Below are 144,179 nucleotides of genomic sequence, written 5' to 3' on the forward strand. Positions count from 1 at the left end.
AATTGGTGAAAGTCCACGATTATGAAGCTTCTCTGAGAGAATTTCCATGGAAACTGAATCAAATGCCCCTTTGATATCGAGGAAAACGGAAGACATTTGTTCTTTGCGAGCAAATGCGATTTGGATTTCAGAAGATAGCAGCGCGAGACAATCATTCGTCCCTTTACCTCGGCGGAAGCCAAACTGCGTATTTAACAGCAAATTGTTCGTTTCGACCCACTTGTCCAAACGAAGTAGAATCATTGTCTCTAACAATTTGCGAATACAGGATAACATTGCAATCGGCCTATACGAGTTGTGATCGCAAGCCGGCTTGTTGGGTTTCCGTATGGCTATCACTCTCACTTGTCTCCAGTCATGCGGGACAATATTCAGCTCCAGAAACTTGTTGAGCAAGTTCAGCAAACGCTGTTTTGCCAAGTCGGGATGATTCTTCAACAAGTTGAATTTAATCTTGTCCGACCCCGGAGCTGAATTGTTACTTGAGAGGAGGGCAATTGAGAATTCTACCATCGAAAAATTCTCATAATCGCATTGGAGCGGAATATCGCGTACGACGCTTTGTGCAGGAACAGAATCGGGACAAACCTTCCTTGCAAATTTGAAAATCCAACGGTCAGAGTATTCCTCAGTTTCATTGGTATGGTTCCAGCCACGCATTCTCCTAGCCGTATTCCAAAGAGTACTCATAGCGGTCTCCCTTGACAAACCATTGACGAATTTCCGCCAATATCCACGCTTTTTTGCTTTAATCAGACCTTTTAGTTTGGCTTCTAGAGCTTGGTACTTCCGAAACCATTCCACTAATCCAGTTTTCCTGAATTCTTTGAAAGCGGATGATTTTTCAAGGAAGACCTTTGAACACTCCCTGTCCCACCAGGTATGACAGATGACTTTCGATAAAAGAAATAGGGATTTACACTGGAAGCTTCGAAAAGAATCTATTTTGAAAATATTTAGTTTTCATATGCATTTTTTCAACTTGTCCGTAGAGCGGTGTAAGTTGAAACGCGAAACGATCATGACTTTAATGTGCGGTTTTGCTTCTCGAACTATCTACAACTGATTTATGATACACTAAATTGAAGAAATTACATTTGTAAAAAAAAGGTTTTGGTACACGTGAGATGTGGGGGAGTAGTCTAATTCACACAAAATGGACACTACATACTAGGAATTAATATACGAAACAATAACATAAAGAATACTATTTTGGACGCTTTCATGTCAGAGTGGAGCCAAAAATTCAAATATTCAAATATTCAAATATTACCTAACGCACTCAGAAAGGGAGAAGGAGATGCCTTGTGGAAACTTATTTAGAAATAAATCCAACTAAATCGAAACATTTTTATGCAAAATTTTACTTGTAGCATGTCTGTGTATTCATAAATTATGTAGAACATACTGAGGAGCGAAATATGAATGATTCTTATGTTTTTAAATTTATCATCATTCATTCATACATTCATACAAAATAAAGTCCGGAATTTGCAGCATTGTTAAAATATAGTCGATTTTCAGGATTGAAAAAACATGTGGAGAGGTAAAATGCCCAAAGATATACGGAAAAAGATTTTTCAGTTTAGTTTTCAAAACCACTACACTTGATGATCCCTATTTGATTACTAGACGTGCGATTCTGATGATATTTTTGAAAAAATCAGTGTTTTCAGACCGATTGAGTCAGCGCGCAAAAATGTTTGTTTTAATTTTACGTAACATGGAAAAGTAAACAAAGGCGCGGATTGCGTTAATGCATTCCAATATTCCTGGTAATGGCTGTCATAAGGTGGGTTGAAGGTTGATGATTACTATATATATTTCTATCACGTCAATCCATTATTCCTAGTAAAAGTTATGATTTCCGTTTTAACTTACCCCGAATTTCAGCTTGCCCCGGTGTACCTTATTTTCAGTGCGAAAAAAGCACATTTGCGTCTTAATTATCCACAAATCATTCCCATTCTTCCATCAAATGTATTCCCATCACAAAGGAGGAAAACAAAAGGAAATCGAACGGTGAACGGCGTTGATTTGAGTTCTTTTCTTGAGGAAACTTTTTTTATTTTTCCCTATCTACCGCACAAAAAAAAGTTTATTTCGAATTGTACACCGAACACGATTTTTTAAAGCTACTGGCAAAGTTTTGTACGATTTTTAATGCGATTTTTTTGTGTGATAAACAAAAAAGGCCGTAATTTTGATTTAAATCTCGTAATCTTTCCACTCCATCTGAGCAGTGCCATGCAGTCGACATTACACTTGCACACAACATCACCGAACAGTAATGACCCATGACCCATAAGGTTATGCATCAAAGAACCAAATTTCAAATCTAGTTTTAGGAGAAAATTGAAAACGTTATTTGAATAAGCACTGCTTACATATAATGAGAATTCTTTAAAACGAATTTGATTTTTATGCACCAACCTTCGAGAGGGGCGAGTTTAAAAAACAACATAATTATTTTTAAAATATTTTAGGTTTCCACTATGTTTATGTTTCTTAAGATAACTCTGTACTTGCTTAACCAAACTTCAATGCCTATATGTTAGGTGTACCGTTAAGTTTCTTCGGTTTTAAAACAGGTGGCGTAACTTGATTATTATTCCAGTGAATCAAATTTCCAGACATTCGTTGGAAAGCTACTGTCATTGCGTTTCTTTTTCAGTATATGTCAAAAAGTTGAAGCGTAAACAACATAGTTTTTGCCACTTCGAATATGTCGAATTTCGTACCAAGTGTGTTTTTGCGAGGAGTGTTACTTCATTATTCCAATATGAAGAAAATATTCAAGAGGTTGTATCCGAGACACGACCGCTTAGGACGCAATCTTTTTTTTTTTTTAATTTGTTGATTTATCATTTCAGATATTACTATGAATATGCCGGAATTTCATAAATAACTCTATAGTAAAAAGTTCCGGGGACCTTGATTTTTCAATTATCTTTTTTTTTTTTGTTTTTTAACGATTTTCCTCAAAGAGGAATTATAATCATGGTTTGACCACCTTTGATGTTGGTTTGTACAGAAAATTATCATGGGTTGTCTGGCTTTAGAAATCACCATTTTTGAATGAAAACATTCGAATTCTCAAATAGATTTGTCATTGCTTTATCATTGCTTAAGTTTACTGTCATCATATTGATCCATTCATAAATTAAGCTTTCTTCAGAATATTGCATTTTCTTGGGCATTTTAAAAGTGTCCACCTCAAGACACTTAACATAGAGAAACTTTATTTCTGCTATGCGCGAACGACACAATAAACAAACTACAGCGCGCCAAGCGGTTGCCATAGAAATCATGTGGACAAAACAACATTATTGAATTGGACAACTCATGATCAGAATTGAGTTCATCAAAATGCGTTAATTTAATGGTTTAGCTATGTATATCTTATACAAATGATGTGCAAGAATGATGTTTACAATATTTGGGAGTGTTATAATCCAGAAAAAGGTCTGAATATGTGCGAAATAATCATTCAGTGATCGATTAAAAGTTACCTCGAATGAGGGGCGCATTGACACCGATAGATGGAATAAGACTTTATCTATAGTGATAAATCAAATCCTTCACCTACAGTGTTAACAATTTTAAAAGAAAGAGTCTGGAAACCAGAACTGGAAAATAGTGATTAGGAATATTGTAGAAAAGGAGAAATGATAGAATCCAACGAGCATTCAGATTAGCCAACACAGAGCCCAAGGTATGACGCGGGAAGCTCGAAAATAGTTACGCAAAGGTGTCATAGGTGAATAACGACTTACAATGTTCTGTTTACTAATGCTGATGTACCTCATCACATTCTAGGAAAATGTGCCACTCCTAAATAAAGCCTCATTATCGGAACGTTATGTTTTTGTCACTACGTTTTTGTACGCATGAGAAAATTTAAATTGGGACTATAGGTGAATAGGTCAAGCTTATTTCCTACATGTACCTACTATATCAAATATGATTTGAACAAATTTGGAAAACACATAACTCTATCCCGTTTAGCTTGATATGTAAGAGTGACCACTGTGGCCCCACTAGGTGGACACTTTACCTCCGAGCAAAATAAATGTTCGAATTTTCACCTTTTTTTCTAATGATGAAAAATGTGCGATTTTGAGTTTTTATAGTAAAAGCCGTTTGTTATCTTGAATAACAATGAGTTGAACTATAACATTCCTCAAAAAACGCGAATTGAAGCAATATGTGGGCATATTCCTTAGGGTGACCACTATGCCCCCACCTATACGAACTCAACTTTAACGGCTTAACATTTTTACCCAACGATTTGATCTTCTTACAAAACTATTTTTTTTTAATTTCCTATTCATCTATCAATCTTCTATCTATCCATCTATCTATCTATCTCTCTATCTTCTTCTTCTATCTTCTATACATATAAAAATGGATTTCTGTATGTCTGTCTGTCTGTCTGTCTGATTCTTATACTGAACTGATCAACATGAAAATTGGTATCTAGGGGTTTTTGGGGCCGGGGAAGGTTTTCGTGATAGTTTGAGACTCCAAGAGGGGGCTGCCATACAAATGAAATACAAATTTCTGCATTACACGAGATTTAATCAAGCAAATGTAACCAAATTAGACATATAGAGGTTTTAGGGTGCAATAAATGTTCCTATGATGGTTAGACTTTCCACCCCCCTCTCTAAGGGGGGGGGGCTGCCAAAAAAATGAAACACAAATTTCTGCTTTACTAGAGAATTAATCAAGCAAATGAAACCAAATTTGGCATGTGGAGGTTTTAGGGGGTAAGAAACATTTCTAAAGTGGTTCTACACTCTTCCCACGTTTCTGAGTGGAAAAATTGTCCGATTTAGGTCTACATTCTATCATATTTTCTGTATCAAACAATTATTTCATGTAACGGAGAAGCATGTTTTTTGCAAGTGGTTGAAAAATCTTGAACGAGAATTGTGTCTGAAAATAATCTGATATTATAATGATGAGTTTTGTTAGAAATACTAGGAATTTTATAGTAAAAGGTTAATTCAACGGGGTCGATTAGAAGATCAATCAATGAACAGTTCTGCGATTGGACCCATGAACTTGCTCATAGTAAGAAAACGTGAATGTTTAAAGGTATTGATAACAAAAAACAAATTTTGGGCGGAACGATGTTTGCCGGGTCAGCTAGTAAAATTATAAAAGAGGTTTGTAGTATAATTATTTTCAAAATTCTTCAAGACTAGATTTACTACACCAGTCAAGTCTTTTTTTTTTGTTTTTCCAGTAGCTTTTATTGCATTATCCTTGCTAATTTTTATATATAGAGTCAAATATAAACCTCTAATGTTCTGTGAGTTTTTCCAAGTCAATTTGGAAATAACCTGAATAATCCCAGAGAATATTCCGACTAACTGAAAACACTTCCCATTTCACATTCATTTCAAAAACGAAACAAATCACAACAACAAACGTTGAATCACCGCCTCTAACCTAACATCCCCGCTCAATCTCACGATCGATCAACGCCATCCTGCAATTACTAGTTCCTCGTCGTTGTTCATCCCCTAAACGCCACCCCCTGTCGCGCTATAAAGTTGCTACGGCAAGGATGATAACTTTTTATGGCCCTCCAATAGCACTGATGACATTCTACAGCCCCCTGGGGAGTAGTGCTGGCAAGTGTAGCACATCTCTGGCTGTCACTAATTTCCGAAGATCCACACACCGATAGCCTCTCGCCGGGGTTCACAGAGGCACACGAGACAATGAGCTGATAACCATAAAAGTGAATTTGTGTGTCTGTTTGTGGGTATATTCTCTCCCACTGGGAGTTAAGCTGACGGAAAGAAAATCAGACAAAAAAAAATCCACTAAAGCTCTTTTTCCGCCAGACGTCTTGTGACGCGTCCTGTGGAAAGAGAAACCAATATCCAAAATTACCAGCATGGAAAGTGTGCCCAATACAATGGATGGTTTACATTCGATGGGGGGGGGATGAAGGAGGCGATTCCGGAAGAGTGAAACAATAAATTTGAGCTGGACGACCAAATTTTGCTGTCCCCACATTGCCCTGCTCGTACTCTGGACTATAGTCACGAGATCCAGGTCATATTTTTTCCCAAAGAGGGAATTTTTTGTCGCGTGCAAATCCAAATAAAACACACAACGAGAACGACTTCTTCGTAAAGTTCTTGGAGCAGGGTTATTAGAACACTTTGCGAGTGACCTTCCGCTTCGGGAAAGCGGGGAGGTATGGTGTCAAAAAACTTTGGTCCGTTTCCATCGAGCGAAGTAGTTTTTTTGTTATTGCGCCGGTTTAATGAAATATTAGCCATTTTAGGATTGTTGTTTGTTTCATGGAACCAACAAATGTAGCTGAGATTCTGCAGATGATTCGAATTGGCATATCAATTCGAGCAAACATAAATGATGGGCACTGTATTCCGCGGTCCAAATTTGTATTTGTAATCATTTTACCAAAAATAAGTTTCATCTAGCCAATTTGCAGTCGTTGTTTAGGTGTGTAAGTATTCATGTTGGATTGGCAAATCGAACTAAACACAAAACAAGTGACATCAAAAGTGTTGTCAAATCAAAATTCCTTTCTTAGAAACACCATTACTTACGATCTCTATTTCCTCTTCATGTTCCAGATTGAAACCATCCCCAGACATTAACGAAATAGGATACAAACAGGAACACTTACACACCGTTTGTAGCGTGGAAAGGTGTCCGAAGTTAAGGCTGAAGGGCATTCAATCCATCAAATAAAACTGCTGTCGGTTCAGAACCGTTAACATTGTGTTTTCCCTCTCTTATTATCCTACACCAACCCTCTCTGAAAGTGAGGTAGAACCGTCACTGGCAACAGAATCGTGATAAGTTTCGATAAGGTTCAATGAAGCGATACAAAATAGCTAAAAACAATAGCTAAAAAGTACACGGCATTGAGCCTAAACACATAAATGAGTTAATTAAATTACTTCACATTTATTTAAAAAAAAGTATTTTTTATTATTCACTTTTCCCTACTACACAGTTTGAACTTAGAATTATAACTAACTGATGAACCGCTGCTCCCTGGTTTTATATTGTCAATTTGGAATGCGCCAGTTGGTTTCCCCGAAACGCAAGTGGCACGCGTTGTCGCTTCGTCGGTAGTGTTTTGTGTTTAATTTCTCCGGTATTGGCAGGTGTTTCTGGAACTGGTGCTGCATGTTTTGGCTGGCATCGCTGGGTGCATCGGTGGATTTTCTAGAATTAGATGTTGCGGCTGGAACTGGTGCTAGCTCTTGTTAACTAATGAAAACGAGGCAGCTAGAGTTCGATGTTTGGGACTCAAAACACCCTAATCAAACCGATGATTTTAAACCAGCATTGTGCAGATTACTAAAAATAAACCCTCCAGGAAATTGAAAGACGCAACATTTTAACTGAGGTCAAGTTTCACGCCTAATAAATTTCCACATCGCGAAGGTCTCGCGCGAATATACAACAGTAAATTTTCCTGTGTCGCGATCCCAAAAACACCATCGAAATGCCGGAAGGATAACATAGAAGCAAAGAAAAAAAGAGTTTTCACTTACTCAAGTCACACCGTGCGCGCAACCAAAGAGTCACGCCAATTGGCTCTTTCATTTCCTTCCAACGCGTGTCCACCTTGTCCTTCCGAGAGACTAATTGTTAATATATCATATTCTCACGCCTTTTCCGTTTCACTTCGCGCCCCCCCCTCACTTTTTCCCAGCCCAAGCCGATTTCCACGCCACTCCGTCTTGATCGTATTACCGGAAGCGATTGCATGACAGCTTAAAAGCTTGTAAACAAAAGGAGTTTTTCGTTCTTCATTTCGTATTTCTCGCATTTTTATTTCCCCATAAAAGGTATGATGGAAAACAGAAAAATAAAGTGGACAAAAAAAGTACGGCAGCGAATGAAGAATAAGGTGTTAAAATGCAATTGGGTCGCAAATTGAGTTATGTAAGTTAAAAAGAGAAGAGGAAAGAAGCAAGGATTGGCTCTCAATATCCTTTCGCTCGCGATAAGAGTAGAGTGTGGATATGAGTGACCGATAACAAACCGATGAGCACTCGAATCATGGGAACATATTATTCGCGGAAAACAGTAAAAAATCTGGAAGATTGTTCGTGTGCACGGTGGAAAAATGATTCCATATTTGCCTTTTTCATGTTAATTGAATCCAACAGTGGCTTATAATTAGGCTGACCAAATAGTTCATGATTGAGAACGGGACACGTAAGCCAAAAAAATTATACTAATTGACTAGGCGAACTTCGTCCCAGCTTGTTCCCAGTGTCCCAACTTGTTTTTCTATATGGATACATTTTAACATTCACGTTTCTAACTAAGCGGTCGTTCGTGGGTAAATTCCGAGAACTATTTGATGATTGATCATCTAATTGGTCTTTTTCAAGGCTAAAGACGAATGAACTTTGTAGTTCAAAGTCTCTATAATAATAAATGAGAGAAATGTGTTATTCCACTTGAGGATGCTATTTTCGATTCATAGCAACGGAACACGAATTTGAATTCCGCCAACGCGAATCTCAATTGAACTAAAAACATCACTGTAGAACATTAGAAATTTTTTTTCAAGGTTTTTTTCCATTTTCCTTCAAAATTTTCCAATCTTCTCGCCTTAGATGCTAGTAGATGGGCAGAGACGAACACAACAAAATGAAAAAAACATAAATCGAACGAACTGTTCTCGAGTTTTGAACTTGGTGATTCATTTCAATGTATATATATATGATTAGTTTCCCAAAAATTGCCAGTGAGACGTAAACGCTTGCCTTTTCGTTTTGGTCATAGCTTTCATATTATCTGACCACTGGTGAACATGACTTTGCAGATGGATAGTTTAATGTTTTCTGTATTGATAAAACATAGTTTTCATGTTGAAATATCTTTATTCTGTGTTTACATCTCATGTTTTGTAGTATATCGCGTTATCCGCGATTTTCGTTATTCGCGGTGACCTAGCCAGACTATTCCGCGGATAATCGGGGTTCTACTGTATATACTTAATATATAGATACATATACTTAATACCCAAAATATGACACAGATTGATAAGAAGATGAGAAGATTGATCGGTATGTTTGGTCAGCCTACTTTTAATGAAGTAGAATTTTCAATTCGAGATCTGGCATTTGGATTCTTCGTTTAAAATTTGAGTCCAAAAGTAATTGTGGACTTCGAACCTGCAATCTGTTCCTGAGATTATAATTTAATAAAAGTAGAAGGGTCTGAGCCTAGGGGCACGGACGTAAGTTTGATGTAGGGCTGTGTTCGGAACAATTGTTTTTTTTAATGTAATTATTTTCATTGTTCAATAATCTGTTATTTCAACTCTTTTGAAACTTCAAATGGTAACCTTGAAAAGGGTCGTTTGTTATATGTACTTATAACCATCAAACGAATTGTAACGAACAAAAAACAAAATTAGCTTCTGATAGGAGGTTCAACTGAAACTGAAACTGAAAAAGATCAATGAATATCAGTGTGACACATAACAGAGTGGAATGGTAGACGAAGTATATGCTCGGTGTTAAGTCAGAGGGGATTGCATTAGGTCAAGCATTTTGTTAGCTAGGCACCACATTAATCAGATTTGGAAAATCAAGCGTGTTTAATCGCTGAAATAACATTCATTTGCAGACTATATTTCATGTCACACACACTGATACTGTGGGCCGTGACCAGTGTTGCCACATGAAAAACTGTACCAGAGTGGTAAAAAATCTTACTCATCTGACCTTTTTTTCCAAAAATCTATACCATTGAAAACATTATTTGAAGAGAAAAAATAACCAATTAGCATTAAAAAATACTCATTTATTTACTACAAATACTACATTTACATTTGCTTCTCGTGAAGGAACTTTTCAAGGACTCCACACCTTCAAAGTAACCTTAGGACTCCGATGAGTCATTCGTGTGTTTGATGATGCTTATACATAGTTTTTGAAGTAGAACTACGTCTTTCATTAAGGTTGCCGAATCAGAAAACAGGTCACGTTTTTATGAAATAAAGTTAACGTTAATAACTACTTTTGCCGTGAATGGATTTTGGCGATTTACATACTAAACGAATCGGAAATTCCCTAAGATTTGTTTGATATGGTATACATTACAATCCCAAAGTCTGTATATGGTTTAAATTGATGAAAATTAGAAGTTTTTTTTTTTTTTTTTTTTTTTCTCTGTATTATAGTGACCTTCAACGCTTCTGGCTGGTTCGTCACTTTTACCTTCCATTTTGGAAGAATGTCGGGAGTGAGAATTGAACTCGTGATCTTGAGCGTGAGAAGTATGGATGTTACCTCCACGCCAGATCGGCTCCGAAAATTAGAAGTATTCCCATTTCCCGATACATTTGTTCTATCCATTTGTTTGCTTTCCCGAACAGAGCTGTCAATAACGAGCAACTTATCAACGAGCAACGAAGGGGAAATCGTAAGATGTAAAGTCTCCGTGAACAAAAGAAAAAAAGAAGAACGAAGGGGAATATTCACCTAGAGTATAAACAGTGGATCTCGCTGAGGCAAACTTTAGAGGCGAATGAACTGCAAAGTTTAAAGCCTCTTAAAAACAAAGAAAGAAAGAAAGGCAAACTTTCATTCTTCGTGGGGAAGTCGACTGAACAATCTCGTTGTTGGACGAGCTGGACGGCGAGGGATCGAATGCCTTTCTCAAGGTAAAGTTTTCCAAGGACCTTTTTGAAGGTTAGAGACGAATGAACTGAAGAAGTTTAAAGTTAAAGGAAGGAAAGCAAACTTTCATTATCGTTCTGTATTCAAAGCAATGAATGTCGCTTGTTCTTCCTTATTTTGCGTCATCATATGTCTTCGTTTCGTATTGAGCTGTGACCACGACCAAATTACTCACTCGCTGATGTATCAGATGTAATTGCAATCATTGCATCAAACTGACACCATTGCATTAAGGTTCTGAGCTACACAATTGTGTGGGGAATCATCAAGCAAGGCATGACGGTAGCAAAACTCCCTCCACAAAGGATGGCAGCTAAGCTAATCTGTGTGTCAATGTGTGAAACAGCGCTTCACACATTGATTTCAAAAATAGAGAAGTCTTTTGATGCTAAAGAAATCTCACTTACAGCTTTTCTTGATATTGAGGGAGCATTTGACAATGCATCCTACAACTCTATAAATAAAGCTAAAAAAAAGTAGTTTTGACATGTGCATCTCCAACTGGATACATGCCATTCTAACCAACCGACTAATAACAGCTAAATTAGGAGGATCTACTCTAACAACGAAACCAACTAGAGGTTGTCCTCAAGGAGGAGTTCTGTCTCCTCTGTTGTGGTCCCTAGTTGTCGATGATCTTCTTAATAACCTAGCTAATTTAGGATACGAAGTCATTGGTTTTGCTGATGACATAATCATCTTAGTGAGGGGTAAGTGTGAGTATACTATTTCCAATAGAACGCAAACAGCCCCTAACTACACACTCAAATGGTGCAACTTGGAAGGACTTAGTGTTAATCCTTCAAAAACAGTCATAATACCATTTACCAGAAAAAGAAAGTATAAGATTCCACCTCTTAGATTGGGAGGTGTACAATTGAAGCTTTCAAAACGAACCAAATATTTAGGTGTCATGCTTGATCAAAAACTAAATTGGAACGACCAACTCGAGTATGCAATATCTAAAGCCCAGATTGCTCTCTGGAGTTGTAGTAGTATATTCGGGAAAAAGTGGGGACTAAAACCGAGAATGATTCACTGGATTTACTTGGCAATTGTGGGACACAGACTAACATATGCTTCGCTAGTGTGGTGGCCTAAAACTACACAAATATCAGCTCAGAAAAAGCTCGATAAACTACAACGTCTGGCATGCTTATCTATAACTGGAGCGATGTCCAGCACAGCTTCCAAAACCCTAGATGCTCTTTTTTACCAATACCACCAATATGCACCAATATGTGCAACTTGAAGCGGAAAAAGGTGCTCTTAGGCTGAAACGTATAAAACATTTTCCAGAAGGAGATCTCACAGAGCATTTACAAATCCTGAAAGATTTTCAACTGAACACTATAGTAAGCATGAATGAAGACTGGATGGAAACAAAGACTAACTTCAGTGTTCCCTTCAAAGTGATTGAATTCAATCGCAACGAATGGGAAGAAGGTGGTCCCAAAACTCGTCCAGGATCACTAGTGTTTTATACCAATGGATCTAAAATCGGTAAATCTACGGGAGCTGGGATTACTGGACCAGGAATCGACATGTCAATTCCAATGGGACAGTGGCCTACAGTTTTTCAAGCAGAAATACAAGCTATCCTAACATTTACAAATATTGGTTTGACTAGAAAATACAGGTATGCCAATATCTGTATCTTCTCAGATAACCAAGCAGCTCTTAATGCAGTAAAAGCATATATATGTCAGTCAAAGCTAGTTTGGGAATGTAGTTTATCCTTAAAACAACTAGCTGCTACTAACGAAGTTAACCTATACTGGGTGCTTGGTCACTGCGGTATAGAAGGTAATGAAAAAGCCGATTTCTTAGCAAGATTAGGATCTTCAACTAAATTCGTCGAGTCTGAGCCATTTTGTGGATTATCTACATCATGCATGAAATCGGAGCTCAAAACCTGGGAAATATCAATGATTGAAGCCAACTGGAGGGCTCTATAAACACCAAGACAGTCCAAATTATTCATTACACCTTGTGACAGAATAACACGCAATCTACTCAGCTTGAATGTGGCAGATTTGAGTACATTAACCGGTCTATTCACCGGACACTGTCCGAGCAGGTATCACCTTAAAAAAATCGGACACTGGCAGATGATAACTGCCGATCTTGCAATTTCAAAGCTGAGACTTCAGAACATTTACTGTGTCAATGCAGTACACTAATTCAGCGAAGACTGCGCATTTATGGAAAGGGCATTCTTATGCCTAACGACATTTGGCCTGCTGAACCAAAACAGGTAAAGAACATCATAAAGAAAGTCATACCTTCGTGGGGAGATATGCAAGTCCTGGTGCGACTATCACTTTTTCCCTGAGTGATAGAACGAACTGACACTGCATACATAGCTAACTGGAGTGCACTACAATAGATCAAACTAATGGTCGCAGTGGTATAATGCTCCTACAGAAGAAGAAAGCTAATCTAGACCGGTAATATTAACAGAAAGGACTTCTGTTGAGAAGAGCGCAAAACGGAGATAAGTGTGTGTATATTTAGTTGCTTCAAGCCATCGATATATGGATATTTGAATGCGTACGTGCGTGCTTCATAACCCGTACGTGAAAATAGTGCATCTTCGCTACGCTGAAACCCCATTTATGTCTGCTCCCCTGTGCATTGGTCCTGTAACGATGCCACAATTGCCTAGTTTTTTTTTATACCATGATTGACTACTGTTTGGTGTTGCAAATTGTGCAGTCGTAATGATAAATATAAACAAGGAGGGGAGATAGCGGGAGGGAAATATTTACGCTAGGATAATGGTAATGAATCTCTGCTGAGGTAAATATTCAGCCTTTTTCTGACGCTATGGTGAAGCAGGTGTTAAGGTTGTGCACCAAAAAATTATTTGGGGAATACCAAGTTATTCGATAAGTTATATAAAAATATTAATTTAATCGGGCCCGCGTGCCAGTCGCAAAATTGCTTTCAACTAGGATTGCATTTGCGCTAATCTTGATCATAATGAAGCAGTGCTACTCTTTTGGAGGTTTTTGAGATTAACAGAAAGAGTATATTTCGTTTATTTAGTCACCAAGAAAGTAACTGACGTTCTGAAATTTGGTATGTGATTTGATTTCGCTTGCCAGTAGCAAAACTTTCTCCACTAAAGATGACAGCTGCGCTTATCTCGAGCATGTATTGTTCTGCAAGCACAAGAATAAATCATCAAACAATTATCGTCAATTGATTCTACAATTAAAAAAAACATTTTGGGGCGACCAAACTGGTAGAATAGTTATTTTAAAATTTTCGTAGCTTGAACACAACCTCCTATATTTTTTTCTACAAAGCTTCCACAAGCAAACGATGAGCTTCGACCGCTTGTTTCTTCAAATCAATTATTTGCGGTGCGAATGCCGCAAATGCTGATTTTCAATACACTGAACATCCAAGTTCTTGAAGTTTAATGTCAAATGAAATAAATTACATGTATGTTACATGTATGATTAAATGCACAAAAGCCTGCTAGCAACGACTGAAATATACGCCGGAAATTTTAAATTGCACGCCTGGTGTAAGAGCTATTCTTTGGCACACCCATATTCATATTCGATTGTCATAAACTACGGTTGACCTTCGCGTATATAGCTCTAAAACACTACAAAACACGACTCATGAAACATAACATAAATGGTTTAATCGTCCATAATTCTTGAAAAACAATATTTATATTGTTCAATGTAACTTTCATTATGTTGATTCAAAATACCACCAATTATTTGACCTATCTCTCAATAACTCAAAACCAACAAACGCATTGACACACCAAGCAGTCAAATTATCGCCAAACACCAATTAGAGTCAATTATTAGATAAGGCCGCCTGGAATGGGCGTCTACTCTATTAAAAATGCATATGTTTGACACGAACTTTTGTCGCCATCGACAAAGCTCAATCACCATCAATAAACTATCAACCCATCGCAGGGATCCCTTACCCCCAGACGAGGGAGTATATCCACAACCGTCTGAAAAATAACAGTTTTCCGAGCAGCGTATCGCTCGCACTGCCTCCGATTCAAAATAATACCTTACGTATGCAAGCGTAAACAAGGCCCGCAACCACCCACAACAGCAGCAGCACCCACTCATCCCTTCCCACAACTCAGATACTCACTTGACGCAACATTCGCACCTCCATTCTTAACTTTTGAAGAAACTCACCATTTGTTTGTACATGCGCACTGTTGATTCGGGGATGATTGAGTACCCAATCTCTCACTCTCAGCATTCAGGACTACATATTGTTGCATCACTCACTGGAAAAGGCTTACCTGCGAATCCTTCCCTAGCAAAGGACCTCAGCTCAGCTCTGAGTTGTGCACAGAATTTCCTCGCTGTCGGTTGTGTGATTCTGCTCGGGGAAATTATTCGTCCAGTTTGTAAATTTTCTGCGGGCCCTTGTCGCTAAATAAAATTTTGTGATGTGAGAACAGTGTGATCTTGTGTGTGTGGATAGAAACAACGCAATGGCAAAGTGTGACCAGAGACGCACAAATTAATGATTTTCGGTTACAATTTCCTTAAAACATCAAATCGACGGGAAATTCGGGCCCAGCGGAAGAGGAGAGAAGCAAATCAACAGCGATGTGAGTGCGTGAATTTGTACTTTTTTATCGTCTCTGGTTGTGCCCAGAGGATAACTGCGAAGGAAACCCGATCAAAGGCTACGCAACACCGCATTCGTTTGGAAGATTTCAGTAATGATTGTGCCCGCGAAGGATTCGGTTTACTATATCAAACGCTCCTGGAAATGGATGAAATGAGCACGGCTGCTCTCCATCATTCGATCCATCATTCTCATCTCGAACTGGGTTTCGCGAGGATACGCGGTTCTCTCGCGCACATTCGGAAAATTTGTTGTTTGAAGTTCGCCATTCGCACGTCCAGGCTGTTGCTGTCGAGCTGAGGATTCTCAATCTTCCGTGCGCTACACGAAAGTGGCATAATAGCGTAATCTGCTAGACAATCCAACCATCTGTGGAGTGTACTCGTGTTAGTGATTAAAATTTAGAGAATAGAAAGTCGTGATCACCCAAGATGTGATGAATGCTATAAAGAAAATCGCTTCCCGGTGGTGAAAAAAAAATTAAGTGAAAAGTTCAAATTCTAGGCGAATAAATAAATTTGTTTTGTGAGAAAAAATGGCCTTACAGAAGAAATTCTCCAATAACGATTTCGAGCTACTGTCGATCAACAAGATGAACAACAATACCGGTAATAGCGTCAACAACGATCCCAATGGAAACGGAATTACAGGTATTATAAGCAGCGCCAGTGGGGGTGGCAGCTCGGGTGCTGGCAGTGGTAATAACAATCACAACAGCAGCATGAAGATGCCGCCAAAGAAGATACAGTTCAGCACGCCCGAGTTCAGCATCACACCGATTGAAACGCTGCCCGGAAGTACGGCCAGACCGCCGCCAAGCCGAAGAAGGTGAGTGCCGGTATTTGTTCGAGAGAAGGGAGCTTTTCTAGAATATTACTCCCTTTATCAGTGATCTTAATTTTGGTTTGTGGATCTATCATCATAACACTCATGGGTTGTAGGAGTATTATGGGTACGTTATAGGTATTAACTGTATTGAGTGTATATTTTTAGCCACATGTTCGGTTCATTAGATCATTCTCGTAATATGATTTGGGAACTTCAACTTATTTAATCCATTTTTGCCACAAACGTACTAAAGCCTGTCCACGTTAAATTTCGGACACCAAAATGATGCCAGTAAAACAAAAATTCACGTAATACAAAAACACCGATTGTTTATTTCAGTAAAATAGACTTATATCTAAAACAAGGAAAGCTTACTTCGATGTTAATTACGTTGTCTGTAAAATTCACGAACTTTCTTGGGAACATCTGACATTAGGTTCCGTTCAGTATCCTCAGATATGCTGGCGGCGGCGCTTTTCCATCTCCTCTTGAAATCATTAATGCCAGCCGTATGGCACCCGCCATGTTTTTGATGCCAACATCTCACACGTCAGAAGTATTTGTTTTCTTCAAAACAGCGATCCGCGTTGACGGCAGTGAGCTTCGTTTACTAGTTTAGTGGAGCGTCAAAGAACAGCTGATTTTCAGTCGGAGTGAACGTGTTCAAAATTAAAATTATGAATGAAAATTAGCTTTCCCATATCAAATTAGTATTCTGTTTAAATTAAAAACATTTTTGTTTGCAGGTGGGGAAAAAGTCTCATACGAAAATTGTTTATGAAGACAACTTTATATTATAAAGAAAAAAATTAGCAACAATGTTGGAATTGTATGACCATATGGTTGAATGAAAGTCAGAAATTCGTATTTAAATAACATAATGTGAAAATTTTCATTCAAATTTGAAAATTTGAAAACCGGCTTCGTGTCTTCTAATCTGGTAGAGATTACACTAACGATTTTGGGACTCAAATTATGACTCTAACTTGAACTTTTACAGCAGAGGGATAGTGAGATAGGCGGTGACGGTAGGTAGAGTGAGATAGCGATAATCGTGTCATACACCTGATTAATGCCATTCGCTTTCATCTTAGTTTCAAATAGTTTTCGCTTAGTCAGAGCCCAGTACTTTTCCACTGGGCGAAGTTCTGGACAGTTCGGGGGATTTGCTGTTCCGTTTCAGCAGTGCATCGCAGGCGTTGATTCGGTCTAAAAGACGACGATTGGGCTACCAGTACGGGGTGTTTCTTCGACAGCCACTACACCAGAACGAAATCGATTAAACCAACGCTGTGCTGTGCGAATCGTTACAGTATCGGGTCCATAAACTGCACGATTTTTTTCGGCACCTTCGTTGCAGTTTCACCTCGCAGGTAGTAAAATCGTAAAATATGGCGAATTTCTTGCTTGGTGGACTCCATCTTTGACGCGCTATAACTTTAGACTGGAAAGGACAATCACAACACTGTCAAAACGACACTTGTAGCACAGATCTTCGTCGTCTTTAAATAGCCGTATAGTATGACCCGATGCGATAAGTACAACACAAGATATGTTTAAGTGTTGCCATATATTGACAATATACGACATTTCTTTTTCCCTAACCCAATATTTGACCTCATGTGCATTATACCATTCCAGGATAGATTTACATAGTGACAAGAGGCCAAATCTGGCCAAAACAATGCTGAAGAGTCGTGGCTTCTTATGAATGGTAGCAACCGCTTCTGGAGACATTCCTTCTCGTAGACATCTTTGTTGATAGTGCCGGTAGAGACGAAAGATTTGGATTTTCGGCCACAACTGCATATGGCCTGTCAAACCAAGTACCTTTTGGGAGGAGGCGATCTGGCGTAGTGGTAACATCCATGCCTCTCACGCTGAAGGTCACGAGCTCAATTCTCACTCCCGACATTCTTCCAAAAATGGAAGTACAAGTGACGAACCAGCCAAATGAGTTGAAAATCACTATAATACAGATAAAAAAAAAAGTCACAGGAGGGTTGTGTCCGAGACACGACCGCATAGTTGACGTAGGATTCCGTTAGGCTATCTGTTGATTTTGGAAATGTTTGAAGAATTATATCGTTAATCTCTTTGATAGTGATTTGGTTTTAATGTCTCTGTTGAGGAACACATTTCGGCAGGAACAAAAATTCGTCCTACTTTCATGTATTTGCAATGTTCTTCTTTTTTTCCTTCGTTTACGGAGACTTTAAATCTAGTGATTCATTCGTCTCCGGATTTGCAATGTTGATTTCCCCCTGGCAGCTTGGTTTTGATGTCTCTGTTAGGGAACATATTTAGGTGGGAACAAAAGCTCCTCCTACGTTCATGTATTTGCAATGCCGATTTCCCCCAGGCAGCTTGATTTTGATGTCTCTGTTTGGGACCCGCCGAATGTGTCGTCAATTTCGACCAATCAGAAGTGGGTATTTCCGTTAGGATAGGGGTGGAGATTTTTCAATTGTTCGATAGTTAGTTTCATGACATATATTATTTTCTTCAATATAAAAATTGTTATGGAGTGCCAAAATCGATTGACGCAAAAATTTTATCAATCCATCACGAAATGACTGAGCAATAAGCGTTTGAAATTGGACAATTTTCACGATGTGCTCGGGTTTCGATTTTCAATTTGTACCCCAATTTGTTCCCGAAAGACGTAATCCTACGTCAAAAGTACCTTTTGGGGAATTTAGACTGCTTCTTGGTCCGGAAACACTTGGCTACGGCATTCCTTCGCATTGCAGCATAAAAAGCAAAACCCTGAAGCTGTTTGAAGTCTTTGAGAACATAGGTTTCATCGTCCATTATGGTGTATGAGCATTCTTGCAAAAACTGGGTGTAGAGCACAGCTTTTTGCAGTGAAATTTTGCTAATCATCACGATTGGGCATCTTTTTCACTTTGTACGCCTTCAGTCCATGCCTCTGCTTCACTTTTTGTACATATGATTTTGATTTTCCAACCTTTCGAGCCACATTTCTAACTGAAATAATCGCAACCACCTTTCGGTCCATCTGTCGGGAGCATATTTTTCGATTTGTTCCGCTTCCAACCTCCCGATCCACCGTTAAGCGCTGGTCAAACGATTTGCACACACTAAACACGGTACTCTTCGGCAGTTTTAGCTTTTTGGCGAGATCGCGTACCGACAGTGTTGGATTTTGCTGCCGTTCGCGCAAAATGCATTTGCGTACTTCCACTTGATTCGACGCCATTTTACCAAACTGACGAAGAATCTAAACATGTTGGACATCGAAATAAAGATGAGGGTTTCAGCTGTCATGTAAATGAAATATTTCATAAACTACACTGAAAGAAAAGTGTCCGAAATTTAACGTGGACAGGCTTTATCAGAGGAATAACTTCACCTCACGCGGTTACTATAACTTTTACCTAGAATAGTTCTGCAATACTTCAGACATTTAACATACACAATATTGGACGAATTGTGAAAACCTCATAAGGCGCGATATTTTCACGATCAAATCCATATTTTTTTATCTTAAAACTAAGTAATGTCTGCTAAGGTGCAGCAGCCAAGGCTTTACTTATCGTAAAGAAAATATCTATGAAATGATTTGTTTCTTTTTTAATTGAAGAGATTTTCAGCCGAAGACTGGTTCATCTCTGGTGAAATGAAATGAAAAGCATCTATCTGTATGTGTAAAAACTCCCACAAACGCCATTACAAATCAATCACAATAATAACACAATGTTTATTAATGGTGTGTGATATTCAGGTTAAACTCAATTCCCGTTGTGGCTGAGAAATATAGTCGTTGTTGCGACAGTTCTCGAAATCCGGTGTGTTACAACGCTTAGTGTAACAATTAGTTTGGGTATGAGGTAGGCCGGTCAGTAGTTTAGGAGAATTGACCAGATACATCATTTCCGCTGTATCACTGTTTGAGGGTGTTTGTGGGCAACTGGCGATTTCCAATCAGAGTCATGCTGCCATCTCATGCTGCTACAGAAAAGGCAGTAGCTCTCCTCCTGGTAAATTCACTGGTTTATGACCCTAGAAATAACAGAAGTTTCGCTTCTCGGTCCACAACTGCAAATTGCTCATCAGACAAGGAACTTTTTGCAGATTTTCAATTTTTTCTTGATTTTACGTTCTTTCGGAACATTCTTTTGATCAAACGAGGTATACAATTACTGCCCAGAAATTTGATTGAAGACTTTCAGGCAGTACTCTTCGTCGTTCATAGCCACGAAATCATATTTTGTTATCAAAATTTCGTATAGTTTCCTCAAGCGCTCCTTCCCCTCCAAACTCTCTATTGTACGGCACAGTTTTGGTCTTAAATTTTCGCTTTTCGGACGAAGGATTGCGGAATATTTGCCTCTTTCGCCACTTCCCTCGATTGCAGTTCTTGAAAAGATCCACCACTTTCGTTTTTGGATCCGCTGGCTTTGCCTACAGACCGGCATCTAGATTTCTGGACGGTGGTCAAACTTTTCCAAAACCGTTTCAAAACATCACACATCGTGGATTCCGGAAATGTCAAAACTTCTGCTAATTCTCGAACGGATAGATCGGGATTTTACTTTCGAGCGAGCAGGATCGAATCATGATTGGCTTGTTCCGTTGAAGCCATAACGTTCACAAATGAATTAATCCTGGAAACCAATGACTACTATGATTATATACACTCTCATCTTGATTCAGTGAAGTTTTGAAAAAAAAAATAGTCCGAAGATGCCTTCATGGTCGCGATTTCAATTTGTCCGGATTTTAGGTGTTCAATTATTAGACACGAGTCTCAATTCCCTATAATTTGTTCCATTACCAAGTATACCATACTTTAGGGCAAGTCGGAAGAAGTTTCTTCGACGAAAATTGTAAAAATTGTAAATTTGATGAACGCCCTTTTACGTTTGAAATGATGACTAGGACTACCAAAATATGTGAACGGAAGAATTGTCAAACGATCATTGTATTTTACATTCCCCTCTGAAATTATTGCACATCTCATGTTTACGTAGTTCTCGAACTGCGAAGTTCATTCACTGCTAGTATCTGAAATGACGATTTTTCCAGGCTTTCCAGTTTAAAAGTACGTTTTAGGGAAACATCTTCCGGTTTGCACAACGACAGAGTGTATAAAAGTACTCAACACCGAAAAATACCCCCGACTTGCATGTATTTGCAAAGCGGATTCCCCCAGGCACATTAATACAAGTCCGTGTTAGGGAAACAGAACTCTGTGGGAAAAAATACCCCCGACTTGCATGTTTCGACAAAGCAGATTCCCCAAGGCACATTGGTTTTGAAGTCCGTGTTAGGGAAACACAGCTCGGTGGGAACAAAAATACCCCGACTTGTATGTATATTTGCAAAACGGATTTCCACAGGTACATCGATTTTGAAGTCTGTGTTGGGAAACCGTAAATCGGGCCAATCGAAACTTGGCAGTTAGGGTGTTTAAATAACGCTTGACATTTTACAGTTATTCAATTGTTCATCTCATGAGGAATAACATTTTATTAATTGTGATAGACGCGTAGAAATATTTCCTATCAATTGATGCAAATATCTTTCCGATCTGTTAATAAATGTTTGACTTATAAGTATTCGAAATACGGGTAGAGTTAGCACACAAATCGGCAGAACAAATGTATGGGAAAAAAAGAAGTTCTTCCAGTTTTCATGAATTTAAACCGTTTGGGGATTAGTGAATCGTAACGTATAGCATATCAAACAAATCTTAGAGAATTTTCGATTCGATTGGTATGCAAATCATGAGAATTCGTTCACAGCAAAACAAGTTATAAACGTTAACTTTACTTCAGAAAAACGTGACCTGTTTTCTGATTTGGCACCCTTCCTGAAAGACGGAGTTCCACGTCAAAACATTGTAGATTAACGCAGTATTTTATTAACCATTTCAATAGAAAATCCAATTAATCTTATCCATCAGCATTCATTTGATTCCAAGAACTCTTCTGTAGGTTATTTTACTACAGGAAACAGTTTTGATGGAATGAAAAATTTCCCTTTTTCCAAAGAATACTTTTTCAATAATACGATTATTCTAAAGTGACCAGATGGGCAGAGGTCTAACGCGGGACACAAAAAAACAAAACGTTATGTATATACGTTATGTGAATATAAACCATAGTTTAGCGATTTTAAACTGATCAGTATTATTTCTTTCTGAGTATCGGCACTCACTTGTGATTCTTCGGTGGTTTAGATTTTGTTTACGCCCGAAAATCACTCGCTCAATCAGAACATTTACGTCTGGCAAGCACGATTCAAATTCTACAATTTTCTTCAAATTACCGAATGGAATGCTCGAAAATTCCAATTAATTTTTCATCGATTTTAGTGTTAACGTATGCATTTGAAAAAATTGACTAATTTCGGATAGCGATGAAAGATAATTTATAGGAATAAATTTTCCTTAAATCTTACGTTTATTAAGTCTACAACAAAAATGATTCAAGGCTGTTGATTCACAGCAGCAGCACTGTCAAGCAACTTGATGATTTTTCCATACTGTAAGCTCCACCCCACAGCGAAGGAGTTGGACATCCTGAGGCCCTTTGTGTCCGCCTTACAAGGCCGATCTGGTATTTACAATATCATCTCTTTGCCGCTCCTTAAGCCGGGAGATCGAAGCAACCGACCAAACGGTTTTTTTAGGTTCATCCATTTAAGAAAATCAACATGATCAAATTGTGATATTGAAATATATTGATATCGCGGAACATTCTTTTTTCTTTTGCCAAAAGCTCCGGTTTCGATTTATCTTCTGTTAATGAGAAATTATGGTTTTTTTTTCTTCAATATCCGGTATCTGGTCGGATACTAGGCAGGATACCGAATATCCGTTTCATCTCTAGATTAAACTGTTGTTAGTGCTTCCCGGTTGTAAAATAACTGTCTGCTCCTCATTGCTAGGTCTCTCTACTAGCTGACAAGAGAATCACAAAGGCGTGAGGGTTGTGATGCAGTTTTCGCTTCACTTCAGTAACTGAACAAAGGGTATTAACCCATTCACCTAAGATTTAATTTTCAACAGAGTGGATCAAACAAATATGCTTCGGTCGAACACGCATAGTACTATTTCACGACACTACTGAGCAGTGTCTTAGAATATCAACAAATATTCACGAGTAACGAATATGACATTATTTCAGTGTAGAAGCCTTTCTTTCAGTTCGAAACACACTGCCCTCATTATATTGATGACAATAACAAACGAGTTCATTTTGTCATATCGCTGATGCATGAACAAATTTGCTACAATGAATGAATGCGGCATTGAGTGGGGTTCATAACTTCGCTGTTATTTATACTTTGAATATCAAAAGCAACAAATTGATATTCATCACATTTGAAATGATATTCGTTCTGGCATTGATTTTGTGTAAAAATTCAAAAATAAAAAATTGTCAGGCTGGACCATTTAGAGAACAAAAACGCTAAAGTACGATGAAACGAACTTTGCAAGAAATCGCGCTGGATGTTGTCCGGCGAGACGGTAACAACGGCATAAATAAAAACCAACCGCAAACAGCTGCCTCAGGTTTAAAGTAAACAACAGCTGACATTAATTTGGCTAAAATGAAATTCAATTCTGGCATCTTGAATAATCAACATGAAAATGACACTGGGTGGAAAAATAAACTTCAAAACATACTGAAGAACAAAAGTTCATTTGCTCATATTCACTGGTTGTCTGGATCTGTCATTTCGATTTTCATTTGGAATATATAGGTTTTCGATGCGACCTAGCCCGAAAATCTATGCAGTTGAGCTTAGCGAAGATGATTTTTTTCAACACTGCTACTGAGCGTTTAAAAGCGCCCTATGATATCCAATAGCACAGCGTGAAAAAGTGAGGTACAACCATAATAGCATAACAACCAAAACATAACAACGTACAACCATAATAGGAACATATAGCAGCTCTGCTTTTCAGCTTTGCAGTGATTGTCTACAACCATAATAAGAACAGGCATCTTTCGATATTGCGATAATTGGCACGTAGACGTGAAATTGTACCTATTATGATAATACAGAAATACATGTTTATTCCGATAAAATCGTATAAATTGGTCGAATCACAACATCAAGAAGGTTGTAATGTATGCACCAACACTGTGTTTGTATCAAAAGAGCCACTTCACAGCATAAACATCTCATTATTTTGATCGCATATTCCATAGCAAAATGCTAAGAAGCAAGCATCAATGGGACACACTATTTTCAAACTAAATTCTCTAATGAAAGAACAATGTTTCGCAAGAATCAAGAATCGACAAAGAAGACATTTTTGATGTTTAAAATCGTATTAGAGCCTTTAAAATTAGATATGCTTTCTAAACTAACAAAAAACTCACTCGTAATACCATAATTGGTACTATTGCGATGATAGGTACTTTTACACTTTTACGCAAATGTAAATGTAGTATTTGTAGTAAATGTATGAGTATTTTTCATGCTAAATTTCTACAACGAATATTTTCGATGTTACACATTTTTGGTACAGATTTTTGGACTAAAAAGTACAGATGAGTGAGATTTTTAACCCCTCTGGTAAAGATTTACATGTGGTGACACTGGTAGTGAGAACAATTCGGGATTCAGCGTGTTAACAAAGAATGCCAACTAATATATTAATCTGGACCAATGATTAGCCTCTCATTCAATCAATTGCTCTGTTTTCTTACAGCAAGATTTTTAAATGTGATATTTATAGAAGATTGTTAATTTCAAACAACCTTTTCGCCAACAATCAAGATCCAATTATAAATAATAAGATTATCAATCACATAGGTGTTGCAATGTACTGCTCAAAATTTCCCATTCCCCTCCCGTTCGCTGGATACTAAAGGTATGATTCAATTATTAAAAATTCAATTATAATAATGAATCATTCAGGTGATTAATAATACTGCATGGGTTGTTCATGCTGCTCCCGGTTTATAGAGTGGCATAAGTGTACCCGGAGAAATATAAATAATGAATAGCGCGCACAGTGCTAATTTCACACTGATTGAAATAATTTAGTGAGGCGTGTTGAGCTCATTGCATTCATCACATTATATGCCAAACTGGAGCGCCAACCGAGCGAGATTTTATTGGACGACAAACAACGCAATGTAACACGTCTGTTTACACAACTTTTTGTTTTCCTAAATCAAGATCAGCGCGCTCCTCGTGATATATTTTGAGACCGGAGAACGCAAAAATAAACACTTCAGAGTGTGAAATTGTCACCGACCGTTGGATATATTTCAGATTCGTGTAGTGTACTGCCCAACGCTGTCGTGTTGTCGTCTTTCACTACTGCTGATGTTGGGTTATTTTTAAATTGAACGCATTTTCATTCAGTAACATGTGTGTTCCTATACTCTTCTCAGTTTTTATAGCAGTGGAACCTCGGAGCTACCTTTTACGAATGCGTTATCATTGAAATCATTGTTTAGCATTGTTGTCATCTGGAGGACAAGGAAGGTTGTCATGAAACCATCATGACCTGAATTGTAGTCGCTCCGATTTGAATTTAAAAAGGTTATTCTTAATGACAATGAATCTAGTTCAAATCCTACATCTTGTTTTGTTTGCAACGCCAGATAGACAATGTGCTCCCACGAAATTTTCTGAAAGAATGGATGCGTAGATTTATATACACCCGCATGTACCTCCACCAGAAATATTCATCAATGGTTATATCTAGTGAAATTTAACTATGAGGTTGGGGGAAAAATTCATAATCATTCTGATAGATGCCTGCAGAGATCAACATATCACGTTCTATAAGTGAGGTGAGATATCACATTAAAACCTTAGCTCAGACAGTTTTGTGATAGCTCAACTTAGTTTCGTTTGAACGCCCATGAAAAAAGACAATGGGCCTGATCACGAACATCACTTCACGGTGAAAACGAAATGAATTGTATGCGATTTGTACACATTTCATTCCGTTTTCACCGTGAAGTGATGTTCGTGATCATGCCCAATGACATAATAAACTGTTAACTTGCCGAAAACGCTTACCGGGCGGCTGTACCTGTGAATAGAGTTTGTTGTCTTAATAGTGGAACTGCCAATAACGCACACTTTCAATTTTTTGTCTGTTTCATTTTGATGATGTCAAAGATGCGTCGAACTCTAACCGACCAAATGCCGAAAGTGCCGTTAGAATAATATAAACTGTGTCAAGAGCCATGATGAGAATCCTTGCGCGAAAGAGCACAAGTGTCTTCATTGCGGCGGGACTCCTCATGATCTTATTCAAAGCCCGGTGTACAAACAACGAGGGGAAAAACTCAAGCGTTCCTTAAAGGAACGTTCCAAGCGGACTTTTGCAGAAATGCTTAAGAGTTCCGTGCCAACGACACAGGACAATCCCTACTCCATTCTGCAGAACGACGAGCCTGTTGCTGACGCTCCCAATGCCGGATGTTCCGGTACATCGCAGGGTGCCATCAGGAAAAGAAAAATTACTTCTTTTCCATCACTCCCCAGAAAGAATACCGAAACTTCCCAAGTTGGAATGAAGCCTCGAACTAAACGTGCTGAGAATAGGCCGAAGCAAGTACCTCCCGGTTTACGTGGTCATGCTACCAACCAGGGGTCCTCAGCACTTCCCGGAACAACAACGAACACGTCTGTTCCATTTTCGCGGTCGAAGCAACAGCCACTACCTGGCCTGCTTGCGCTTTCAGACCTTGTGGATAACATTTTAAATGCTTTAAATATAAATGATCCTCTTAAAAGCATAGTATTATGTTTGCTTCCGGTTGTGAGAACATTTTTGAAAGAAAAATGTGGCTTTTTAGCAGCGTTCATTTCCCTCGATGCCTTATTCAGCGCAAGAGGTCAAGGATTTGACCACTGTCATACAGTGGAATTGCAGAAGCATCATCCCTAAACTAGACCAATTTAAATTTTTAGTTCACAGTTCTAACTGTGATGTATTTTCTCTCTGTGAAACATGGCTTTGTTCAGCCGATGAGCTGAATTTTCACGATTTCAACATTATTCGCCTAGATCGTAACGACTCGTTTGGTGGCGTACTATTGGGGATCAAAAAACGTCACTCCTTCTATAGAGTCACTATCCCATCGATTACAGGCATTGAAGTTGTCGCTTGCCAGATACAAATCAATGGCAAAGAACTCTGCATTGCTTCGATATATATTCCTCCCAGGACTACGGTAGGCCGCCATCAGTTCTTTGATATTATCGAGGCATTGCCGGAGCCGCGGTTAATCTTAGGTGACTTCAACTCCCATGGAACAGCATGGGGGTCACTCTACGATGACAACCGTGCCACGTTGATTTATGATCTGTGCGACAACTTCAACATGACAGTTTTAAATACTGTGGAAGCAACTAGGATAGCCAACCCTCCTGTACGGGCAAGCATGCTAGACATATCTCTCTGCTCTTCTTCATTATCCCTGGATTGCACATGGAAGGTAATCCAAGATCCCCACGGTAGTGATCACCTACCAATAATTTTATCGATCGCCAATGAATCAAAATCTAGTGAGTCAGTCGATATTGCGTATGACCTCACGAAAAATATTGACTGGAGAAAATTTGCAGAATTAATATCTGAAGCAATCATTTCGATGCATGAACTTCCTCCCCTTGAAGAGTATAATTTTATATCAAGTTTGATTTACGATAGCGCACATCAAGCTCAAAAGAAACGTGTACCGGCTACCACTTTCCGACGTCGTCCTCCATCACTTTGGTGGGACAAGGAATGTTCAAAGGTCTACCTTGAAAAATCATCCGCTTTCAAAAAATTCAGGAAAACTGGATTAGTGGAATGGTTTCGAAAGTACCAAGCTCTAGAAGCCAAACTAAAAGGTCTGATTAAAGCAAAAAAGCGTGGATATTGGCGAAAGATCGTCAATGGTTTGTCAAGGGAGACCGCTATGAGTACTCTTTGGAATACGGCTAGGAGAATGCGTGGCTGGAACCATACCAATGAAAGTGAGGAATACTCTGACCGTTGGATTTTCAAATTTGCAAGGAAGGTTTGTCCCGATTCTGTTCCTGCACAAAGCGTCGTACGCGATATTCCGCTCCAATGCGATTATGAGAATTTTTCGATGGTAGAATTCTCAATTGCCCTCCTCTCAAGTAACAATTCAGCTCCTGGGTCGGACAAGATTAAATTCAACTTGTTGAAGAATCTTCCCGACTTGGCAAAACAGCGTTTGCTGAACTTGTTCAACAAGTTTCTGGAGCTGAATATTATCCCGCATGACTGGAGACAAGTGAGAGTGATAGCCATACGAAAACCCAACAAGCCGGCTTGCGATCACAACTCGTATAGGCCGATTGCAATGTTATCCTGTATTCGCAAATTGTTAGAGAAAATGATTCTACTTCGTTTGGACAAGTGGGTCGAAACGAACAATTTGCTGTTAAATACGCAGTTTGGCTTCCGCCGAGGTAAAGGGACGAATGATTGTCTCGCGCTGCTATCTTCTGAAATCCAAATCGCATTTGCTCGCAAAGAACAAATGGCTTCCGTTTTCCTCGATATCAAAGGGGCATTTGATTCAGTTTCCATGGAAATTCTCTCAGAGAAGCTTCATAATCGTGGACTTTCACCAATTCTGAATAATTTCCTGTACAATTTACTGTCAGAAAAGCACATGAATTTCTCTCATGGCAACTCAAAATCTTCTCGTTACAGTTTTATGGGCCTACCGCAAGGCTCCTGCCTAAGCCCCCTCTTGTACAGTTTTTACGTCAATGATATGGATGATTGTCTAACTAGAGACTGCACGCTGAGACAACTTGCAGACGATGGAGTTATTTCCATCACGGGTACTAATCCCGTCGCTCTGCAAAAGTCGTTGCAAGATACCCTGAACAATCTGTTCACGTGGGCCCTCAAGCTGGGTATCGAATTCTCTACGGAGAAAACTGAAATGGTCGTTTTTTCTAGGAAGCATGAACCCGCCCAATTCCAGCTTTACCTATCCGGCAAAACGATCCAACACTCTATGTTTTTCAAATACCTGGGTGTATATTTTGATTCTAAATGTACCTGGGGGAGACACATTGCGTATTTGAAACAGAAATGCCAGCAAAGAATCAATTTTCTCCAAACAATAACCGGAACATGGTGGGGTGCCCATCCAGGAGACCTCATTCAGTTGTACAAAACAACGATATTATCAGTGTTGGAATATGGCAGTTTTTGCTTCCGATCAGCTGCCAGGATTCATATTCTAAAGCTGGAGAGGATACAATATCGTTGCTTGCGTATAGCCATGGGGTGTTTGCATTCGACACATACGATGAGTCTCGAAGTTTTGGCAGGAGTACCCCCGCTTACTCTTCGGTTCACAGAATTATCCTACAGATTTCTCATCCGTTGCAAGATCATGAATCCATTGGTGATTGATAACTTCGAAAATCTACTCCAACTGACTCCTTAGTCAAGTTTTATGTCTTTATACCATGAGTACCTTACCCACGACGTGCACCCTTCACCAGGCATCTCCAACCAAGTTTGCTTCCCATACTTTTGCAATTCCTCTGTCATTTTTGATCTGTCCATGCGACAAAAAATCCATGGAATATCAGATCACCTACGCTCCAGTGTTATTCCGTCGATATTTTCGGAAAAATATGGGAAAGTTGGATCTGATAAAATGTTCTTTACTGACGGTTCATACATAAACGGGTCCACTGGCTTCGGCATCTTCAATGAAAATTCCAGTGCCTCTTCCAAACTCAAAGATCCTTATTCCGTGTATGTCGCAGAAATGGGTGCGATATACTATGCTCTAGGGATCATTGAAACACTGCCCATCGACCATTATTTTTTTTTTTCAGACAGTCTCAGCTCAATAGAGGCAATCCGCTCAATGAAAGTTGATAAACGCTCATCTTATTTCCTAACAAGAATAAGACATCTATTGAGTGTTTTGGTCGAAAAATTATTTAAGATTACCTTAGCATGGGTTCCCTCTCATTGCTCGATTCCGGGGAATGAGAAAGCGGACTCGCTAGCTAAGGTGGGCGCTTCAGAAGGCACACTTTTTGAAAGGCAAATTGCCTATAATGAAGTTTTTCACATTCCTCGTCAGGACACACTCGTTAGTTGGCAGCGCATGTGGAGTGAAGAAGTTGTTAATTGGCAGGCAGAAGTTGGCAGCGCATGTGGTCGTTGGTTACACACGATTATCCCTAAGGTCTCGACGAGTGCATGGTTCAAGGGATTGAATGTAGGTCGTGATTTCATTCGCGTGATATCTCGGCTTATGTCCAATCACTACAACCTAAACGCGCATCTCTATCGCATTGGGCTCGCAGCAAACAATCTTTGTGATTGTGGCGATGGCTACCACGACATCGAGCATGTTGTCTGGTCGTGTATCCGGTTCCATGCTGCTCGCTCTCAGCTCTCTAGAGCACTGAGAGCACAAGGCAGACAATCGGATATCCCCGTCCGGGATATCTTAGGTAGCCGTGATCCTGATCATTTTTTCATTTTTCATTTATTTCTGTATTGCGTAACTTAAGACCTGAGTCTTTTCAATGTCACATCGGTAATCGTAAGGTAGAACAAGCGCATGTGAACACTATTATTAAAAACTATTAAAAATTTAACAATTAAAAGGTGAAAAAACTATCAATTAAAATGCTCAATACATCCTCTCTTAAATGCTGTGAAAGAATTAATATTGGATAAACTGCTAGGTAAGTAATTCCAATGAGCTACACCTCGAACGAAAAATGAGTTCCCGTACTTCGACGTACGATGTCTTGGGAAAATATATTTTACAGATCTGTTACTTTGCATTATTTGTAGCTTACTGTAAAGATAGTCAGGTTGTTTTGTTTTCGAAAGGCTGTGCAAAAATAAGCAACAACGTAGTTTACTAAAATTTACCAGGGGACACCCTATTAGGCGATGCTGCAAGTGGGAAACATGGGAAAATCTGTTCAAATTGAATACATAGCGCACACACGAATTCAAAGCTACTTTTAACTTATTAAAAGAAACATTGGACACGTCATCTAGTATGAAATCGCATGCTATAAAATACGGAAAAATAAGGCTTTTGAACAGTTTTAATTTGGTCTCTGTAGTAAGGAATGAAGAAGAAGTATATAATGAACGTAAACACGCATAAATTTTCCCACATTGCGAAGACACATATTTATCCCATGCAAAATTTGATTGAATACGAATACCCAAACTGGTAGCATTTTCAACGAATTCAACTGTGTTGTTGTCTAAGATTAAAGATGGTTTCAAATAATTAAGAGAAATACTATTCGATATAAAAACTGCATTCGTTTTCGTGAAATTTAAAGTGAGCATATTTTTAGTGGACCAATCTAGGACCCTCTTCAAATCATCATTAATTTTCTGAGATATTTGGACAACAGAGGCACTATTACAATCAAAATATAATTGTACATCGTCAGCAAAAAGATGAATATTGCCATGTTTTATTACTTCTGGGAGGTCATTAATATACATAGAAAACAAAATAGGTCCCAGAATAGATCCTTGAGGAACCCCAGATGATACAGGAAGAAACTGGGATAAAATTTCATCGCTAAACACAGCTTGTATTCGATTACTCAAATACGATTTGATAAGATTAGAAGCATGAATGGAGAACCCAAAATTAGATCTCAGTTTCTGACATAAAATTTCATGCGATATTCTGTCGAAAGCTTTCGAGAAATCCAATAAAATTAGTACAACCGGGCGACCCCTATCTAGTACAAGCCCAATATCGTCAATTATCTTGAGCATTGCTGTTTTAGTACTATGTTTTGTGCGATAACCAGATTGAAACGTATTCAACATATTGTTTCGGTTTATGTATCCACAGATGTTCATTCTGGCTATTTTCTCGAATACTTTCGATAAAGCACAAAGGATACTAATGGGCCGCAAATTTTCCATTGTGTCTAATCCAGATTTTTTCTTGATTGGTATAACTTTTGATTTTTTCCAGGTATCCGGGAAAACGCTAGTTGTAAAAATCGTATTAAAAAGATGTGTTATAGGCTCAATTAAAATAGGGCAGATCGCCTTCAAGAATTTTATCGGTAACATATCGACTCCAAGAGCATTTGAATCAATGGAGTACATAGCGCTAATAACATCATTTTGATTAACTCTATCAAAATAAAAAGCATCATGAATAAGTGCATTTGAATCTGTTGAACCAGAAATTGCAGTATGATTAGCGGAAAAATTATTACAGAAATTAAAGTTGATTTCATCAGCTGTAAAATTAATCGCTGTTTGGGAAATTGATTGGCCAATACCAAGTTCCCTAAGATTTCTCCACAATTCCTTCGGTGAAATTTTTGGATCAAGTCGGGAAGCAAAATAATCTTGTTTTGCTGTGCGTATTAGCCTGTTAACCTGATTACGAGCCCTTTTGAATGCTAGATGATCATTCAAGTCGTTACTGTTTTTCCATTTCTTGTATAATAAATCACGGTTTATGATAGCTCTGCTTATTATTGGGTTAAACCAAGGATTGTGCTTTTTATCACAAGAAAAAGTACGGATGGGAACAAATCTATCATGGAGATAAGTTAAAACATTATTTAAGAATTCAAGCTGCAGATTGGAGTCATCAACACTATAAAAAGCACTCCAATCAAAGGAATTAAAAGCATCTATCAATGAATCAATGTGTATGGCTTTGTAATCACGATATTTGATTGGCTTTGAAGTTGGCATGAAACCGAAATCGAGAGACACAAAAATTAAGTCATGGTTCGATAGTACCGGCACTTCAATTTGACCGAATCTCAACACTTTCGATGGTTCATTTGTGATGAATAAATCGAGTTGCGAAGCTCCATTTCTATGAAAAAACGTAGGTTCATTACCTACACAATATAAGGAATGAGTATCCATGAGACTACAAAGCCTAGCACTTTTGGGTGAACTGGTGTTCAACATGTTAGTGTTAAAATCACCCATGAAGAAAATATGCTTGTAGGTAAAACCATACGAAGACAATAAATTTTCCACTGTATCAGAACAGTCCATTTCTGGAGGGTTATACAAAGTTGTAATCATTAGTTTCTCATTTTGTACAATAACCTCTATTGTTATGAACTCTGTACCAGTCACTCCTGTATCATTATTAGATTTTGAAATAACATTGAAGACGAGACCATTTTTTAAATAGAAACATACACCACCTCCTATTCGTCCAACACGATCATTTCGAACAACACTATAACCATTGATAGTTACAATAGAGTCATTGATACTTTCGCTTAACCATGTTTCACTCACGCATATTATATCAACATTACTAACTGCCACGATCTGACGTAATTCTTCAATTTTGCACAGCCTACGAGCACAAATACTTTGACTATTCACAGAACATATCGAAAGCTTTCCATTGTATAAGGCGGATTTCATTACGGTCCCAGGAACGCACCAATTCGTTGAGGTGTAAAAATTGGAATCACTAGCCATTGCGTAAATAAGGAAAGGACACAGCAATAAAGAGAGGATAATATATGAGCATTTTTTCGAAAACACTAATTACATAATTCATTTTTTTTTTTTTTCTAATAATGTGACGCATACAGTAAACAGTAGAGCTTATATTCCAGAATCCACAGCATCCAGGTAAAAGTACCATCCACATTCAACAACAGCAGCAACAGCATAGGCGGCATCAGCAGCATCAGCAGCATCAGCAGCATCAGCAGCATCGGCAGGATCAGCAGCAACTCGAACAGACTTTTAGGAGGGGAGCGAATGGAATATGAGGATAGGAGAGAAAGGAAATGCAAAAACTAGTAAGGAACGGGTTTAAATTGATTCACTTAAATCACTGTCTGACGATACAGTAATCTCCTTCTCATCTCCGTTTCTCTTTATGAGCAAGATTCCACCTCGCGTAAATACTCCGCTCAGCTTTCCTTCCTTCTTCATATGTAGCGCCTTGGATCGTAAAGCTCTGATACTAGGGCCCAAATTCTCATTTATGTAGATTCGTTTGTTTACTGAAAATCCTATCCCAGATAGTGACAATGAATGAGATCGTAGATACCGGGAGTAAAAGTCGTTCCGCTGTATGGTTATAGCAAATTGTAGCAGGATCATGTAGACTTTGCCCGCAGCCAAAGCTCCCTTCGAGAGCCGACGAATGTCTACTAGCGGGAACTCACTCTCGACGTATCCAAAAGTTCTACACCATGAGTGGAAGTAGGACAGCAGATTCTCACCATCCACAAACGGAATTCCACTAATGACAAGATCATTCCTGCGTGTCGATCTATCCACTGCCAACGATGTATCTTTGTTTGATTTCTCGATCGAGGATGAAATTGTAGTAAACGTTTGTTTATTTTCCTCTCGGAGTCTCTCCATTTCAGTGGTGATGTTATCACGAAATTTGCTGAGTTGTGATGTTAGAGATGAGAGAGAAGCACTCAATTTTTTGAAGTCTTCCTTGGTAGATTGTTGGTAGCTGTTCAATTGAGATTGCATGAGACTCGCCAGATCCGCAACAGTCATATCAGCATCCGATTTAACGACTGAGTTACTACGTAGTCGTACTTGTTTCTCTGCCATGGCGGGATATAACGTATACACCACCACTAAAACACTAATCGATGTCTTATTGTCAAGCGCACGTATGCCTTCTAGCAAAAACTCGGAATTAATTTTTGCACTTTTATGGATATATCACAGATAAAACGATTCTAAATCGACACTTTTCCAATCAGCAGAACTTTTTTTACGTTTTACCAGTCTCTGTGGATTTTTACGTGGGAAAAAAAACAACTATTATACTGTATGCACCGCAGCAACAAATTTTACGTGCGCTTCATTCTACGTTTGTTCGTAAAGCTCCGCTCCGTGGCTCCTGGCTTGGCTGGGTGAGTTCCGGCGTTTCGCAAGTGCGGTACACGGCGGTGCGCCTTGTCTGTTCGCTCACTTTCTGATCTTGACCTAGTTCCGAAACCCCCGTGTGGCATTATGATTTATTATGATCTTCTGCTTCATCTATACCTGTTCCTCAGAAACGCCGATGTCAACGTTTAATGATGTTTCCTTCGTTGTGTCCCCGTTTCATATCCCTTCTATCCGATCGATAAACTTTTACTTAGTCGCGGCAATACACACTCTTTACAGATACACGGGCCAAAGGTTGTGCAGTCCACTGATCATTCAACAAGAGCCAAAGGTTGTACCGCTCATGACAACTCTACACGAGCTGATGATTGCGCCGGCTAGTGACCATTCTATCCTGGATTCCTCGAGTCGAGAAATACGCACCACGCTAGATATGGGGTACAGACTAGGGAGCGTTGCTGATTAATGGTCAGCTGCATCCCAATAGGAAGTATCCCGTGTCGGGCACACGTATAGAGCATCGAAGACTGCAACATACCAATTATGAGAACACTTGTAATACTAACCTCGAGCCAACCGCGAGTAATCGGTTACATATTACTAACATAGTTGTAAGACAAAAATTGTCAAAATATTGGACTCCCGGCCCCGTCAGGCTAACGCCACATGTGCCTTAATAAACAAATATATTTTGGAAAAAAAAAAAAAAAAAAAAAGTGCCATAATCAATCAAATATTGATTTCAGATAGCAAACATTTACGCTTCAGCGTTGATTCAATTCAAGAACTGAAATCTATCAATTGAATGCAAGCCCTCGTCTCTTCCGTGAACAATATTCGCATTGATTTGCCTTTTTTTTTTCTTCTTCGAAGGCATGCGTCACCGGCCCTGAACAGAATTTTTCACAAGGATAAGACGTACAACTTTCGGCGCTCTCTCGAAGGGGTTTCCTGTTCGAATTGGTCCTGGTTGAAACGTACGACTTCCTGCAGAAAGGAACGCACACATACACACACGCACATTTTCGCCGGAGCAGGATTACGGAATCCGACGATAAAAGCGTGAAAGAAAGCATAAATTGTGAAACGGAGCTCCGCTCCGTGGCTCCTGGCTTGGCTGGGTGAGTTCCGGCGTTTCGCAAGTGCGGTACACGGCGGTGCGCCTTGTCTGTTCGCTCACTTTCTGATCTTGACCTAGTTCCGAAACCCCCGTGTGGCATTTTTATTATTGCAATATTATCTTTCGGCCGTCGGAAGGGAAGCGATTTGGGGATTGATATATTTTTTTCGACAAACCTTCCGGCTTTCTTCCCGTTTGGTTTGTTGACTTAGGAGTGGCGAAAGATCGGATTGTCGAGGGAGTTGCCACGATGAAGGATGAATATTGACTGCACATCAAATGGTTTAGTCACAACGACCGATAACGACGCGGCGTTCTACAGCTTTCCTAGATGGAATTTTGGCAGAAATCCAATATAGTTTTCAGGCACTAATTGTTATTCACATGCCTGAGCTTGAAGCAGTCTGTGTTAAAAAATAAAGACGCTGCTATTTTCCAAGAAAACGCAGACGGATACCTCTTGACTTGACATAAGCTCCTGCTGAAGTATAAAAGGTCGACTCAACACACTTTCCTTCTATTTTATTATATACAAAATGTTGGGTTGCGATAAAGTGCTGATGAAAATCGGATAATTGAGGTATTTGCTGCAATTTATTCGAGCAGTGTGTAAAATTTTTGAGCGGAATTATGATCAAAAGCAGCGAATACTTTGGACAAAATTCTGCCGCAATTTTGGCTAGATTCAAAAAATTTCAGAGTTTCAATGACCCGTCATCAAAACCGTGTCGTGTCGTATTCTGGGATGTTAGGATAATAATATTTTGGAATTTTGAGATTTTAAGATTTCGAGATTTTTTTTATTTCTGTTTTTGTATTTTTAGATTTTAGAATTTTTGGATTTTCAGGTTTTTGAATCTTTGAAATTTTGGATTCTTCGGCTTTTGGATTTTTGGGTTCATGAGTTCTTAGATTTTTCCATTCTCTTTTATTTCTTTCTATTCTTCGATTTTTTGTATTTTTAGATACTTCGTTTTTTTTCACTTGCTTGATTTTCCGACTTTTTTATTTTCTTTTCAATTTTATGTTTTTCGATTTTCCGTGTTTTCGATCTACAGCTTTTCGATCATTCGTTTTCCGATGTCACGTTTCACGATTTTCCGTTGTTTGATTTTTTGATTCTTCATTTTTTTCATTTGTAGATATTATGATATTTCGGTTTTTCAATTTTTGATTTTCCGATCTCATATTTTTCGATTTTTTCGTTTTTGGCTTTTTTCACTTTTCAATTTTCGATTCGACGGATTTTTAATTTTTTTATTTTTCTATTTGATTCTTCGATTTTTGATTTTTTGATTATCCGATTTTCCGATTTTTGGATTTTTAATATTTAATATTTTTCGATTTTTCTATTTATTTTTCCAATTTATCGTTTTTTCGATCCTCCGTGTTCCTATCTTATGTTTTTCGGTTTTCCGTTTTTCAATTTCACGTTTGAAGGTTTTCCGTTTTTAGATTATACGCTTTTCAATTTTTAAATTTATCATATTCGGTTTTCGGTTTCCCGTTTTTTTTTCAATTTTTCAATTTTTCACATTTTTTTTATTTTTTGACTTTTTATTTCTCGATTTTTCGATTTTTTTATTTTTCTTTTATTTTATTCTTCGATCTACGATTTACTATAAATTTATTGATTTATTTTGTATTTTCTTGATTCTCCAATTTTAATTTTTTCTAACTTTTCAGTTTTTAGATTTTTATTGTTTTTTTAATTTTCCGTTTTCACGATCTTCCGTTTTTCGATTTCACGTTTTTCTATTTTTCGATTTTTTATCTCTCGTTTTCCGATGAAACGTCTTTCAATTTTCCGATTCACCGATCCTTCAATTTTTTAATTTTCAAATTTCAATTTTTTTTTCCGTTTCTAGTTTTATGATATTTTTTAAGGTTTTGCCGTTTTTTCTATTTTTTCTAGTTTTTCTATTTTTTCAATTCAACGATTCTTGAATGTTTTAATCTTCCGATTTTTCGGATTAACTTTTTTTTTATTTATTATTATTATTTTTCGATTTTCGATTTTTCGGTTTTCCGATTCACCGCTTTTCCAATTTTCATATTTTTAATATTTAAAGTTTTTCGATCTTTAATTTTCCCATGATTTTCCGTTTTTCGATTTTTCGATTTTTCCATTTAATTTTTTTTTTATTTTTGTTTTCACGATTTTCCGTTTTTCGATTTCACATTTTTCAATTTTCCGATTTTCGGTCTTTCGTTTCCGATGAAGCCGTATTTCAATTTTTCGATTCACCGATTCTTCATTTTTTTCCGGTTTTCCGTTTTTCTATTTTTTTCGACGATTCCCAAATGTTTCAATACCGTTTTTCTATTTTTCAATTCAATGATTCTTGAATGTTTTAATAATCCGATTTTTACTTTTTTTTCATTCTTCGATTCCCGATTTTTCAGTTTTCCGATTCACCGCTTTTCCGATTTTCATATTTTTAATATTTAAAGTTTTTCGATCTTCAATTTTTTCACGATTATCCGTTTTTCGATTTCACTTTTTTCAATCTTCCGATTGTTTCGGTTCTTACATTTTTTTTTATTTTTCGATTTTTGATTTTTTGGTATATCGATTCACCGATTTTCCGATTTTCAGATTTGATATATTTAAAGTTTTTCGATCCTTAATTTTTTTACGATTTTTCGCTTTCGATTTTTCATTGCTTCAATCTTTCGTTTTTCGGTCTCGCGTTTTTGGATTTTCCGTTTTTCGATCTTTCGTTTTCTGATCTTACGTTTTTCGATACTTCGATTCACCGATTCTTTCATTTTTTTTCAATTTTCAAATTTTACGATATTTCGTATTTTCAATTTTTTGATTTTTCGATTTTCTGTTTTTTGATCTTCTGTTTTATGATCTTACGATTTACGGTTTTACGATTACAGTACAACAGCTACAACTACAAGATGCTTGGGAAAGGCTGCACCCGAATACTCCCGGGTTTACATATGTATCACACAACTCAGCTTCAAGACTAGATCGTTTATACGTTAGCCGTGTACTTCGGGAAATGTTACGAGCAGCAGAAACACATGTTTGCTCCTTTAGCGATCATAAAGCGCTATCGGTTCGAGTATGTTTACCTCATTTGGGCAGACAACACGGTCGAGGATACTGGCCCCTTTCCCCAAATCTTTTAACAGACGAAAATATTGTCGAATTCAGCTTGAAGTGGCAGTATTGGACTCGTCAGAAAAGAAACTACGCTTCGTGGATGCAGTGGTGGCTTTCATACGCAAAACCAAAAATCGCGTCATTTTTCAGATGTAAATCGAAACAGACATACGATAATTTTCACCGAGAGCAACAACGCTTATATATCTTGCTACGACAAGCCTACGATGGCTACTGGCAGAACCCTGAGATGCTAGTCACCATCAACAGAATAAAAAAAGAGATACTTGCACACCAACGGAGATTTACTCAAATATCTCAACGTATAAACGAGACCAGTATTTCCGGAGAGCCAATATCCACATTCCAGCTAGGTGAAAGAAAGAGGAAAAAAACCACGATCACCGAACTTCGTGACGAGAGAAATGAGATCATCCAAAATTCCGAAGACATACGAAATAATCTATTCCGATACTTTGAGCGGCTGTATGCAGAAAGCGAGACCATACAAAACGACACGTTTGAATGCGAACGGGTTATTCCAGAACATGACGAGGCAAACGAACGTTATGAACCCAATTACCAGGACCGAAATAATCGTGGCGATCAAAACAAGCGCGTCAAGGAAATCCCCAGGCCCTGATGGATTGCCAAAGGAATTCTACCTTCATACCATAGATGTGATACATAAGGATATCAACCTGATACTAAATGAGGCACTCGCTGGTCGTTTCCCTTCCGAATTCGTTGACGGAGTAAATGTGTTGGTCAAAAAGAAACATGCTGATGAGACAGTTCGCTCGTATAGACCAATTTCGCTGCTCAACTACGACTACAAAATTATGTCACGTATTCTGAAAGGTCGAGTAGAAAGAGTGATGAGTGCTAACGTAGTGCTTAGTGAGAGCCAAAAGTGTGTGAATGCCGAACGAAATATCTTCCAAACTGCGCTGGCTTTGAAGGATCGTATAGCTCGAATGAAGAGACATAAACAACAAGGTAAACTCATCTCATTTGACCTCGACCACGCCTTGGATCGAATGGATCGACAATTTTTCCACCGCACCATGTGCTCACTTGGCTTCAACCCGAGGCTAATCTATTTACTCTCTCAAATCGGTTCGGTGACATCATCACGCTTACTGATCAACGGTCATCTGTCCGAAGCATTTCCCATCCAGCGATCGGTTCGGCAAGGAGATCCCTCATCCATGCACTTATTCGTGCTTTATTTACATCCGTTGGTAACACAACTGGAACGTGTGTGCCAGAATGATCTCGTTGTTGCGTATGCCGATGACATCAGTCTCATCGCAACATCCGTGAGAAAAGTAGAACGAGCAAGAGAACTATTTCTACAATTCGAAGAGGTCTCCGGTGCGAGACTGAATTGGGAGAAAACAAAAGCCATTGATGTTGGTAATGTGGTACAAAATCCAATGACCATTCCGTGGTTGCAAACGACCGACACAATGAAGATTTTGGGCATCACTTATGCAAACTCGATTCGTCATATGATAACAATCAATTGGAATTCCGTGGTAAACAATTTCGTTCATCAAATGTGGCTAAATTCAATGAGAACACTAACTCTACATCAGAAAGTAACACTTCTCAACACGTTCATCACATCCAAAATCTGGTATCTCTCGTCAATTTTACCACCATACGGAGTGCACACAGCAAAAATCACGTCGAAAATGGGCTCGTTTCTATGGAACAGGGTACCGGAGCGCATTCCCATGCAGCAACTTGCGCGAAATCGAGACAATGGAGGGCTTAAACTGCAATTGCCGGCATTGAAGTGCAGATCTCTTTTGATCACTCGTCATCTCAAGGAGATAGAATCCATGCCGTTCTACAAGTCGTACCTTTTTCATAACATAGCAATTCCTCCTTCAGAGCTACCTTGCCTGAGAATTTTGTCTCAGATGATTCCCACACTGCCTAATCAAATTCTACAGAACCCAACATCCGAACAAGTGCATCGTCTTGCCATCGAGGCGATCGCTCCACCAAAAGTGGAAATAAATTCGCCATCTGAAAACTGGCCTAGAATATGGAAAAACATTGCATCATATTCATTGACAGCAACGCAGCGCGAGGATTTATATATGCTAGTGAATGAAAAAACACAGCATCGTAGACTTTTGTTTATAATAAGAAGGGCGGACGACGAAATATGTACACACTGTAACAGAACAACGGAAACTCTGCAGCATAAATTCAGCGAATGTTGTCGAGTAGCAACTGCGTGGACACTGATGCAGCGTAAAACAAGAGAAATTCTCAACGGTTGGCGAACTTTATCCTTCTCGCAATTGTTAAGGCCTGCGCTAGGGAATATGCAGACAACACAGAGAATAAGCATTTTAAAATTGCTCGTCGTATATATAAAACACATACATAGAACCGAAGGAGCCATAAATTTATTAGCGCTTGAGAATGATTTGAATAATGAAATGTAAACATGTATATCTGTAAATAATATTTATCAATAAATTGACAATGAATTAAAAAAAAAAAAAAAAAAAAAATCTTACGTTTTCACGTTTTGAATTTTTTAATCTTCCAATTTTACGAATTTTCAGCTTTTTCAATTTTTTTTATTTTGGATTTCAATCTGCCGATTCCGATTTTCAGATTTTAAAAAATTTAAAGTTTTCGATTTTTCAATATTATTTTTCGACTTTTCAATATTTTTTTCCGATTTTCCGTTTTTTCGGTCTTCCGTTTTCCGAACTCACGTTTTTCGGTTTTCGGTTTTCCGTTTTTCGATTTTTCGTTTGAAGATATTCCTTTTTTTCAATTTTTATTTTTTTTTATTTTTCGATTTTTCGATTCGAAATTCGATTTTTTAATTTTTCGATTTTTCGTGTTTTCGATTTACGGTTTACGATTATCCTCGAGTAGATCTGATTATGGATATCGATTTCGGTTCCACTAATAATATCATAAATTACAAAGACCTGCAAATTGCTAAACTACGAACTATTGCTAAATCTAAAAGACACATCAAGAAGTATAATTAGTAATTAATCAGACCCAGATAATTGACCAAAATCGCAAATGTCAGCTTTCATCCAAAAGATGCGCATCTTTTCAGACGGTCAACAAAATCCACCCATAGAAAGTAGTTTCTTGTTACCAAACCAATGAAAAGAGAATAATCAACATTTTCAAGTGCTGGAAAAGTTTTTAATTGAAATTTTCTGTAGAACCACTTGATGGGTCGTCCCGCACCCGGCATCTACCCTCCGGTCTCTGTCGAATCGTCCCTCGCTACGACACCTACTTGCAAAAGTACATTCCAAACAATTTTCCTTCTTCGGCAAGCGGTTTTCGGTTCGGAAGATGAGACGATGAATAGATTTTAACTAGCTTCCTCAGGACGATTCGAGAAGCATCGAGTGTTTTTGCCGTACGGAGTGACCCACTCCATTTACAATTATACTATCTAATGCGCATATTTTTCTCCAGTTGGAAGCACTCGAAACCGTTTCCAAGAGCAGCGCACTATTCCACTGTGTATTTCGTTATTTGCCGGTTTTCTTTGAACAAAAACAGGAGCAAAATATTGACACATGTCTAACTAGAAGCGCGGTGCGCGGTGCTGCCTCTCCAGCTGGTGGCTGGATGCTGTTGAATTGCTCCTATGGATTCGAGCTGTGGGTGGCAAGGAATTGCACATTGAGCGCTCCCCATTTGTGTTGCACCGTGAAAGAATTGGAGAACTGGAAAATTATGTTTCCATTCGATTGCACCCGCCAGTGCAGTGTTCGTTGTGTCGTTTCGGTGTGTTTTTCTGCAGAGATGGGGGTGGGGACAGAAAATCGTGCGAATAGAAGCGCTGAATGTGGAGTGCTACTCGTGGAAAGTAAGATGCTGCTTTCGGTATTCCTGTAGAGTTTTCTCGACACAATTTATGCTACCCGAGAACTTGAAAATAGAGGGAAAACTTTGAAACGGGCACAAATGGTCGATCGGATGGCAGCGCTTCGAATACCGATGGTGGCGGTTGAAAAAATAATGAGGTAATGTTTATTTATGGACACTTTGTACATTTTTCATTGCTGAATTCGATACTGATGTATAAAAATTGTATTTTTATGCATTGAGCTGACTTTCGTAGTCGAATAAAGTTGGATCTATACTCTAATAATGATATGAATTATGGTGTTTTAGTGCAGACGAGAAAGGATCATTGCAGTTTCAGTTCTACTTTGTCCACTATTATACGACATACCGTGATGGAAAAAACGTTTTCAATCAAGAATGTACAGTCAATACATTGTTCTTTCATTTTTTACATTTCTGATAACATAAGAAATAACCGCAATATTTGCAAAATTGCTAAAGTACAGTGTTTTATTGATTTTTTTCTCGCCAAACTAACAAACTTCCCTTGTACAAAATTTATTGAAATTTTCAAAACTGCCTTTCGATTTGCGGTACGAGTATTATTTGTTGAATTATTCATAATCAAAAACCAAGGGGTAATTTTCCATCCGAACAGAAATATTTCTGTATTAAAAGATCCTATATAAACGTGGTCGGTAAGGTAATTGGATTTGTTCTTGATATAGTTAGTAGAAAACTGTTCTAGTCCATGAAAAGTTTGACAAAAAAATATAGGAGGTTGTGTTCAAGACACGACCGCATTGTTGACGTAGAACTACGCTGTAGTTTTATTCAAGTCGATTGTTAATACTTAATTACTAACACATACTAAATTTCAGAACGCCATTTCTTTCTTGGTGACTAAATAAACAAAATAAACTTCATCTGTTAATCTCAACAACCTCGAAAAGAGTAGCACTGCTTCATCACGATCAAGATTAGCGCAAATGCAATCCTAGTTGAAAGTAGTTTTGCGACTGGCGCGCGAGTCTGAATAAATAAATAACTTAATATAACTTGTTGAATAACTTGGTATTCCCCAAATCATTTTTTGGTGCACAACCTTAGCGTTATCATAGCGTCAGTTCAATGCATTGATGACAGAAAACAAACAATGTTAACTGGTTGGAAAAAGGCTGAATATTCGCCTCAGCAGAGATTCATTGCCAATACCCTAGCGTAAATATTTCCCTCCCGCTATATCCCCTCCTTGTTTATATTTATCATTACGATTGCATAATTTGCAACACCAAACAGTAGTCAATCATAGTAAAAAAAAAACTAGGCGATTGTTGCATCGTTACAGGGCCAATGCACAGGGGAGCAGATACAAATGGGGTTTCGGCGTGGCGAAAATGCACTATTTTTACGTACGGGTTATGAAGCACGCACGTACGCATACAAATATCCAAATATCGATGGCTTAAGGTGAAGGTGGAAGCTAGCCATTGTAGTAGTATAGGTAAACCCTCGTGTAAAAATGGGGTAATAGTGTTTGTGAGAGAAGAGCAAAGCACACGTAAATAGATCAATTCACTTATCAGACTGTGTGGCGCTTCATTGACACGAGTCTTTGAATACATTTGAAAAAAAAACAAATAACAATTCAATACTAAAGTAAAATGTATGAACGATATGTTCCGATGAACAATTGCAAATATAAATATATATAGAAGGTGCATTTGCATATGATTCTGATTATACGCGAGCGTAACATGAGCAAATTTATAACACATGCGAATTGGGGCACTTTTGGTATTAACAAGTTCTTCCGCATAGTAACTCGATGTTGATAATTCCTTAATGGGGGTCTCCGTAGCCACATTGGTTGCGCGTTCGCTTAGTAAGCGATCGATCGTGAGTTCAAAACTCAGGGCCCTCATTGACCATCTTTGTGTTGTTACAGAATAACTACATCCACGCAACAATCATCAGCGATGGAGATCGATCCACGGTCGAAATAAGATCGATTCATCCATACAACTGCTCTGCTCTGCAAGAAACATCGGGTTGCTGTTCTATAAATAACTCAACAATGATCAACAACTGTCTCCGTTGTCCGGTCTAACTGGATAATGGAAGAACAGATAGAAAACTCTTACGCCTAAATGGCTACTGTGTAAATGTGTACCATATGCAATGGTATAGAAGGGAATACTCTAACGCCGAAAATGGCAACTGTGTAATGTGCTAATTATAGATATGATAAACATGTGACATGTACACGATTAAAATTCGGCTCTGTTACAGCTTAAATGCTAATGAGCCTAAAATAAACAGAAGGGATAAAAATAAAAATAAAAATCCTTAATATTTTCCTTCGTTGATCGTATTGTTTTCACATATTCACGTTGGAAAGCCTTAATCCTTCTCTTCGTTGGCCGAGGCATTTAGATTGAATTTAATACTTTTCCGTTTACTGTTTTTGAAAGCATAGGCAGCCGTGGCAGTGTTCCGAGCTCTGCAATACAATTTTCTTACCCAATGTTAAAGTTGCTAAAACTTACATTATAGACCCATTAAACGTAAAAATAATAATTGTATTGATATCAACACAATTTTATTCTATTGATTTTCATGACATGGGACGCTATGACTCCGGAATAACATTTTATTGAGTGGTTTTTATAGCTGTTTCGATGATGTTGTTTGGCATCAGTGTCTAAAAAATAACGATGCTTCCACCAATACAAACAAAACCATTGCAGAAGATTGAAAAACGAAAATTTAACTTTCAGAGCACTTGCTCGAGTTTTCCGACGTTCTTCACTATACGGTGCGAAAGCAGATGAAAATTTAATATCTTGTGAGTAGTCGATTAGAGTTTGGTTGATATTACTTGATGGGAAGTGTGCGAAAACGATCATTTTCTTCACACTGTTTCGCAAAATTATTGATTTTCGGGCGAGAGGTGAGGGAGGGAGATGAAAGAAATGAGCGCCATCGTGGCAGCCATTTGTGGCTAGCTTCCACCTTCACCTTAAAGCAACTAAATAAACACACACTTATCTCCGTTTTGCGCTCTTCTCAACAGAAGCCCTTTCTGTTAATATTTCCAGTCTAGATTAGCTTAGCTGCCATCGTTTGTGGAGAGAATTTTTCTATCGTCATGCGAAACCAAATCACTGACAAAATTCCAGAATATTTATTTTCTTGGTGAGCTGACGATGCTTGATGATAGATTGATGATTCCCCACACAATTGTGTAGCTCAGAACCTTAATGCAATGGCGTCAGTTTGATGCAATGATTGCAATGCCAGAGACATCAGCGAGTGAGTAATTTGGTCGCGTCCACAGCTCAATCCGAAACGAATACATGTGATGACGTAAAATAAGGAAGTACAAGCGATATCCATGGCTTTGAATACAGAACAATACTGAAAGTTTGCCTTCCTTCCTTGCTTGAGACTTTAAATTTCTTCAGTTCATTCGTCTCTAACCTTCAAAAAGACCCTTGGAAAACTTTACTTTATCCATAATATTACTCCTACACCCCGATTGCCTTAAAAAGGCTCGATCCCTCGTCGCCCAACAATGATGTTGTTCAGTCGATTTCCCCACGACGAATGAAAGTTTGCTTCAGAGAGATACACTGTTTATACTCTAGGTAAATATTCCCCTTCGTTCGTCTTCTTTTCCTTTGATCACGGAGACTTTACATTTTACGATTTCCCCTTCGTTGCTCTTCGATAAGTTGATCGTTATTGACAGCTCTGTTCGGGAAAGCACACAAATGGACACAACAAATGTATGGGAAAATGGGAATGCTTCCAATCAATTTAAACTATATACAGACTTTGGGATTGTAATGTATAACATATCAAACATTATAACTATATACAGACTTTGGGATTGTAATGTATAACATATCAAACAAATCTTAGGGAATTTCCGATTCTTTCGGTATGTAAATCGCCAAAATCTGTTCATGGCAAAAATAGCTATTAACGGTCACTTTATTTCATAAAAACTTGACCTGTTTTTTGATTTGACGCCCTTAATAAAGGACGTAGTTCTACGTCAAAAAACAGAAAGAAATTGATTTCTTCCCAATATTTTTATTTCCTCTACACACGCACACACATTAATATATATTGGTAGAATATTGTATATCTTAAAATGCTTTGAAACATGAAATGCATTTAAAAATCACTTTAAAATTTCGACTTCACCCTCTGTTCCTCTATTTTTTTCTGTCGAGTGCAAAATACATATTCGATGTAAGAAAGTTGATTTTCATTCTCACCTAGCTGACCCGGCAAACTTCCACGTTTTCTTGCTTAGCGCACGTTCATGGGTCCAATCGCAGAACTGTTCATTGATTAATCTTCTAATTCACCCCTTAAAATTATTTTTTACTTTAAAATTTCAGTACTTCTACCAAATTTCGACATTATAATATCAGATTATTTTCAGACACAATTATCGTGTAAGATTTTTCATCCACTATCAAATAACATGTTTCTCCGTTACATGGAATAAATGTTTGATACTGAAAATATGATAGAATTAAGACAGCCCTAAATTGGACAATTCCTTTCTCGAGTTTTGCTCTTATCAACACATTCGGCGGTCCATTTTTGTTTTATATAGATAGAAGACGATATAGGAGTGCGTTTTATCACATTAAAATCCATTTCCACTTTCTAACAAAGATCAATTTCGTTACCGCAAACATCAAATGGACTAACAAAGCTTGTCACTATGTAATTGTAAAACATAGGCGAATTGAATTTTCCGAAATTTTCTGATTTTCCTTCAGATTTTTCCGAAAATTTTCAATTGTCATGTCGGAATATGTTTGGTTGAAATATGTGTATTATTATTAGAAATTATTAGAAATGGGAATGCTTCCAATTTTCATCAATTCAAATCATATACAAATATGGGATTGTGATGTATAGCATATAAACAAATCTTAGAAAATTTCCGATTTGATTGGTATTCAAATTGTTAAAATCCGTTCGCAAATAGTTATTAACGTTAACTTTATCTCATAAAAACGTGACCTGTTTTCTGATTTGGCAACCTTCATGTAAGACGTTGTCCTACGTCAAAACGTTATCCGTCACAATTCAGTTGTTGCTCTGCTCTGCTCTGCTGGATCGATCACATTCGAATCGTTTGCTTCGAAATGCATGTTCATCGCAGTTCCGAGGAGAAGGGAAACATTGATACAAAATTAAAATCGGACGAGAGGATGCCTTTTAGAAATTTTATGTGTCAGTCTCGCTCCAGCCAATGAGCAGTCATTATATTTCTCGAAGGTTTAAGTTAACCTTAGAATTTTCGTACTGCTTTTTGAAGACTACGAGAGAGTTAGTTTTAAACCTCTAATCGGCCTTGGCAAATGAATTTCAATGTTTAAATCCTCTATAATGCAAAAAAACAGAAGAATGAGTCACAATTTCACCAGCTGTACCTTTAATCCCGTATGAATTGTTCGCATTCAAATAGTTCGTTTCGGAATGCATGCTGAGAAAAGCGCCAACCCTTTTTTTGCCGCACCCTAAATATACATGCTAGAGAGAAATGAAGCATCACCACGAAAACTAAACTGATAAACGTTCATGAATTAAAACCGTGTTTGTTGCCTAATGATGTCATTCATGGAAATCATTAGTTTCATCTCACACCTTTTCATCGCGATAAAATCGAAACAAATTGCTCTCCTTTACAGCACAGAATTCATTCGTTCACTCAGAACGGAAACAGCAAGCCACCAATCAGTTGCCGGGCCGGGTGCGCTTTGTCAGCAGATTTTTCATCGATTTCATCCGCCCATTGGTTCCACCCGAAATGCTGCCCACGCGTATCATCCTAGCAATTCTGGCGTCACCGATAGGTGGAATTGTTGGACTGGTGCCAAATGGGAAACCATCCGTGGTTAGCCGAAAGCCAGCAGGGAATGGGGAACGAAAACTGATCAATAGTGCTGGTGCTGCTACTGGTGGACGAAAAAAGGCTCCAAGTTATGTAAGCAGTCAGCAGTATTTAAATTTTAGCGTCACCCATCACGACAAACGTATTATGCTATGGTTTGCGTTCCGAAATGCTTTGATTCCGAGTCTATAAATATTCTTTGTTGTAGATTTGTGACTCCATTCGAACATCGCACAGCCTCCGGGGAGCGGGAAAAGCCGAACTTTTCATTCTTATTTTTCATCCCTCAGCCGCCCGTCAGGTCGAATACACTCCATTTGTGGTGAATGAATATTTTCGAAGAAAGCGTTACTTAAGAAAGCGACAGCTCATCTTTCCTCGAAGATAAGCACCCCTGGAGTGGGTGACAAACCCGATCCGCATTCGAAGCCAAACAGCAAATCGGAAGTAGTTCAGTGAACTGACACAAGATGGGAAGTGGATAATAATACCGGAGAAAGACGAATATGAAAAAAAAACAGATCCCCACAAAGTAATACGAAAATGATAAATTGAGGCGGTCTGAAGTGGAAAGCAGAATTAGGAATTCTCACATTTCGCTTGGCTGGATGCCGTGCGTGTGAATGTATGTGTTTCTCCGTCCGGTTCGGATGTGGGCAGGAGGCGGCACAAAATTAATGAATTTGTCCTAAATGTCAAGACCTTTTCGGTCATCCGGAGTGTAGCAATCCTCAATACCAATGGGGGAGGGGATTGTCGTGTGGTGCGAAGAATGGTTCTAAGTTAGATGAATGGGAAAAATGAGCTTCGATTTATTTGTGCAGGATTAGATTTGAGTTATGTTTTTGGTAATATGTTTTGCTGGCCAATTTTCAGCCTTTCAGGCATTTCATAAATCATAAATTTTCCGTCTGAAGCCTTCTTCGTCTACGCTTTGCTAGAATATCATGGAAAATCGTGGATTATTTCACTCGAGCACGTGTTATTTCTTTGTGATGCCAAGGTATTTTCTTCCATATATCCTTGATTCCTCTCCTATTCACATTACTAAATTCTGTCTTCGAATGATTTAATAAAATAAGTAAAAAAAATTTTCTGAGTTAAACGGTTTAATTGTGATTAAACATAATAATGTACTAATAGCTAGAAAATAATTACGCAAGTAGCAGTTAGCATTTATCACATCTCTCCTTCATTAGTCTAGAGCATTGATAAGACTACAATAAAATCGTGGGACATATGATGAAGTCGCTAATTGTGGATAATGGAAATCCAACGTGCCCCACGATTTTATTTTTTAGTCAATGCCCTAGACTAATGAAGGAGAGGTGTGATAACTGCTAACTGCTACTTGCCTTATTATTTTCTAGCTTTTAGTACATTATTATGTTTAATCACAACTAAACCGTTTAACTTAAAAAGTTTTTTTTACTCATTTTATTTTCTAGTTTTAGTACATTATCTGTTTCATTAGAATATTTCTCTACAATAAAACCATTGTACTGTATTCTATCAGTCAAAAAATTTCATTTGATATCCATATTGAGTGGATTGCAGAAAATACATACAGAGAGAACACCAAGTCAAGTTCGTTCGTTTGATACACATATCTGAATCATCCTTTTTTTTAGAGATGATATGGAATCAGCTATTTTGTAGCGGCGGCCAAATTGGATTTTTCAAGATAAGCAGTTTTAAAATGACAGCAGAGATAAAGGTATTTTGTAAATTCGGTCAGTTCCTATTGGTCAAATTTCTATTAATGTGGGACAACCCTACAGACATACAAACATACATACGAACAGTTCAAGCTAAATAAAATCGTTTAATAAAGTAATTTGCTATTTTGTGCTGGCGGCCATATTGAATTTGGATTTTTCATGATCTACTGTGATCTACTATTCAAGCCCTTTCATTTGATACCCATATTAATCGGGTTTTGAGAAAATATGCAGCCCGCCATTTGATAGTGGCAGCCATCATAGATTTGCATTTTTCCTAAATAACTGTGTTCTACTGGTTAAGCCCTTTCATTTGATACCCATATTAATGGAGTTTTGACAGAATATGTAGTCCGCCATTTGGTAAAATTTTGAAGGATTTGCATTTTTCATAAATAACCGTGTTCTACTAGTCAAGCCCTTTCATTTGATACCCATAATAACAGGGTTTTGAGAAAATATGTAGTCCGCCATTTTGTAGTGGCAGCCATCTTGGATTTGAATTTTTCATAAATAACCGTGTTCTTCTAGTCAAACCCTTTCATTTGATACCCATATTAATGAAGTTTAGAGAAAATATGTAGTCCGCCATTTTGTAGTGGCAGCCATCTTGGATTTGCATTTATTATTTTATTTGATACTCATATTGATGGGGTTTTGGAAAACCCATATTGATGAGGTTTTAAGAAAATATGTGATCCGCCATTTTGTAGCGGCCGCCATCTTGGATTTTCTAGATCAGGAAAACAGTTTATATAGTGACTACAGAGATAAAGGTGTTTTCCAAATTTCAGATCAATCGGTCAACAGGAAGGGGGTCAAATTTCTATACATGTGGGTCAGCACTATAGACAAACATGTTAGAAACATACAAACATACAAACATATAAACATACAAACATACAAACATACAAACATACAAACATACAAACATACAAACATACAAACATACAAACATACAAACATACAAACATACAAACATACAAACATACAAACATACAAACATACAAACATACAAACATACAAACATACAAACATACAAACATACAAACATACAAACATACAAACATACAAACATACAAACATACAAACATACAAACATACAAACATACAAACATACAAACATATAAACATACAAACATACAAACATACAAACATACAAACATACAAACATACAAACATACAAACATACAAACATACAAACATACAAACATACAAACATACAAACATACAAACATACAAACATACAAACATACAAACATACAAACATACAAACATACAAACATACAAACATACAAACATACAAACATACAAACATACAAACATACAAACATACAAACATACAAACATACAAACATACAAACATACAAACATACAAACATACAAACATACAAACATACAAACATACAAACATACAAACATACAAACATACAAACATACAAACATACAAACATACAAACATACAAACATACAAACATACAAACATACAAACATACAAACATACAAACATACAAACATACAAACATACAAACATACAAACATACAAACATACAAACATACAAACATACAAACATACAAACATACAAACATACAAACATACAAACATACAAACATACAAACATACAAACATACAAACATACAAACATACAAACATACAAACATACAAACATACAAACATACAAACATACAAACATACAAACATACAAACATACAAACATACAAACATACAAACATACAAACATACAAACATACAAACATACAAACATACAAACAGATTACAGGGCAAGCTAAGTAAAACCGTTTAAAAAAAAATGTAACCCTTCTATCGCAGTTTTCGCCATTTGAAAAATCTACATACAGTAATTGGAAAAATCTTATTTATTACGTTCTTTTTAAGTTTCATTCCTGTTGTACTGAGAAAAATGAAACTTTCTATAGAAAAAAGAGTGGGTTATATTTATGATATAACCACAAGGTTGACGTGAGACTACCGTGTAAGATCAATTCATGCATTGTAATAGATTATGTTCTTCGTTACAAGTAAATTTAATGATCGTCCTTTTACGTTTAGTATGATGCCTAGGACTACCAAAATATTCAAACGGAAAAATTGTCAAACGATCATTATATTTGACAGTACAAATCTGCCGTTCTACGCATAGTTGTCCCATGTTCTAAAATCAGCAGCTGGGAAAAACGCAATCAAAGTTTTCTAGCATACTTGTCTACCAGAAGCTTTAAGCATTTCAGTTTGGCAATACACCGTATTTTTTATAAGCAGTAAACTGTTGTTTCACGAAATGTGAACAGTTCCCCTCACTTGAATCAATCAAGCTTGATTATGGTTTAAAAATACATGGTGGGACAATTGAGCTAGATGTTGTTTTTTAAAAAGTTGGGAACAAACAATATGAACAATATTTTTTTGTGGTTTTCTGGAAGATTAGGCATAATAACATCGTTTTATGAAAAAAAAAAAGTGAAAATTGAGAAAAAGTCACATGGAACAACTACGCGTAGAACGGCAGAAAAGTACTCGCAGCTCGCATATATTTGCAAATCCGATTTCCCCAGGCACCTTGGTTTTGAAGTCCATGTGAGAGAAACACATTTCGGTGTGAATAAAAACGTCCTCGACTTGCATGCCGATTTTTCCAGGCTCATTGGCTTAGAAGTCTGTGTTGGGGAAACCACAAATCAAGCCAATCAAAACGTGGCAGTTAAGGTGTTGTTATAACGCTTGACATTTCACAATTATTCAACTGTTTATCTCATAAAAATAACATTTTATTCACTATGATAAATGCGTTGAAATATTTCCTATCAGTTGATGCAAACATTCTTCCGATCTATTAAGAGATGCTCGAATTATAAGCATTACAAATCTTTCATTTTTTCCTGCCTGTTCTGTGTTTAGCCTTCCATTTAACCCTACAGCTCAAAATACAGGGTTTTCCATTTCGGGCTTCCGAAAGTATACAGCCCTGCGCTGACAACCGTTTCACATAGCTGTCAACCAAAGCGTCATATCGTTAGTTGAATGTCTGCCATTTTACAATATGGATCGTTTTAGCATCGCACAACATGTTAATTTTGTTAAATTATACTATAAAAATGATGAAAAACCGGCAAATGTTTTTCGAGCATTACGGACGGATTTTAGTCGTCATAGACGGCCTACAGAGCACACAATCGCTAATGTAGTGCGTAAATTCGAATAAACCGGATCCGTAGGGGATATTGTGAAACCTGTGCATCATCGTGATGTGCGTTCGGCGGAAAATATTGCTGCTGTTGCTGCCAGTGTGGAGGATGACCCGAATGTTTCGATTCCACGGCGTGCTCAGTAATTGGGCTTGTCAAACACATCATTGTGGCGAATTTTGCATTTGGACTTGCACCTACATCCATATAAGGTCCAACTGGTACAAAAATTAGAGCGTGGTGACCATGGAATGCGTCGGGCATACGTCGATTGGGTTAACGAACAACAGCAGCAAAATGCTGAATTTTCGCATCAAATTTTCTTCAGCGATGAGGCACATTTCGAGCTCGGTAGCTATGTGGACACCCAAAATTTCCATATATGGGGCTCATAAAATCCACACGTGATTGTTGAGAGGCCATTGCATCCGCCAACAGTCACTGTTTGGTGCGCATTATGGTCTGGTGGAGTCTTCGGGCCGTATTTCTTTGAAAATGTGGACGGCGAGACGGTAACTCTGAATGGTGAGCGCTATGGCCGCATGTTAACCGATTTTTTTTTGCCACAAATTGAAGATATGGATACGGATGACATGTGGTTTCAGCAGGACGGCGCCACGTGCCACACAACACGACCGAACAATGGCCACATTGCGAACGAAATTTGAGGGACGCATAATTTCGCGTTTTGGTGATGCCAATTGACCGTCCAGATCATGCGATTTGAACCCGCTAGACTTTTTTTTGTGGGGTTATGCGAAAGACCGTGTCTATGCCAACTCTCCGCAAACTCTTGAACAGTTAAAAGACAACATTCTAGAAGTTATGACCGAGATACCGCCCCATATGTGCCGACAAGTCATCGAAAATTACCTGTTCCGGATCAAGGTGTGCGAGGAAGCCCTAGGTGGACATTTGAATGATGTTGTATTTCACACATAATGGCATAAACCAAACTCTAATTTGAAAAAACAGTTTTATCGAAATTCGAATTCTAAGTGTGTTTTATTTCAATTTACTCTCGGAATTTAAAGTTGGAAAACCCTGTACAAAAAATAACATAGTTTTGAAAATCTCGCGCTCCATCATATGTAGCAAATTTGTCGATGACAGATTTTGTCTGAAGAATAACTAGCTCTAGATCCAAATTGTCTCTTAAATACATTCCCTGAACCATTGTGCAGTGAGAGCTCTTTCCACCTTTCCACCACCGTCTCCCGTGCCGTATAAAAACGCGCAAATCATATCGTCCCTCGAAAAAGCCGTTGATGTCCTAGATTCGCTTCAGACGAACTCCTTCCTATCGTGATAAATTGATTATAATTCGTTTGCTGCATTCCAATCGCTCCTGTCGCACCCCGAACGTCGTGCCCCTCCCCCTTCCTAAAGATGGATACGGTCACAGGGTGTGGCAGCTGTTGATAATCACTCGAAATGGGCCGTAATAATGGAAGCATGGCACGCAAGAAACGTCTTCTGCTGGCAAGGTATTCCAGGAATTAATGAAAGGAAATCAGCCGTCGGGGCGGGACTGAGTAAGTTGTAGAGAGATTGCCCCCAATGTTTGTCCATTTTTCGTTTGCTCCCGTGGGGGCATGCCAAAAATAAGAAGCTTCGCGAAGGAAAATCATTCTTCAATTCCCCGCAGGGATATCAACCGAGAATGTCTGTGCATATTTTGTATGTATAATTTATATGATGGTGCGCAGCAAAGGGATTATATTTGGAATTGAACGTCGAATTCTCAGAAGATTCATCATATCGAGATCGAGATATTTATGATCCGCATCGTAGGATAATCGATTTCTCAAGATTGCTCAAGACGATGACTTGTACAAACAGTCTTCTAAAGCTAATCAGAAAATTGACCACACATCAATCAACAACCGGTAAACCTATTTCCAATTTTTCCCGGACGACTTTTATCGTTTTCATCAGTGCGTTTAGTGGAAATGTATGTATGTTCCCTTATTGCTCTGCAGCTACCCATAAATATTAGGGCTTGGCAAACAAAAAGCAGCTGCCAACAGCCACATGTAAATCAGATCCACTGCGGTGGAAGTAACCTTTAGGGCCATAAAAATAAATTATAGCCGTTGATTGTGTGTGCTCCCTCCCAAAACGCAGGGACCCTATGAAAAGCTTTTTCGGTGTGTGGCAAATTCAATTATCGTGGCTACCTGTTCCCACCAGTCAATACATTTTCCAACGCGTTTAATGATAAGATAAGGGAAAGTAGAGAATAAGGAGGAACGGTATACTTCACCTCTCCAAAGTGAGGCCAAAGTTTGACCAAAGAAGTAATTTTCATACCGAGGGTAATCTCATTAATGGGATGTTTCCGGCCGAGGTGTCATCAAATAACTTAAATTTACCTCGACACTGGGTAGACAAACAATGAAGAGTCTTCCTTTGTTATTTAAGAACGAAGCTTTGAACCCACAAAATGACATGAAAACTTCCCCTAAGGGTGAACCATTGTGTGGTTTACTTTCATCCGGGCAGAGCGCCTCCGAAAAGGGTTGAGTTGAAGTGTAATAATGTTGCTTGTGATGATACGAGGAATTTTTGAAAGGCAGGAAACGTAAACGAAGCGTAATGTGCAATAATACGTTCTTTTAGATTTTATGAGTGAATCGAATCAAATTGTATTAACTGTTCTGTAATATAGTTTGGGCTGTATTAAGCGGGTTTAGATTCAAATATACAGCCATTCCATGTCAAACCGATATAGTGGTTCTCAAATTTCCATGAAAAGTGGATGTTTTGTTCTTTATCGCAAAATATTGGACCCGTATTTTTTATTTTTTTCGTTGGGGTGACCATTTCCGAAATCCGAAATAATTTTTTTTCCACTTTTTCCCAAAAATGACTTTTTTCAAAAATTCATAACTTTTGAACCACTGAACCGATTTAGATGATCGACATATGAAATTCAAGCCAATTAGCTATTGTATTGAAAGGGCTAGAGGGCGCTATATTTTTTCTTGAAAGTTGATAATTTTTTACATACTATATCTCAATATCAAAGATGCTTTTTTTTCGTTTTTGTGAGATGATTTTTCCAAATTAACCGAACGTTTGAAAAAACAAAATTTTCCCCCTTTTGTTCACTACAAAAATTCATAACTTTCTAACTACTGGGCAGATTCAGATGAAGCTTATGATTTAGTTTTCTTTCAAAAAGTATTACTTTTACGAAAAATTAGGAATTTTGTTTCTGTAATAATTAATTGAATTAGTTTTTCATAGTTTTCTCGGTTAAAGATAGAAGGCGCAATATTTTTTCTTGAAAACTGAGGATTTTTTACAAAACATATCTTGATATCAGAGATGCTTTTTTTTCGTTTTTGAGATATGATTCGAATGTTTTTTGCAAAAAGTCATTTTTTTGATAAAGGGGGAAAAAATATTTTTCGAACCACCGGTTAATGGTTCGAAAAATATTTTTTCCCCCTTTATCAAAAAAATGACTTTTTGCAAAAAACATTCGAATCACTGAACCGATTTAGATGGTCAATATATTAAATTCAAGCCAATAAGCTATCTTTGAAGTTTCTTTGAAAAAATATCATAAAGGGTGTGTCACATCAAATTGCATCACGGAAAAAACGCTGTAGAAATTCGCCCATTCGATCCTTTTGAAAATTTTAGACAGTAAAATAAAAACTATTAAACAACTTTTGGCATTTTCTTTTTATTCATACTTCGAGCCCAAGCCCGTATGCTCACACCTTCCTCTTCACACCGTCCATAAGGTTCTGTACAACGTCAGGTTGTAGTTTTTTTTGAACAGAAATCCATTTTCTCTTGAAGTCCGCCTCCGATTTGACAACTTTTGGGTTCTTCCGGAGGGCCTGCTTCATAATCGCCCAATATTTCTCTATTGGGCGAAGCTCCGGCGCGTTGGGCGGGTTCATTTCCTTTGGCACGAAGGTGACCCCGTTGGCTTCGTACCACTCCAACACGTCCTTTGAATAGTGGCACGAAGCGAGATCCGGCCAGAAGATGGTCGGGCCCTCGTGCTGCTTCAATAGTGGTAGTAAGCGCTTCTGTAGGCACTCCTTAAGGTAAACCTGCCCGTTTACCGTGCCGGTCATCACGAAGGGGGCGCTCCGCTTTCCGCAAGAGCAGATCGCTTGCCACACCATGCACTTTTTGGCAAACTTGGATAGTTTCTGCTTGCGTATCTCCTCCGGAACGCTGAATTTGTCCTCTGCGGAGAAGAACAACAGACCCGGCAGCTGACGAAAGTCCGCTTTGACGTAGGTTTCGTCGTCCATTACCAGGCTATGCGGCTTCGTCAGCATTTCGGTGTACAGCTTCCGGGCTCGCGTCTTCCCCACCATGTTTTGCCTTTCGTCGCGGTTAGAAGCCTTCTGAACCTTGTATGTACGCAGGCCCTCCCGCTGCTTGGTCCGCTGGACGAATGAACTTGACAAATTCAGCTTATTGGCGAAATCCCGGACCGAACTTCTCGGATCACGTCTAAACTGCTTAACTACGCGCTTGTGATCTTTCTCACTGACGGAGCATCCATTTTTGCCGTTCTTCACCTTCCGGTCGATGGTTAGGTTCTCGAAGTATCGTTTTAGTACTCTGCTGACCGTGGATTGGACGATTCCCAGCATCTTACCGATGTCCCGATGTGACAACTCCGGATTCTCGAAATGAGTGCGCAGGATTAATTCACGACGCTCTTTTTCGTTCGACGACATTTTTCCAAATTTATCAAAAATTGACAGTGAAGCATGGCCAACGTGATCTATACACTCTTATCTGATTATAAGCGAAAGCTGAAGATATAATTTCTAAAAATTAAATTTCTACAGCGTTTTTTCCGTGATGCAATTTGATGTGACACACCCTTTACTTGCGAAAAGATTGGATTCTACACTCTGTCCAACTTCTATAAGACCACCCTGATTATATTATATTGGGTTGGAGAAAAAGAAATGTCGTATATTGTCAATATATGGCAACACTTAAACATATCTTGTGTTGTACTTATCGCATCGGGTCATACTATACGGCTATTTAAAGACGACGAAGACGATCTGTGCTACAAGTGTCGTTTTGACAGTGTTGTGATTGTCCTTTTCAGTCTCAACTTATAGCGCGTCAAAGATGGAGTCCACCAAGCAGGAAATCCGCCATATTTTAGGTTTTTACTACCTGCGAGGTAAAACTGCAACGAAGTCGGCCGAAAAAATTCGTGTAGTTCATGAACCCGATACTGTAACGATTCGCACAGCACAGCGTTGGTTTGATCAATTTAATTTTGGTGTAGTGGCTGTCGAAGATACACCCCGTACTGGTAGGCCAATCGTCGTGGAAACCAATAAAATCGTTGAAAGCATCCAAGTAGACCGGCATGTGAGCACTCGCTCGATTGGCCAGGAACTGGGTATAGACCATAAAACCGTTTGGAACCATTTGCAGAAGATTGGATTCTAAAAAAGAGCCGGATATATGGGTGCCACACGAGTTGACGCAAAAAAAAATCTTTTAGACCGAATCAACGCCTGCGATGCACTGCTGAAACGGAACGAACTCGACCCATTTTTGAAGAAGATGGTGACTGGTGATGAAAAGTGGATCACGTACGACAACCTGAAGCGAAAAAATTCGTGGTCGAAGCGCGGTGAGCCGGCCCAAAACTTCGCCAAGCCCGGATTAACGGCCATGAAGGTTTTGCTGTGTGTTTGGTGGGATTGGAAGGGAATCATCCACTATGAGCTGCTCAACTGTGGCCAGACCCTCAACTCGGTTCTCTACTGTGAGCAGCTTGACCGTTTGAAGCAGGCGATTGACTAGAAGCGGCCAGAAATGATCAATAGGAATGGTGTTGTTCTCCACCAGGACAACGCTCGGCCTCACACATCTTTGATGACTTGCCAGAAGCTACGGGAGCTCGGATGGGATGTTTTATTACACCCACCGTATAGTCCAGACCTGATTTCAAATGATTATCATCTCTTCCGGTCCATGCAAAACGCTCTTGGTGATACTAACTTGGCCTCAAAAGAGGCTTGCGAAAACTGGCTGTCTGAGTGTTTTGCAAATAAGGAGTGGGGGGGGGGGGTTTATAAGGGGGGGAGGTATAATAAAGTTGCCTTCTAAATGGCAACATGTTTGCGAACAAAACGGCGCATATTTGACTTAAATTGGATAATTTTAAGTATGTTAAATAAAGCGTCAAATTTCGATCAGAAATACGACACAAACAGTTAGAATTTCAACGAGAAACATTCATACATCGTTGAATGCTTAGAATAAAGTATATTTAACGTCAATTTCGCTCAAAAGAGTTTGTTTATTCACAGTGCTTCAATATGATAATTTCAACTGTCCAGTTTCTATAAGACCACTTCAAAATTCATAAGTATTATCAATGAAAAAAATCAAAACGATCGGTTGATTTATTCCCTCAGTGTAGATTCTTCATTTTTCATTTTCCCTCAGTGTAGATTCTGCGTACCAGATTTTCAGAAACCTAAGATTCCTACTAAGATTCCGTACCTAACATTTTCAACAGGATTCAAATCTGGAGCCGGCCAGTCCAAAAAATTAAGTTTTTGGTCCTTAATCCATTGCTTAGTTTCCTTGCTGATATGAATAGTAGCATTGTTTTGTTGGAATGTGATTTTTTTTGTGGTTGGAAGAGAAAATGGTTGGAAGAGAGGATTCCAGAACATGTATGTAATTCTTGAATGATGTGGAAGCTATCTTGAGCTTCCCGGTTGCACAGAATCCCGCCCAAACCATGAACGAGCCTCCACAAAAATTCCTGGTTGAAAAATACTGTTCCTTTTTCCGTAAATCACGCCAGTACCCGTTGAAACCATCAGGACCATTCAAGTTGAGCTTTTTTTGGTCAGTGAAGATACATTCAAGTCAGCCTATACATTGAAGAACTTTTCGTTATGGTATATAGCAAAATGTATTATTTTGCAAACATTCATTGTCACAACATACCATGTCCCACTGTCGGTTCATGTGAGCTTTGGCAAAACTCAGACGTCTTCCGATGTGAGATGGTGTAAGATGAGGAGCTTTAAATTTTTAAACCCTCTTCATGTGACGATCTTTTACCAAAACTTGACGAATTGTCACCCGAGTAACATTTAAATTGAAATATTAATACACACTAGAATATAAATTGTAGCATATTTTGTTTACAATGACACAAAGCAGTAAGATCATCACCCGGTCTTATAGAAGTTGGACAGAGTGTAGTCGCGTACGTCTAATAAATAAAAAACGAAAAATAACACCTCTCTGATTTTCGGATATACAATGTGAAAAATACCTCAGCTTTCCAGAAAAAAAAATATAAAAAATTATGATGCCCTCTATCTTTAACAGAGAAAACTAACTCAATCAATAACATACATACAAATGAAACACAAAGGGCCTGGCCGAGTAAGAAAATGAAAAGTGCCCCCAAACCAAATCACCCGTTCTATGGAAAAAAGGTACCAAAAAAGAAATTTTGACTATTTTTTTGATCATGATATTCATAGGATCAATAGTAAAAGTAAAAAACGCACTTTTAAATTTTTTGCGTGCCGTTCTTTATAGTTTCGAGGTAAAAATATAAATAACAATACTGAAAGTGCGTCTTATTATGGTGCATCTAGAAATATTATCAAAAATTGAAGCACTAAAAACAGAAATATTGTTTTTTTTGTGATTCCGAGATTCAGTACTACTCAAATTCGTATTTGAATGTGTTTCTACGCCTTTTCTGGATATTTGGAATTTTTCCAGAATTTTAAAAGTGTTGCGCGTTACAAAAAAAAATCTAAAATATGTTTTTTTTAAATTTTGAGACCCATTACAGGTTAAATTTGTATTTAAATATTTATATTAGGGATCTTTTTTCAGAATATTTCGAAAACTGCACGGTACGAAAAAATCCAATAATTTTTTGAAAATGTTTTTTTTATTTCTATTTTGTTGTAATTTTCTATTTTTTTTATTTTCTTAAAATCTATTATTGTATTGTATTCGTGTATTCGTAAAAAGAGCCCCAAACCTTATCACCAGCGCTATAGAATGTATTGTTACGAATTAGAAAATTAGATAATTTTCCGAATCACTATATGGTTCACTATAAGAGCTGTGGCTGAAAACGCTCGCCGGGTTAGCTAGTTTTCTACAGGGTTTTTTGATAATTTGTCGCGGTGCATCATAGTAGACGCACTTTAAGTATTTTCTCGAATTTTTATTTCCAAGTCTATTGAGTATGGCGTGAAAATAGAAAAACTACGTTTTTACTATAGATTAATTCCAAATGAAGTCGTCTTAAAATGCAGATTTTAAAAATTTGTATTTTTGATTCGAATGAAGGTATTTCGTTTGGGTTGGAGGAAATATGAGTATGTGTAGCAAATGTTTCTTCAAATATCTCGAGAATGGCTGCATTTAGAAGGAGATTGATGAAGAGCTTTTTTTAATTCAAATCCCATCAGGATTCATTTTCTACATCTCTTCTATTTTAGGGGGTCTTCGTAGTATTGGTTGCGTGTCCGCTTCTAAGCGAACGATCATGAGCTAATAACTCAGGGCCCCTCAACTGACCATCTTTGTGTGTTATTCTAGCTACTACGTCCACGCAACAATCATCATGTGTCGGTAATCCCAGTCCCTTACCGCTCACATTACGATCTGCTGCATCGGTAATTGGTGCTAATTCTAACACAGCAATGGAAGCCTCATATCAGCAGTCCCGTTGTGAACAGTCCAACTGTGAACATTCGAACAATAGGAATATTCTAACGCCGACAAAGGCGGCATGTGTTGTGTATCGATAGAAATGGAATACTCGGCATGTGTTGTGTATCGATAGAATTGGAATATTCTTAGGCCTAAACAGCTACTGTGTTATACATAAAAAAAAACAAATGTTTATCGATGGATAGGAATCTTAAGCCTAAATAATATACAACAATAGTTATCTTAACATAAAAATGTATACGAATAAATTCGGCTCTGTGACAGCTGAATTGCTAAATGAGCCTAATAAACGGATGGGATAAAAAAAACAATCTCTTCTATTTTATATGAAGAAATTTAAAAAAAAATTAAAAAATATATTTTTTTAGATATTGCAAATTTAATTTTTTTATTAAAAAAAATTGCTGACCAGGCAAACGTTGTTCTGTCAAATAAATTATTTCTAGTGAATATTTTGGTTTTGAATAAAACACACTAATGTATTGTAAGTGTGTTTTAATATTTTAACGATCTTTAAAATAAATCGAATGTGACAGACAAAAAAACGAATTAAATGATTTGAACGAAAGGTATAACCTTTGATGTTTCTTGGTGTATTTCATTAACGTAACTGACATGTTTGATCTCTTAAAAGTTAAACGTCAACTGAAAAAAGTAATATAAGTTTGTCGTAAAGTAGAAAAAATGAAATATAGAAAATTAATATTAATTGCTGTCTCCTTGTTAGAAAATACGTGCATGTGATTTTCAACATGGCTTAGTTTATAACAGCTTGGTCTCGTTCATAAATTGGAAAACAGCGATACGCCAGCTAACTTCAATGGAGCTGATTAATCGGCCTGTTTGGAATCGCGTTATTTTATCGTTGTCATTCAATCGAGGAGTATTCACATCGGTAATCTAAGTTTGAAACACAGCCATATTGCTTCCTTTATTCATGGATGTTTTTATTACTCTTCACCGATTTGTAGAACTCAATATTCATATATGCATATGAGTGATCGGATTTTACAATTCAATCGAAATCGACTTTTACACTCTTAAATTCGTTCGCCTTGTCGCGAAACAATGGTCAAAATAAGTCATCCGTATTTGTGGTTCAATTTACTCTCTATCTGATCGGCATAATTCCGGAAATAATTCTAAGTTGTTGAAATTTGAATGAAAATTATTATTCGATTTCGTTTGGATGCTAAATTTGTTTTGAATGTGTTTGAATGCTAAATTTTGCGTGTTTATTCCACCCGAAAAACCATTACTGTTTTTGCTTCATAGAAATGGAACATGGAGATCAATGTTGTTTACGTCAAATTGCGTGGCAAGGTTGTCACATTTGCTCAACTCGATTGGACTTAAGCTTGAACAGAATGCAAAATTGCGCTTTTTCCATTCAACAGAATATAACCAACAATATGTGTCATGACAATGCATTGCGCTTTGGCCTGGCTATAACTAAAGCTGTGTCGGCGTTGCTCATGATAGTGTCTCGCAAGTGAATGTATTATTCCTCGCACCGCTTTTGTTGATTGTGTAGTAAGAATTGCAGTCGTTCAATCTCTACCTTCGCGTATATGTCGACCATAAATTGTTGGCACAGCTTACGATATCTTGAATTGGCGTTTCTTGACCATGTCAAATCACCATATGATAAACATAAAAATCTTTCGAGCGCGCCCTCTGTTTGTTTCGTCGCATGTTCATAAATATCAAATCAAAATGAGAAATGATGTTCATAATGAATTAAGTATCTGTGACGGGGTCTCGTTGGTCTAATGTTTATGCAAGAGATTTTTCGTTAAAGAAACCCTTCTGACTTGCACTGTAGTCACGCGTATTCTTGAGCTTACCACTCCAGAATACATTCAAGGCGTATTGTTCGTCATAGAAATATCAACTATTTACTAATAAAAATGACGCAAGCAGTACTACGTTGAGAAGGCAAACCTTGGGAACGTGAGTGCCATTGAAGAAGAACATAGCGAGGGTCGTATGAACGGTGTGTGTCAACGATGAATTCCAGATTATTGTTTTTTCTTCGCATTAAATTTCTCGTGTCACCGTGCTATCATGATTCCAGCAGCGCTTGTGCTTTGGATCTACACACGTGCTCTCCAGCTGATGTTTTATCAGGGTTGATGGCAATAGCGTGATTGTCATTTTATAATCCGAGCAAATGTTGATTTGAAAAATTTCGATAACTCATTGTGCTCATTCAAAAAGGCTTCTAGCTCGTCGGAGATGCTCCCTGCTTTAGATGAATTGATGTTACATGTGTATTTGTAGATGGATGTTCAATGAAGCGGGCGTTACGCCATCAGTCATTGAACAACTTAAATAAATCCGTTCTGTTGAAAAAACGAACAACGGTTAAATTATTAGAATATTTTTGACACAAAAATAATAAAATCGCAATTAAAAATAGGGAATTGGGGTAAAAAATTTAAGGTTATGTGTATGGTATGAAGTCAAATTTTTGAAAAAAAAAATCCAGATCTTTTTTACTGCATAGAGCCACCCTATTCGGTATTAAATGTATGGTTATCGGTATCATACATACCAAGTATTTTGAGTATAATTTCATCAAAATCGGTCGAGCCGTTTCGGAGGAGTTCGGTAACAAACACCGTGACACGAGATTTTTATATATATAGAAGATCGAAAAAATAAAAAAATTAAAATTAAAAAAAAAATAATTTTTTCCTCACTGTATATTTTTTTCACGTTTTAACATCAATACTCATAAACTCTTTCTAAGACACAGCTTCGGTACGACTCATAGATTTTGTGACATAAATTATCAAAGATTTCTCTTACTAAAATCTATACGCTCTTTTCAAAAGTTACACTTGAGTAAAAAAATACCCAATTGCTGTGGAAAACTCATATTTTCTCCAACCCAAACGGAACACAAACTTTTATTCGAATAAAAAATATTCTTGTTTTGTCGTTTGTCGAGTTCATTTGGAATTGCTCTGGGCCTGATTCTCGAATACACTTCACGGTGGAAACGAAATGAAGTGTATCCGTTATGACAACGGTACGGTGTCGACATCTGGTTTCGAGATTATTTTCCCACTAAAACTTATCAAATTATCTTCAGATAGAATTTTTGTATAAGATTATTTTATCACATGAAGAAAACAAAGTTTTCCATTCACATTGAACACTAATTTGAAAAGGAGAAGTTAATTTTAATTGATAATTTTTGTGCTCATTCTGCATGAAATCCATCATTATCTTTGACGCTTCACTAACTCGTAAAACGTAGTTCAATGACGTGCCGTTAATTTCGTGTATTCGAGAATCAGGCCCTCTATAGTCAACCATATAGGGATTCAGAAAAATTACCTAATTTTCTAATTTGATACCTTACACAACATTTTCCATAGTTATAAGGTTCGAGGTCACTTTTCACGAGCACATGAAAAAATACGCAATTAAAAATAGGGAATTGGGGTAAAAAATAATATAAAAAAAAAATAATTAAAGATTTTAGGAAAATAAACAAAATAGAAATACCGCGCAGTTCTCAAAATTTTCTAAAAAAAATCACAAATATCAAAAAATACGTACGAACATATTTAAATACAATTAAAGCAGTACTCAGTTTCAAAATAAAAAAAAAAAAATTTATAAATGTATATGTTTTGTATCGCGCAATACTGCTAAAATTCAGAAAAAATCACATATATCTAGAAAAGGCGTAGAAACACATTAAAACACGAATTATAGTAGTACCGAATTTCAAAATCACTCAAAAAAAAATTTTCAATATTTGAAGATTTTTTTAGTACTTCATTTTTTAATGAATTTTTTTTCACAATATCTATTGATACACCATAGTAAGACGCACTATCAATATTTTTTTTTTCTTTTTTATCTCGGAGCTATCCAGAATGGCGTGCCAAAAAAAAGGAAAATATGTTTTTTACCATAGATCCATTGGTGAACCTCATAAGGGCTCAAAAAATAGTCAAATTTTTTTATTTGGTGCTTTATATTTTTGGGGGAACTTTTTACTTCCTTACCCGACCAGGCCCTTTATATTTTTATCTACAGATCACTGTGATACGAAAGTTTTCAGCGGACAGTGTTCATTTGAAAGCTTATGTTTTTACCTAAATTTTGCAGGCAGTAACAACCGTGGAAAACCGCAGCAACAAAACTATTAAGCTGGTTTTCTACAAAAAAAATTCTGTCGGGTGAACCAGCAATTCGAGAGTAATCTCACGCGCTTATTTCATGAGTTCGTTATTGTTAACTTAAATTAATTTTCGACACAATGAGACACTTTAAACTCGTATATTTTAACATTATACATACTTTTTTATCTTAATGAAATACAATTATTAAAAATTATGTTCTATAATTTTGCTTCTTATGATATTTTATCAAACAATCTCCAATGTGTATTCTTGGCTTGTCGGGGCATGTATCACAGTAGTACACAGTTTGGCCGGACGTTCTTGGGGAACAAACCTTGCAATCTTTTTTTTTGTCCCATCAGAATAACATGCAGCTTCCCATTTATTCGGGTCACTTCAGAAGTTCTCTGTGGAGAAGAAGCTGCCTCACGGTTGATCAACACGAGTTTTCAAATATTGCAGGTGGCTAAGCGGCCGTTCGTTTCTCTGCTTCTTCACTGATTTATAAAAAAATATATGAATTGATGGAGCAGATCTCTAAACTCCAAAAAATAGTTTTCGCCACCATTTTACAGATTTCCTTAGAAAACAACATGTTGAAGCCAGTTGGTCAGCTCGATCAACACCGCTCATAAATTTGATATAATTTTCGATAACATTGGGTTTTTTATAACGACTTCAGTACCGCCTCGTTGAGTTCTTCTTACGGGAGTTATTCCCGCATTATTCCAATTCGTCAAAGCTGTCACAATCCTTTTGTCCTTCTACGCAAGTACCAAAGTATTACCTTTCCGATATGCACATGTGGATCTATTTCCAAATTTTGGCTTTCGTATTTCACATGGCAGGTGTTTTCTATTTGTCATGATCGTCCCAGTTAAGTGGCACCTTTGTTTGCGTAATTCTTGACCAATATATAACTCGTATAATAACGATCCGTGAACATGTAATGCCTCTGAGCACCGGAAATTTTATCCAGTATCATTTTGTACAGTTCAGAGTTTTGTTCTGGTTGATACTGGTAGATTGTGTCTTATCAAAGTCTGTTGTTTGAGATCCATAATACGGCAGAATACCACAAATGAAGCCGGTATTTGAATCTGCGAGTGTATGAACCCGAATACCCCATTTTGTAGGTTTCATTGGACTGTGTGTTATGAATGACATTCGGCCTTTGAATTTTACAGTCGACCCATCCACACAAATCTGCTCTCCGGGTACAAAATAATTCAAAAACCTTTTATTTATATACTCGAGGGAACCAGATACTAACTGCAATCGGGTTCTAGGATGAAACGTCTCCAAAATATTTGACAAAATCGGTCTCTCGTAAACGTGTCTGAGTAAAACGGAATATAACTAATATCATTTTTCGACCAGTATTCTTGTATGTTGGCTAACGGCATTGTCCCCAATTTATGATTACTCCAATAAACGCCCAGAATTCGATAACTGTTACATCGTACCATGATCGCCATATTGAACGGGATGAAAATTCCTTCCCTTCTACCTTCTTTGCCGCGTTGTTGTTAGTTTCCCGCACTATGTCAGTAACTAATTCCTCGGTAAAAAATAAATTGAAAAAAGGGTGGGTTATATCTATGATATAACCGCAAAGTTGACGTGGGACTAGCTTAGCTTAGCAATCATTTGTTTGTATTGATTGAATTTTTGATTGAATAAAACATCTTCCGAATTCAATCAAATTCAATATATTTGCTTTGTGAGTAAAGAGATACATTCCATGTAAGGTCAATTCATGCATTGTGATAGATTATGTTCTTCGTTACAAGTCCTTTTACGTTTGGTATGATGCCTAGGACAAAATATGCGAACGGAAGAATTATCAAACGAATATTTTATTTTATATTTTCCTCTGAAGTTTGCATCTCTCAAGTGTACGTACTTCTCGAACCGCGAATTTTTTTGATTTGATGAAATTCAGGTACTCAGTGCCAGAAATTCAGTGAGTAGAAGATATGAAGGCATATCCTTCAATGCAATCTTGAATAACCGAGCCAAAGCGTTGTGTTCGTACCCGTTTTTGTAGTTCGTGTTAGGAAGACACTTTTCGGAGTGCAAAAAAAAACATGCGGGTGCAGAAGTATCCCCGGCTTGCATGAATCCACAACTTCAACTTATACCGTGTTCAGGAAACATATTCTAGCATGCACAAATGCAAGTCGAGTACAAAAGTACTCGCAGTTTGCATTTATTTGCAAAACCGATTTCCCCAGACACCTTGGTTCTGTGTCAATTTCCCCACGCTCCATGGATTAGAAGTCTGTGTTGGGGAAACACATTTCAGTCGGAACAAAAATACCCCCGACTTACATGTATTTGCAATGCCAATTTCCCCACGCTCCTTGGAATTAAAGTCTGTATTAGGGAAACACATTTCAGTCGGAACAAAAATACCCCACACTTTCATGTATTTGCAATGCCGATTTCCCCAAGGCTGCTTGGTTAAGATGGCTGTGTTGGGGAAACCGTACATCGGGCCAATCAAAATGAGGTAGTTTGGGCGCTTAGATAACGCTTAACATTTTACAGTTATTCAATTGTTTATCTAATGATAAACACCATTTTATTAATTCCGATAGATGCGTAGAAATATTCCCTATCAATTGATGCAAACATCTTTCCGACACAGTAAGAAATGTTCGAGTTATAAGCATTTGGAATCTTTCATTTTTTCCTGCATGTTCTGCGTTTAGGTTTTCATTTTACCCCCCATATACTCCGGTTAGACGTAATCCCACGTCAAAATCTATTGGTTCTTTTATGTGTGCAGGTACGTGCGGTCCTACTTGTCTTTCACCGGATACAAACGGAATTCTTGTGGGGATTTCTTCGTATTCTGTGCACAGTATCCATTCTGCAGGTTCAGTTTCTTCTGTACAATCACTTTGGCTTTCAGATTCACTATCGATTAATCGGATTTTTCGTCTTCTTACTCCTCTAACGGGGTCGCTATCTCCATCACTTCTGTTTTCGTTCTCCTGGACAAGCTGTCTATGTAGTGATGTAATTTCGTTCGTTATTGCAGAAAATTTTTACTCATCTACACTAGAAGTAATTTCGTCGTCGTGTTCCATACTTATTGGGCTTACTAACTCTGAATGAAATATTGCGATCGCCAAGAAGACTGAGTTCGAACTGATGTCGAAGACAAAGTCCTACTTCGTTATAGGAGATGAAAGTGGTGCCGCAGACTAAATATCGTGGCGATAAGGAGCCATTCACGCATAGTTTGGGACTTATGTATTGGAGGTCCTGTCGGCTACGCTGAGAAGGTTGCTTGTGTCTGTGACATAAACAGTTTGCGGTACAGCTTTCATCTTCTATGGCGATAGAATCACCCGAGATAAGACATCTAGACACATCGATCTGAATGGTGCCTCTCAGGCATCGCTCGAGCGCAAAGGGTTAATACAGGTTGTATAAATTTCAAATTCGTAGATTTAAGTAACATTTTGGAAGCAAAAAACTTTAAAGTTGGTGATTTTTTAATTGTTATTCTTCATTTTATCAAAAAAAAAACATAATAAACTTGAATGTTTCTATCAGCCAAATTAAAGCTCTCTAACCGCTCTACAATTCATTCTTTGACACCCAACTTCTATATTTCATAATTTCGCCGCAATTTCAATTTTGAACAACTCCTGGTGAATTTTCTGCTAGAATCTGGGAAAATCACGATGTTTACTTCACTGTACTCATTATAGCCAATTAACTTTTATTTCATTTTCGCTTGAAATAAGTCATATTCAATATATAAAAAAAATTAACGTTATATAATCGAGTCTAAAATTTAATATCATCGACTTATATATAATCGAGTCTTCATACTCTAGTCTGACCTGTACCAGTATTTGAGCGTAACACATTTTCTGTTGTTGTTCGACTATCCATGGAAGCCAGAGAAAATGTATAGGCCGTACATCTTATGCGATTACCGAAGAAAAAAATCATAAATTTCGTGATTTTGAGGAAAATTCTATGAAATTATGAAATACCTCTTATACTAGTTTCAGGCTGCATAATCTTCAAAAGAAAAAGGGTTATGAAATCTGAAAAATATGTCTCAACATGGCTGGTTAATCATTAGCAAGTAAATGAAACTTAAAATTGTACATTTTACACTTCAAGTTCTTTTCTTCCTCCGAGGGAGCATACCAATCCTATTAGCATCTTCAATCTTCCGAAAGCTGGTGCATGTTGGACAACAGTTAGTGCCCACAACTTGTCTGGTTGCCTGAAAACAGTAAAATTATGCTCACTTTTACAACCCACAACAATAAGATGGCAACTCGGTTGGTCTTGCGAAATATAACTTTCCGCACCAAATCATCCCTACTCATTGTCGCAATTTATCTAAACTTTTCATTTCCTTCGCAGAAAGCACAAAAGTTTCCTTCGACTCGCCGAAAGCCATCGTTTCATCGTTCCTCCTCTCTGCTGCCATCACTCGAAAAGAAAGCGCGGAGCATTTCGCCCAACAGCCGAACAGAGGGGAAAGGGTATGAAATAAAACTGTCGTTCGTAATGATAACGACGGGATGAAATGATTCCAACTGCTTCCTGCCGGGAGACTCTGCACCGAAGCAGTCGACCTTCACCTCGCACTCCGGAAGCAGGGCAGGAAGTGTTGAGAGAAAGCGAGAAACTTCAGCAACAACTTTCCGCCGCTGTCGATGTCGAGCGAACGATCGTTTTCTTGGGGCGGGTAATTTTTCATCCCCTGCTATTCAACCCTTAGCACAATTGAACACTTTGTCATGAAGTATCGTTCTGTAGTTAGTGCCCCAGCATATCGAGTTACAAACCAAAATTTAGCAGTAAATCTTTCGATTGAATAACTGGAAATACAATGTTTTATTTTTGTTTTATTTCCCTCCCCTGACAGGGAGGAGGCAATCGTGATGGCGAACCTGAGGAAGCGCGTCGCCGCGGTGGATCTGAACAAAAACGTGCGCAAGAATAACACCTTCACCAATCTGGACGACATTAGCATTAACGACACCGGCCAAACGCAGGACCAGCTCGATAATCGCCCGCTGCTTCCGAAACCCGTGGCGGCCGTCGTGGGAGATCGCAAGGAGCGCCCGAAAAACGGTGCCGACGGGGGTGAGGACTCGCCAAAGGTGAAAATTGTGATGGATAAGGATTTTATCTTTGAGTGTTTGTGTTGGCACAACGAGTACCGGATGAGGCACGGGGCGCCCGCGCTGAGCATTTCGTCCGAGCTGTGCGAGTACGCGTCACAGTGGGCCAAACACCTGGCCAGCACGAACGAGCTGTACTATCAAACCGGAACGAACTACGGGCAGAATATTTTCTGCTGTCCAGCGAACTCGCTGCTCACGGATTTGTCGGGTAAGTTCGTGTTGAAATTTTCGATTGTTTAGAATGATAAACTAGGTACTTGAGCAGGTCAAGAAGTAGCCACGTATTGGTACAGTACCAGTCGAAGGTACGATTACTTCAAGGAGAGCCACCTTCTGCACACTAACGTTAACAGCGGACACTTCAGTCAAATGGTGTGGCGAGCGAGCCGGTATTTTGGCGTCAGCAAATCCATCTCCAAGACCGGCAAACTCTTTGTGGTGGCTTACTACTACCCGTCCGGGAACGTGATGGGTGAATTCAGCCAAAATGTTCTTCCTCCGATCTTGGCAACCGACGATCCCCATCTGTCGCGGCCTCCCTCGAGCAAGGATCTAGAAAACCTGAGTGCTTCCCACTGAGTAAACAAGAAACGGTGTTCCATTATGTAACATATAAGATACTTCCTAAACCAGATACTAATAGCATGGATTTCATGGTTTTTAAAGAGACTAATCAAACCACGTGTACAGCCGCTGTAGATTTTTCGTTCACGCAAACGTCATAAGAATATGTTTCTAGAAATAGTGAATACAATCAAAGAGCTTGAACCAACTCGCTAGAAGCTAGGTAAAAAAAAAACAACTATCTTCCCTACATCAACAAAATAAGCCAATCTCTCTCAATAGACTTGCCGTTCCTTTAGAAATACAAGAAAAAAATAGTTACGAAAATATCCTCGCAAAACAATCGTCTCTCCAGAAATACAGTTACTCCTAGAGCGTATAGACAAAAATCAAAACAAAAAAAAAAACAAGAAAACGTAGATAACAAGACCCTCCGTGGATCTTGGTAATACGATCATATTTAGAAACGCGTCTTTCCCGCCTGCCTGTGGTACGTAAGCTACAGACTGGAACTGGAACATGAACCCAATCATTTCAAAGCCTACGTACCTAAAACTACTGATGTTAGAAGCGTTGAAAATAATAATCATGTTAGAACTCATTAGACTGCTTCCCGTTGTGAACAAAAACATCTGAAACTGAAACACTACAAAACAGATGTATAATTTTCAGGATAGTTTAAAAAAAATCAAGCATAGTTAGTGTTATGACAAAACAGAGGAATAAAACAAAACAAAAACAGAAACCGTTGTTCCTTCATCATAAACTGGACGAGGGTAAGATTGGGTGTGGTTGGTTCTCGGTTCAATGTTCTTATCAGCCCATATTCTAAAGCTAACATCGTCTCTTACATACCTGTGGTTGTAAGTAATGTAAGTTATTGTATTTTTATTCGTTTTAACGTTCATGTCTAATCTGTCCACGTTAAATTTCGGACACCAAGATGATGCCAAGATGATTGATTTTACCAAGATTATGTCAAGATGATTTTACTGAAATAAACCGATTGTTTATTTCAGTCAAATAGACTTATATCTAAAACAAGGAAAGCTTACTTCGATGTTAATTACGTTGTCTGTAAAATTCACGAACTTTCTTGGGAACATCTGCCATTAGATTCCGTACAGTATCCTCAGATATGCTGAAGGCGGCGCTTTTCCATCTCCTCTTGAAATCATTAATGTCATTCGCTTTCTTCTTGGTTTCGAATAGGTTTCGCTTAATCAGAGCCCAGTACTTTTCCACTGGGCGAAGTTCTAGAAGCCAATATGAGCGAGCGAAACAAGAGACACATTTAGATGAAAGCATATGAAAGCTTTTCGTATAGTTTGCCGAATACACGGCCCAGACAGAGAAAGATATATTCTCGTTCATGTTCTTCATTATCGTCTTAGAAAACACCATCCAACTTCATTTTATGTGGAGGTGTAATATTATCACGCTCCTTTATAATAGCGCTGGCAGCTATATGAATAGCGTGGTCGTATATAGTAACTTTGCATTCCAGCTTTTTTTTGGCACAATCCCAAATGAAAAGAGAAAAGAAAACAGAAAGAGATGTCGGCTCGCATACATACAAACCATTTTTAAGCTTTCAAAATAGCTCATTATTTGCGCATTTGACTCTCATGCGCAGGAAATGGCATCTTTTCTGCCAAAGATGAAATGTTTTCTGCCAACGCTAGTTTGGGTGTAGATACTCCAAGTAGTGTGTCAGGACTAATCCTGTCAAAAAATTGACTTTTGTGAATTGAACTTCCATGCAATAATCCACATGTGAAATATTGAAACATATCACAGAAGTGGTAAAAAATTGAAGATGTGTCAACTTCGAAGCATTATGACAAACATTTCAAGGGGCATGAAGGTTTGAACAGATGCCGCGGATTCGCACCAAAAGTTCGGAATAAACCTTACAGAACAAGCTTTTTTATCAAGAGCCGTCTCACACCATCCTTCAAATCCAGAAATCGAATGCAGTGTCTATAATTAGCCTTCCAAGATAACGCTCACCTAAATCCCAAACTATCCTAGAGCATTGCGAGCAAGAATAACGAATTGTTCAGTTTCTTCACAAAGTTCGCGGCCTGTTATTTATTTGTTGAACACTAATATCTTCTTTGAATCTTGTTAGCTTCTACGTTTTTAAATGGTTTGGTAAGCATATCCACATCCCATTTGGTCGGTTGAAAAGTAGCGAACATCAATAAGTGTAGCTTGGGAACAAAAGGATCCATGTTTTTCGAACATATATTTACTTTTGTCATTTTCAATTGTTTTATGTGGTATTGGTTTTCTTCGTTTATCAAAACTGGAACTGCAACGATTTACCATCATATTTGGACGAGAAAATGGTTTATATTTCCCAAAAAAGTGACCGTAAAATGTTTGCTCAGGTTCTCTATATTATTATCGTACTTCTTCTCTCTGTGACATTCAAATTTCCAGATATCTGTTTTCTTCATTCATGTTGCACCCAAACTAGCGTTGGCAAAAATGATATCATCTTTGGCAGAAAAAATGCTTTGACTTGCATTGAAAGGTGAAATGAATAAATAAAAGCACATTTTTGAAGAAATTTAAATTGTTCGTATGTATGGAACAAGACCCCTCATTCTCTCAGACTTAATGTCAGCTTGGAATTGTACCAAAAAAAAACTTCAACGACACCAAGCAGGGATTGAACCAATGCCTGACTGGGATGTACAGCTGTTCTACATGACCACGCTATCCCCACACCCACTGGCCCTGTTATGCTGAAAATATGTTTCTAGAAATAGTGAATACAATCAAAGAGCTTGAACCAACTCGCTAGAAGCTAGGTAAAAAACAACTATCTTCCCTACATCAACAAAATAAGCCAATCTCTCTAAAATACTGTAATGCACGAGAATATTACACCACTTTATAAAATTAAGTTGGATTTAAAAATAGGAACAGAGAGAGTTTTCTGTGAGTATTTAAAACGGATAGCGCCAGAAACGTGAGCCTTCCTGATCCTGATCCTTCTCAAACTTTCAGACAATAAAATAAAACCCATTAGTAAGCTTTTGGCATATTTATTTCATTCAACTTTAACACCATAACCGTACGCTCGCACCTCACGATTAACTCCACCCATGAGGTACTGTACAACATCTGGCTGCAGCTTCTTTTGTACGGAAACCCACTTTTTATGCATGTCTTCCTCAGATTTGACCTTCTTGGGATGCTTCTGTTATGTCTGCTTCATAATAGCCCAGTATTGTTCGATGGGTCTTAGTTTCGGTGCGTTGGGGGGGGGGGGGGGCGCTATCATGTCCTTGGGAACGAAAGTGACCCCGTTGACTTCGTACAACTCCAGGACATCCTTTAAATAGTTAAATAGTTACACGAAGCAAGATCCGGCCAGATGATCGCAGGGCCTTCGTATTGCTTCAACAGAGGAAGCAGACGCTTTTGTAGACACTACTTCATGTAGATCTGCCCGTTAATAGTCCCGGTAGTCACGAACGGCGCACTCTGTTTGCCACATGAGCAGATCGCTTTCCAAATCATGTATTTCTTGCCAAACTTTGAAAGTTTGTGCTTCCTTCCGGAACATCAAACTTGTGCCTGGCGTTGAAGAACAGCAGCTCCGGAAGCTTCCGGTCTCATCATCCATGATGAAACCAGGAGGCTTCGTCAGCATCTGGGTGTACAGCTTCCGATCCCGTGACTTTCCCACCGTATTTTGCCGTTCGTCACTATTTGGAGCCTTCTGTACTTTGTGCGTATGCAGTACCTCCCGGTCATTGGCTCTCTGAACGAAAGATTTGTACAGATTCAACTTTTTGGCCACGTTCCTGACCAAAACATTAGGATTCCGCTCAAACGCTTTCACAACACCTTGTGATCCTTATCACTAACAGAACATCCATTCTGACCACGTTTCTCCTTCCGTTCGATGCTTAGAGTTTCGTAGTAACGTTTAATCACACGACTCACCGTTGTCTGCACGATTCCGAGTTGTTTTCCGATGTCCCGATGAAAGAGTTGAGGGTTTTTCAGGTGCCTGCGCAAAATTAATTCGCGTCGTTGCTTTTCGAGTGCTTTTTCCGGTTTTTCTTCATTTTCCGAAAAACTGACAGCGATTAAAATACAGTGTAAACAATACAGTCTAAACTACTTCTACCCCAATTTTCAAGAGAAAATACCCAATGGGTAATTTTCTATAGCGTTTTTTCCTTGAAGCATTTTGATGTGGGACACCCTTCATCGATTAAACAGTAAACACTGATTATGAATTGTTTAACGGAATGTTTGTTTACTTGCGTGGTCCTCATACTACTAGTTCTCCACCGAACATAAAAAAAAGTATCCAGAATACCGGTTCCGGGTTGCCACATCGTTAGCCCAGTCTGCGTGCATGTTAATACTGAAAGGCTTTAATCTGCTCTAGTTTAAGTTTACTAGCTGACCCGACAAACGATGTTCTGTCATATAAATTATGTTTTTTTTTTTTTTTACTGTATTATAGTGACTTTCAACTCATTTGGCTGGTTCATCACTTTTACTTCCATTTTTGGAAGAATGTCGGGAGTGAGAATTGAACTCGTGACCTTTAGCGTGAGAGGCATGGATGTTACCACTACGCCAGATCGCCTCCTCATATAAATTATGTCTAGTTAATATTTTGGGTGTTAAGTGAAACATAACCAATGTATTGTAAGTATGTTTGAATGTTTTAACGGTCTATAGAACGAATCTGATTTGATCGATAAAAAAGAACGTCACCTGAAATTTGAATTATCACACGTTCTGATAAATTTAAAAAGAAATTAAAACAAAATCTCAAATCAATGACCAATGTTTTCGTAACATAGATGGATCAACCACAATAATCCATGTATCGTTGTATGCTTGCCAGTACTCTATTTTGTGAACTTAATGTTCTATGCTTATTTGTTTTTTTTTACTATTTGATGTTTTTTCCTCTTATTTTATGGACCCCTTAAAATAAATATTATTTTTCACTGGGGTCCATAATTTTTTTTTGTTTTTCATGTTTTTGTCCACTCACCTCGTTCCTAAATGTTTGTTTGCGTCCTTTTTTAAAAAAAAAATAACTGGAACCCGACTCTAGGATCCTCAAATAAGAGTATGTTCGAGATGGGGGTGAGTGGAGAGCAAAAAAAACTTTGCACAACTTGAGTCGAATTGATAACAGAATACAAAATTGCGATCCGTTCGGGTAATTCTGACTTGAACGACTGTCTACTATACGAGTGTATAGTAGACAGATCTGAATTTCTGAAGAAATTACACAATCGATTTATTCAAGACGTATTTTTTTCAATTAAACAAACTAAAAATGTGTGCTTTTTCTATTAAACCGAATACATCCTGCAATATGTGGGACCGAATCCGACCAGACTTCAATTATTGTTTGAACACACGCGCTGTAATGTCATGGCAATGCATTGCGTTGCTGGCAATTGAGTGACAATAAAAAAAAAAGCTGTGTCGGCTTTGTTCATGATAGCGTCTCACAAGTGAAGTATGCTTCCTCACACCGCTTTTGTTGATTATATCGCAGGAATCGCAGTTGTTCCCCTTCGCGTACTTATCGACCATAAATTGTTGTCCAGACCTGATCATCACTTGATAAACATAAAAAATTGAGCACACCCTCTTGTTCGTTTCAGATTCTCTAACCGCATGTTCATAAATATTAATTCAAAATTGGAAATCATGTTCATAATGAATAAAGTACCTTTGGCAGGGTTTTGTTATTTAATGTTTAAGCAATATCCGACATGTCTCTTCAGAACAGCTGGGGGATATTTCGTCAAAGAAACCCTTCTGATTTGCACTATAGTCACACATATTCTAAAGCTTGTCACTCAGGCGTATTGCTTCGCATAGAAATCTCAACTAAGTACTAATGAAAGAGACGCAAATAATACTACGTTGAGAAGGTGAACGTTACGAACGTTAGTTCCATTGAAGAGGAACATGAAGAGAGTCGTATCAACAGTTTGTGTGTGAGTTCCAGATTATTGTTTTTTCTTCGAATCACAATTTCTCGCGTCTCTGTGCAGTCGCTTACCATGATTCCAGCAACACTTACGCATTGAATCTACACACGTGCACTCCAGCTGGTATTTTATCAGGATTCATGATAATGGCATGATTGTCATATTGTAATCCGAGCATGTGTGATTTGAAGAATTTCAATAATTCATTGTGTCTATTCAAAAAGGCTTCTGCGTGACCGGTGATGCGCCTGTCTTGAAACGAATTGAGGTTACTTGCACATGCCTGAATGAAATATGAATCACCAAGTCTCTAATTTCAACCGTATGTTTGTTTTGTTATTGCTGTTTTGACCAAAATATTCGTTGAAAAGTCATCTCTTATATTGATGTTCGAGTATCAATGTCATTCCAATTATATGCAACACAGAATCGATCTCACGAATCGATGGTCGATTTTCACTGTGATCATTTTTTGCAAATCAATTCATGAGATTCGCAGTTTCAATAGTATTTATAAATGTTTGAGAAGTTAATTCAACGTGAATTCTTGATGCATAGGTCAATTGATAAAAACTTGTTTGTTACACAAGCGCACCTTTCAATGAAGTGGAGGACAAAAATCGAATGAATCCAGTTTATGTCGATTTTTTTAAAGCGTCCAATGTTAATAAATAAGTAATGAATTGATATCTAACTCACCACAAAACATTGGTTCATGTCAACTAGTCATTGTAACTAACAATTACACCTGGAGTACAGTTAGAAAGCCCAAAACATTTTCGTACTGTTCATCAACTACAAATTCGTTTTCCAGACAATGGCTTCAAAGTTCATTTCCCTGAAAACTCTTTGTTGACGATCTGAAGTTCTATGGATATATAAATGCAAACCAATCACAATTACTCGCTGTCATAATAAAATTCGGGACCATTCGGGACTCGCTGTCATAAATAAATTGTCTACCATATACCTTGAAGTTACCATTTACGCAAAGTGTCTCATAATTTTGCAATCGGGACTGCGAAAGCATTCTCAACTCAATGGTTTGAACCGACAGCCTTGACGACCCGTATCATTCTCCTGTTCTGTCTTGTTGATTTTGATGCCCTCCCACTTCCCGGTTTTCTCAGGAATCTCAATGATTTCTTCATCACAGGTGGTTAGGACAATTTCACCAAAAAATCAACTTTCTAATTGATTACGCGAAAAAAATTTAAAGGAGGGCTGTGTCCGAGACACGACCGCATAGATGACGTAGAATCATGCAGGCTATTTGTTACGTATTGATTTTGGATAATATCATTGATAATATTTTTGTAACCCTGATAAGAACCGTTTCGTTTGATTGTTGAATTGTTTGAGGAAAGTAATAGTATATGTAATAGAGTAACAAGTTTTTTTTTGCATGTGGTGATAAATACTGGATAAAAATTTTGTCTGTCCGTAGCAAACTACATCATCGTCATAATTTCAAGTAATATTCGTTTCCATGATAGCCTTGCACTTGCAGGTTAGGTTGCCAAATTAACTTTCAGCATTAACATGCATTGCACGCTGTCTAGAGTAACACTGAATTACTGTGTTCCGGATCTTGACTGCTGGAACTATCCTAAAGCGTACAGGAAACTTGTCTTTATTTTATAAAGATTCGATGATTTGACTCGATAGTTCAGCTTTCTGGATATGCGCCAAAATGGAACAAAAGAAAGTTGACTCTGCAAACCACGTATTATTTAAAAGATGAATTTTATTAGACTGGATGCTGAAAGATCGTTGCAAATGGGTTATCTCCCTTAAATAGATACTCTTGCTTTTGCTAAGATCAGCGATTTATAACGGAGAATTAATATTGAGTGAGAGTGAGTTCTATTCTTGAATTTCAATTTTGAAATATTTCCCTCGCATGGTGCAATCTATTACCGCAATGGTTTTTTTTCTCTCTATTATAGTGACTTTCAACACTTTTGGCTGGTTTGTCACTTTTACCTTCCTTTTCGGAAGAATGTCGGGAGTGAGAATTGAATTGACCACTACGCCAGATTGCCTTCACATTACCACAATATGATTTGACTTAGTTATAGCGAGTTCCTAAATCGATAAATATCGATTGAACCTAATCGATAAATCGAATGTCTCGTAAATCGAATTTCTTGATGCGACCGATTCTCCGTTTTTCAATTTGTACCCCCCATATATGTTCCCAAAAGACGTAATCCTACGTCAATAGATAATGACTGTCTTGGTGTATTTTTTTTCTTCTTCTTAATTTTTAATTTCTTATTTTTTTTATTCAAAACTTATGGCTATTAGTCAATATGACCTCACATGGCTTCTATGGCCAATTATAATCGCTGCGGCATACTGTTTTTAAAGTGCTAAGAATCCATGTCGCTCAACACTTTTTTCAGCGCTAGCTTAACTTAGTTTCAGTGATTTTCTTCACGGCCGGCTGGATTGTAAGACTGGGGCCGTCATACCAAGGCACAAATATATTACACCACATTATAAACTTAAATTGGATTTTATGAATATACACGGAAATTATTTTCTGAGAGTTAAACGGAGAGCGCAAACAATATGAAACCTTCGATGCCTGTTTATTTGCAAAGTGTTTCTTTTTTTGCGCTCTTATAATGCTCTTATATTGCTATGGCATGTTTATTGTTTACATTCTTGGCTCTAGCTTGAATGAATGCTGAACCAGTATGGGTAGATAGCACGATACAATATTCGATTGTTCAATGCTCTATTGCTCAAGAAGAATCGGCTCATCATCCTGAACACAGTTTGAGCTTGGGTAGACTGTACACTTCGTAGTTGCTCTCCGTGATTGACTTGAACCAGCGAAATTGCACAAAGACCCCACCGAACGTCGCTTGGGAGCAGTAAACCATTCTCATTGTACAGGTTTCGGTGATTCGAGATTCAAATAGTCAATAACGACGCCGGTCACGTCTTTACAGTCACCAGGGGAAGGAAAGGAATGTTAGTATGATACTCGCCGTCCGAAGGCCAGAAGGGTCGCCTCTATAGAGTGGTTCCCTAGCGTTCATCAAGGAAGCGATAGTTGTTAGTGAGAGGGAAGGTTAGAATCAGGATTTTCTGTGGTGAGTGATGTGATTAGGAGTTTATCCATTTCCTTCTTTCCATAATAACCATGGATAACAGCTATTACAACCATCCTCCTCAAGGGCTTTGGACCCTCTGCTCTGGCTCTCAATAGTTTCAGGTTCTTTTTCGGACAAGCTACCATAGAGATCCGTCATTCGCAGGCGGAGTTTCGGCTCATCATCCTGAACACATTTTTTATAATTTTTAAAAATTCAAAAATTCTGGTGGCGGGATAAAATTTTATACAACCTCTTCCATGTTCATTCTACTTAATTTTTGCTGTTCCCATCTCTTACAATTTATAAATTTATAGAAAAGAAAACCGATATGCAACAAACGAGAACAACAAAGGACCAACCGCACCACATCTTCGTCAAACCTTACCGAGCTCAGTTCTCCCCACGCAATCTGAAGATAAGCTACAAAATAGGACATCAATCGGTCCCTTGACGAAAGCTACAATCAGCGTAAAAGAAAGAGTGAAAAAAAATAAAAACATTTTAGAAAAGTTTTCAAATTAAGGCTGTTTTCTACGAAAATGGTGCTACAGGAAAAACAAAAAAAACATCGGCGTAGCGAGAGTAGTTAATAGCGAAAAACGAGAGAGAAAAAAATCCAAAATCATAAAATTTTGTCGGTCTCCGGGTTAGGGCCGGAGCCGGAGCAGACAGCAGACGCATTTGCATACGTAGCATAGGAAGGTTAGCCATCATCGATTACCCATACACAACATGAATATGAACCAAAAAAAACCCTAGCGTTAGCCATGAGAGAAAGAAATTGGACACCGTTTCCAAACTCCCTCAAGTTTCAAAGATTGAGCAAAGTGGAAGAAGAATTCATAACTAGTTACTAATGCGGAAACACGAAGAAGAAGGGAATAAGGGTTTTCTATACTCTACCATATAACTCTAGCATAGTACACACCGTAATCAGTAAGAAACGAAGCGAAGGAGCAAAGTCATCCCACGAGTGAATGTTTCGGGACAACATTTTATGCTACAATAAGTTCAGTTTCGCTGTGTTAGTTCCAAACATGCGCTTTTCCTTTACTTTTCCGCCCGATAATAAAAAAAACTTGTCGTGAATATCGGCGAAACAAGTGTTCAACTTTTGGTTCAACAATCGCGGCCCCAAGTGTGGTAAACTCTGCTGTCGGCGAAGAAAATATTAATTCGGCACGAGAGAATGTTAATCACATTCGAAACAGCAAAACAACACTCACCCGAAAAGTCTTTTGTGATTTCAACTGTTAGATGGGGCTGGTTTACTGGGTGGCCCTTAATGGGCCTTCCATTTGGCGTCGTCTGCATAAATTAATTTCCGTCAATTTTTCCCCCCGAGAGGAAAACCAAAAACCCAGTAAGGAACAAACCGAATGTCTAACTTGTTTCAGACGGCACAAGAGTTCGGTGAATGCGACCCAAACCCATGGCGAAGCGGGCGATGGTGTGAGTGAGTGAGTGAAATGAGTGTTACACAAGAGATTTTCGCCTGAAGTCGCGATTTTCATTAGTCGTATAAATTAATGGTAATCATTTTTACGTGCTCCATGGCTCTGGTTCAACTTGTAGTTGTGATAATTTAGATATTCAGACGAGCTGCCACAGCGAGAGTATGTTATAATTTAAATTCGGCGCGTGTTTAACATCCATCATAACTTTTTGAATAGGAAAAAGGGCGCTTTAATTGAATCGGCTTTTATTTTTAAACGAAACACGCTTCTAATTTTATGCAGCAGTTCTTAGAAAGAGCGTTCTCTGAGTGTATTAACAATGAATGTTATTGTACATTTCCACTTTAAAAGCCCATAAACCATAAAACCAAGAAATTCATTGAGCATCTGACAAATGACAGATAAGCTACTGAATATGAAATGAGACTTTAGAAGACTCCTGACATATGAAGAATGTGGGCCCTAAAAAAAATGACAAATGTCTAATTTGAATTGTCACATGTTACCCTACTGATAACATCCTTTCGCAAGTACGTGTATGCAAGTATGGAAAAGTTCATTCGCTCATTTCTCAACACCTTATTATAAGTCACTCGTGTATCTGCTTGGAATAATCATGGCGAAAAGAATGCAGCCAGCATTCGTGAGATTGCACGATGAATCATTTTTTCATTGAAGAAATTCATTGAGCATCTGACAAATGACAGATAAGCTACTGAATATGAAATGAGACTTTAGAAGACTTCTGACATATGAAGAATGTGGGCCCTAAAAAAAATGACAAATGTCTAATTTGAATTGTCACATGTTACCCTACTGATAACATCCTTTCGCAAGTACGTGTATGCAAGTATGGAAAAGTTCATTCGCTCATTTCTCAACACCTTATTATAAGTCACTCGTGTATCTGCTTGGAATAATCATGGCGAAAAGAATGCAGCCAGCATTCGTGAGATTGCACGATGAATCATTTTTTCATTGAAGAAATTCATTGAGCATCTGACAAATGACAGATAAGCTACTGAATATGAAATGAGACTTTAGAAGACTTCTGACATATGAAGAATGTGGGCCCTAAAAAAAATGACAAATGTCTAATTTGAATTGTCACATGTTACCCTACTGATAACATCCTTTCGCAAGTACGTGTATGCAAGTATGGAAAAGTTCATTCGCTCATTTCTCAACACCTTATTATAAGTCACTCGTGTATCTGCTTGGAATAATAATGGCGAAAAGAATGCAGCCAGCATTCGTGAGATTGCACGATGAATCATTTTTTATTCTCCGACCATCTTCATTCGGGACTGAGAGTGAACATAACAAAACAAAGAGTGGAAAACAACATTCAATGAATGAATACTCCTTGACTCATTGAGTGAAAAACGAATGATTTTATAACTCGCTGGCTCAAGCAAAAGTTTCCAATTTAATTCTATCACCATCTAACGTCATGAGAGAATGCAGAATTCTCTGAGAATAGATGAGCGGAATCGAGACAGTATTTTTTCCGTTTAACTCGAGTATGAACTTTGCGAAAATGATAGGGGAATGTTTTCTGTCTCAAATAACGTGAGGCATAAACGGAGAATAGAAGGGTGAGTTTTATCTGTAAATGAGTGTTGTTGAACGAATTTCGATGCAATTTTGTCCATACCTGCGTGTATGTTAACGTTTTCCGGTTGATCTATAACAAATTAGTGAGAGAGATAATTGTCAATAGCTGTCAACACTTTTCGTCTATTTGGTTCCGTTTGGGTTGGTTCCACACTTTGCGATTGCGATGCCAATTCAATTGTTGCCAACTCGCGCCAGATTTTCTCACCGCCATCTATCCACCAGAAACTCTAAAGGCGGGTTCACATTAGGGAGATCTATAGCTATAGATGGATTTATTCACCCGAAAATAGATGTAAACGGGTGAAAATATATACGATTCACTTCTTCGAGGTATATATGTATAAAATGTAGAGAATAAATTCAGGCATACGCTGGTGAATTTCTCACTTGTGAGAAATCACTAAAGTTGGATGCAGTTCTACTTCAGGTGAATAAATTCACCGAAAATATGAATATATTCATTATATAAGTTCGCGCTAGTGTAAACGGTTGATGCGATTTCTATAAATTTCGTCATATTTCCTCACACGAATATATCACTAGTCTAAACCCACCCTAACACTTTGCGATTTGCGATTTGCAGTGCGTGTGCGTGATGCAACGACATGAAAATCGACCCGGAGGTTACACTGAACGAAATTGCACTACTGTTTCTCAATTACTTTCATTATTCCCACTCTTGTATCGAGCTGTGAGTATATTAGTGTGATATCAGCATTAGGAATGAATGGTGCCTGCTCGCTAGTTGGATTGAGACTATGATTCTGTGTTTTTGATCTGAAAAAAAATCAAAAACGAGAGAGTGACGCTGGACTGCAAGGTTTTGAACGTTAATACCTCTTTACCGGTTGAATGGAATGGTATAATAATCACTTCATCCGAAAGATAAAATGGCAACGAATTATATGATTATCTCTTATTGATCCAAGAAATCGTTTCAGTAGCTTAAAAATTCCTTTGAAAGCAATCTATCAAAATCATATCAATCTAGCTCATTGATGATGATTGGTGATCATAATGTGTTCCCGAACACGGACGCCGTCAGAGAAACCGTCATAGCTAATACATGCAAGTTGTGATTTCTTTTGCTCGCTTGCATCAGTGTCTCGGAACCATAGCGGACACACGCAAGGCACGAGTACTCTTACTCGAATCAGTTTCTGTTCTGCTTTCGCATGGAACAGTCATGAAAAATTGTCACATCACGACAAAAACGAAATGAATTTTATGCACGGATATACATATAGATTTTATTTCGTTTTCACCATGAAATGGCGCCCTCAGTTTCTATTCTGCGCATGGAGTGTTCATGAAAAATCTCGTGTTATTCTCACGAAAACAAAAATGAATCATGTATCTTTAGTTGCTTTTACAAGGCCTCTCAAATACCATCGGATCGTTTCGGGATCACCAACAAGTTCGAAAGAGTTGAATTCCATACATAAGTTAAGGACTTCAGGTTCAATGAAACAATGATAGAGTTTGAGCTCTAGACTAGAACTAGTTTATTTCACATTGTTTCTCATTTTTATACACGGCTAGAAACTTTACTTTATCTACCCCTTTCAGAATAGGCAAGAAGGCGGTTATTTTCTACCCATCGTGAACTCAAACCAACTAACTTAGACATTTATCAAGTATGCTATAAAGGTCCTCGCGTTAGTATTAGTTAGTATTAGGCGTGCAAAATAGCTCACACAGCACGCTATTTTATACGTGTGAGTAATTTTCGTGTACAATACGAAAAAAGCTAGCTCACCTGTACCGTTTTTCAAACCACGGTGAACTCAAACATCGATGCATGCATAAAGATACATGGGAAAGAGAGAGAGGAATGAATTCGTTTTGGGGGAAGTCACTTCAAAATGCAATGAGGACAATTTGACTGGGAAGAATGAAATGATATAGTCGAGTCGGTAGAGGGAGATAGCGACTAAACGCCCGACTGACTGTTCAGGCGGAGAAACTGCGTGAAGAAGCCAAAAGTCATTACTAACTGACTACGGATAGAGTCAGTCGGTTAGTCAGCCGACTATCCTCAGTTGACTATGACTATGCAATGCCCTGATGCGTACCCACGTGGAAAGCATGCTCTATGTTGCTCCTATGGTTGTATACCTGGCGGCGGGTCTGAATGTAGGGATCTTAACTCATATACTCATCCACCCACACACTAACATAAAAAACTTTCAGCAATCTTTCAAAATATTCATTCATTCATGCATTAAGAATTGATTCAGATGCAATTTCAAATAAATGATTACCGAGCCAACGGTAGTCCTACGTCTATCTTGCGGTTATATCACAGATATAACCCACTTCGTTTTTCTCAAAAAAATCTGTATTTAAATCTGTATTAAATCTATAAGTCCAATTGTGAAGCATAATTTTAGCTTTAGTATCATTGATTGGACAGTTGTTATTGATTAGACGATGTTGATGGTAGCCACGTAAAGCCAGCAAGTAGTTACACTGTAGTAAAAATACAATGCTTCATGGAAGTGTAATGGAAGATCACTCAGTTGCTTGGGCATTCTTCTTCACATTGCGCAATGTAAATACCTTCATTATAATATGTTTCAGGTACACACAAAAATGTAATTTTTTTTTTCAAAATATATATTTTATTAAGGCACATGTGGCGTTAGCCTGACGGGGCCGGTAGTCCAATATTTTGACAATTTTTGTCTTACAACTACAGGGTGGGCCATTTAAAGTGGAAGGATTTGTTTTTGCAATAGCAAAGTAAAGAAGTGGAATTTAAAAAAAAAAATTTTGAAATTCATTTATTTTGGTCCAAGGAGATTTGTTCTAACTACTTTTTGATTATGATATCTAGTAAATGACCGCCTCTGGCCTTGACCGCAAAATGTGCCCTTTTTTCGGCATTTTCCATCACTTTTTCCATATTTCGGCCGATATGGCAGCAATTTCTTGTCGGATATTGTCTTTCAGCGCAGCCAGGGTCCTTGGTTTACCAGTGTATACCTTGGATTTTAAATATCCCCATAAAAAAAGGCAGGAGGCGTCAAATCAGGTGATCTCGGTGGCCAGTCATAATCGCCGTTTTTCGATATTAATCTTCCGGGGAACATTTCGCGCAATAATTTGGTCGTGGCAGCCGCTGTATGGCATATAGCGCCGTCCTGTTGGAACCAGTAAACAAATCAACACGAATTATGCGTCGGAGAGTGGTTCGAGCGATGCCTAACTCTTGCGAACGATGACGACCTGATGTCGATGGAGTCTCTGCAACACTGGCTCGAACGGCATCAATATTCTCGTCGAAACGTCTTGGTCATTGTCTGGACAGATGACTGGCATTACCAACACTACCAGACGATATAAATTTGGCATATAATCGACGTATAGTCTATTATAGTATTGTCTCCAGGCGATGTTTTAACTTTATTTTTATTTTTCCACGCACGTTTAGTTAACACAATTGAGAAGTTATTTTGAATGTACAGCTGAACAATTTCAGCGCGTTGTTTAGATGTGTATTGTTCCATGGTTAAAATTGTACTGAAATGACGCTTCCAACGCGGTATGACATTTGTTAATCTGACATTTCTGTCAAAAGTTATGGGGTTGCCAGATGCTTCCACTTTAAATGGCCCACCCTGTATGTTACTAATATGTAACCGATTACTCGCGGTTAGTATTACAAAGATTCTCATAATTGGAATGTTGCAGTCTCCAGTACTATGTATGTGTGGCCGACACGGGATACTTCGTATTGGGGTGCAACTGACCATTAATCAGCGACGCCCCCCTAGTCTGTACCTCATATCAATCGTGGTGCATCTCTCTTGACTCGAGGATTCCAGGGTAGAATGGTCACTGGGCGGTACAATCTTCAGCTCGTGTAGAGTTGTCATGAGCGGTACAACCTTTGGCTCTTGTTGAATGATCAGTGGCCTGCACAACCTTCGACCTGTGTATCTGTAAAGAGTATGTGTATGTATTGCCGCGACTAAGTAAAAGTTTATCGATTGGATAGGAGGGATATGATACAGGGATACAACGGGGGAAACATCATTAAACGTTGACATCGGCATTTCTGAGGAACAGGTATAGATGAAGCAGAAGATCAGGATCACGAATACCTAAGATATCCCGGACGGGGATATCCGATTGTCTGCCTAGTGCCCTCAATGCTCTAGAAAGCTGAGAGCGGGCAGCATGGAACCGGATACACGACCAGACAACATGCTCGATGTCGCGGTAGCCATCGCCACAATCGCAAAAATTGTTTGCTGCGAGCCCAATGCGATAAAGATGCGCGTTTAGGTTGTAGTGATTGGACATTAGCCGAGATATCACGCGAATGAAATCACGACCTACATTCAATCCCTTGAACCGTGCAAAAATGTAATGGTTGTAATGAATCAAAAGGTAACAGAATGAGGAAACAATTCAAAAACTAGTCAACACTTGAAAAGAGGAGATTAATTTACTATGAAGCTTAGGATATGAATAGGACAGTAATTTTTCATTCTAAATAAATTAATCGGGTATGTTTTTATTTAAATTTCTGTTTTTTATTCAAACTTTCGTCGTTCAACCATTTAAGGATTCAGCAGATTGTTCTAAAAGCTATTGTTTTGTTCTCACCCAGTTCAGTAGCTTCTGTTTCTACAGATGCAACACCGATGTAATTATCTCCAAAGTCTGGTCCAGCTTCATCAGATTTGATGTGGCATATACTGCTCTAGAAAGTAAGATGAAGTGTTCTGGTTTTCGAATCAATCTGAGTGAATTCAGGTGTTTCAGTTTATTTTGTTCATTGCAACTATCAATAGCTAAAACTAGATCAAAAATCAGTAAAATCACGAAGTCAATCAAATGATTCCAATTTCGTTTCATTTTTTGGTTCCGGTTGTAATTGAATCTCTTTAGGTTACGTTTAATGACGCATTTCAGTGACAGCCATTTTGTTACGGGTGAATTCAGCATTTTCAATGGTTTGAGCTTCAATATTTCCTGAATGTAGTTAATCCCTCCTTTTTCATTTTAGCTGTGCGAAAGATAATTATAAATGTTTAGACCGCAATGTGTTTTTCTAATACAGACTAGACAATTTCATAGTCTGTGTTAGGGAAACGCCTTGCGGTCCACACAAATATGTGGGAAACTGAAAGCTCTATTTTCAACGCTATTCTAACACACACTCTTTACAGATGCACGGGCCGAAGATTGTGCAGCCCACAGATCATTCAACAAGAGCCAAAGGTTGTACCGCTCATGACAACTCTACACGAGCTGATGATTGCGCCGGTTAGTGACCATTCTATCCTGGATTCCTCGAGTGGAGAAAGACGATATGGGGTACAGACTAGGGGGGCGTTGCTGATTAATGGTCAGCTGCATCCCAATAGGAAGTATTCCGTGTCGGGCACACGTACAGAGCATCGAAGACTGCAACATACCAATTATGAGAACACTTGTAATACTAACCTCGAGCCAACCGCGAGTAATCGGTTACATATGACTAACATAGTTGTAAGACAAAAATTGTCAAAATATTGGACTCCCGGCCCCGTCAGGCTAACTCCACATGTGTCTTAATAAAATATATATTTTGAAAAAAAAAAAAGAGCAATTCTAACAGATTAACTATGAAAATTTCACTATTGCATTGCAATAGATTTTTAGGGAATGTCCAAATATATTGGTGCAAAAGCATCATGTATCTATCATGAAATATTTAAGCTTAAAGCACTCAAAATTGGACAATTTTCGATACGCGACCAATATCTTTGTTATTTGATATGTTCCCGAAAACGTAATCCTGCATCAAAACATCTCGATTGTTCTTCTAGATATTTTCAATCCTTAAAAAGAGCTTTACGAGAGTATGAGCGATAACCCAGACGTTTGCATCAGAATGCTGGAGGTTAATCTGCTTATGACGAATTTCATGCCAACTCGACTGGCCGTTGGCAGCACCATTTCAGATAACAATGAAACGTTGGGGATGTAAAGACATGGGTCATTTAAGCAACTTTGCATACTTTAAATATTCGAAAAATAATTAGACTACTTTTTGGAAAAAGCCAAATTTGTTTTCTTAATTTTATACAAAAACATAAAAACTATGATACCTACAAAATTCATGTCAAAGGATGAAATGTAGGAAATTGTTTAAATTTTCACGAAAAAATACCAAAAATTTTTTAGAAAAAATTTCGCTGACAAAAAAGTTATTCAAAAAGTCACAGGAGGGTTGTGTCCGAGACACGACCGCATAGTTGACGTAGGATTCCGTTAAGCTATCTGTTGATTTTGGATATGTTTGAAGAATTACATCGTCCAACTCTTTGATAATGATTTGGTCGCTCTGAAAAGGGCCGTTTTGGCTAGTTGTTGGGTATTAATTGTTCACTCCACCAGTGTTTACCAAGTGATGATGACAGAAGGATGGTAAACCGTCGTTGAATAGTGCGTATCAGATAAAAGATACCGAAGTGGAACGAGATATGATGAAAATCGCCCTCTGTGATCCTAGACGAGATGCCTCCTGTGTTATGTATGGATGAAATAAAGAAAAAAAAACTCACCAATGTAATATAAGATAATTACCAATACCGAACACAATTATCAATTTTTCTCATCAGTAAAAACATGTTACTTTAATATAGAGAAAACATATCTGAAATGGAAAAGGTAATTTTCTTTTATAATTTTTTACTTTCTAAGTGTTTATTCACCCAATGCGAATTTCAATTGGACTAACAACAGCTAATACTATATGTAGAGTATATGGAAAATCACATTTTCTAATGTTTCTTCACTTTTCCAATTTTTCTCGCCGTAAAAACTTTTCTTGAGTGAAAATGAACACAACAAAACAGACAGCGTAAACCAAACGACCCGTTCTCGAGCGCTTGGTATTTATTTATGAATATTGAAATAAATCGTTTCATATATGAAGTCATTTTTAACACAACTGCTACCATATATAATTTTTCGCTTATACTTGTGCTAAATTTTTCACAATATACGATCGATCATTGGTATGAAATTTTACGAGGCAACCAACATTGAAGTTCCAAATTCGAATTTAATTTGCTAGAATGGATCGTATCACTCACCTTACTTGCTATATAAAAATGCCTCCGACTTTCATGTATTTGCAATGCCAATTTCCCCCAGGCAGCTCGGTTTTGATGTCTCTGTTAGGGACCCGCCGCATGTGTCGTCAATTTCGACCAATCAGAGTATTTCCGTTAGGATATGGGTTGAGATTTTTGAATTGTTTGATAGTTAGTTTAATGACATATATTATTTTCTTCAATATAAAAAACTGTTATGGAGTGCCGAAATCGATTGACGCAAAAATATCATATTATATCATGACAATCCATCATGAAATGACTGAGCAATAAGCGTTTGAAATTGGACAATTTTCACGATGTGCTCGATTTTCAATTTTCGATTTGTACCCCAATATGTTCCCGAAAGACGTAATCCTACGTCAATAAACAATATTTTTGATCGGTTTTATATAGTTTTTGTGGTAAGTGGAAAACAGTAAAATAAACTCTTTTGTTTCAAAACAAATTGATAGTCCTGAGAAGGACTGGAATGGTTTGATGGGTTGTACGGAATCTGCTGCGTTTCAGCCGGATGTAGCAGTTTAGTTTTGGGAGCGGTAGCTTTTACGGATTCGCTGATGCTTTCCTTGACTTTGGCGCCATCGGCTTCTGTGCGTCGATTTGCGAGGGTTTGATTGGCACCACCACGACGAGCTAAACGACGGATAGCGGGTGTGATACGATGCGATGCAATGCACTTCGCTCCTCTGCCTCCTTTGCCGCATCCAATTGTTGGTGTGAAGAGGAGCGCACCAGCAATGCACACTAGATTTAATTCGATGCTCTCCGCTGCTTCCTCTTTTTTGCTCCATTTGCCGCACCGCATCCATCGTTGGTTGCCGATGGCTTCCTCTCCTTTGCCGCACCGCATTGTGTTGGTTGATTTGTAGAGCACTGCACACTAGAAGCCCAGATGTTTGCCGATCTGAGCGTTGAACGAGAATGAGAAATCCAAAAATGCTACCGTCCTTTTATATCAGTTGGTATGTAAGAAATAAGCGCCCCCACACTCGCTCGACATGCAAATATTTGACTTATCGAGGAACGAAAGAAGCGAAGCAGGCGAAAAAGAAATGACTTCAATTTCGACCAATCAGTACCGTGGATAGGGGTTGAGATTTTTCAATTGTTCGATAGTTAATTACATGATATATATTATTTTATTCAAGGTGAAAAATTGTTATAGAGTGCCGCAATGTTTTGATGTAAAAATCTTATCAATCCGTCATGAAATGACTGAGCAATAAGCGTTTGAAATTGGACATTTTTCACGATGCGATCGATATTCGTTTTTCAATTTGTACCCCAATATGTTCCCGAAAGACGTAATCCTACGTCAAAAATTAAAATTCATTTTTCTCAAAAACGTTTTTTTTCTAAATTCCCCAAAATAAATATATGAATAGCCGTCCATACATCGGAAAATGCGGAGCCGATCTGGCGTAGTGGTAACATCCATGCCTCTCACGCTAAAGGTCACGAGTTCAATTCTCACTCCCGACATTATTCCAAAAATGGAAGTAAAAGTGACGAACCAGCCAAATGAGTTGAAAGTCACTATAATACAGATAAAAAAAAAAAAAAAAAAACATCGGAAAATGGGCACTTTTACAGGGAAAAAGTTTTTCGAACAACAACTTTTCTTTTCATATTTTCTTTCAAAAAAATACAACTTATCCTAATTTTGTTTAAAGGCAAAATAGCGATATAATGTAATCGACAAAGTTTTAGATCTTATTAAAATATAAACTTTTGTCGAAGACATCAACTTTCTATCTTTTATATGTTTGGAATATAAGCCATTTCTGTATGAAGACTCCTGAAAAAAATAATGTTTTGCTCGTAACATTTTCGCGTGTGAATTCTCACGTTTGACATGTTCTTGACATGTTTCTTAATAGACAAAAGTTAGCAGATCATGTAAATTGCTATAATTTATACATAAAAATGTAACGAATAGAACATTAATAGCATTTTTTCAAAGAAAAACATGAAAGAGTTGTTGTTCGAAAAACTTTTTCCATGTAAATGTGGTGTAGTTTTTAAGATTTTTCGAAAAAAAAGTAGAAAAAACTCAAAATTTAAAATAAACCTACAAAAAAAAATCTATTAGACCTACGAAATTTTAGTCAAAGAATGGAATGTAGAAAATTATTTTGGTTTCATTAAAAATAACCAAAGAATTTTTTGGAAACAAAATTCATTCAAAAAAAATATATTGAAAATTAAAAATCATTTTTCTCGAAAACATAACCTTTTGAAATTCTGAAAAAAATAGATATAAATAGCCCCTTAAATTTCCAATAAGTTTTCCATACATTGGACGATGGGCACATTTACATGGAAAAAGTTTTTCGAACAACAACTTTTTCATGTTTTTCTTTGAAAAAATGCTATGATTGTTCTATTCGTTATATTTCTATGTAGAAATTATCGCAATTTGCATGATCTGCTAACTTTTGTAAATTAAGAAACATGTCAAACGTGAGAATTGACACACAAAAATGTTACGAGCAAAACATTATTTTTTTCAGGAGTCGTACAAAAACGACTTATATTCCAAAAACTATAAAAGATAGAAAGTTGATGTCTTCGACAAAAGTTTATATTTTAACAAGATCTAAAACTTTGTCCAATACAGAAAAATACAATTTGAAAAAAAAAGAATGAAAAATGAATTTTAATATTTTGAATTACTTTTTTTTCAGCGAAATTTTTTTTCAAAGAATTTTTGGTATTTTTTTTTTGTAAAAAATTAAATAATTTCCTACATTACATCCTTTGACAAGAATTTTGTAGGTATCATAGTTTTTAAGTTATAAATTTTTGTAATAAATTAAGAAAACAAATTTGGCTTTTTCCAAAAAGGAGTCTAATCCTTTTACGAATATTTCAAGTATGCAAGGATGCTTAAATGACCCATGTCTTTACACCCACAACGTTTCACTGCTTCAGATTCAAAGACTATATGAAAAAAATAGGTGATTTGGGAAATTTATTATTAACATCAACTCATTACTTTTTTTGGGACATTTCTCTGGGAAGTCTGTAAGTTCTGTACGAAACCCAAAAATTGTGTAATCTGTATCCACAGATTCTTTGTTTAAAAAAAAATTCCTAAAAAATCTGTGGAAATACAGATTATTATATAGGTATAGCAAACCTCCAACCAAACCCAATGTGTGAGTGTCACCGCTTCTTACAACCTTCATACTTAAGAGCGCGTGGAAAGGTACCGTTTTGTCTCATATTCCGAACACTTAAGCTTTGATGGTCATTAAACAATGTCCCATTACTTAAAATGGTACTCTTTCGCGAATTTAATTTGGTTTTTGGGAACAATAGAGCCTTCTTTTTCATTTGACTACAACAAAAAAAAATTACAAAGACATATGCATGGTGAAATACTAAAAATATGCTTAATCACTTTTGTCTCAAATTCCGAACACCATTTTTGTCACTGACTCATATTCCGAACACTTTTGTCTCAAATTCCGAACAGCAAAAATGCATTTTTTTATTTAAATCTTTACTTTTAAACTACTGGACCGATTCATATGATCGATGTATCAAATTAAGGTCAATTAGATAGTCTTTTTTGGAAAAATATTATGCTTGCAAAAAAATGGATTTTGCTTTTGAAATTAAAAAATGATGTTAAAATGGAGTCTATAATCCAAAGAATGTCAGAGTTTTGATTATTAATTTTTTTATAATATTAAGGTTCAGTAAATTCACATTCAAAAATGAAGTGTTCTCAATTTGAATCATTCGTAGAAGCTTGATTCATATTCCGAACACTAATTAAATGAAGATTTCTTCATAAAATATCATTTTATTTCATCCATTTATTGTAGATTCTTACCATTTCCAGCACTTAACATGAAAACAACAAACAAAATAGTTGAAAAAACTACAAAAACTTGAAAATTAACGATGCATGTTTTTTTACGGAATTTCCTAACGCAAACATTTTATCAATGGTTTTGACTGTCATTTTTTTGCAAATACTTAATATTATAAATTATAGGCTGTATCGATACCTGTAAATGATGTTAAAATGAAGGCAATAACCCAAATAATTTCAGGGTTTTCATTATTCAATTGTTTATAACATTAAAGTTCAGTAAATTTACATTTTCAAATGAAGTGTTCATAATTTAAATAATTCGTAGAAACTTGATTCATATTCCGAACACTACTTCAATATTAATTTCAAAGAATATTTCTGCATAAAATATTATTTTTTTCACCTTTTTTTGTAGATTTTTACTATTTCTAGCACTTAGCATGAAAACAACACACAAAATAGTTGAAACAACTACTAGAACTGAAAAATAAACGATGCTTGTTTTTTACGGAATTTACTAACGCAAACATTTTATCATTGGTTTTGACTGTCACTTTTTTGCAAATGTCTAATATTATAAATAATAAGCTGTATCGTTACATGTAAATGATGTCAAAATGAAGCCTATACCTCAATGAATGTCTGTGTTTTCATTATTCAATTGTTTATAACATAAAAGTTTAGTAAATTTACATTTAAAAATGAAGTGTTGAGAATTTGTTCGGTTTGTTCGGGATATGAGACAAAACGGTACGAATTGTGCGTTCCAAAGAGTGCGCATTGTAGATTACAATGAACCTCCGTTGATATATGACATCAAATGAACAGGTGAAGTCATCTAATGGAGAATAGCGGTTTTCAAGCTATAATCCCATCATATAGAACCGGCACATTATTTTAAAAATGTGTTTGATCATCTAAGAAAATTCTGTTTGCGAATTCTAATGCAAAATAACATCATCGTGAGAATAAAAACACTCCCACTCGACAGCAAACAGCGCCCACCGCACGGATGTTTTATTCCATATAACGCTAAATTCATCAATCATATGCTAATCTTGAAAAGCCACATCAGGCCGCACTCTACGCACTCTACGTCACATTTGAATCCCAAACCCAACACATTTTACTGCCTCGTAAAAGTGACATTACATTCGCGAAGCCATGGTAGTCAAAGTTACGGAACAAGCATCTGTTGTTTGAGCATGACGTCAAGACTCCGAGGAGGAAGCGAAGGGAATAAACAATCAGCAGTTTGACAGCGACAACTGCCCATTTGGGCTTCCAAATTTAGACACCAGCACAATCCTTACGCACGTCATGTCATGACGTGACAATTGGTGGTTTGTTCGCGCGCTTGTAAGAAAATTCCAGCCCAAAAACTTTTCGCCGAGAGTGAATGAAATCGTACAGGAAAAGTTATCGCGAAACTTGAACCATTTGCAGATTGGTGAAGTGGCACGGAGGCTCCAGGATGACACATGATAAATACGGTGTGCCGTGAAATAACACCACAGCATACTCGGCATTAGCGGACCCGGTAAGGCAGAATGCGGAATGCGGGTGGGAAAGCGAACAAACTATGTCTCAGCGACACCTGTTCAGGTGGCACTTCAAATTTCAAGCTACACCCAAAAAAGCCACAACACGACCGGTGGGGGTGGAATCAAACCAAGGGACCGAAAGTATAGTTATGCTAATGATGGTGAACGACACAGTTGCGTGTGGACTTTCCATCGATAAGGCCCCGTGAGCTCTGTTCGCTTAAAGGCGGTAAAAAAACGGAGGTGCAAAGTTTCGTCATTAATGTCAGTTTATGACGTCATCCTTCTGCTCCACGTTATACAAGAAGGGGTCGGGACATAATCCTGTAACTTTGATGTGAGAACGTTAAAATGTATGAAAGTTCATTACACCCATCCTCGGTAAGTGTATAATTCAAGAGCAAACCGGAAAATAATCATGAAAGAGATGCTCTCTTTTGATGTTAAAGGGAATTATGCTTCATCACAGCTGCCTTTCGTACCATAGAATGAATGATTTGTTCTCAGAATGAAACATGTAATGCATCACTTCTCGTTTGGCAAATACCCAACATGTTCATTAGCAAGCGAAGCAGGCTCACGTCGCATCAATCACCGTTTGCTCCTCCTGGCTAGGGATCTTCTCGTATGTTCAACGTTCCTACAATCGAATTACAGCGTACACAACTCATTCAGCGCATTGTAATGGGTGGAAGGCTTACATGTTCTATCCACCCAATTCACCAACCAACGACCCAACACTCTCGTCCTTGACCTTTTTAAGGTATGCAAACACAATTGCCGTGTCCCTCACTCGGAGTGAAGTAATGCAATATGCAAACGAGAGTAGGATTTATTTGGAGTGATACCGGAACCTTTCTACTTTCTTCCACAAACTGCTTCGATTCTAGGGCCTGCTAGACGTGCTATGTGTTCATTAGTAGGACCCTCGTCCTTCTCTCGATCTCCCTGTGTGGAGCCGTAGCGTGTGGCGAACTTGGAGAACACGTTGTTTATGACTCTCTAGCGCATATTTAGACCCACCGGCGGCAGACAGATAACCCACTTTGTTGTCGGTTCGAGAGAAGGGTGTCTTTCGGCACTGCATCCTGACGAACGTCTTATTGAAATTTATGTGCCCTCACCACCATTGACATACGACACACGTGGTTCCGTGTCACCACCGCAGAGCCAGTGAATCCCTTTGTTGCCGAAGGTTTAGAGACAGGTGGAAAGCTTACCTTTTCCTAACGAGCGTATCATACAAGTTATTCGAACAAAGACTGTCAATCAAAAGAATGCAAACATACCTCGAGGCAGACATAAGACCATCAGTAGATAACAGCAGGTGCATTTTTGTATCGAGCGAAGGATTCATCCATCGTTTGATTGTGGTTTGAATATTAATGGGGATAAATTAGTTATGGGGTAAAAAATACGTGCATTGAGCTTTTTCTGGAGTCAAGAGAAGTATACTTCATACTTCTAACCGAGAATACCACACCGTGAATCTATTTTTCTGTAACATACATGTGTCGGGTCTTGGACATTGAACCGAGACGTTTTTCGTGATCATGCACTGTAGAATTCGAAAAATAGAATACAACAAGTTAATAAATAATAAATCCCAAAATCTAAATAAAATTGGTTGAGAAATCGTGGAAAACGGAAATTAAGTAAAGGAGTAAATGAGGAACGAATAGAAAAACTCGAAAAAGCAATTTTTCAAAAATCTGTGCATTCTGTGTGAAATCTAAAAAATTTTGACCTGAAACTACATAGGCTTGGTTCTAGAATTTCTGAAAAAATGCATGCGAATGGAGGCTTCTTCGTTGCTTTTTTTCGATGCTGATTCCAAAGACAGTTCAGTCAATCAATAGATAATAGATTAGATTAGCAAAGCATAAAAAGAACAACACGCCTCCATACCAACCGTATACACTTGTGTGAAGAAGCATTAACTCAACAGAGAAAGCAAAGCAGACAAACCAGATGCAAGACTGTGTGATGGAAATGACAAATGACATCGGGCCCTATTATATAAATCGAATCGAGGATTCGATACAATCACTGTCACTATCACACCGAGTAAAATGTGGTATTTTAGAAATCGAGGAAAACAGCTGGATTCGTTACTCTTGCTCGAATGTCAGTGGTAGTGTTGAAAAATTTTGAAACAAGTTTGAAATATTTCAGGAAGCACTATAGAAAGGATGCCAAATCTATTTTGAGACATCCTCTATGAAAATTTCAAATACCTGAATTTTTAATATAATTTTGTTTTGAACGAAACTGATATTCCCTCAACGAACAGACATGTGTACAATTTGCTTTACAAAAAAACATAATTATTGTAGAACGATCTTTTTCATAACTGCAATCTATGAAAATTTTTCCAAGGCATATGATAAAATTTTCTCATGAATGATATATGTTTCATAGAAGAAACACTTACTTTCTGCCATTCTGAACCTAGACGCATTGGTGGTCTCAGTGCATTAAGCTCCACACTGAATTTCTCCCACTTTACCTTAACCGGGTTCTATTTGAACTACCTCCACGAAAGCCTCGAACAGTGTCTACATTCGGTTTCATTGCACAATGATCCAGGAAGTGCATTTAAGTGGAAATTAGCATCTGGAGCACGACAGTTAGTCTCTAGACAAAAACTGTCTTCGACAAAGTTGTTACATATGATAAAGCGCTCATTTTGATGTAATCAAAAATACGGTTACCAAAATTTTAGATGATATAAAATATTTTAATTTTTTATCTATCTAGATAGAGGTAGATAGGGTTCGAAATTTTTTTAGAATGTCATTTTAACAAACTTGTAGAACAAAGTTGTTGTATCTCTTGAAATAACCGATATAGTGATTTTTTCTAAGTTGCGTTAGGGTCACCATAAAGAAAACATTTTTTTTTGCTCTAACTTTTATATTGTTTATATTATAACTATGTTATTTTTGGAATTTGAGTAAAATAAAATTGAAATTATGAGTTTTTGATTGAAAAAGCATAAATAACTTTAAGCAGGATTAGGATATTGACAAGTTCTGTATCGCAAAATATTTGTCTTAATAAGCTCTAAAAGTCGTTCGAAGAAAAGTTTGATGCAGGATTTGAAATATAAAAGTTAGAGCAAAAAAACGTTTTTTTGATGGTGACTCTAACGCAACTTTGGAAAAAGCGCTATATCGGTTATTTCAAGAGATAGAAAAAAAACTCAGTTCTAAGAAGTTTTCTTCAATAACTGGGGCTATGATATTGTAGAACTATGTCTACCTCTATCTATAAAGATAAGAATGTTAGAATCGACTTGCTCGGTGTCTATATAATAATAGTGCTAACGGGCCAAATTCTTATCGCCTCGATTTCTATAATAGGGCCCATCATCATAATTTTGAAAAACTTTGAAAAACCAAAAGAAAAAAGGACACATCTCTGATTTTAAGATATTTTGTGAAAAAATCCTCAGCTTTCTAGAAAAAATATTAAAAAATATAGCGTCCTTGGTCCCGAGACCATGCAAACCATAAAAAACAAATACAATCAAAAACAACGGGAACAAAATTTGAATTTTCTGCAATTGAAGTAAAAAGACGAGATGGTTAGCTTTAATTTAATATGACGATCATTAGAATAGGTCCAGTAGTTCAAAAGTTATGATTTTTTTAAAAAAGTCATTTAGGAAAAAAGTTAAAAAAGTAATTTTTCAGACCACCCACAGGAGTGGTAACCCAAACGAGAAAAAAAATGGGTCTAATTGATTGCAATCAAGAAAAATTCTACCAGTTTTCACGAAAATCTAAGAACCACTATATCGGTTCAGCATGGAATGGCTGTATATACAGTTTGAAAAAATATGTTTTTTTATGTTTCAAATATGACTTATTTAAAGGAAAAATGTAATATTTCAACATTAAGGTGAATTTTAAATGGCTATTGGAGTACATTAGAGTAAAAAACCAAGATTTTTTTAAGATTGTGATTTAATTCTCACCTAAAATCAACAGATAGGAGATGGGTGTCAGAGAACACATTGTACAGCTATTAGAGAGCTTTATTTCGGTTGATAGAAGAAATCAAGTTTAGTATGATTTTTTGGGATAAAATTAATAATAACACCTTAAAAATCAAAATCTTCACTTTTTCACTTCCATACCCTGTTCTTGCTATACCCTGTAGTAAATTTTCTCATCTTTTAAATGGAAGCAACGGAATCGTCTTACGTAGCGTACTTTTTTAATGTAGAGTCAGTATGAGACAAACAGAGCCCGAAACAAAACAAAAATTCTATAACACTGTCATTGTTGAAATTTGACTATATACCACCTCCTAAGAGATTCTGGATAAATTTATTTTTTTCATGTGAGTAAGGTGTTTTCTGACTTCAAGGGGATGGATCAAGAATTGAATTGTTCTTTTATATTCAAAAAACGAAAAACATATCTATAAAAATCAAATAAAAAAATGGTTTGACTCGAATATATATAGGATTTGATTATATATAGTGAAAAGAAATCGAAGACTTTGACGATACAATCGAGACCGCACTGTATTGTGAAAACTTTTTTATAAAAATGTGACATGTTTTTTTAAAATGACACCTTTAAAGAGCTTTGTCAACGTCAAAAATCATAATTATAAAAACTCCGTTCAATGTCTGTCCTACAAATTTCCATGTGTCCGAGACGTGATCGCATACTTGACGGAAGATAATGGGAGTTAATCCGAGAGCCGCTTCACGACGTGACAGTCAATTTGCGCACGTATTCTGGTATTCTGAGGATCGATGTAAGTAAAAAAAAAAATGTCAGGTGCAATGAACTCTTTTCATTTGCTATTGTACTTCCGAGTCGCTGGATTCTTAGAATTGGGTGAGAATTGTCATGTAACTCCGAAGGGGAAAGTCTCACTTATATCGTCTTAACTCTCAGAATAACCCCCAATGTTAGATTGTTTGTTGCGTGTTGATTCTGAATATCTTTGAAAAATACAAAAATAATACTTTATGTAAAAACATGTTTAGAATGTGGTTTTGCCGGACAATACACTGATATATCCGTAATGTTTTCAATCAAAGATATATTATTATTGTATTTCTACAATCCTAGTACGGTTACCTGTCATTTGACGCCGGTTGGTCAATTGTATTCAAGGTCTACACATAGAGTGTTGGTTCATTTCCTTATTTTGAGGTAAAAATTAATATAACATAACTTTGAAAAAAAAAACTCATTTATTGACTTTCTTTCGGGAAGAACACCGTAACAAATGTAATTAGTAGTGTGCTGCTTCGCACTACATTCCCCAAGCATTCTCTATGGCAGGGGTTTTCAGATTTTTTTATGGCAGAGCACTTTTTATAGCAAAAACATTTGACGGAGCACCTGCATTTTTCAATCAATAAAAGAAATCCTATTTGCATCGACATAACCCAACTCTATTTTGGTTGCGCGTCGCAGTTAAACGACATCCGCCCCGGAGTAAACAAGATAAATCACTCTATGCCCAGTGAACTTCAATTGAGGAATGTTTTCTTCAATGTGGGTTTTCAAGTGGGGGCATTTGCTATAACTTTGCGGAGCACAAATTTCCCGCGGAGCACCATTTGAAAACCCCTGCTCTATGGTATTTAGGTCCGGATACAAAAGACAATCCAAAACAGAAATGTGTTCCCAGAAATGGGCCATTAGAATGTTTTGTCACGTTACTATATGTATTACATGAAGCGTTGTCTCATCGAAAAATGACATCTTCGTCCAAAACAGCTTCCGTGGAAGCAACCAAAACCTCTTCCAACAATTCGCACATTGGAGTTTTTCCAGCGTCACTAATGTCTGCCAAAACCATTGCGGTCCTCTTTCCGATGTTGCTGGTTTCTCTTGTAGGGCTCCGTTTTCCGTTTATCTTGCCAATAGTCACGAAAATCGTCAGGACCGCCCGGATTATTCTCTATTTAGAGTCCATCTGTGTTGAGCACTAATGAAAACTGACATTGTGTGAATTTAATCTAAAGGGTAGAACGGTTTGAAGAAACCGATTCCACATCCAAGACACGAAGAAGTGCATTGAAGGAAATGAAATCTAATTCACAACTTCGAAAAATGTTCTACATACTAAAAATCAGATGAAAAAAATGTTGATCTCAGGGGTGTCATATAGACGAAATGTTTATTGAATAATGAATAGAATATATTTTCTTCTTCTCTTCCTTGTTAAATGACACCAACGTTCCCAACGCAGTATTACTCGCGACATTTTTTTTTAGAATTTCTAGGTCAACTAACACGCCTTGATTGCATTCCGAGTGACAAGTTCCAGTGCTAGTAGGCAGCAATATCTTTGACGATAATTCCTCTGCTTTAACGAGGATCGTACTCAATGATATCAGGATAACGCGTGAGTTGTGTCTCGCCGCTAAAATATTTGTTAAGTGTGCTTATGCAAATAGAAAAACTTCAAATTAAAAATACCCTTGAGTCCCGTTAGGTACTAACGAGTATTGGAACGAACAGAAATGTTGAATTATTTCATTTTATCCTCAACTCAACCTCGGCATAACCAGCATTAGCATAAGAAAACAGAATTAATTACTGGGAAATCCGTTACACAATAATGTCTTCTCCGAGTTGTGCTTCTGTCGGCTTCCAAACTTTTCTCGTGATTGATGCTTTCCAAAAAAGAAACTCAAGCGACAACAAGCGACAAATTCCACCCTCAAAGTATTAGGAAAAACTTCTTGAGCCCAATGTTTCATTCGGTTATCTCAATTATACGAGACGAACAGCCCGATCACAAATTTCATCTGTTTCGTTTAAAAAAAATGTGACTTTTTCCGCTGAACATACACAATGCGAACAACAAAGCGCGCTGCCCAGCTTTTATTCATTAAGATTTACGATTTGAGCAGGCTCGCAAATCGTCCTTCCGAAACACAACTACATTGTTCCGATACGGTCACCAATTTCGACCTAGCCGCCACGGTCGATGGCCTTCAGCGAGGGCCGACCCACATTCAATCGAATGTTCCAGAGCTGCCCCGGACTTGAACTGGGGACTGGACTGGAATGTGCTAATATAATTTTAAGACTGGAATTTCCAATTCGTACGGAATTCAATTTCGGATCGTAATTTCCTTTCATCCTCTTCAACCGCAGCTAAAATTGTTGGTGGTGCTCGAAGTTTATCGTTACAATTTTTGGTGAACTCGATTAAGGATGGGAGTGGGTGAATCAAAAAACGAGAGCATCCAGGTTATTTTCCGATACTCAATTCTGAGGTTCTCACAAGGTGCAACGAAAGGATGACACGGTTCACTTGCCACACTCCTGCAATTATACAATTGTACGGTTTTCTTTATACTTTGCTGGAGAAATTGTGGATTTTTCTACTGGGATTAATGCTTGAATACACTGATTGAGCAAATTATTATCTCCGAGTGAATTATTGAAGCATATAATAGGTGTTCTATTGGAAACGGCATAAACTGAAAATTTAGAATCGTATTAATTTTTCATCAAAATAAATAAACAATAAATGCTCCAATTAGGCATAAGCATCTGGAAATCGACCAACTCCCGAAACAGTCAGTCTATCTAAAATTCATTCCATAAAACAACTAAAATCAATTGATTCTATTAGTTACCCCTATAGTGAACACGCTTCGTCCCTTTTTCCAACCGACCACAAACCAACCCCATCGTAACTGGTTCCGCTTGTTATTGGTTTGGACACTTCCCATATCTTCAGTCTGATCCATCTGTCGCAAAGACTGTGGCCCACATGTTCAGTCCTCTTTTCGAAACAGTTAAATGCTTATCGTTGCTGTCTGGACTTGCGTGACGCTGATGAGCCTTGTTCATCCCGAACAACGTCAAACACGCTCATATTACATCTATGCTATTAAGGAAACCACATTGATGTAATCCGAGATCTGCTGGTCGAAATGAATTTGCATTTGTTCTCAGTTTGGATTCCATTCCGTTTATATTACGTTCAAACTATTCAACAATTCCAGATCAATTAAAAAATTGATGCATCCACTGTCGCAAGATGTGAAAACACCCTCACAATTGTTTCGAGTCAACATCGGCTAAATTGAAATGTTTCGAGGCCTTCATTCTGACCACTACTACTGTATGTGGCAACTACTGTATGTGGAAAATAAATTAATAAAAGCAACGATTGGCACCGTGCCACACTGCAAATCCTTTTAAAAGGAGCAAACGCTCTTGTTCAAGACAAGCGCAATAAAGAGATAACATTAAAAGTGTATAGAACCTTTAAGTGATTTATGGTTTCCTTCATTTTCTTCTGATTTCTTACAATAGAAGATAAATTAAGTTTGACCTGAGTGAAACAATTCAATACCAGCGTTTTTCCCCGAAATAAAAAAAAATGAGTGGGTTACATCTATGATATAACCGAAAGGTTGACGTGGGACTACCTTAGCGTAGCAATCATTTGTTTGCATTAATTAAATTTTTGGTTGAATAAAACAATTCCCGAATTCAATTGAATTCAATATATTTGCTTTGTGAGTAAAAAGATTGTATAATTATATATAAGGTCAATTCATGCGTTGTGATAGATTATGTTCTTCGTTACAATGAAATTTAGTGAGTCCTTTTACATTTCGTATGATGCCGAGGACAAAATATGTGAACGGAAGAATTATCAAATGATTATTTTATTTTACGTTTCCTTCTGATGTTTGCATCTCTCAAGTGTATGTACTTCTCGAATCGCGAATTTGCTTGATTTGATGAACTCCAGGCACTCAGTTTCGATTTTGACATGTACGTCGAACGCATATTGTTTAATCAATAGGCGTCATCGCAGCTATTGGTTATCAACATCTTGCCTAATCATCAAATGGTATACGTAGTAATTCAGAGAGCAGAAGATATGAAGGCATATCCTTCAATGCAAGCTTGAATAACCGAGCCAAAGCGTGGTATTCGTACCCGCTTTTGTAATCCGTGTTAGGAAAACACTTTTCGGAGTGCAAAAAAAAACATACGAGTGCAGAAGTACCCCCGGAAGACCGTGTTAAGGAAGCATATTTTAGTTTGCACAAAGGCAAGCGAGTACAAAAGTACTCGCAGTTTGCATTTATATGCAGAGCCGATTTCCCCTGACATCTTGGTTTTGAAGTCTGTGTTAGGCAAACACATTTCAGTCGGAACAAAAAAGCCCCCGACTTGCATGAATTTGTAATGCCAATTTCCTCAGACACCTTGGTTCTAAAGTCTGTGTTAGGGAAACACATTTCAGTCGAAACAAAAATACCCCCGACTTTCATGTATTTGCAATGCCGATCTCTCCAACGCTGCTTGTTTTTGAAGTCTGTGTTAGGGAACATATTTGGGTAAGAACAAAAGCCCCCATACTTTCACGTATTTGCAATGCCGATTTCCCCGAGGCTGCTTGGTTTTGATGGCTGTGTTAGGGAAACCGTAGATCGGGCCAATCAAAATGAGGCAGTAAGGGCGTTTAGATAACGCTTAACATTTTACAGTTATTCAATTGTTTATCTCATGAAAAATAACATTTAATTAATTAAAAAAAAAAATCTAATTTCACCGACGTATATATTTCTACAAATACTACATTTAAATAATTCTTTTGTAGTATTTCCATTCATATTACTTACTTATTACATATTACATTTACCTATTACAGTACATCCAGGTTTTTCGACGTGGGACTACGTCTAACCGGAGTATATGGGGGGTAAAATGAAAACCTAAACACAGAACATACAGGAAAAAATGAAAGATTCCAAATGCTTATAACTCGAACATTTCTTACTAGATCGGAATGATGTTTGCATCAATTGATACGGAATATTTCTACGCTTCTATCACAATTAATAAAATGTTATTTTTCATTAGATAAGCAATTGAATAACTGTGAAATATCAAACGTTATCTAAACGCCCTTAGTGCCTTGTTTTGATTGGCCCGATCTACGGTTTCCCGAACACAGACTTCAAAGTCAATGTACTTGTGGGAGTACGCTTAACAAATATATGAAATTCGGAGGTATTTTTGTTCCGACTGAAATGTGTTTCCCTAACACAGACTTGAAATTCATGGAGCGTGCGGAAATTAGCATTGCAAATACATGCAAGTTGAGGCATTTTTGTTCCAACCGAGCTGTGTTTCCCTAACACGGACTTCAAAATCAATGTGCCTGGGGGAATCCGCTTTGCAAATATATGAAAGTCGGAGGTATTTTTGTTCCGACTGAAATGTGTTTCCCTAACACAGACTTCAAATCCATGGAGCGTGCGGAAATTAGCATTGCAAATATATGCAAGTTGGGGGCATTTTTATTCCGACTGAAATGTGTTTCCCTAACACAGACTTCAAATCCATGGCGCGTGGGGAAATTGGTATTGCAGATACATGCAAGTCGGGGGCATTTTTGTTCCGGTTGAAATGTGTTTTCCCAACACAAACTTCAGAACCAAGGTGTCTGGGAAAATTAGCATTGCAAATTCATGCAGGTCGGTTGTATTTTTCTTCAGACTGAAATGTGTTTCTCTAACACAGACTTTAAATCCAAGGAGCGTGGGGGAATTGGCATTGCAAACTCATGCAAGTCGAGGGCATTTTTGTTCCGACTGAAATGTGTTTACCTATTACAGACTTCTAAACGAAAGTGTCTGGGGAACTCGGAATTGCAAATACATGCAAATCGGGGGCATTTTTGTTCCGACTGAAATGTGTTTGTCTAACACAGACTTCAAAACCAAGATGTCATCATACCAAACGTAAAAGGACTGTCATTAAATTTTACTTGTAACGAAGAACATAATCTATTCAAATGCATGAATTGACCTCACATGGCATTATTATATATCTTTTTATTCACAAAACAAATATATTGAATTCAATTGAATTTGGAAATTGTTTCATTCAATCATGAATTAAATAAATACAAACAAATGATTTACAAGCTAAGGTAATCCCACGTCAACCTTGCGGTTATATCATAGATATAACCCACCCATTTTTTACGCGGGGGATACGTACCTCGTAAAAAAAATCCGCGTTAATTCGAAAATCCACGTAAAAAACCTCGTAAAAAAACCTGGGGTGATATATATTGGTTGGAGTTTAATTTTTCAGTCTACTGGTTACTCCATTACATAATTTCTAAACCTTCCGAACCGACCTATTTTTTATATGTTGTGATTTTTTAGTCTCCAAATAACAAAATTTAACATAAACCGTTTGTGGTCGTATTGAATTTTGATATGGCTTAAAAGAGCAGAGATGAATACCTTGCATACTGTCGTTCTACGCATAGTTGTCCCATGTTACATCTTGACAATTTCTAGTTTTCTTCATAGAACTATGTTTTTATGCCTAATCTTCTGGAAAAACACAGAAAAAACTTGTTCGTTCCCAGCTTTTAAAAAAAAACAACATCATGGAACAAATACATTTTTTTCCAAAAATGTTTATTAATCAGACTCAATCCCTTATTATCTAACGTTTACAGAGTCAAATTTCACCTTAAAATATAACTTATTTTCTGTATAATTAAGACTAACAATTTAGTATTAACTAAATCTAACACTAGATTAATTGGACAGGGTTAGGATTTAGAACTAGGATGGAGCGAGTGGGGTAGTTTGGTTTGATGAGGAGGGAAGAAATCAAACAAAGATATCATTTCACTTGAGAAATTGGTAAAGAGAAAGCATAAGGTTGAGGTCGCGACTAGCTAAGATGTCTCTAGCCGGTAAGTCAGATTGCCTTCCTAGTGCCCTGAGTGAATCCGATAGATGAGCCCTGGCATAACGAAACTTTATACAGGACCAGACCGCATGGTCGATGTCATGATAACCATCACCAAACAAAACAAAAATACCCCACGACTTGCATGTATATTTGCAAAGCGGATTTCCACAGGTACATCGATTTAGAAGTCTGTGTTGGGAAAACCGTAAATCAATTAGGCTTGACATTTCACAGTTGTTCAATTGTTCATCTCATGAAAAGTAACATTTTCATAATTGTGATGCAAACATCTCTCCGATCTGTTAAGAAATGTTCGAGTTATAAGCATTCGAAATACGGATAGAGTTAGCACACAAATCGGCAGAACAAATGTATGGGAAAAAAGGAAGTTCTTCCAGTTTTCATGAATTTAAACCGTTTAGAGATTAGTGAATTGTAATGTATAGCATATCAAACAAATCTTAGAGAATTTTTGATTCGATTGGTATACAAATCAAGAGAATTCGTTCACAGCGAAAATAGTTATTAACATTAACTTTATTTCATAAAAACAGGTACAGATTCAGATTACAGATTCTGTACGGTACAGAGTACAGATTTTCGTCAAAAAGTACAGATTGGTACAGATTTTTTTCGCTTGTGAAATTTCTTACATTTGAACAAAGCAACATTGAGGTACAAGACGACTTTTACGCCGCGGTATCGCTTGGTGCTGCTGGTCATGAAAGCTTTTACAATTAATTATAATTGATCAGTTTCATAAGGACGTAATTCGTTGTGTTAGAAACGTTTCCAGGGTTCTACGATGGTAATATACTAGATCTGGAGAATGAATTCAGTACCCTAAAGGTAAAATTACTCCGTAAAGAAATCACAGTTTCAGAAAACGTCAAAAATTTGATTTCTAAAAAGAATTGACGGTTCGATCGCATTTCGGCGCTTCGATACCCTTGCTTGTGATGTTCTCACTACGCCTCACTCTTCGGATTTTTTTAATATAATTATAACAAAAAAAAATAGTGGGTTATATCTATGATATAACCGCAAGGTTCACGTGGAACTACCTTAGCTTAGCAATCATTCGTTTGTATTGATTAAATTCTTGATTGAATGAAACAGTTTCCAAATTCAATTGAGTTCAATATATTTGCTCTGTGAGTGAAAAAAATGAACAAATGCCGTGTAAAGTCAATTCATTTATTGTGATTGATTGTTCTTCGTTACAAGTAAATTTAATGACGGACCTTTTACGTTTGGTATGATGACTAGAACAAAATATATGTACGGAAGAATTATCAAACGTTTGATGAACCAGCCTAAGGCTGAAAATCTTTCCAATAAAGGCAAAAAAAAATTATCAAACGATTATTTTATTTTACATTTCCCTCTGAAGTTTACATCCCAAAAGTGTACATACTTCTCGAATCTCGAATTTGCTTGAAACTGGGAAGTTCATTCGCTTCTAGTGGCTGCACGATTTTCCCAGGTTTCTAAGTTTAGAAGAACATGTTAGGACAGACATATTCCACTCTGCACAAAGGCAAGCGAGGACAAAAGTACTCGCAGTTTGCATTTATTTGCAGAGCCGATTTCCCCAGAAACCTCGGTTTTGAAGTCTGTGTTAGGGAAACACATTTCAATCGGAACAAAAATACCCCCGATTTGTATGAATTCGCAATGCCGATTTCCCCACGCTTCATGGATTTGAAGTCTGTGTTAGGGAAACACATTCCAGTCGGAACAAAAATACCCCCGACTTGCATGAATTTGAAATACCGATTTCTCCAGGCACCTTGGTTTAGAAATCTCTATTAGGGAACACATTTCGGTGGGAACAAAAGCTCCCCCTACTTTCGTGTGTTCTTTTTCTTCTTTTTGGCTTTAAGAGGGTTTAAACTTTTCAGTTCACTCGCCTCTAGGCTCTTTCGTGTGCTTGCAATGCCGATTTCGCTGCTTGGTTTTAAAGTCTGTGTTAGGGAACATTTTTTGATGAGAACAAAAGTCCCTCTACTTTCATGTATTTGCAATGCCGATTTCCCCAAGGCTGCTTGGTTTTGATGGCTGTGTTAGGGAAACCGTAAATCGGGCCAATCAAAACGATGCAGTTAGGGCGTTTAGATAACGCCTAATATTTTACAGTTATTCAATTGTTTATCTAATGAAAAACAACATTTTGTTAGTTGCGATAGATGCGTAGAAATATTCCCTATCAAGTGATGCAAACATCTCTCCTATCCAGTACGAAATGTTCGAGCTATAAGCATTCGAAATCTTTCATTTTTTCCTGCATGTTCTGTGTTTAGGTTTTCATTTTACCCTCCATATATTCCGGTTAGACGTAGTCCCACGTCAATAAACTTCGAGATCGACTCAGCAACGATACAATACGCTATTTTGAGATCAAAAGATTTGATTAAACATGATAGCTATGAATAAGCATCATCATACACACGAACGACTTGCGAATGTAAATGTAGTATTTATAGTAATTTAATAAGTTTTTTTTTTCATTAATAAAATATATTTTTTCCACAAGGAATATTTTCTGTGGCACAGATTTTTGGAAGAAAAAATACAGATGGGAAAGATTTTTACCCCGTCTGGTACAAATTGAAATGTGGCAACACTGATTCGGACCAAACTGGTTTGTTGAGGTGTTCACAAGACAGACGTTGTTTCTTCAAACTGAATTCCCAATATCTTCCTACCAGCATCGTTTCTTGATTGAATATGTGCTCAATTTTGTTGGCTACTACAAACTCAAACGTCAGACGTGGTGAGTCGTTGAGTGTTACACCATACAACACTTTATCCAAGACTCTTTAATGATTGGTTAGTTCCTCAATCTGCTGGTTAGTGCAGAAGATTTAACATCAACCTCCACAAATCATTGAAACCATTACTAACATTACTAACCTATTCCTCAAAATTAATTTGATATTCAAATGTCCTCCGCAAACGGGCGCTAGGAAATTTCATCCCTTAGCTCTTACCGAACTCTTTTGAGCATCTCGGGAATGCATTGTCTCCAGTTCGTTTTTCTGTAATAGTTCTTGTACAAGATACTGTGAATGTACAAGATACTGTTGTGAATTAAGAGACTGCCATTAAACCAGGGATGGCCAAACTTGGAAACACGGGCTACCTTTTATCGAAAATATAGGCGGCAGCACACCAAAACAATAACTTTCCAATTGAGAATAATTTTCACTGAAAATTTGAGTACTAGGTACTAGGTTAAATACCGTGTCACTTAAATGGCTATAACTCGGTAAATAATGGAAATTTCGATAAATCCTTTCAAAGACATATTCTTGGATATCTAGCCTTCGGAAATAGGTTGTATGAAAAATTGATTTTTCCGAATTTCTAGACTAGACGAAAAGTTTTATCAATTTTTTTCGAAATAATACTGCCAAGTGCGCAATAATACGGTGCCAAATCAGAAATCAGAACAAAAACAGAAGTTTTTAAGAAAGAAAATAGCAAATACAGCGTGGAAAAAGAAAATATTGCAATTTCAACTCCGCCCGTTCCCTATTTATTGAGTATAAACAAGCTATTCGCGAGACTATAGACAAATGAACTGAAACATTTTGAAGCGCCTATCATGATCATCATTATTCAGGTCACAGTCTCGCTCCAGCCAGTGTTGCCATACGTACATATTTTTCTGGAAAGGTACAGTTTTTTTTTCGATTTTTACAGATAGGTGCAGATTTTCTGAAGTGATAAATTTGACGATGCTATATGAGGAGCTCAAAGATTTTTATCTAACCATTCTCACTAATATCTGCGAGGAATCAATGCTATTGAATTTGACGACCCTTTGAAAAGCGGCATGAATATTTATGTGGCGATGATAGCAGAAGTAACTATCAGAACAATTGTTGACGAAGGCAGATAATTTCAAATGATATTTGAAGTAATTTTTGCGTGGTGCTGATCGAAAAAATAAGAAAGAATATAGATTTAAATGATTCAACGTTCAAGGCTGCTGCAATATTAACTCTCAGAAACTTTTCCAATTTCACAAGCATCAACGATGGGGGGTCTTCGTAGCCACTTGGTTACGCGTTCGTTTACCAAGCGATCGATCGTGAGTTCAATCTCAGGGCCCTCAATTGACCATCTTTGTGTTGTTATAGAATAACTACGTCCACGTAACCATCATCAGCGATGGAGAACGATCCACGGTCGAAATAAGATCGATTCATCCATACAACTGCTCTGCTCTGCAAGAAACATTCGGCTGCTGTTCTATAAATAACCCAACAATGATCAATATCAACTGTCTCCGCTGTCAGGTCTGCTGAACAATGTAAGAACAGATAGAATACCCTTACGCCTAAATGGCTACTACAGTGTAATTTACCATAATGTAATGGAACGAAAAACCTAACGTCTAAATGGCTACTACTACTACTGTGTAATTTACAATTTATAGAAACATAAAACATATGTACATGTACACGATAAAAAAATCCGGCTCTGTTACAGTTAAAATGCTAATGAGCCTGATAAATAAATAAATGGGATAAAAAAAGCATCAACGTTGTACAGGAAGCGTTTCCAACGTTCTACGAAGGGATTTTACAATATCTGGTTAACGAAATTCGTGTCCTAAAAATAAAATTGCTCCCCGAGGGAAATCACTGTTTCAGAAATCAAACATTTGCAGAATAGGATGCCTAAGAGTATCAACAGCTTGCACGCATTCCTGGCGCTTCGATGCCATGTTTCTAACAATCTCACTATGCCTCTTTCCTCGACTAATGAAACACATTTTTCTCTGCAACGATTTGTTTCGACAGTGCAGATTCTTGGGAGAAAAAATACAAGATTTTTATATCTTCCTGTACCGATGGAAATTTGACAACACTGGCTCCAGCGAACATACAGCATTCTTTGTCAACGCCGATGTCACACACAACTTTTCTGCTCGGTAGAAAAGGAAAATGGAAGAATGGAACACAGATATCGCACACAGTGGAGCAATTTTGTTCGGTGGCGCCACCACGTCGATTTTCATGTCTTCTGGTGGAGAGTACTTCTGTACTTTTGCTTCACATAGTTTCTGCGGCTGTACTGGGATGTAAGTTTTAAATTTCGAAAACATGAACGTTATGTTTGGTGTGTAAGGATTTAACACTAGATCTTCCAACCAGTCAAAATGACCGGTTGTATTATTCGTTCACAAGATTTTGCCTTGAGATTTTATTCAATACTAGCTGATCAGGTGAACTTCGTCCCAAACAAAATTATTTCTTTGAAATGAATTTCATTGAACGTCCGCGTACGTTCGTGGGTTCAATTCCAGAACTCTACATTGATTGATCTTGAAAATTTTCATTTGGTTCTTTACAATTTCCATTTACTATAAATTTCCTATTAGCTCTAATTACTGCTTCTACAAAATACGAAAACCAAGCGGTTCTTTTCGGGTTGGTGACCCTTTCGACTGAAGAGCTATTCCAAAAACTGATGGAAGAGAGTTTCTTCGAATTTAGAAGCGTTTTCGGATTTATTGGTGTAATGATGATGATGTTTTCAATTATCGTGGCTTTCTCGGACTCTCAGACTATCGGAATGAAATGCCTCTAGCATTAAAAAATACTAATTTGGAAAACTAAACTAAACAGTCGGCCTTGAGAAAGGCCATTTGGAAAGCCTCGTTGCCGCTGCCACCTGGTCGCTAGCTAAATGGGCAATGAATCGTATTTGTTTATTTACGGAGGCTTCAAATCTTTCTCTATAATTTCATTCATCTCCGACAGTTGAATTAAATTTGATCTCAAAGAAGTCGGTTTCTTTCAGAAACGCAATCAAATTTGGTTTCTTGAGATTCATCTCGGCTGAGAATGTAGCTTGGGATTTGACCTATATTGTGTCGGGCTCGAGCATCTTTGGTATTCTGATAATCCAATAAAAAATTCACAGGAGGGTTGTGTCTGAGACACGATCGCATACTTGACGTAGGATTCCGTTAGACTATCTGTTTATTTTGGATATGTTTGAAGAATTAAACTTTTTGATAATGATTTGGTGGCCCTGAAAAGCGCCGTTTTGTTTGGTTTTTGGGTATTGTTTGTTCACTCCACCAGTGTTTACAACCGAGTGATGATGACAGAAGGATGATAATTAGTCGTTAGATGGTACGTATCAGTTAGAAGATACCGAAGTGGAATGAGATATGATGCCCTCTGTGACTCTAGATGAGATGCCTCCTGTGTTATGTATGGATGAAATAAAGAAAAAAAAACTCATTAATATAATATAAGATAATTATCAATACCGAACACAATTATCAATTTTTCTCATCAGTAAAAACATGTTACTTCAATATAGAGAAAACATATTTTAAATGCGAAAGGTAATTTTCTTTCATAAATTTTACTTTCTGAGTGTTTATTCAACACAATGCGAATTTTAATTGGACTAACAACACTGATTACTATATGCAAAGCATATGGAAAATCACTTTTTCGAATATTTCTTCAATTTTCAATTTTTTTTCGCCATATGAACTTTCCTTGGGTGAAAATGAACACAACAAAACAAACAGCTTAAACGGAGCGACAAGTTCTCGAGCGGGAACACACCTTGGTTTCTATTCATGAAAATTGAAGTAAATCGTTTCATATATCAAGTCATTTTTAACACAAATGCTACCATATATAATTTTACACTTACACATTACACAATTTACAAAAATCATTGATTATAAATTTCACGAAGCAACCAACATCAAAATTTCTTTTTTTAATTTAAATTTTGTTTACTAGAATTAATCGTGTCACTCACCTTACTTGCAATGTAAAAAATGCCCCCAACTTGCATATATTTGCAATGCCGATTTTTTCCCGGGCAGCTTGGTTTTGAAGTCTCTGTTAGGGAACACAGTTCGGTAAAAACAAAAGCTCCCCCTGCTTTTATGTATTTGCAACGCCAATTTCCCCCAGGCAGTTGGTTTTGATGTCTCTGTTAGGGAACCACCGCATGTGTCGTCAATTTCGACCAATCAGATGTGGGTACTTCCGTTAGGATAGGGATTGAGATTTTTCAATTGTTCGATAGTTAGTTTAATGACATATATTATTTTATCCAATATAAAAAATTGTTATGGAGTGCCAAAATCGATTGACGCAAAAATTTCATCAATCCAACATGAAATGACTGAGAAATACGCGTTTGAAATTGGACAATTTTCAAGATCTGCTCGATTTTCGATTTTCAATTTGTACCCCAATATGTTCCCGAAAGACGTAATCTTATGTCAAAATGACTAACGGATATGGGCGATAACGGATGCGGCCCGCGATACCATGACAAACACAATTGAAAAAGGGTGAGTACCACTGTTGATACCTTTACCTAATTACCTATCGGTACAGAACAATCAGCTTTGACTTTGTCACAAATGAACTGGCATATAAACAAGGATTTTCACATGTGTTCCTGATTCGACAAGAGACACACCCAATAGCCCCGTCTTCTATCGAAAAAAAACTTATTGAACAACATTCTACCTTCATAATAAATCAAATCATCACGAACAGGAGGGTCCATACTAGAGAAGATCACATTTCATATGTATACAACTGATAGACTGCACAATGCCTGCAGTCAAAGAGAACCAATCGCACACCTCCTCGATGCAGATTGAAATGCCCTCCAAGCAAATAATAAATGTATGTTGTTGAAATTAAATCACTAATCGCAATTGCATTATATACGCCCCGAGGCGTATCATCGCCATCATCGTCATTATTCGATCATATTCAACAAAGTACGAAACCGAGCGCCATCGCAAATAATCGTCGAATGCACATCTGCAGTTCCGTTTATGTGCCACCCTCGGCTGCAGTACCTACTGAAAATAATTAGAGCGCATGAATGTAGAGGGCGCAATCGAGTGAGTTTACGGATGGATTTATTCAGGCATCGCCACACAAGAACTTCTCTACCCGGGCAAATAATCACGTCGATGCCAAAGAGGAAGTTAATCGTTCGACAATTGGATCGGGCCTGGTTCTCTGCCCGGAAACATGCGCCGATTCTCCGGCTAAAAAAGGAAGTGGTACGCAAATCAAGTAGGATTTGTATTGTGATGAGGGTGGATAATCTGTATGTGCACACACTTGAAGCGTTGAAATGGGTTAACTCTGGGTAAATAATATCGTGTATTAAATTAGAGGCTCCTTTTAGTCAACCGGTATCGACCGAGTTTTTAGAACTTCGCTTCGCTTATCATGGATAACAATTGATTCATGTTACCACTTCTTTGCAGCGCACAAATCACCACCGGTCATCCAATAAAAGTCACTTCGAAGTGTCGCCATATTTCGTGCCTTCTAGAAACGAATAACTTTATTTTATAGCTTTTTATTTGCGAAGAAGAATACCAACACAAACAAAACGATTCCCATCAATGGGCAGGTCCGAAGTTGGAAAAAGTGGAAATCGGAAGACGAGCAGCAGGAAGTATACGACAAAACCCATAAAACTGCAATTTATCTCATTTGCCAGCTATCTCTAGCCCCTATCAGCACCGCCATCATGGTGTCCGTCTGTTGATGCTGCTCCGATTGTTGTTCGAGCTTGATATATTATAAAATTATTACCGCAGCGTTGATGGGAGGAGAACTTATCAAACCGCACGAGCGCCTCCTGATAGCGACAGCGAGCAATTAAAAAATGATGGCTTTTCCGTGCTTCTTTCCGGTACCCAAATCCGGCGCCAAAATCTCACGCGGAAAGCGGACACCGCGAGCAGCTGGGTTGGATTATCACATAAACATAAATCACGGGAGAAAACATTGGGCTTCGAACCCGGAGCAGCCCACTCAAGTCCGCAACAAGGAAAAGGCTACCTTCGTTCCTCTGAATCGGACAATTTGTCAACCCCTCCCCGCCCAAGGCTGGCGCCCCCTAGCGGGGACTCCATGGTATGTTCTAACAGCCGAGAAAAGTAATTTATTCAGAACGAGATTTTTGTGTATCTATGACTAACAGATGTATTCCGGGCGCTGCTGGCCGAGGGGAAAAGAACCCATTCAATAATTCAAGGGAAAAGTCGTCTTCGATTTGGGAAAAGCATTCCACAGAACGTGACCATTTCCCCGGGCCGCAGATTTGCATGCTGGAGGGATATTTTGGGTGACACTACTTGTTGCGCTAAGCTTTCCTCCGGATTGAGATTATATTTAACATGGGGTGTGTGAAATCTTATGAGATTATTTATTGGAATTTTCGCTCTGAATAGAATAAATTTACTTTGTGTGTATGCTTACTCTGTTAACCAAATAGTGTCTAATTTTTTAGCGCTTTTTTACTTTTGTTTTTGTTTTTATTTTTATTCTAGAGCTATGAATGGTCTAAGAGAATCTTGACATTTTCATTGTTTCGCCACCTATGAACAACAGATGAAATCTCGGAAGGAACATTTAAACCAAAAGTTGAACACCGCCAAAAAAGGAGCGAATCACTGTTATTACACGATGTTTTATCGATCCCTCAATTAGCTGAGCAGCTTATAACAACGATCAAACACTGAAGTCCGTCTCGTTTGTGATCCAATGTCCAAATCGGATTGTTAAGTGAACCGAACGAAAACAAACCAAAACCAAAACAAACGCGCCATAAGTGTTAAGTGTTTGCTGAGGAGCAAAACACGGCACAAAATACAAAACAAATCGGAATAACGTGTAAAATGGCTATAAATCCAATATAGAGAGCGAAAGCTATGAATCGAGCTGATGAGTGAAATTAGTACATAATTCAAACAAGCGCAGCAAAATATATATATATATATATATATATGTATATTGGAAGAGTAAAAAAACATTGTTTAGCGATAAAAGAAAATAACAAGCAAATCATTTCGATTGCGATTTGTTTCGACGATTAGCTGAACATTCGATATACTGAAGTGAACAAAAATGGTCCTCTACATTGCCTTATAATGCCTCGAATGATTTGATAGATGAACAGTTATTAGTATTTAAAACCGATATGTAATCATATTTCATAGTTAAAAAATATAAGACAAAGCAAGCAAACTAAAACAGTTGGAAAACAAGTATAATCATTCCAATCAAAGGGCAAACATAGATATAATGACATGCATGGTTTTGAATAATGTTTAAAATGGCATATATGATATAACATAAAATAAGTATGTAAAGTCTAGGCAAAGCAAAGTGTACACCCGCAAACATACAGCATGTGAGCTATAGTACTCGTTTAAGAAAATATTACAAATTCAATCAAGCTGATCTAGCATAGCATAGTTGTTATTGGTCGATCGCATTTGGAATCGTATATTTTAGAACCTATTGTTAAAGTTTTTTTCAAAACCATGTACATAAACGTGCTTCGTTTTCGTGAATGTATTTGCCGTTGTCATTTTGTACCTTGATCAAAAATAAAAACGAATGATGAAATTGTAAAACGCTTGTTTCTACATATAATAAAGAAGGATAAAAACAAACCTACATCGATTTTTAAAAGAAAAATGCAAACATGTGAAATAAAATACAAAATAAAACGTGCGCAGAGAACCTTGACAAATCTAATGCAAATGGCAAATCATAGCAAAATGGAATCAACCAATACTGTTGTAATGAGATAATTTTGAGATTATGAGTTGAACAGAACGCGAATGCTGGCGAAATGAAGCTAAGCATTTCGTTCGAGTCGATATTGATAACACAAATAAACACTGAAAAGCCAAACCCCGTGAAATCATATGAAACAGATAACGGTGCGAGCAGGTGGAAGATGAATGTTCAAAACTCGATAGAATGAGAAAATAACAATTAGGATATAACAATAAATACATGATTGAATTTACCAATTTAATTCATATCTTTCAATTAAAATTATATCACACTAGCTGACCCGGCAAACTTCGTCCCGCCCAAAATTTGACATCCGGCGATCCTTTTTTTGGTATAGATAGAAGAAGATATAGGAGTGCGTTTCATCACATTAAAATCCATTTCCAGTTTCGAACAAAGATCAATGTCGCTAGCCCAAACATCAAATGGACTAACAGCACTTGTCACTATGTAATTGTAGAACATATGGGAATATTTTTCCTTTTTCCTCCAGAGTTTTCCGAAAATTTTCAATTGTCATGTTTGGAGGGATGTCATACCATCATAGAAACATTTCTCATACCGAAAAACCCTCACATCCCAAATTGTGCTTGATTAGTTCTCGAGTTATGCAGAAGGTTGTGTTTCGTATGTATGGCAGCCCCCGTGGGGGATGAGTGTATTCACCATAGAAACGTTTCGTGCCCCGTAAAACCTTCACATGCCAAATTTGGCTCCATTCGCTTAATTAGCTTTCGAGTTATGAAGAAATTTGTATTTCATTTGTATGACAGGCCACCCTTAGAGAGCGGGTGGAGTGTTTAACCACCGTAAAAACATTTATTGCACCTTAAAACCTCCACATGCCAAATTTGGTTTCACTTCTTCATTTGCTTCACTAATTCTCGAGTAATGCAGAAATTTGATGTCATTTGTATGGCAGCAGACCCCCCCCCCTGTGTTTCATTAGTATGGCGGCCCCCCTAAGAGAGATGGGGGGTATCTAACCACCATAAAAACATTTATTACACTCTAATACCTCAATATGCCCAATTTGGTTTCATTTGCTTGAATAATTCTCGAGTAATGCAGAACTTTATATATAGATTCATCCCTCGAATACAGCAAAAGTTTTGTGAAATTGAAATCGCAATAGCTTTGAATAACAATGTTGTGCGTTTGAAATAACGGTGTATTACATCTTCAAATGAAAAATATTCAAAAGTTCTCCAGACATTTTGATGGAATCACGAACTTATCATCGAATAACTTGTATATTTTTGGACACTCCAATGGTGAACCTGACTGACCATTTTACTCGCGTTGGAGACCAGCGTGGACAAAATATTTGAAACCGGGAAATTTTAAGAAAAAATCTTATTTTCCAACAAATGTCTGGTTGTAAATCTAACGTCAATTCGTCTATTATTAATATCGACAGGTCATCCGTATTTGATGAGCAATCGAATCAAAATAAATAAACTAACAGGTAAGTTACATCGCATGTATGATACACACGCTCCCCAAAATAATTATGAAAAATTCTATATTTGTTCGACGTCCAATATTTTTCCTTATCAAAAATATTGCTTGAAAATTTAAAAACAGGAACCACGTTTCAAGCCGATGTGATGACAAACACGATAGTGTATTGGATTTTTATGACAAGTAAGGTTTTTTTTCATATTTCCTCGATATTATTGTGATCCTTTTTTGTTTGCTTCTGAAACATGTAGAAGTGTAGAGTTTCGCGATGCCGAAACAACAGCTGATAATGACGAAAGCAGAAAGCTATCTTTCCATCTTTTTTCCGACATATAAGTCGTTGTGATGTGAATAGTAAATGCATTTTGGATGCAACAGCAGGGCAATAACTGAATAATTCCAGGCCGCTACGTTGAGTGATTGCTTTTGCCAATTCTGTCTTAAAAACGCAGAGCAAATTAATAAGAATTTTCCCAATTCTCGTAGATTTTCACTACCGTTCTGAATCATATTTCGGACGCTTAAGGCATATGATGCAGAAAACAGATCGAAGCTTTATGCACAAGTATTATTTGGTTGATATTTTTGATAAATTACTTCAATATGCTTTTAAGTTTTCTACTTTGGTACCTATTTGATTGAAAACATAAAAAATCCTCGAATAAAATGCTTTTCAAATGAAGCGAATAAAGATCAAACTTCGGACACTAAATCAAATTTCGGACAGATTGAATTAAAATTTCGGACACTTTATTTTGTAATTTTTTGGACGAAAATTGCATTACACTTGATTATATTTTATAATCAACTGCGAAACACTTACCAAGTAATCCCAGTAAACTGTTAACAATGATGAGAACTGATGAAAACGGGAGAAATTTAAATATTAATGAAGGGGCAAACAAATAATGAGTAGTGTTGTCAGATTTTTGCCGATTATGTTATAATTCAAATGTAGTGTTATGAGAGATTGTTGCTATCGTAAACATTTTCAAACAATTTGTAGGAAATATTTGTCATGGCCATTACGATTATATACAGGAATACAATGCACATAAAGAACTCAGGGAACTCAATTGACCATTTTTGTGAGAATTGTTATAGATTCTACGTGCATGTAAAAATCATCGAGTGAAGGTGAACAAGAAAAAAAACTCGGACTATTTGTGCTATTAATAACACAACAATGGAAGCCTCAAATTAAGTGTACCGCTTTGTGAACAGTGGAATAAAAGAAATACTTTTACGCTGACCATGCGATATTGTGTATACGATTTCTTTCGGCCCTGTTACAGCTTAAAATGTTAATGAATGAAATAAAATAAACGATTGGGATGAACATTGAAAATGTGTTCAAAATGTGGTACAGAAGGGCAAGCTACTACCGTATCCTATCAACAGTATCCCACCAACAAAGCGAATTATCCTACAGTGTGTCATAAACTTTTCAGACCAAATAGGTTCTCTCTCACTGCTGTTGATTTACAGAAGAAAAATCATCAACTCATTGGGATGATCCGAAAAAAAATTATAATTTTGTTGAAACAATTAATTGTGAACAATTGAAAAATGTCCAGCATTATCTGAACGTGCGAGATTTATTGGTTCACTTTTTGATTGGTCTAATTTTCCAAAACGGACAAATAAAGTAGCAGAGAAGCGAAATAAGAATAAAGACAAGTGGGTCTTCCAGTTTAGTGCATCTTTAATACGCTCTCCTCCAGAAACACACTATCTACACTCCGAGGTAATATACATCGTACTACGCAAACACGCTGTTTGTTTAAAACTGCACAAAAAGATATGGACTTCTCGCTGGCAGGAGCAAGACTGTGTAATGGAAATTGAAACTGATCTGCTTTTACGTACTAACCCATGTCAATAAGGCGAAGCTTAAATTGCAATATTTCCTTCCTTAGCAATGTTCAAATGTTGCAGTGCGTGTTCTCTGCATTTGCATTTCGAGCGTGTGATTGATTTGAGCTGCGGTATAAAAAAATTGTCCCTCGTCGATACATTAAATGCTCATTATTGACGGTACGGATAGGTAGGCTCATTTGTGGGAGAACAAATGTGTGGTGAAATGGGAATGCTTCCCATTTTCATCAATTTGAACCATTTAAAGACTCGAAAGTTAAAATGTATAGCATAGCACGCACACATGGTTGTTGTTTTTCTACGTTTCTAAATGCAAATTGGAATGATTGCAATTAGAGGTCTTTTATGTTTTGTTTATTAGAAATGTAGAATAATGGAGGAACAAACAAATAATCGCCTGAGAATTCGTGTATGTGCATATTACTGTCACGATAACTGTTCTAGCTAGAATAAAATAACTTAGTTACATACTTAGTGCATCGCCAGTTTGTGTATCGTTCTCTCAAGGACAAGAGTAAATCATGAATCAATCAATCGTCGGCTGACTCCACGTGAACCATCGTTTTGTAGTAGGACTACGTCTTTCATTAACACTAGGCTTACGGGACGCGTCATTTCGACGCATTTCGAATTTTATAAGGAAAAATACAAGAATTGTCTGCGTTTTCATTCAATCTCTTGTAATGATTTTCATGTATTGATCGGGGTATACATATATTAATGTCTACTGTCTATGAAATATTTAAATTATTTATGTGGTATGCCTATCTCTACGGATATGCGTCAATTTAACGCGATCGTAATGTAGACGAAATTTTGCGAAAACCTGCAAACATCACAACAATAATAAATAGGAATGCAACGTCAAATTGACGCGTGTTCGTAAAGATAGGTATATGAGAAATGTCCGTAAACCTAGTGTTAAGGATGTCAAATTAGAGAACAGGTCACGTTTTTATGAAATAAAGTAAACATTAATAACTATTATTTCTACGGATTTTGACGATTTGCATCCCAGTCGAATAGGAAATTCTCTATGATTTGTTATGCTATACATTACAATTCCCTGGTTTAAATTGTTGAAAATTGGAAGCATTCCCATTTTCCCATACATTTGCTCTTTCCATTTGTATGCTTACCGTGCTGTCAACAACGGGCAAGATATGCTGATGCGAGAATAGAAACATCGAAGGGAATATATTAACTCCACCCTTGCACAGTAAGTACGCTGTCGCTAGCGTATAAATATTACATCTCCTCTGAGGAAAATTCAACAGATTCTCGTTCGATGGTGCTGAAAGCGGACACGGTATGCTGAGGAGTGACAAAGAAGTGTCTTGGTCAAGGCAGTTGGAGCAGGACTTTGGATTGAAGTTGTCCACGTTGGCCCTTTTCAGGGCTAGAGACGATTGAACTTTTGAGAGTTTAAAATCTCTATAATTAAATATCAGTCAGTCAGTCAGTGGAAAAATTGTGCGCATTATTTCTATATTTAAAGCAACAACAATCGCTTATTCCACTCGTTTTGTGTCATTTCCGTTCCCCCTCGAGCTATGGACATGAGCGAATATCATACTCGTTGTGCACCTGGCATTGCAATCAACACGTCGAGCCGAGGAGATAGGTATCATCACTATGTAGGGAACATCCAGGCCTACGGCACGATCTTGAACGAGTATTCGAGAAACGGTTTCTCATAAAAGGTCATTCTCACGATGTTTCATTTTTATCACTGCCACTGTGTGCGTTCTCTGTTGGATGCATGTTTGGTATTTGTTGCACAAATTGAAACAAATTACGACATATAAGCAGTGTGTGTACTGTTCTCACAAAGCCAGAAAGAATCGCTCCTCGAACTGCTTCTACAAAACCAGCAAATTAAATCTACTGATTGCGTAGTCCTACGTCCTATGCGGTATGTATGTGTGTCTTAGGTACAAACCCTCATATCAATCTCTCTCGTAAAATGTTTTAGGTACAAACCTAAAACATTTTACGAGAGAGATTTTTATAAAATTTCTATACATTCTAAAACAACAATTGAGTGAAATGAACAAAATAAATGCTTACTCCTTCGTCAACAACGCGGACGTGCCCTGAGTCCAAATCGCTACCCTTTTTTTCAGAGTTATGGTCCTCAACACAAAAAATACGGCATCTAGTACTCGCCAACAAGGTGAAGCGTAGTATCAGAGAATAGCGATTCGAAGGCGATAAAGAGCGCGACCTTTGCTCAGGGAACATTCGACATTTAGATGGCAGGAAATCCTGTCTGAGGCAAGTAGGTTTGTGGATGGCATCGATTTTATATAATGTTAGTAATGTTAGTAATCATTTCAATTTCATCCCGACCGTAACCTGTCCAAATCCTTCAGTAAAAGGATGTTTAAATACCACAACACCTCTTACTACTGTGCATAACCTTACTTGTCCATATGATGTTTCATACTACAGCTTTTTGATACAGTCCATCGCAAGATTAAGTATACACTCCGTGTTGGTTTGTTATTTTTGAGTTTTTCGGGGTTAAAAAGTAAATAGTAAAAAGCGACTCATATTCATCGTAAAATAGATCCTTTTCACTCTTATGTTACAAAAAATCTCCAATTAAGACGTGGTTAAATTTAGTGTGCAGTTCAAGTTGTTCTTTAAGAGAACATTGAAATCAGTTCAGAAATGTTAAACAGATAACAAAAATCAATCCCCTAGTATTTGGTATGGCACCCTTTGGCGTCCAGCACTTCCTGCAAGCACCGAGGCGAGATTTCTGGTCACTGTAAACGGAAGTGCCTCCCAGATCTCCGTAATCGTCGTTTTGAGTTTCGCTTAGTTCCCTAGATTTTTATTCTTCAGATGGTTCTTGATTTCCCACCATAGATACACAATAGTGCTCAAGTCCGATGATTGCGGAGGTGTTTTCAGTTGATTAGAACATTATAGAGCATGCATATCCGCACCATGAAGTCAGTTTGATTCGGGCCATTATTCTGTTGAAAGTAGTAATCACAAGGGAGACCCAATTTCTGAACGGGAGACCATAGGTTATGTTTCAGGAAGATCAATAAAGCCATCTTGTCCATCGCCGGATCGATAAACTCCATGGTTCCAGTTCCACAAGCCGCCAATGTACCATACATCATCTGACTACCGCCGCCGTGTTTTACTGTGGGAACCAAATGCTGAATCTGAAGCACTGATCCTGGTTTCGCCCACGCCATCTGTCTTCCATTCGATTCAAAGAGATTGGTTTTCGGTTCATCCGTATAAAAGACCCTGTTCCAGAACTCCTTAGGTCTGTTTACATATGCCTTAGCAAACTGTAGTCGTTTTTTTATATTCACCATTGAAATAAAATACTTTTCACGGCCATCACCTCTCAGATTGTTCCTGTATGCTGCTCTTCGGACAATGTCTGCGCTTACAGGTCTTCCTACTTCAGTAGTCAATTTAGGAATGTTTGTTATAGTGTTATTTCCCAATGTTCGCAAAATTACTCGTTCATCATCAGAAGAAAAGATCCGTTTGCGTTCTCTACCCGGGAGATTTGCCATAGTTTCTTCATATTTCCACTTGTTTATGATTTTCTTTACTGTAAAGTGGGTTCTTCCGACAGCAGCTGCTATTTCCCGCAATGTCTTTCCTCGACAAGTCTTACTTATTATCATTGTATGTGTAACAAAATCTATTTCTTTCCTCTTACTTGATAAAAACTTTTTTTCAAACACAAAAAAAACAAAAACCATCACTACCCAAGCTGAGGTTTGGTGTTGACATCACCCACTGACGAAAAAAAGTACGCTAATTCGCAAAGATCTTACTTTTTTAAGTTACTTTTTCAAGGTTAAGGTTAAGGTGAAGGTGGAAGGAAGCCATTGTAGTGGTATAGGTAAAATAGGGTAATAATTTTTGTGAGAAAAGAGCAAAGCACACGTTAATAGATCATTTCAATTATCAGACTGTGTGGCGCTTCATTGGCACGAGTCTTTGAATACATTTGAAAAAAATAAAAATTCAATACTGAAGTAAAATGTATGAACGATATGTTCTGATGAACAATTACAAATATAAATATATATAGAAGGTGCATTTGCATATGAAATAAAATTCTGATTATACACGAGCGTAACATGAGCAAATTTATAACACATGCAAATTGGGGCTCTTTTAGTATTAACAAGTTCTTCCGCATAGTAACTCGATGTTGATAATTCCTTAATATGTTCTTTCTTTGATCGTATTGTTTTCACATATTCACGTTGGAGAGCCTTAACCCTTCTCTTCGTTGGCCGAGGCATTTTGATTGAATGTAATACTTTTCCGTTTACTGGTTTTGAAAGCATAGGCAGCTGTGGCAGTGTTCCGAGCTCTGCAATACAATTTTATTGCCCAATGTTAAAGTTGCTAAAACTTACATTATAGACCCATTAATTGTAAAAATAATAATTGTATTGATATCAACACAATTTTATTCTATTGATGTTCATGACATGAAAAGCTATGACTCAGGAATAACATTTTATTGAGTGGTTTTATAGCTGTTTCGATGATGTTTGGTTGGCATCAGTATCGAAAAAATAACGATGCTTTCACCAATACAAATAAAACCATTGCAGAAAATCGAAAAATGAAAATTTAACTTTCAGAGCACTAGCTCGAGTTTTCCGACGTTCTTCACTATACAGTGCGCCAGCAGATGAAAATTCAATATCTTGTAAGTAATCGATTAGAGTTTGGTTGATATTACTTGATGAGAAGGGTGCAAAAACGATAATTTTCTTCAGACTGTTTCGCAAAATTATTGATTTTCGGACGAGGGGTGAGGGAGAGAGATGAATGAAATGTGCGCCATTGTGGCAACCATTTTTGGCTAGCTTCCACCTTCTCCTTAATTTATTTTGAGAAATTTAAGGTATACACTCAATTTTGCGATGCTTAGAATAGAGATTGTTTTCAATTTTTGACGTAGAACTACGTCTTTCATTAAGAGTGCCAAATCAGAAAACAGGTCACGTTTTTATGAAATAAAGTTAACGTTAATAACTATTTTTGTCGCGAACGGATTTTGGTGATTTACATAGTAAACGAATCGGAAATTCCCTAAGATTTGTTTATTATGATATACATTAGAATCTCCTGGTTTGTTAATGGTTGAAATACATGAAAACTTTAAGCGTTTCCATTTTCCCATACATTTGTTCTGTCCATTTGTGTGCATTCCCTAACAGAGCTGTCAATAACGAGCAACTTATCGAAGAGCAGCGGAGGAGAAATGGCAGGATTCAAAGTCTCCGTGAACAAAGGAAAAGAAGAACGATGAAGGGGAACTTGCCTAGAGTATAAATAGTGGATCTCGCTGAGGCAAACTTTCATTTGGCATCGGACTGTTGAGCAATCCAATTCACTTTGCTTTCGCTGCGCTTCGATCTAAGATTGGACCCCACCAGTGGTAATCCAACTTGGATATCGTTGTGTGGTTTTTTCAGTTCGTTTTTCGCGTTATTCGTATCGTGTATTTTTCTTTCCGCGTCATAAATTGGACGCTTCGCGTAGTGTGTGTTGAGCGAGAAGAAGAGGAAGGTTGGCTTGAGCACTGCAAAAAGCGAACGCATTGCCAGGGGCAATCAAATTTCGAGGCAAGCGTCATCTAGTGAAGCACGCGATGTTGGTGCAGTGAAAACCTCGCATTGAACCAATCCTTCGCGAGTGTGACACCGCATCGAACAACAGCGAAGTAGGCGACTTCGGCGCGTCGGTCGAAAATGTAAGCGCCGTTACCCAGGCAGTAACCAAAATCAAGCTCCCCCCCCACTGGTGGTGAAGGCGGTCGCTATTGACAAACTCATCAGCGAATTCGCATCGATGGGTGTTACAGCAGAGTCGAGCTGTGTGGCATAGTTCAGTCTTTTTCCAAGTTAACATTGTTTGTTTTTCGTCATCATAAGGGCTTCGTTGGTGCCTTTGACATTGCATGAATGCATTAAACTGACGTTATAGCGAAGCAGGCATTAAGGTTGTGTGCCAAAAAATCATTTGGGGAATACCTAGCATCTTGAATGTCGTACTGGAGTGTTACAAGTTATTTGGGTTCGCGTGACAGTCGCAAATCTGCCTTTAACTAGGATTGCGCTAATCTTGATCATAATAAAGCAATGCTACTGTTTTCGAGGTTGTTGATATTAACAAAAAGAGTTTATTTCGCTTGTTTAGACACCAAGAAAGTAAATGTCGTTCTGGAATGTTGTATGTGATTAGGTTCCGCTTGCCAGTAGAAAAACTTCCTCCACTAAGGGTGGCAGCTGCGCTTATCTCGAGCATGAGAAAGTAATGCAACTTTTTTCGAGGCCAGTGATATAAACAGAATAGTTTCTTTTGAGAATAACGTAAAATGATGAGAAGTGTTTATATTCCTAATAGCTTCAAGCCACCAATATATGGCTCTGTATGCGAACGATGCCTAGAGGTGCAATTCCACTGAGACAATACTAAATAACATGTAGCATGATATTTGATACTTGCATGTGCTGTCGTTGTTGTTGTTTCCTCGCGGTGCCAAAGATATATGAGATGTGGAATAATGGTGCTGGTGCAACATGTATATAATCGACTGTAGCCGAATCTATGTCAATTGCGAAAAAGGCCATCGGAATAGCGTTCAACGTAAATTTTCAATACATTGACATGAAATTAATTGCGACATATGATCAGCTAGTGTATTGTTCTGCGAGGGCAAGAATGAATCATCAATCAATTATCATTATTCTACTAAAGGGTGTGTCACATCAAATTGCATCACGGGAAAAACGCTGTACAAATTTAATTTTTAGAAATTATATCTTCAGCTTTCGCTTATAATCAGATAAGAGTGTATAGATCACGTTGGCCATGCTTCACTGTCAATTTTTCGTAAATTTGGAAAAATGTCGTCGAACGAAAAAGAGCGTCGTGAATTAATCCTGTGCACTCATTTCGAGAATCCGGAGTTGTCACATCGGGACATCGGTAAGATGCTGGGAATCGTCCAATCCACGGTCAGCAGAGTACTAAAACGATACTTCGAGAACCTAACCATCGACCGGAAGGTGAAGAATGGCAAAAATGGATGCTCCGTCAGTGAAAATGATCACAAGCGCGTAGTTAAGCAGTTTAGACGTGATCCGAGAAGTTCGGTCCGGGATGTCGCCAATAAGCTGAATTTGTCAAGTTCATTCGTCCAGCGGACCAAGCAACGGGAGGGCCTGCGTACATACAAGGTTCAGAAGGCTCCTAACCGCGACGAAAGGCAAAACATGGTGGGGAAGACGCGAGCCCGGAAGCTGTACACCGAAATGCTGACGAAGCCGCATTGCCTGGTAATGGACGACGAAACCTACGTCAAAGCGGACTTTCGTCAGCTGCCGGGCCTGTTGTTCTTCTCCGCAGAGGACAAATTCAGCGTTCCGGAGGAGATTCGCAAGCAGAAACTATCCAAGTTTGCCAAAAAGTACACGGTGTGGCAAGCGATCTGCTCTTGCGGAAAGCGGAGCGCCCCCTTCGTGATGACTGGCACGGTAAACGGGCAGGTTTACCTTAAGGAGTGACTACAGAAGCGCTTACTACCACTATCGAAGCAGCACAAGGGCCAGACCATCTTCTGGCCGGATCTCGCTTCGTGCCACTATTCAAAGGACGTGTTGGAGTGGTACGAAGCCAACGGGGTCACCTTCGTGCCAAAGGAAATGAACCCGCCCAACGCGCCGGAGCTTCGCCCAATAGAGAAATATTGGGCGATTATGAAGCAGGCCCTCCGGAAGAACCCAAAAGTTGTCAAATCGGAGGCGGACTTCAAGAGAAAATGGATTTCTGTTCAAAAAAAACTACAGCCTGACGTTGTACAGAACTTTATGGACGGGGTAAAGAGGAAGGTGCGAGCATACGGGCTTGGGCTCGAAGTATGAATAAAAAGAAAATGCCAAAAGTTGTTTAATAGTTTTTATTTTACTGTCTGAAATTTTCAAAAGGATCGGTCTACTGGGCGAATTTCTACAGCATTATTTCCGTGATGCAATTTGATGTGACACACCCTTTAAGCAGTTGTTTCTAAAATTTCACAGCACTCTAGAATAATATCCGAAGGTATAAACAAGCGTCTTATATAAAATAACAGCTTAGTTCTACGTCAATAATGCGGTTGTATCTTGGACACAACCTCCTAGAATAAATTATTAGCAAAAAACTTTTCACGAAATTGCAAAAAAAAAAACGTTTTGAGCAGACCTCGTATAAACTGCTGGAAACCGATATATCGCGGTTTACTGAAGTTTCTATCAGCAGCTAATATCCACACAAATCCCAAACAAAAATCACCACGTGCGACGAATATCAGATAAAACAGTTCACTCAACTATCGTCGCGAATAAATAACCCCATAAAGTTACCCTTATCTACCATACCATGTGAGATCAATCTTGACCGTTCCATTTCAACAACACTATGTGACCGTGAAACGCCACTGACTGTCGTTCGGTTATTCTTCAACGTCCTCCGCATAATGCATGGACTGAATTTTCCACCCTGGAAAGGGGCGAAAACGCTAAAATTTCAAGGAAGGCCAGCAGAGCAAAACAGACTTTTACGTAATTGCATTAGAGAATTGCTTTTTTGTTGTCCCCGCTGGTGGTGACGACGATGGACCTGTGTAAGCTCACCACCGCTCACGTCTGGAAAGGAAACGGATCGGAATTGCGGGCACACCGCAATAAGGACTTCTTTTTTCACCGGGCATAAGTCTGCAGATGGACTACTTTACCTTAGAGCGAGTTGATTCCTCCAGGTGAATACTTCGTATTCTGCTGGTGACCATATTTTTCCATCAGATTATTGCTGTGAAAAACAAATAACTAAATGCAGTGCAAAACAGTGGATACAGTGTTGGTTGAAAGCATCCGATGCGGTCATAGTGGAACAATAGTTCCATTCGCTAAGGTACACATTCCGTCGCCGTTTGTTTATTGGTTTGCCCCACTGCGGACCAGAAGGGTCACGTAGTGGTGATTTATTGTAAACTAGCCGCCGCTTCACCGGCGATTCGTTTTTCATTTTAGTACCGAGCATTTTATAGTGCGACTTAAGAAATGCGACGTGGTAAAAAGTGTATGCGGTCCGTGGTTGCATATAAGGGATTTTGTCCACTATTGGTAATTAATTTGGAGTGCTCCCGTGGCCGAGTGGTTAGCGTCATAACTAACATGCCGGGTGTTCGGGTTCGATTCCCGTTCTGGTCGGGGGAATTTTTCGTCAAAGAAATTTCCTCCGACTTGCACTGTGATCACGCGTATTCTAGAGGTTGCCACTCAGAATGCATTCAAGGCGTGTTATTTGGCATAGAAATCTCAACTAAGTACTAATAAAAAATGACGCAAGTAATACTACGTTGAGACGGCGAAGTTCCTCTAGGAACGTTAGTGCCATTGAAGAGGAAGAAGAAGGTAATTAATTTTGCGACAAATGTTATCATATAATCAGAAAGCCCAACAAGAGTTTTACGGAAGTCCGTTGTTTTGATAAACAATGTACCACCCTAATTTGCAAACAATGTTCAATATCTACAAATTTTTCGTCAAGAATGAGATATCGTCTATGAAATCCTCAACAAGTGAAATTCAATTAACGCATTTGTTGAGATTAGTACTTATCCAGCCCATTACATATGGGATGTAAAATACCAAACGTTTAATCGTCAAAGTATGCAGTATACTATTAAACGTTTGACATTTTACATTTATACAAATGTAACGTTAACATATGAAATTTCAGCTGGCACAGTTGCAAATTGAATTCGATGAGTTCTTGTTAGAAAAATATACATTTACACCATAAAGCTGGATTCCCATTTCATGGAATAAATTACCAAGTAATACAATGTAGTAATGTATTTTCTCAACGTACTTTATTATATTTTTCCGCAAAAATAAAATCGATTCAATTGCGTGCGAGCTGACTATTGCTCGGTCTGTATACTAAATATTATTGACTGTTAACCGGGCGGAAAAAGCTTCAACCTTTGCGGGTTGACTTTTACGGTGCACTCTCCGTTCCCTGATAATCAGTGTGGCACAGTGAGGATACATTTTAAGCATGGATTTTTTTTTTCAAATGGATTCCCGTCCAATCGCAATGAAGGCGAATACGACGAATACCGTTTGTATTAATAAACATAATGTAAAGGGTGTATCACATCAAATTGCATCACGAAAAAAAAAGCTGTAGAAATTTAATTTTTAGGAAATATATCTTCAGCTTTCGCTTTAAAATCAGATAAGAGTGTATAGATCACGTTGGCCATGCTTCACTGTCAATTTTTCGTAAATTTGGAAAAATGTCGTCGAACGAAAAAGAGCGTCGTGAATTAATCCTGTGCACTCATTTCGAGAATCCGGAGTTGTCACATCGGGACATCGGTAAGATGCTGGGATTCGTCCAATCCACGGTCAGCAGAGTACTAAAACGATACTTCGAGAACCTAACCATCGACCGGAAGGTGAAGAACGGCAAAAATGGATGCTCCGTCAGTGAAAAAGATCACAAGCGCGTAGTTAAGCAGTTTAGACGTGATCCGAGAAGTTCGGTCCGGGATGTCGCCAATAAGCTGAATTTGTCAAGTTATTCGTTCAGCGGACCAAGCAGCGGGAGGGCCTGCGTACATACAAGGTTCAGAAGGCTCCTAACCGCGACGAAATGCAAAACATGGTGGGGAAGACGCGAGCCCGCAAGCTGTGCACCGAAATGCTGACGAAGCCGCATTGCCTGGTAATGGATGACGAAACCTACGTCAAAGCGGACTTTCGTCAGCTGCCGGGCCTGTTGTTCTTCTCCGCAGAGGACAAATTCAGCGTTCCGGAGCAGATTCGCATACAGAAACTATCCTAGTTTGCCAAAAAGTACATGGTGTGGCAAGCGATCTGCTCTTGCGGAAAGCGGAGCGCCCCCTTCGTGATGACCGGCACGGTAAACGGGCAGGTTTACCTTAAGGAGTGCCTACAGAAGCGCTTACTACCACTATTGAAGCAGCACGAGGGCCCGACCATCTTCTGGCCGGATCTCGCTTCGTGCCACTATTCAAAGGACGTGTTGGAGTGGTACGAAGCCAACGGGGTCACCTTCGTGCCAAAGGAAATGAACCCGCCCAACGCGCCGGAGCTTCGCCCAATAGAGAAATATTGGGCGATTATGAAGCAGGCCCTACGGAAGAACCCAAAAGTTGTCTACGGAGGCGGAAAAAAAACTACAACCTGACGTTGTACAGAACCTTATGGACGGGGTAAAGAGGAATAGTACATTATTACTTATCGAGACTTTTCAAAAGTCTTCGAAACTCTCCTGAATCAATGATCCTTCCAAATACAAAAAACAAAACCTAAAAAGCTTGTTTCTGTATCAGAATGATGCACCTAAAAACAATGATTATCAGAATGAGGAGGACGTGAAAGATTCGTCGGAATCAAAGTGGAATCAGCCTCCCACTCCAACTATAGGTGCAGAAGTTCAATCTCCTATTCCGAGAGTCATCACACCATGTGGATCAAAACCAAATAAAAATCTGCGGATTTTCTGAGTTTGTCTTTTGATGAGTATATATATATATCAGAACTGCCGCGATTTTTTTTCTTCTGTTTAAGATTCATGTCCATGTTTATGTTCTGAAAAAAGTATTGCTGTGATTACACTCACAATTATTTATGGCTGTCAACCAAACAATACAGAAAAACAAAAATTACTCGTTTGTACACCAAAAAACTCTAGGTCATAGTACTAAACGATAGCTTTCTACTACATAGCTTCTATTATGTTATAGCTCAAACTTTCCAAAATTGTTTCCGAAATCTTATAGAACTATGACTATCACGTCTAAGGTATAGAGAGCTATATCATAAATTTCATGCGCCGTGGGGCAGCACCTTAAGCCCACAAATGACAAGAACATGGGAATGCTTCTAGTTTTCATAAACTATTTACTCACCAGAGGATTGTAATGAAGGGTGTAACGTTTAGAATCCGCACACACTCAAATTGCTCTAACTTTAAAAAGAAACATTACTAAAGTAATTGAAATTTTGCGTAGACATAGTTTAATGTGTATTGTTTTCACTCTGTGAGTTGATTTCATTAGATGCGCAAAAATTTTCAAAAGGCGACGAAGGAATAGTGCGTGCACGAAACAATTTATTTTCTAACCTTTTCAGCGTGGAAAGAATACATGAAACTGGGAAATTTGAAGATAAATTCTGATTTCCCGGTTTCATGTATTCTTTCCACGCTGAAAAGGTTAGAAAATCATCATTTTACAATGTGCTATGTATATTACGAGGAATAGCTTGTTATGAGTATTGTAACTTTATTTTTTTCAACTAAGTAAACGATGAATGGGGAGTTTTGTGCTAAAAATACTGCAAATCCTTCTCGTATCGGCCCCTACATAATCAGTGATATCAGCCAATTTGATATGATATCGATTTCATCGCAATTATCCATAGTATCAATAACCGGTATGCATCATCAAACTTAAAATTTTCGAAGATTATTCATGACTTTGGTCAAATCGCCTGTTGAAACCATCGTAAATATACAAAACTCTAACTTTCTTACCATACACTGACGACATTCAATGGCTGAAATGAATCTAAATGGAAATAAAATGAATAATCACCACCGAATCTTGCTTTTCAGTACGTTAAATAAACAAACACCCTCACTTTTGTGGTTCTGAACTCTAATGTAGATGTCGCATGAGCTGATTCAACTTTGCGTAAATTCGTCAATTGACGAATTGATTCATTTTTTTCCAATTTAGATTTATTTCAGCCATTGAATGTCGTCAGTATATGGTAAGAAAGTTGGAGTTTTGTATATTTACGATGGTTTTAACACGCGATTTGGCCAAAGTCATAGATAATCTTCGAAAATTTTAAGTTTGATAATGCATACCGGTTAGATACTATGGATAATTGCGATGAAAATGATATCATATCAAATTGGCTGACATAATTGGCGATCTAACGCAAAACGTAAACGATCGGTGAGACATCTGGATTTTGTTTTTGAACTAAGAAAATGATGCTAATGTAACCTAAAACTCAAAAACAAATCACGTATATTTTACTTCCGGGCTTTCCAACGTAGTTCTCACATGCAGGAATCGTGCATTTTTCTACTTGTGTTTGATTGTGCTCTCGAATTTCCTTCTTTAATTCAACCATTGTCAACATTTTTATAGTTTTCACTACTGAAAGAGGTAAATAAATTACATGTTATATATAAAATTGCGCAGAATTAAATTTCTTACAAACTCATCGCAATCAAATAATCTTTTATGATTATAACACTGCAATTTATGGAAAGAACTACAAACCTTCCATAAGCTCACATGGCAAAATTTAAACCGCAGCGCCGCCTAGGTGTAGATTTGTACGTTAGATCGCCAATTGGTTATGTAGGGGTCGATACGAGAAGGATTTACAGTATTTTTAGCGCAAAACACTCTATTCATCGTTTACTTAGTTGAAAAAAAATAAAGTTACAATACTTATAGCAAGCCATTCCTCGTAATGTACATAACGCATTGTAAAATGATGATTTTCTAACCTTTTCAGCGTGGAAAGAATACATGAAACCGGGATAAATTCTGATTTTTCTAGAAAATTTGAACGAATTTCATACCAAAAAAACAAAACATCCTCATTTTACTCGCTGCGCCATCTGGTTGTAAATCCAACGTAAATTCGTCAATTCGATTATCAGGCACTACACTGAGAGAAATATTTAGTAAATATGACGAATTTTTTGGTAAATATTACCAATTCGTTTGTCATTTTCGACCCTACTCATCATTGGTACATCCAACGAAAAAGAAAAATGGTACGCACAAATGCCAAACGAAACTACGGTTTGTAAGTCCAGTGTTGGCTCAATTTTGACCCAACAAAATCGATTCGTCCGTTCAGTGTTGGCTGATTTGATGGCCCACCATCGGTACAATACAAGTGAAATTGTATTTGGGATTAGGGATTATAACAATATGTTTTGAATAATATTTATTTCAAAGCTGTGTTGAAATATATATATTTTAGGCAGAACTACATGGTTTAAATACAAAAATAGAGTTTCGTTATGAAAAAGGCCTTGAATGCGGCAGGTGTTTTTCACCTGAAAATGAAAAAAAAAGATGCACTGTCAAAACTTGAAAAGAAAATATAAAATTAACTTAACCGTGAAAAAGAATCCAAATACGCCAAAAAATCATATGTCAAACATTAGAGAGTAAAATACAAACAAACTTACAAGCCTTCGCAACTTATCGCCTTCGTAGAAGTTTGATGTTGGTGGCAGTTGGACTCTCAGTGCTTCCTACATATCCACCTCGTCGTTCTCGCTATGCGACCCGAATCGCAAATTACATCAATTCATCCTCATTTTCGAAGGTGATTTGAAGATGGAAATCGGAACCACGTCGTACATACTCGGATGGGACATCGAAACACAAATCCTCGATAATGCATGTCGTACGCCCTTTGCTCTTCTTGATGTGGCTCACGTTGATCACGGGTGCCCCTATCGCGAATACGTTGCCAAATGCAACAAATGGAATGGCTTGATTTCTACAAAATAGAACGAGTTGTGTAACACTGCGGCAAACAGTTAGAAAATAATTCAATATTCACCTATTTTCACTGGTAATCCCGATGAAAGCTGCATGGTACCGAAATCTTTTAGTTTGGTCACTCACGGACTGGTCATTGTAGCCATGTATGTTGAATATTTTTCACTCGGCCACATTATACCTTTGAATCGAGGCACCTTTCTTTTCTGTTTTCTAACATCTCTCCCTTGAAGGAATCTGTCATGAGCAATTCATTCGACGAGATAGCAGTCTCCTGAAGTTGTCCGAGGGGAACATGCATTGACAGTAGAGGCAGCTGACTTGGTTTGGTGCTAGGTTGCAGGTGGATTTTTTCTTCTTTTTCTTCTGTGTCGCAGTTGTTGCTCTTGCACGCCGAGCCGGAAGCCACCAACCCCTCCTCGTCGCTTGTGCAGCGGATCATCGGATCTGCTGTAAGAAAAATATTCTTATTCATAACATATAAGATCTTTCACAAATCTAACTTCACAAAAAAGTCGAAATTTACCTAAAATAGTTCTCGTACACCACGTTCGTACCGTTATCTTCGCCGACGGTTCCAGCAAGGAAGCGGACGAAATAACTTCGGAGCAATTTTATGCACAAAATGACTCTCCGTTAACCCCCGGACGCGAATTTTCTGTTGTTGAGCGACCGGATATGCTCCGGAAATCGTGCTTTGATGGTAGGGTTTGTGGGCTGTTGTTGGTAGTCGTCGCTGAGTGCCATCGCAAAGAGCTGCTGTAGAATGTTGCTAGCCGTGATAAGCGAGTGCAGACGTTTCCCGCTGTAGTTGTTATTATTGTTGTGACGATGCGATTGGAACTATGGAACTTTCGAACATATTGTTCATCAGCTGGTGAGAATTTTGGCTGCGGATAGTGTGTAACTGAAACTGCACAGACGATCTGCTCTGGTGCTAATGCTCCTCATCCGAGTCGATTTTGTCCGAATTGTAATTATTAGCCAAACTGATATCCATCGCTCCCTGGGACGACGAGTCGATCGAGGGGGAGCAATTCATCGCTGGTTGTCATCTGGAGCATCAATCAAATGTCATCATCGCAATACACGTGGATTTCTGTCGTTTTTAGCCTCCATTGATTAGTTTGTCCAAAAAACATTTCGATTCTTACCACTTATCAGCTCCTCGTTTTACGCCCGCATAAAACGTTCGTTATTGTTTTCTGCGGTTAGAAACTGAAAAAGAAAAATATTTAGGTAAAATAAATCATAACAAAACATTACTTACCTCCGAATCGATTCTCTTCCACTAGAGGAATGGCGATTGCATACACAGTTGCTAGGTATGAACATACTAAAGATTAGTTATGCTATGGAGTAAAATTTACGAATCATTGGTAGGGTTGTAAATTGCATCTGACATCAGTTTTACAGAATTTTAGTAATATGTACCAAAAATTTGTATATTTTACCAATGTTTCAACTACTAAAGATTTGGATTCCCGGAATAAAGCGTAGGAGAAAACGACTGCAACAGAAACCACCACTCATAAAAAGTGTAGTAGGCTATAAATATTGTGGCGCGGTATTGTATTTCAAAATAAGAATTAACCGGGCAAACGTATCGCCCCAGGCAAACGTAACGCCCCAGGCAGACGTATGCCGTCTGACGCTCGCTAGAGCTCGGTCGGACATTGCTAAAGGATCGTATCCTATGTTTCAAACTAACCGGGCAATCAGTGGATCCCAGGTTTGCGTGCGAGACACCGCCGCTTCCGACGGCGGTTTATTCCGGTCACGAAAGATTTGGTAGCTGCATTTACTAATGGTTTTCTCCAGTATATGTATTTTTGATTTGCGTGTTGCAGCGACATCTGGGTGCCATTTTTCGCAGTAATCTTTTTTGCTACCGAAATCTAGCTACCCATTTTTTGTTTACCTACGATGCAAAAACATTGAATCTTTTTTGACAGTTGTTATCACATCGAAACACAACTCTCTGTTTACCATTAAAAATTCGCATCAAATCGGGAGATTTTTTAGAATTCATCATGTCAATTCCCAGAATAATGGTCTTTCGTCCTACTTGGGAGGAATTCCAAGATTTCTCCGGCTACATTAAGTATATGGAATCAAAGGGTGCTCATAAGGCTGGCCTGGTAAAGGTTAGTTCACTTACTCCAATCAATTAATTTATTAATTTCACTGACGATTGCTCTCAATAACAAATCTTCCTTATAGGTGATTCCTCCCCCGGAATGGGTACCCCGTAAACAAGGATATGATTTGAAGAACATCAATGTTACTATTAAGACGCCGATTTCGCAGGTCGTTTCCGGTATGCAAGGATTATACCAACAGTTGAACATTCAGAAACGTTCGATGACTGTGCAGGAATTCTACAACAAAACTCGCCACGAACGCCATGCAACGCCAAAACACTTTGATTATGAAGATTTGGAGAAGAAATTTTGGAAGAATGTAACGTATGTGGCACCTATATATGGGGCGGATGTGCCCGGGAGTCTCACGGATCCAGAGATCAAAGTTTGGAATATAAACTGTCTGGACACGATCCTGGACTATGTGAATGCGGATTACAATATATCGATTGCCGGTGTGAATACCGCCTATTTGTATTTCGGTATGTGGAAGACCACCTTCGCTTGGCACACAGAGGATATGGATTTGTATTCCATCAATTATCTGCACTTTGGGGCGCCTAAAACGTGGTATGCAGTGCCACCAGAGCACGGGAGAAAGCTGGAAAAATTGGCTGAGAGATTCTTCCCTGCAAACTATCAGGAGTGTAAATCATTCCTGCGACATAAAATGACTCTGATAAGCACCCAAACGCTGAGGCAGCACGGAATTCCGTTCAACAAAATTACTCAAGAACCGGGTGAGATAATGATTACGTTCCCCTATGGATATCATGCCGGATTCAATCATGGTTTTAATTGTGCCGAATCGACGAACTTTGCCACCGAACGATGGATTGAGTATGGGAAGCGAGCCTCGGTTTGCAATTGCCGTCCGGATATGGTTAAAATATCGATGGAAACATTCGTGCGGAGGTTTCAACCGGAACGCTACGAACGGTGGCTACGGGGTGAGGATTATGGTTACCATCCGGAGGATCCGAACAACTATTGTGTAGCACCCAAACCGAGGGTCTTGCCCAAAAACTATAGAAAGTATGATTTAAATTCGTCCAATAGATTATACAGCATGTTCAGCAATATTTTATGTGACATTTTCAGGATGCAGGAACAAATGGATATCCAGAAGCGAGGCTGTGCTCCCATCAAAATGGACAAAAAGTATGCTGTATTCAATATTATTTGTTCCTCTTTCTAACTGTGTGTATATTTTGTTTACAGAAAAACTCCCAAAAAAGCAGAAAAGCCAAAAGAAAAACTTAAAAGCATTTGGAGCAGACTGGAGGGTCGAGAGGGAGGAATAGCTACTAATTTGTTAATGGATGGACCTGTCAAGAACACCAACCGGATTCGATTCCAGACGCGTACGATTTTGTTGTTTGATGATTGATAGCAACCAGCTGGATCTGGACTATAACTGAAACGAATTTAGTGCAATTTATCGCCAGGGATGGAGGTTATATTTGACCATGTTCCAATTATGTATATTTTGTATATAAAACGCGTGAACATATTGTAGATCTCATGAAAATATTTTATTTTTTAAAGTCACCCTGAATTTTGTGTAGTTTAATACAACCGTATCAATACAATTTCTTCTGTAAACAATGAACTTTCAATTGGCGATCTAACGCAAAACGTAAACGATCGGTGAGACATCTGGATTTTGTTTTTGAACTAAGAAAATGATGCTAATGTAACCTAAAACTCAAAAACAAATCACGTATATTTTACTTCCGGGCTTTCCAACGTAGTTCTCACATGCAGGAATCGTACATTTTTCCACTTGTGTTTGATTGTACTCACGAATTTCCTTCTTTAATTCAACCATTGTCAACATTTTTATAGTTTTCACTACTGAAAGAGGTAAATAAATAACATGTTATATATAAAATTGCGCAGAATTAAATTTCTTACAAACTCATCGCAATCGAATAATCTTTTATGATTATAACATTGTAATTTATGGAAAGAACTACAAACCTTCCATAAGCTCACATGGCAAAATTTAAAACCATCATCACTTTCACCGCAGCGCCGCCTAGGTGTAGATTTGTACGTTAGATCGCGTTAGATCGTGGTGAGAAAATACTCTACGAAAATTGTGTCTGAAATTAATTTTATATTATAATAATAAGTTTTAGTAGGAATATCGATAAATTTAGAGGAAAGAAATTAAGTTTGGGTTATGACTACGTGCTTCAAGTAATTAAATAATGCCAAGTAGAAATTTTCATTCAAATTATACCAATTTAAAATTGCCTTTGAGCCTTCTAATCTGATGGTAAGTACTTTGGATCCCAAACTCGAATGTCGCCACTAGTCATCGCGGATATTTTCGTTGTCCGGGTTGATGGCGATATTGATCGTGTAAGGTGGCAACATATTGAATGAGGTTAGAACCAAACGAAAAGCCTGGCTGTCACCATTTTGAAGACTTATATTGTCAATAATTTTGATCGTGTAAGGTGCCCATATGAGATATTAACGATCTAATGGAAAGTCGGGAGATACGGACACCTATGTAAAGGCGCGTCCACATTATGCCGAATGATGCCGATCGGCCTGCACCAGGCGACATATTCGGTTCGTTATGTAATGTGAACACCACATCGAATTGCACGAAGCCGAAGCCGAAGCCTCATCGGATGTACGAAGCCGTCACGAACACACGAAGACACGTCCACACTACGCCGAGCGGCCTTACCGCCGGGGCTTGCCGACATGCCGAAAACCGATTCGAATCAAACCGAACCTAACCCGAAACAAGTGGGTCCGGTTCGAGAAAGTCGAACCAAAACAAAACGAAGTAAATTAGCGTTGACGACATTGTGCTTCGTGTGTTCGTGACGACTTCGTGCATCGGATGGGACTTCGGCTTCGTGCACCCGATGGGGCGTCCACATTAACGAACATTCGGCATGATTAGTGATCCCCGATTTTCGAAATTAATCGTTCATCCACTAATCGAATACTTTTCAGCAGTTTGTTTCGTTCGATTAATAATCGATTTCTGTAGGAAGTATTCGATTAATCGATTAATCGAACGATTATCGGGGATCACTAGGCATGATGTGGATTGATAAATTACATTTCTTTTTTTTAATTTTAATGATATACCAACTTGCAATACACTGTACTGTCATTTTTCATCAAGAAATAAATGTTTTTTGTCTTTCTTTCCCACCGGTAATACAGTAGGGAAACCAGAAGCACTTTCTCAGCATTCATCGCACTGATGATGGATGATATAATATACACAACACTCAAAAACAAAACAAATGAAACTGACAGTTGTCTGGTACAATAATGAAACCGCCCTGAAAATCGCCCATGAAATCGCAGTGTGTGTCAGCTGAGAAAAAAACCGCGAATCCGCCTAATGTGAAATCAGCCACAGTAAACGCGATGCGAACGCGATTTCAATGCGGCGAAACTGTGTGTGGAGTATTTTACCCAGGGGTTAGACATCAATTGAATATAGGCTACCCAAATTCAATATGGCGTCATTTGTTTGCCAACATATCATTTGCGAGGATTGAAATCGTTGAAATCACGGAGATAGTATGCTTTATTTCTAACTGTATGAGCGATTTTCATATTTCGGTTTCACATGGAGGTGTTCACATTTAACATGGAGTTTAAAGTTAGCCACTATTCGACTATATAACCGGACCGAGTTGTAAACAACAGTAATTGACAGAACCAAAATGTCAGTGAACCGCAGCAATATCGGGTACACTGGCAATATGAGGGATTTGACGTTTTAGTCATACCCCTGATTTTGCCGCGAGTGAACGCAAGTGGTTGCCAGACGATTTTCATAAATATCTTCACAATCGAACACATCGAACGAAAATAAAGACTGAGTTGTTAAATTATTATTTTCGTTTGTTCGATGAGTTATATAAATTTATTCTAATTTACATAATGTATATAATAAAAACGTTACGTTAAGGGCTTTCCATTTACCATGTTCACAGATAACAACGATCTCACAATTCAACTGTTATCATAAATGGCATCCTTGTGCTGGGTTGTTTACATGTAGAATGGAGTGGAATGAAACATCAAAAAACGCGCGATCTAAAGCGGTCAGTATGTCATAGCACGCGGTGAGCTCCAATTAATCGCTCCGCATCGCATCGCATCGCAACGCACCGCGTTTACTATGTCCTCAGCCTTAGTGTGGGAGTATTTTTCGTTACGTGAGTATTTTACCATCACTTCTCTTCCAGTTTATCGAATCAGCGGTGAAGTTTTCTCATTTTTACTCCACAAATATTGATGAAAAAAATACTAATCAAGTCGGGTAAGACGGAAACTCCACCGACAAAAAACAAACATTTTGTTTTGAAAACAATTACTACGTTTGCAAGTGCAACCACATATCATGGACGAATCAGCAGCAG

At 37.8% G+C, this 144,179-nt stretch overlaps 2 protein-coding genes across 3 annotated transcripts; both read left to right on the forward strand.

Annotated features, from left to right (window-relative positions):
• Window positions 1–15,097: 15,097 nt before the first annotated feature.
• Window positions 15,098–119,890, forward strand: LOC129764730 (uncharacterized). Of its 2 annotated transcripts, none has more exons than XM_055764148.1 (4): window positions 15,098–16,166; window positions 71,781–72,250; window positions 72,308–72,647; window positions 118,392–119,890. In XM_055764148.1, exons 1-3 carry the CDS (start codon window positions 15,874–15,876, stop codon window positions 72,619–72,621), a joined length of 1,077 nt encoding a protein of 358 aa, XP_055620123.1. In that variant the 5' UTR covers window positions 15,098–15,873; the 3' UTR covers window positions 72,622–72,647; window positions 118,392–119,890. The 2 variants fall into 2 exon arrangements, with proteins under 2 accessions (XP_055620123.1, XP_055620122.1); XM_055764147.1 differs by having other exon boundaries at window positions 72,308–72,621.
• Window positions 119,891–139,586: 19,696 nt separating this feature from the next.
• On the forward strand, window positions 139,587–141,628 carry LOC129768107 (probable lysine-specific demethylase 4A). Its single transcript, XM_055769527.1, has 4 exons — window positions 139,587–139,770; window positions 139,847–140,802; window positions 140,869–140,928; window positions 140,989–141,628. The coding sequence occupies exons 1-4, from the start codon at window positions 139,657–139,659 to the stop codon at window positions 141,155–141,157; spliced, it is 1,299 nt and encodes a 432-aa protein (XP_055625502.1). The 5' UTR covers window positions 139,587–139,656; the 3' UTR covers window positions 141,158–141,628.
• Window positions 141,629–144,179: the final 2,551 nt, after the last annotated feature.

Source organism: Toxorhynchites rutilus, chromosome 2 (genome assembly GCF_029784135.1).
Source record: "Toxorhynchites rutilus septentrionalis strain SRP chromosome 2, ASM2978413v1, whole genome shotgun sequence".
In the NCBI taxonomy this organism is placed as follows: domain Eukaryota; kingdom Metazoa; phylum Arthropoda; class Insecta; order Diptera; family Culicidae; genus Toxorhynchites; species Toxorhynchites rutilus.

What these genes read in the sequence shown, in the direction of transcription:
- LOC129764730 (XM_055764148.1), top strand. Translation starts at nt 15,874, where the DNA reads ATGGCCTTACAGAAGAAATTCTCCAATAACGATTTCGAGCTACTGTCG. An exon ending in CCGCCGCCAAGCCGAAGAAG is followed by an intron (nt 16,167 to 71,780) that starts GTGAGTGCCGGT and finishes CTCCCCTGACAG; the next exon opens with GGAGGAGGCAATCGTGATGG. An exon ending in GCTGCTCACGGATTTGTCGG is followed by an intron (nt 72,251 to 72,307) that starts GTAAGTTCGTGT and finishes GTACTTGAGCAG; the next exon opens with GTCAAGAAGTAGCCACGTAT.
- LOC129768107 (XM_055769527.1), top strand. Translation starts at nt 139,657, where the DNA reads ATGTCAATTCCCAGAATAATGGTCTTTCGTCCTACTTGGGAGGAATTC. An exon ending in ATAAGGCTGGCCTGGTAAAG is followed by an intron (nt 139,771 to 139,846) that starts GTTAGTTCACTT and finishes TCTTCCTTATAG; the next exon opens with GTGATTCCTCCCCCGGAATG. An exon ending in CCCATCAAAATGGACAAAAA is followed by an intron (nt 140,929 to 140,988) that starts GTATGCTGTATT and finishes TTTTGTTTACAG; the next exon opens with AAAAACTCCCAAAAAAGCAG.